At 38.0% G+C, this 141,952-nt stretch overlaps 12 protein-coding genes and 1 long non-coding RNA gene across 20 annotated transcripts; 8 read left to right on the plus strand and 5 right to left on the minus strand.

The window, feature by feature from the left end:
• Positions 1-18,672: 18,672 nt before the first annotated feature.
• Positions 18,673-19,773, plus strand: LOC121794187 (ethylene-responsive transcription factor ERF039-like). Its single transcript, XM_042192248.1, has one exon. It carries the CDS (start codon positions 18,852-18,854, stop codon positions 19,587-19,589), a length of 738 nt encoding a protein of 245 aa, XP_042048182.1. The 5' UTR covers positions 18,673-18,851; the 3' UTR covers positions 19,590-19,773.
• A 4,289-nt stretch (positions 19,774-24,062) lies between these two features.
• On the minus strand, positions 24,063-25,455 carry LOC121809041. Its single transcript, XR_006052238.1, has 2 exons — positions 25,310-25,455; positions 24,063-25,239 (listed from the first exon to the last, which is right to left on the minus strand). It is a non-coding gene; the product is annotated as an uncharacterized LOC121809041 (long non-coding RNA).
• Positions 25,456-26,721: 1,266 nt separating this feature from the next.
• On the minus strand, positions 26,722-38,660 carry LOC121809030 (E3 ubiquitin-protein ligase BRE1-like 1). Of its 2 annotated transcripts, none has more exons than XM_042209587.1 (19): positions 38,114-38,660; positions 36,561-36,722; positions 35,829-35,916; positions 34,419-34,652; positions 34,092-34,253; positions 33,252-33,445; positions 33,079-33,162; positions 32,851-32,970; positions 32,552-32,738; positions 32,324-32,484; positions 32,152-32,223; positions 31,568-31,644; positions 31,068-31,262; positions 30,103-30,175; positions 29,858-29,944; positions 28,224-28,361; positions 27,953-28,155; positions 27,707-27,872; positions 26,722-27,403 (listed from the first exon to the last, which is right to left on the minus strand). In XM_042209587.1, exons 1-19 carry the CDS (start codon positions 38,222-38,224, stop codon positions 27,272-27,274), a joined length of 2,646 nt encoding a protein of 881 aa, XP_042065521.1. In that variant the 5' UTR covers positions 38,225-38,660; the 3' UTR covers positions 26,722-27,271. The 2 variants fall into 2 exon arrangements, with proteins under 2 accessions (XP_042065521.1, XP_042065516.1); XM_042209582.1 differs by having other exon boundaries at positions 30,103-30,178.
• A 995-nt stretch (positions 38,661-39,655) lies between these two features.
• On the plus strand, positions 39,656-49,460 carry LOC121809056 (pentatricopeptide repeat-containing protein At2g20710, mitochondrial-like). 4 transcript variants are annotated; one of them, XM_042209608.1, is made up of 4 exons: positions 39,701-39,792; positions 39,964-40,007; positions 47,767-47,911; positions 48,034-49,460. In XM_042209608.1, exons 1-4 carry the CDS (start codon positions 39,781-39,783, stop codon positions 49,258-49,260), a joined length of 1,428 nt encoding a protein of 475 aa, XP_042065542.1. In that variant the 5' UTR covers positions 39,701-39,780; the 3' UTR covers positions 49,261-49,460. The 4 variants fall into 4 exon arrangements, with proteins under 4 accessions (XP_042065545.1, XP_042065542.1, XP_042065551.1 ...); XM_042209611.1 differs by lacking the exon at positions 39,964-40,007 and having other exon boundaries at positions 39,656-39,792; XM_042209617.1 differs by lacking the exon at positions 39,964-40,007 and having other exon boundaries at positions 47,808-47,911.
• On the minus strand, positions 49,451-53,005 carry LOC121809043. Of its 2 annotated transcripts, none has more exons than XM_042209595.1 (8): positions 52,854-53,005; positions 52,589-52,723; positions 51,672-51,924; positions 51,326-51,454; positions 51,203-51,252; positions 50,830-50,927; positions 50,467-50,754; positions 49,451-50,128 (listed from the first exon to the last, which is right to left on the minus strand). In XM_042209595.1, the coding sequence occupies exons 1-8, from the start codon at positions 52,876-52,878 to the stop codon at positions 49,652-49,654; spliced, it is 1,455 nt and encodes a 484-aa protein (XP_042065529.1). In that variant the 5' UTR covers positions 52,879-53,005; the 3' UTR covers positions 49,451-49,651. The 2 variants fall into 2 exon arrangements, with proteins under 2 accessions (XP_042065529.1, XP_042065533.1); XM_042209599.1 differs by having other exon boundaries at positions 52,835-52,995.
• Positions 53,006-55,221: 2,216 nt separating this feature from the next.
• LOC121809075 (type III polyketide synthase A-like) lies at positions 55,222-59,396 on the minus strand. The gene is made up of 4 exons (XM_042209629.1): positions 59,296-59,396; positions 57,581-57,669; positions 56,495-56,837; positions 55,222-56,296 (listed from the first exon to the last, which is right to left on the minus strand). The coding sequence occupies exons 3-4, from the start codon at positions 56,676-56,678 to the stop codon at positions 55,317-55,319; spliced, it is 1,164 nt and encodes a 387-aa protein (XP_042065563.1). The 5' UTR covers positions 56,679-56,837; positions 57,581-57,669; positions 59,296-59,396; the 3' UTR covers positions 55,222-55,316.
• On the plus strand, positions 58,172-59,569 carry LOC121809083 (deoxypodophyllotoxin synthase-like). Its single transcript, XM_042209634.1, has 3 exons — positions 58,172-58,621; positions 58,749-59,079; positions 59,184-59,569. The coding sequence occupies exons 1-3, from the start codon at positions 58,182-58,184 to the stop codon at positions 59,430-59,432; spliced, it is 1,020 nt and encodes a 339-aa protein (XP_042065568.1). The 5' UTR covers positions 58,172-58,181; the 3' UTR covers positions 59,433-59,569.
• A 33,410-nt stretch (positions 59,570-92,979) lies between these two features.
• LOC121757732 (carotenoid cleavage dioxygenase 7, chloroplastic-like) lies at positions 92,980-98,126 on the plus strand. The gene is made up of 8 exons (XM_042153234.1): positions 92,980-93,730; positions 93,854-93,982; positions 94,967-95,098; positions 95,527-95,793; positions 95,887-95,972; positions 96,056-96,376; positions 96,456-96,595; positions 97,790-98,126. The coding sequence occupies exons 1-8, from the start codon at positions 92,980-92,982 to the stop codon at positions 98,124-98,126; spliced, it is 2,163 nt and encodes a 720-aa protein (XP_042009168.1).
• Positions 98,127-98,353: 227 nt separating this feature from the next.
• Positions 98,354-103,300, plus strand: LOC121809090 (nuclear pore complex protein NUP62-like). Its single transcript, XM_042209638.1, has 9 exons — positions 98,354-100,042; positions 100,713-100,806; positions 101,117-101,195; positions 101,302-101,424; positions 101,927-102,004; positions 102,379-102,482; positions 102,691-102,778; positions 102,847-102,945; positions 103,038-103,300. The coding sequence occupies exons 1-9, from the start codon at positions 98,455-98,457 to the stop codon at positions 103,128-103,130; spliced, it is 2,346 nt and encodes a 781-aa protein (XP_042065572.1). The 5' UTR covers positions 98,354-98,454; the 3' UTR covers positions 103,131-103,300.
• A 611-nt stretch (positions 103,301-103,911) lies between these two features.
• LOC121794404 (cell number regulator 6-like) lies at positions 103,912-105,998 on the plus strand. 2 transcript variants are annotated; one of them, XM_042192563.1, is made up of 5 exons: positions 103,912-104,091; positions 104,179-104,301; positions 104,830-104,944; positions 105,283-105,548; positions 105,614-105,998. In XM_042192563.1, the coding sequence occupies exons 2-5, from the start codon at positions 104,206-104,208 to the stop codon at positions 105,839-105,841; spliced, it is 705 nt and encodes a 234-aa protein (XP_042048497.1). In that variant the 5' UTR covers positions 103,912-104,091; positions 104,179-104,205; the 3' UTR covers positions 105,842-105,998. The 2 variants fall into 2 exon arrangements, with proteins under 2 accessions (XP_042048497.1, XP_042048489.1); XM_042192555.1 differs by having other exon boundaries at positions 103,912-104,301.
• A 4,366-nt stretch (positions 105,999-110,364) lies between these two features.
• Positions 110,365-116,372, plus strand: LOC121809096 (elongation factor G-2, mitochondrial-like). The gene is made up of 20 exons (XM_042209646.1): positions 110,365-110,805; positions 110,922-111,143; positions 111,314-111,435; positions 111,514-111,664; positions 111,873-111,944; positions 112,749-112,844; positions 112,931-113,019; positions 113,124-113,190; positions 113,338-113,376; positions 113,755-113,815; positions 113,978-114,087; positions 114,193-114,267; positions 114,381-114,449; positions 114,521-114,642; positions 114,830-114,955; positions 115,235-115,355; positions 115,513-115,613; positions 115,704-115,764; positions 115,909-115,962; positions 116,046-116,372. Exons 1-20 carry the CDS (start codon positions 110,398-110,400, stop codon positions 116,148-116,150), a joined length of 2,271 nt encoding a protein of 756 aa, XP_042065580.1. The 5' UTR covers positions 110,365-110,397; the 3' UTR covers positions 116,151-116,372.
• LOC121809104 (3-hydroxyisobutyryl-CoA hydrolase-like protein 1, mitochondrial) lies at positions 116,302-121,727 on the minus strand. 2 transcript variants are annotated; one of them, XM_042209656.1, is made up of 14 exons: positions 121,569-121,727; positions 121,328-121,408; positions 120,879-120,947; positions 120,656-120,719; positions 119,559-119,638; positions 119,088-119,171; positions 118,519-118,603; positions 117,837-117,922; positions 117,603-117,724; positions 117,331-117,391; positions 116,969-117,067; positions 116,777-116,878; positions 116,656-116,697; positions 116,302-116,562 (listed from the first exon to the last, which is right to left on the minus strand). In XM_042209656.1, the coding sequence occupies exons 2-14, from the start codon at positions 121,334-121,336 to the stop codon at positions 116,416-116,418; spliced, it is 1,050 nt and encodes a 349-aa protein (XP_042065590.1). In that variant the 5' UTR covers positions 121,337-121,408; positions 121,569-121,727; the 3' UTR covers positions 116,302-116,415. The 2 variants fall into 2 exon arrangements, with proteins under 2 accessions (XP_042065590.1, XP_042065585.1); XM_042209651.1 differs by having other exon boundaries at positions 121,492-121,720.
• Positions 121,728-123,754: 2,027 nt separating this feature from the next.
• On the plus strand, positions 123,755-127,335 carry LOC121809118. The gene is made up of 6 exons (XM_042209664.1): positions 123,755-123,875; positions 124,245-124,360; positions 124,441-124,699; positions 125,426-125,570; positions 125,658-125,720; positions 126,718-127,335. Exons 2-5 carry the CDS (start codon positions 124,283-124,285, stop codon positions 125,674-125,676), a joined length of 501 nt encoding a protein of 166 aa, XP_042065598.1. The 5' UTR covers positions 123,755-123,875; positions 124,245-124,282; the 3' UTR covers positions 125,677-125,720; positions 126,718-127,335.
• Positions 127,336-141,952: the final 14,617 nt, after the last annotated feature.

Below are 141,952 nucleotides of genomic sequence, written 5' to 3' on the forward strand. Positions count from 1 at the left end.
CTTTACTCTCTCTTTATCTGTCATACTGTATTATTTTCTCCTTCTTTCAACACAATTTCTTAATTTTTGTGCCCAAAAATTTTGACTCAACTTAGTTGGGTCGGATGGAGTATAAGTTATTGAAATTTCCTAAAAAAATTCAAAATTGCTAGGGAGTAGTGGGCTCGTGGATCCTGGGTCAGCAAGACTCCGTCATATTAATTTGCTGATACAGGCCATTAATCTTTTTGTCTTTTCATTAAATTAAATCCTAGTTGCTCCGAACCACCTTCAACCGATTTCTCACCTTTCATTTTGGTCTTATATTCACTATTTTTTCTTCCTTATATGTCTTTTTGTGTATTCTTTACTCATGCACATGAATATAGTAGTATTAAAAAAAATTTCTTGGTAGAGATTCAACTATACCTCTCGGTGAGACTTTGAACCTCATATGGAAAGTCGCGGCGAATATAAAAATATTAGGTGTATATATTAATTTCATTGTCCAATATCAATATTCAAAATTTCATGTGAAATTCAAATTATGATATTATAAGAATCGAATACACATGAATTATTGGCAAACAAAACATTGTTTATGCAAATTTTAAAAAATTAAATAAAAAATCTTTTACTGTGTATTTTTTTATCAAAATAACAACATCAGTTAAACATCAATACTTATTTAAAAATAACATATATATAATTATTAAAATTTATATTTTTATCATAGTAAGGGACAAATTTTCAAATTACCAAATATAGGTGATTGGAGAGAAATATAATTTAAATAAAGTTAATGTATAAGTTATTGAAATTTCCTTAAACATTTCAAAATTGCTATGGAGTAGTGGGCCTGTGGATTCTGGGCCAGCACGACTTTGTCATATTAATCTATTGATCCGGACCATTACTCTTTTTATCTTTTCATTAAATTGAATCCTAGCTGCACCGAACCACCTTCAACCAATTTTTCACCTTTCATTTTGGTCTTATATTCACTACTTTTTCTTCCTTCTATGTCTTTTTGCGTATTTCGTACTCATGCGTATGAATATAGTAGGATTTTTTTTTCTTGGTAGAGATTCGACTATACCTCTTGCCTCTTGGTGACGACTTGGATCCTGACATCGAAAGTTGCGTTCAATATAAAAATATTAGGTGTATAAAATTACATTCAATAATTTATATTGCATATTATTTGTTGTTTTGTGCAAATAGAAGAATCTAACTATTATTATTGCTTTGCCCATGTATATAAATTATAGTAGCATCTTTTTAATTGAGATTTCATTGGGCTGAAATTGAATTGCTTTTCACAAAGGCAAAAGAATTCTAAATTTAAAAGACTTGTTTCATTTAAACAAGTACTGCTACAAATTCCATTCAAGGAGATAATTTTTTTTTACTTATATATAAAAAGTTATTGAACTTTCCTTAAAAATTCAAAAATGTTAAAAAGCAGCGGGCCTATGGATAGCAAGACTCTGTCATATTAATCTGCTGATCCAGACTCATTAAATTTAATCTTAGCTGCACGAACCACCTTTAATTGATTTTCTCATCTTTCGTTTTGGCCTTATATTCACTACTTTTTCTCAATTCTCTATCTTTTTGTGTATTTAATATTCATACATACACATGTATTTTTCTCTTGGTAGAGATTCGATTATATCTCTGACTTTGACCCCATATTAAAAGTTGTGTTGAATATAAAAATATTATGTGTATAAAATGACATTCATTAATTTATATTGCATATTATTTGATGTTTTTGGCAAATAATCTAACTAATGGCATTGCTTGGTCCATGTACATAAAAATTATAGTAGCATCTTTTAGATTGAGATTTTAGAAGGTTGAATTGAATTGCTTTTCCTTTTCACCTCTGCAAAAAGGTTCTAATCTTAGAATTGTTCTCATTTAAACAAGTACTTACTACGTGCTAAAAATTTCATTGAAGAAGATAATACTAACAAACATCCAAAAATCACCCCATTAATTTTAGAAATAATTAAAATTAGTCATTTTGAATAAATCAGATTTTTTCGCATTTAATAGTGCGCAAATATATACGTATTTAATTTGCTAGTATATATTTTTCTAATTCAATTAATGTAAAATCGTGTATGGTCATCGTGTAGTTTAAAAATTCAAATTCAATGTAATACTATGATATTGATAATATAATGGTAAATAATTAAGTATATATTCGAAAAATTAAATGTAGTAACATATTACTGTATTAATGAATATACAGTAAATTCATGGTTTATGTCAGAGCAATCAAACATTGTGCTTGGTAATATTATTTTTTTCTAAATGACCAAGGTATGAATCCCAATTAATCCTTCATTTTTTAATTAAGAAAATTTATTATAATGGCTTAATTTACTTTATCATTTGTGCAATACAAATTTATAATGGACGAGCGCTTATCTGTTCACTTAAGTCGTACACCTCTTCCTTATCTGTAAAGTTTTAAAATTTAGTTTGTTGGGTTCTTTCATTTAAGTCTTATGTATTAGTAGCACTTATGAAGGTATATTAATCATATATTTGTGTTGCATAATGAGGTTTCGTTAACTTTCGTCTACGCATACTCATTAATTAAAAATCTAATATTACATTCGTTCATAATTTATAGTTCTATTTTGATTCAATACATGTTTGAAGAAATATAAAGCAAAAAAAGATTAACAGAATATTAATTTTTATATTTATGTATCATATTCGTTTTATAATGAAAATGTGAAAGTATGTGATTTAGTAATTTGTGAAATATATATATGAGAAGGCAAGATGAAATATTTTATCGCGATTGAAGGGAGTATATAAAAATGACAGCCACATATCACTAACTATTTCAAAAAATATTTTATTTACATTAATGAAATTCAAGTTGAAAAAATACTTTATGAATTATTCTTAAATAATAGTCCCAAATTTCACTTTATGGTGAATTTCTAATCTACGTATAAATATTAGAAATATGATATACACTTATTTATATTTTCATTATTTTTCAGCATTAAATAACAATATTATTATTAGTCGGCATATAATTGAATTTGCATTATGTTTCTCAAAGACACGTCAGTTTAACTTACCCCAAAAATTTCACTTGTTTCAATAGCATTTAACAAATTCTAGATTGTATAACGGTATATCATTGAATTCGATCCTTGTCTCTCGAAGATATGTTAGTTTAAGTTAATTTCACCGGTTTTTCAGTTGCATTTAACAATATATTTTAGATTATTTGTCGGCATATCGTTGAATATGATCCACGTTTCTGAAAGACACGTCACTTTAAGTTGCCCTAAAATTCACTAGTTTTTCAATGACATTTATCAAAAACATTTCAGATTATTTGTCGGCATATCATTAACTTTAACCTATATATGTTTCTCGAAGTTACATCAGTTTAAGCTATCCGAACACTTCACTATAGTTTTTTATTGGCACTCAACAACAATATTTCAGATTATTTGTCGGCATATCATCGGATATTATCCATGTTTCTCGAAGACACGTCACTTTAAGTTTCCCAAAAATTCACTAGTTTTTCAATGGCATTTATCAAAACATTTCAGATCATTTATCGACATATCATTGGATTTGATCTATATATGTTTCTCGAAGAAACATCAGTTCAAGTTGCCCAAAAATTCACTAGTTTTTCAACTATGTTTGTCAAAAACATTTCAAATTATTCATCGGCATATCATTGAATACAATCCAAAGCTTCTTGAAGAGTGAAGACATGTCACTTTAGATTGCCCTAAAATTTCACGAGTTTTTTCCACATTTATAAAAGCATCGTCGGTTATTTGAAAGCATAAAATTTTATTTAATGTTTGTTCCTCACAGTCACATCAGTTTAACTTTGAAAGTTAACAAATCATACTACTAGTACATTTGTAATGGTAGTAATTTTTTATATCAAGCTATAGATTCACATTAGGTCCAAGTTTTAGATGAATCTTATCAACATCTCTCATTTCTTTTTTTTCTTTTTTTTTTAAAAAAAAACTTAGCAAGACAATGGTGTTAATTTTCGGATCCATTCATATAAACAAGAAATTCAATTGAAAAGCTCAATAAAAATACTTCATTGAATCTTCAATTCCAAAGCAACCAAAACAGCACACATCTAATTTTATTTTTCAAAGCAAATGCATAACTAAGATTTCTTAATAGAGAAGCTCAAATACAAAGTACTACTTTCATATACGCCAATTAGGATGTCGTTGGCAGCGGGGAATATATTTCTTCAACCAAAAACTCTTACTATTCACCATCGCTTTCACACAACCTCGATTTCCCATTACCATTTTTGGTAGTACTTCACTTGTGAATATTATTTTTCCAAACCTTTGAAAGTGCTTTGTATGAATATGATACGCGTTGATGTACACATATTGTACACATTGCCCGTACAAACTGTCACAAATCCAAATAACAAATAAATTATTAGATACATACACAAAAATCATAAAAAAAAATATTTAATTTAAATCTACCTTGTGAAAAAGTTGCCTATTTCTTCGTTGGTGACAAGTGGGCCACTAGAGAAAGTCATAAACAAAGATCTATTATCAGTTCTTAGATGACATGGCAGAAATGGTCTGGCGTTGGGGTTGAGATCTTTCATGGCTTGTTTTGGTGAATGGTAGAAGAGTGAGAGAAATTTTCTAATTTTGTTGACAAAGTAAGTATGGAAGGAATGGGGGGCTAATTTATAGATGGTTGGAACCTTTTTTTGTGAATTAAATATTGTTGGGGTAATTATGATAGGGAGATTTTGTATTAAATTCGATGGTTCCTATGTTTGAAATTTTTGCATTTTTGGTGTTTGATTAAACAAAATATATGAAATGTTGCTTTGTTGGATTTATTGAATCGTATTCTTAATTGCTCCTATTTTTCTAATTTTACATTTCAAATCGTTGTTGGCTGCAAGTATAGTGAGTGGTGAAAGGGTTTTTTCTTTAACTACAAATAAAAAGAAGACAGAAATATAGTAAAAATTGTAACGTTGAGATTATAGTTTTTTATTTTATTTATTTTTGAGGGAACGTTCGTGTAATGTGAATGCATTTTTATGCAGTTATAACTGAAGATTACATAATTAAAATTCATGGAGCAAAAAATGGAGTCAGGAAAATTTTTTATATAATGAATACACTTTATTTATTAAGATGATATTTTCTCGATCTTAAATATGATCACATGAGATTGTGCTATCTTCTGGAGTTGACTGCCCAGTTTTCATTGGTTTTGTGTGTGTTTTTCCCTCTTGTTGTGGATTATTGCTTATGCTTGGGTTTTGTTAGTGGTGTCAATGCCGCAGTTGTCCAGGTAACTTTGTTTTATTATTGTTTGTGGCTTCGTTGGGGTTGTGTTGTACTGTTGTTGTCGAGTTTGGTTTTCAATGATTTCATCGTGACATCTTAGGTTATATAGTCTCGCGACATGAAAAATGTTATTTTGTTGGAGGTGTTGATGCGGCTGTTGTCCTGATAGCTTTGTTTTATTGTCATTTATGACTTTGTTGCGATTGTTTTGTACTGTTGTTTTCGAGTTTGGTTTGTAATGCTTTCACTGTGACATCTAAAGTTATATAGTGTCGCGGCATGAAAAATGTTATTTTGTTGGTAATGTTGATGCGGTGGTTGTCCTGGTGGCTTTGTTTTATTGTCGTTTATGGCTTCGTTGGGGTTGTGTTGTACTGTTGTTGTTGAGTTCGGTTTTTAATGCTTTCATTGTGACATCTTAGTTTATATAGTCTCGATACATGAATAATGTTATTTTGTTGGTGGTGTTCATGCGGCGGTTGTTCTGGTAGTGGTAGGTTTGTTTTATTTTCGTTTATGACTTCGTTGGATTGTGTTGTGTTGTGTTGTTGTTGGTTTTCGCTTTTAATGCTTTCATCGTGACATCTTAGGTTATATAGTCTCGCGACATGAAAAATATTGTTTTGTTGGTGGTGTTGATGCGGCGGTTGTCCTCATAACTTTGTTTTATTGTGGTTTATGGCTTTATTGGGATGGTGTTGCGATGTTGTTGTCAACTTTGGTATTTAATATTTTTATTGTTACATCTTAGGTTATATTGTCTCGTGACATGAAAAATTTTAAGTGTCACATAAAAATCTAACCGTGGAAATGTTTAAAAGGTCAATTTATTTTACACACGAAAATGTTAGCTTGAGCTTAGAGTGAAAATAGTGTTTCGTTAGGGTTTTGTTGTACTACTGCTGTCGGCTTCGGTCTTTAATGTTTTCATTGTTACATCTTAGGTTAAAGAGTCGAGCGACATAATAAACTTACGTGGCACATCAGAATTAATTGAGAAAATGTTTAAAAGGTCAAAATTTATTTTGCATAGGGAAATGTTAGCTCGAGCTCAAGTTGTGTTTCGTTGGAATTGTGTTGTGTTGTTGTTGTCGGCTTTCGTCTTTAATGTTTTCAGCTATACATCTTAGGTTATTTTGTCACACGACATAAAAAAAATCTTACGTGGCACACCAAATCTAATTGTGAAAATCTTTAAAAGGTCAAAATTTATTTTGCACACGGAAATGTTAGCTTGAGCTTAAGAGTGAAAATTGTGTTTCATGTTGTCAGCTTTGGTCTTTAATGTCCTAGTTAGTACTCCCTCCGTTCGTGAATAGGAGTCTCATTTTTCCATTTTGGTATGTCCACGAATAGGAATCCCGGTTCATTAGTACTTAAATGGTAAAGAAGCCTCACATTCCGCCAACTCATTCCACTCGCATACTATCATTTAAAACTAATACTCCATATACAAGTCAGACTTACATTCCACTAACTTTTTCCATCAATTTTTTTAAATATTTCTTAAAACTCGTACTTAAAAGAAATGAGACTCGGAAGTATATCTTAGATTATATAGTCGTGCTACATAAAAAATCTTATGTGGCACATTTAAATTTAATTGTAAAAATGTTTAAAATGTCAAAATTTATTTTGCACGGGAAAATATTACGCTTGACCTCAAGCTTCGCTTAAAGTGAAAATTGTGTTTCGAAATATAATTAATTATATTCATTATTATGTCAAAATTCATTTTTAAAAGTGAAAAAATATCAAAACTTTCGGAAGAACTTAAATATAGTTTAATACAAAAGCCCAATGTGTATGCTTGGACTATAAGCCCATTGAGCTTTAAGAAAATCTAAAGTAGCTCCACTCATGGACTTTGAAATGAGCATTTTACATTAGTACTTAAAGATAAATAATAAAAAAATTATTAATTTATATCCCATAACCCTCAACTTAGGAATTTTTCATAGCTAAATTAATTTCTAAACTTTACATAGCCCCCCAACCATGCAACTTGACGAAATAATTATTTGAAGAAAAGAAATGTCTGTTTTAGTAATGGGCTTTATGTGCATCTGAGCAGTTTACCATTTTGAATCAGTAAATGGAGAATTATCAATATTAAAGTAATAAATATTTATATATTAAAATAAACATTACTAGAGATGAGAAGATGATGCTCTTGGAGCGTGTTGTTTATTAGTCAGCACTAATAATTTCTTTTTGCCATAGTCACCAGTAATTAATGCTATTATATTGTCTTAGTTCAGTTGATAGAAAATTAGTATCAAACACTCTTTTCCATATTGATATATGGAGTAATAGATTTAAATTATTCAGATTCTTATGGAGAGTGCATGGTCGTCCGATTTCATCAACGGTCCATTAGAAAACTTTATTACTCCCTCCATTCCCAATAATTGTCCATTTTGGTTTTGGCACAGGTTTTAAGAAATATACTGTAATGGATAATAGGTTGAAAAAGTTAGTAGAATATGAGTCACACTTTTATATATTATAGTTTTATAATAAAATATGAGTAGAATGAGTTAGTAGGATGTGAGACCTATTACTATTTATGGTAAAAAAAATGAAATTGGACAATTAATGAGGGACGGACAAAAATGACAAAAGTATACAATTAATGGGGACGGAGGGAGTAGATTCTATCTTTGAAAAACCAGTTCTACTGTGCTACAGTTATGAGTCTATTTTTCGAATGAATCACTGAATATGTCATCATGTATTTGTATGAATGTACTAGTTTCTAAGGCAAAATTCACTGAATTTACTGCTCATGTCTTCTTGATGCCGTTTATAACCTTCTTTATAGGGATGTCAATCGGGCCAGCCCACCGGGTTTCGGGCCAACCCTATTCGGGTTGCGGGTCAATCGGGTGCGGGCTAATCGGGTTGTTATTTTTTCGGGTTATAAAAGTTCAGCCCTAACCCTAAAAGCTCGGGTTTCGGGCTAGCCCATCGGGTTAATCGGGTTGCTACCGATAAAATTAACATGCGATCAATCCAATAAATAATGGTGAAAATTAGTTATATTTATAAAATGTAAAATATTTAATTATGATAAATTTGAGATATATGCGTAAACTCAAATATTAACATGATCAAATACTAATATTTGAGATTTATGCAACATAAAACATAAACATCAAGAAATTTTAAAGCATGTTTAGAAATTTAAATATATTTTTTTAGTGAATTTGAAGTTTCTAATTCATTTATCTATTATTATATTAATAAAAACTTAATATATAATTTATATATTTAATATATAAAATGGAAAGTTATTTTTTCAGTAATCTGTATTATAAAATAATCAATGAAGTGTCGAATTAGAGTCAAACAAATAGAACAATATAAATTTTATCGGGTTTCCGGGCCAGCCCATCGGGTTTTCGGCTCTGGCCCTAACGGGTTGCGGGTTAATCGGGTGCGGGCTAATCGGGCTGTAATTTTATCGGGCTGGAAATTTTCAGCCCTAACCCTATAAATTTGGCGGGCTATTCGGGTCAGCCCACAGGTTGCGGGCTAAATTGACATCCCTACTTCTTTATTACTCCCTCCGTTCCATAGTAGTGGAGTCATTTTACCATTTTGGTACGTTCTATAGTAATGGAGTCATTTTCCTTTTCAGTAAAAGTCAACATATTTCTCCTCACTTACTTTATTCTCTCTTTATCTCTCTACCCTTTTCATTTCCTATTTTATTATTTCTTAATCTTCGGGTTGAAAAGAAATACTAGCTTTATTGTTATGAAATAGAGGGAGTATATCTGACCTCACCAATTCATTTCTTAATGAACCATTGAATATGTCAGTGAATATGTCATCATATTTTTATGAATGCAATCTCAAGACAAAATTCACCAAATTTGTCAACTCTTGGTATTATAGCGAATTAACGTTTTCAGTATAAAAAATAAAGAATAAATAAATAAATAAATACCACCATGAAATTTCCGTTATGTAACGTATGATGTTTTATCATGTTATGGTTGAAATTATTTTATGAGATAAGTTTTCACATGCCACCCACTAAGAGTAGTCAACTCAGTGTATTTATGGAATATTTGTTGTGAATTTGGTTATAAAAAATTAATACTCCCTTCCTCCACATAAAATAGATAAGTTTTAACATTTTGGACCGTCCATTAAAATTAAAATAATTTAAAAAATGAAAATTTTTAAATCAATAATATGTATCCACAATCCACTAACACTACTTTCATCACATTTTCTCTCTCTTAATTTATCAATTATGCTTCAAAATCTGTACAATTAATAACTTTGTCTTTTATTTTTAGCAGGAATATATTCATATAAATGGAAAGATAAGTGCAAAAGCTTTTGTTTGCCAATATGCAATTCTAGATGTTATAAAAATAGCAATTGAGCTGCTTTTGTTTGGGCCCATGGTATATAATGGTAACAAATTTAATGTTTTTTTCCCTAAGTCGGCATTTTAATCATGAGATGACAGAAAAAGGCCCAATTCTTGGCTTTTTATAGAAGCATAACTTTGTACAATTTTAATAATGAGATTAAATCTATGAGATACAAATTCGTAAATAGTGGTATCATTATTATCGAACACAAGAATGGTTATAGTTAAAATCAATAAACGAAAATAAACAGTATTGTCAGGCCAACAACTAAAATCCATTAATTTCTTTTTCTTTAGTTTTAATTTGTGTTTTTTTAAGGTTGCTTGGAGTAATATTATTTCTGATCGACCATGTTCAGTCCTCAACTCCTTCATGTTTATTAAAAAGTAATATTCTAATGAAATTCCTCAAAAAAAGAACAAAACCTTACAAACCAACATGTTTTTTCACTCCAATTAAAGTTAGATATTTATATATATCAAATGAAAATAATATAACGAAAGAATGGTTATGATATAATAAAAAAAATCGGTCATTTCAGCAACAGTTTTAGCCATTTTTGTCATTTTATAAATGGGACAAAATTAAAATATATATACTATATTTTACTTGCATTAGGTACATATAAAGTCCCAAGTGAAGATGGCAATTTCAGTCAACCAATTTGATAATTTGGACAAAATTCACAACATAATCGATAAAATATATTTAAAAAACTATGTTCTTTTTAAAAACATAAAATTGATCCAACACACACTCTCCTCTAAGCCGGATGTGATTCGAAACTCAATCTATATATTAATTGAACGAGAAGCCTTCTATATCCTTAACTTTAAGGGACCATTTTAAAATAATTACTGGATCTCTTTCAAGCCTGTCATAATTTGACCATTAAAAATGAGACACATCATCTGCGACTAGATCAGCGCACGATGTGCCACGTGTGCCACTTAGTTTTAAGAAAACATCTCAATAACTCTTGTATTAAAAATCTCAACCTCCCTCCAAAAAATGGTGTTGGTTGCATTCAATACCTATATACTTCAATCACATCATTTTCTTCATTTGTATGCTCGACTAGTTCATGTCAATTCTCTGATCAATATATACACCTACGCATATATCAATATCGTTTTTCATGTTTCTCTAGAAAAACGTAAGTGCATTTTTCATGTCACATTCTTAAAATTTGCTCAAATCAACCTAGTTCATTAAATCCTAAATCATTATTAGTCTATATACTTATTTTGCAATTCCATTTCTTGCAACTTGCAATACATGGTAGGCGCCGAGTTTTAGTTCTACCACATTTCATGCAATTTCATTTCATGTCCTTTTTTGCAAGAAAAAAGGTAATATCCATAATCAAGTGAAATATTTCATTTCATCATTTTTAAGTTAAGAGAAAATGCACCGATCATTTCATCTACAAAAGTAATGAAATTCATTGAACAATTTTGAGTTAGGACTTAGGAGATACAAGAAGAAGAGATTCCTTCAATGGATGAAAATTGTGCGACGTTATCGTAACAATTAGCAATGGTTCTTATTAATCTGAACTATTTTTAGTAGATAACGAGTACATGATTAAACTTTATTTTTCAAAATTAAATCGCAATCGTTTCAAACGGGCGCCTCGCATAATTGTATCATTTTTAATTTTGAAAAGAATAATTGAAAAATCATGCATATTTGATAAGCAAACAATGATTCTTATCCTAACATATTATAAATTTATGAGAGAGCCATTCGTCATTACATTCTCAACAATATTATAGAAGAAGTTTAATTGTTTAATTATATTGAAGAATGTTCGGTTATGTGGCTCTAATTGTTCACCTACTTAAATTAGTTCAACAACTCCACTTTATACTAAATGCATACTTTTTTCTTATATATAAGTATCTGGTTAATCACTTCGTTTAATACATCCAAATTAATGATTCCATCCTGACCTAAATTAATTTGATGATGCTAAAGAAAGAAGGGACATTGTATTAATAGAACAACTTATAAATGTTCATACACATCTTTGACCAAATTACTTGAATGTCCTTTGGTTTAATCATAAATCATCTTCTTATTTATATCCTAGGCTAGCAATATTGTAGCCGATTTATGTTGATAGATACTTAATTAGAATTTAAAATTTAAAATTTATAAATGCAAATGAAATTTAATCAACTCCTTATCAGAATTCAGAAGAAGAAAAAATTCATAGTCGTCACCAATTAAAACTTGTTAACTTTCCAACTAAATATGAAAACTATTTTACTTACAGTTTAATTATAAAGAGGAAATGAAAACTAAATTAATTAAATAGTTTACTTAAAGTTTAACAAAAAGTTAGATAAAATGTTTAAAGGGATATTTTATGCAAATAAACTTCAGAATAAAAAAATCGTTTTATAGTTCCGTTTGAGATTATGTTCAACGCATGCATTTTTTAAAAAAAATATACATATTTTTATTATAAATATATATGTAGATAAATATTGCGGTACTATTGGATTTAAGTTAATTGCATATAATATGTATTTATAATACGCAAATACACAAATTTAAAATGAATTTTTTAAATGCAATTATAAAATGAAAATAACATGTGAATAATATAACTAATGTTTTATTTTCAATCACAGAACTTTGAAGACCATAAATAATAATGTAACTAATGTTTAAGAAGCGTTGATGCATTTAGTGGATCTTTTTTCCTGTATATCGATCCCACTAAGAAAATAAATATCTTCTTGCATAACACAACACTTCCCATACTTAATAATAAAAATAATAATATAAATTCGACACCACATATTTTCAAATATTATCTGGCATGTTATAATCAAACTAATTATGAATGTTGGAGAATCGTAAGCATTTGATGTGTGGTTCATAATTTTTGCCTCGTTATTTGAGTTATACTCATATATATGTCGACAAACATTAATTTCCAAAACTTTCACAATCGATAAATTAGCTACGCGTATTAAATCAGTTGTAATACATAAATTGGTGATGTCTATTCTCCAACAAACTCTATCTTCTAATGATTTACTGTATTATTTATATTTTTAAGTGGGATGCGTTAGGGTGACACCAGTCTTAAAGTATTTATAGTATTATTTATATTTTTAAGTGGGGAGGTGGGGCTGCGTTAGAGTGACATCAGTCTTAAAGTGACAACTTAACAAAAACGCAGCATGCAATTTGCGATACATATATATGCAAACAACTCGGCATATGATTCCTAGCAATCTACTATACGAAATTAGTGCACTATGGTGACACCATAATTAAAATGACAATTTAGGCAAGCAATATGTGATACATAGACAAACAACTCGGCATATGGTTCCACGCAATCTGTGATACGAAATTAGAGATAATCAAACAATATGCGATACATAAGCAAGTAAGCCTGCCACGTGATAGACTAATATTGAATCTGCTCATAAATCTAAGGGTCCTCATTGGTGGTATCTAGTCATATTTTATTGTCATTTTAATACAATCCGAGAGGTGGGTTTAGAATTAAACTTAATTAGTCACTCGCGTGTATAAAAACGAGAAACACCAAATCGTGTTTGGTTTCCAATTGAAAAAAGGGTGCGGTGCTGCAATGTGGCTACTATTAATAAATGTGTATACATATGGTAAATTTTTTTCCTTTTTTTACTGATAATAAAATGCAGCCCAGTTGTAAACATTTCTCCTTCAACTAGTAACACGAAAATTCGAGTTACCATTAGACAGGATGATACGAACCATGTTAACAAAAGTTATATTATACCTTACGTTTTTATAGTAAAATACTCTTTTTTTTAAGGTTTATCAATTTGAGACGAAGGGAGGGTGGACAGAACTGCATGCAAAGGGCTTACTAAAGCCTTAATTATCATTTAAAAATATATATATTTAACTAAAAAATGTAAAGCCAATGTTTCTTTGCCACATTGATAAAAATTATTTAGTTGAGTACTTGTATATTTATGGATTTAATTCTAAAACCAATTGGTGATGAAAGGAGTGACTCATCACACTTATATAGTAGTTTCAATTTTTCTATTTAATTATACCGATGAAGAATATTGTTTTTAGTTATTTTTTGTTTTTACTTGCCAACATCCTCCTTCAAACCCATCAAGAAAACCCATCAAGATGAACTTTGGAGGGGTTGAACTTTTTTCTGTTTTGTTAGACCATTGTCCCAAATTTTTTGCTAATTAGTTGGACCATTGGCCCATATTTAAAGCCAAGATATACTCATAGGCAGTCATTATTTTTGTTACTGTCCAGATATACCGCTGGGTCAATTAATTTTGGTCTACTGTTGGTGACCCGCTCTGATATCATAACGAAAGTATTAATGGCATTCGATGTGTTTCTGTTTCTTGATAGATCGAATTTCCTCCTAATATAGGAATCATTATAAATTAGGTGTATAATTTCCCTATCAATTACATATCATTTTTTCCGATAGCTTCTCCTTATTTGGTATGTCTTGTGTATGGTATGTTTGACAGTAAATATTGCATTGTACTATTATATACTCCGAAAATGCACAACCACAATAATCAAATGGTTTATAGGTGAATGAAAAATACTCCATCCGTCTCATAATAGGAGTCACTCTTATTGTGAGTGTGACTCTTATTGTGGGACGGACCAAAATGATAAACTGTGACTCTTATTGTGGGACGGAGGGGATCAACTCCATAATTCCAGCAGTTAGGTCCCATACCAATTAATAGTATTAATACATGTTGTCTTTACTTCTTTTAGATAATGCATACCGATTAATAGTATTAATACATATATAGATGGTCTTTGTCTTTCCTTCTTTTAGATAATGCATGTACTATATTATGATCAATACTTTTCATATATCCATCAGATTTAAGTTCCCTATGTAATGTCATTACATTACATGAGCTTTAGCAAAATAATCTCCAAAACATTAATAAGCTGCAAAAATAGACTACAAAGAGTTTCTCAGCCCCATTTTACCTTCTTAATGATCTTAATAAGTAACAATTCATTGACTAAACTAAATGGTTTGCTATTTTACGCTTCTACTTTCATAGTAGTATTTTCTTAATTCTCTCTTCTAACTTATGATTTTCTCTCTAACGTATTACCTCAATTTATCCCAACTTATGATTTTCTCTCTTCAAAGATTATGTTTTTTTTGTAAGGCATAACTTTCAAATAATTAAATGTATTGCACATCCATTCGGTTCAGATCACTATTTCTAATTAGGATTGCCAGTCATAATTAAAAATTAATTAGGGCCCACGTGAAGTGAGCCTCTTTTTCTAGTTTTCTTATACTAGCATCTTTTGGGATATGATAAGATGGAATGGGGTTTTAGGAAGATTGTTAGGCAAGTAGGCAAGAGATGACAAATTTACAAACTCATGAAATAGTGCATGATCAAGGATATGCATGTTCATTCCACTTTAATATTGCCTCAATTAGGACTATATACATAATATATCTATATGTGTGTGTGTCCAGAGTCAAATAATAAATAATTTATTATGTAACTAAATTGATGTCTTTTCAAAACTGTCCGGCCAAATTAGAAGTCCAATTGGACTCTTAATACATAATAAAATCGTCATATCATATAGTAAGAGTACATTTTAATAAAAATTGGTGACTGATAAACTGACTAATGACAACAACCAAGACCACAAAAGACGCAAATTAAGAACAAAAACAAGCAAGGGAGGTAAATGATAATCACAAATACCAAAAAAAACATAAGCTCATGAAAGAAAACAACATCTAAATTAAATCCTTCAAACATAAGTTTTAGAGAATTTAAATGTTTTCTACGTTACACAGTCGGCAAATATTAAGAAATTTAGAGAATTTAAATGTTTTCTACGTTACACAGTCGGCAAATATTAAGAAATTTAAAGACATGGATGATTCAACTGCATACTAAAGTGGAGGAATGATATATTCTACCCTATATGAGCAACATCCGTGAGCACCATACACGTTTAAGGAACGTTTAACATCTTTTATTTTGTTTTATGCGTTTGGTTTAATTTTAAAACATTAAAAATTATTATTGGCAGTTTTAATTTTACAATTTTCATAAAAATCAAAACTTGATTTGTCATTTTATTTGTTTATTTGAAAATATAGAGAAAACGAACAAATTCAACTTTGATTTTTATGAAAACTGTAAAATTAAAAGTATCAATAATAATTTTTATTGTATTAGAATCAAACTAGATGTGCCTTAAACAAGCGTGATGCTCACATAAGGTATGTAATATATCATTCCTCTACTAAATTGATGTCTAAGATTGAAGTATCATACTAGTAAATTGTGGACTTGGACACAGCAGGGGATGCTGTGTAGATCAAAGCCACTCATTTATAAATAAAAGAAAATAATCTAACTTAATAAAAATCAATGGAGGGATATGATTTGCATAGCATCCCCTGCTGTGTATTTTGCCACATCAGGGGATCCAAGCTCGTAAATTATACTTCATCCGTCTCAACTAAGTTGAGTCATATTACTTTTTGGGATGTCCCAACTAAGTTGAGTCATTTCCTTTTTTGACAAAAAACAAAGCATCTAATCGCTTTTACTTTTATTCCATCACCTACTTTATTCTCTCTTTATCTTTCAATCACCTACTTTACTCTCTCTCTTTATCTTTCCATCATCTACCTTAGAGTGTCCAAAATAGGTGGCACAGCCACGCCACAACCACAAAAAAACTTGTCCGCCTAGTCATCCAGTCATGACTCGGCCACAAAAACTTGTCCAGCCACGCCTCACATTTTTTTAATTGTTGGTATATTTTAATTGGACTAGATCAAAATTAATTGGACAAAATAAATAGAATGGAATGGAATGAAAAAAATTAATTGGGAATAGATATTTTATAGATAAAAATTTGAAAAAACAAAAAAAAAATCAAAAGTACCGACCGAGGTACTTGCACGGCTCGCAGTAGACCGCCGCGGCACCGCCGCCCGCCTCCGTCGATACCCGGTTGTTCCCCCTCTGCCGCGGCTCCCCTCCGGCTTACAATAGGCCACCGCGGCAGCTGTATTGTGGATACTCTTAGTCACTCTTTATCATTCCATCATCTACTTTACTCTTTATCATTCATACTTTATTTTTCGCTTCTACTTTTTAACACAATTTCTTAATTTCTGTGTCTGATAATTTTGACTCAACTTAGTTGGAATGGATGGAGTATATAGAGTCCAACCGTTAGAATAATAAAAAAACTTACTCCATTACACTTAGTTTTAATTGAACCCAACGAAAAAAACGAATTCACAGGACCCCTACTTAAAGGTTGTCCAGCCCAGTCATATATTGTCGACTAAATAATTAGTGACATCCACGTAATCTTAGTCGTATAACAAATTAGGGTACAAACTAAAAAGTGATAAAATATGTTTACAAAATGAAAATACACAATCGTAAAGCCTAATTTTCATCAAATGTTGAATGGGGCCTACTAATTAGTCCAGCATTGTGGACCCCCAAGCATGTGACCCATGTGTGACTCAGTGACATACTTAAATAATTAATTTTAAAATTTATGGAATCGATTTTTCCAGATCCATCTGTGCTTCATTAATTTGATAGAAAACATAACAATTCACAGAATAGCATGGTTGAGAAATTATTATCAAAATCTGAAGCCATATAAATTGTCACACTGTGAAATAAGTTTGGTCATGTGTCTTGATGTTAGCGGCACTGTCTTCATCACTAGCAACAAAATCCAGATGTATATTTGTAAGCAAACATTGGAAAATATATTGTCCCTCAATTATATGCTTACTACTTTGATTTTGATTTTGATTTTGATTTAATATCTATAAATAATACCAACTTATATCTTAATTTAGTCAAATTTGATTTCATGGCGCCGCTATTATATTCAACATAAAGATTCAGTGTATTCGGTGATATACTCCATACGTCCGCCAGTAGGAATCCAATTTTTTTGGGCACGGGTTTTAAGAAATACTAAGAAAAGTTGGTGGAAAAAAGTTATTGAAATTTAAGTCTCACTTGTATATATTATTTTTAAATAATTAAATGAGTCAGTGGAATGTGAGATCATATTACCATTTATAATAAATTTACTGCGTCTCTTATTCGCGGACGGACTAAAATAGAAAAACAGGACTCCTATTCATGAACGAGGGAGTATATGCTACACAAATAGAATAGAATAGGACAGATAGAGTCAATATATTGATTTTGGTTCAACTAGTGTGAGGCAGTTTCGGCTCTAAAATTGAAATTCTTAGCCCGATTCTGGTTCTATATGTCTCTCCAATTTAAAACAGAGTTGGAGATTGTAAGTATGCTTATTTTTATATTTTTGCAAATATATTATTGGTCAAACCTATCATCATAAAAGTTTAAATTAACCACTTGTTTCATGAGTTAATTTTGCATAAATTATAATGAATAGAAATTGTAAGTACTAGTATAAGATACTCCACTTTGAAGGGCATTAAAGTAAATTATCATAAGTATACTGTTTGCTTGATAAAATGTTACTACTACTACTACATAGTTTTATTATAGTATATGATTTCTTGATTACTGTAGCCGGCGTATTATTATTTAAATATTTGAATGAAATGACAGAAGAAGGACGTCACAATAAATGTTGAAGCCCAAGGGTAGCAAAATAGTCTTCCATCATTCAAGTTATAGATTTAAATGATTTCTACAAAATTAATGGAAATCCTTGTAAATGACCCTACCTGAAGGGACGGCCCCTACCCCCCAATTCCAAATTCATGGTTTATAAATATACACAAAATTTGCATGGTCCCCTTTCTTAATTAATTTCCAAAATTAATACCAACACCATATGTATCGACACATAGGGGCTCGGCACTATATTTCTAATCACATTATTAATTAGTCCAAATCCACATTATTAAAATATCGTGTGTAATATGGGTGGTATAGTGTGTGTATTGTGTCTCCTTTATAGGAGTATAAATTAATCGAATTTGTGATAGAATCTTATATTTTCCCAAAGTCTCCTACTTTATGTAGCAACATTACATATACTCTCACTTAGTCTTAGCCCACAAGGCATGGAACACAAAAATTTCTTTGAGAATATAGTTGAACACCAACTTTTCACCACCACCACCACCACCACCACCACCTCGGCCGCGTCCGCGTCCACGTCCTCGTCCTGCTCGAACGAGAGCCTTAGCGAGCGCGACAAGGGTAGTAGTAGCAACGAAACCACAAAGTCATCTCAAGGCGAAAAAAGCGGCAGCGAAGTCAGCAAGCGGCGGAGGGGCGGCGTCGCTGCCTCCGCCGCCGCCGGCGAGAAGCACCGGGCTTACCGGGGCGTGCGGAAGCGGAATTGGGGGAAATGGGTGTGCGAAATCCGGGAGCCGAGGAAGAAGTCGAGGATATGGCTGGGGACTTACCCGACGGCGGAGATGGCGGCGCGGGCCCACGACGTGGCGGCGCTGGCCATCAAGGGGCAGGCGGCGTATCTCAATTTCCCTCATCTAGCGCAGTTCCTTCCCCGGCCGGCCTCCACCGCGCCGAAGGACATCCAGGCGGCGGCGGCCAAGGCGGCGGCGGCTACATTCCCCGCCGAAGCCGAGCCGCGGCTCGTGAGCTCCTACTCTTCGACGGATTTGGCTGCGGAGAGCATGCAAGAGTCGGCTTCGACGGCTCATGACGACGACACGTTTTTCGACTTGCCGGATCTGTCGCTGAGCACCGCCTCGGGTCGCGGAGGCGGATATTGCTACTATGTTTCGTCGTGGCCGATGGCCGGAGAAGATCCGATCTTGTGGGAGTGCAGCTAGCTAAGCTCTACGAGTATTTGTATTTTTAATTTTTATATAGTTAATTTATTTTCTATCTACATTTTTTGAATTTTTTGGGATAGCTAACAGACATTTTGATCTTGTTCTTGAAAGTGAAATAAATGTGTATGATCTAGTTATGGTTTGGAGGAATCGAATAATAGTTTGAAGGGTTGTCAGCCAATTAATGTTGTGGAATTATTCTATATCACTATACACTGCATTTTGGTGAGTTGGTATAGTAATATACTAATATAGAATTTCAATTTTAAGTCATACATACCTAAATTTAAATATTTTGGTGTTAAAAAATTGACTACACTCCCTCTAGTACTGATTGAATAATTCACCATTTGCAACACCGAGTTTCATGGTTTTTACTGATTTATTTATACACCAAATGTACATCTTTATATATTGAAAGATGACATTCCATGCGTTGTGTTCATAGCTTCAAAGTGTTTATTTGAATAATGAATATGATTACGTATTGCATGTGCACTAGTATATCACATTGATTCTATAATTGGGTAAATTAATTTAAACTGCATGAACTTTGCTCCAATTAAGAGAGAATTATAAAATTTAATAATCATACAACCCAAAATATGATGCATATGTGTTATGAAAAAAAGGGAAGATGTGTAGAAACATGTAGCTAACTTAAGTCCAAAATTTACTATTTATGGATGTTCTTTCCATGCTTCTATTCGGTCTGTATCAAACTACCATTTTCTAATTTTGGGCAAATAATATTATTTTATGAAAAAAAAAGATGTAGAGGATTATTACTACGCGTAGTGTCATTATCACCATGATAAGTGGCTTTTAATCACGAGTTAAAATTATTTACTATGTGACCGTTTGAATTTTTTTTATTAACTTTGGTGGTTTATTATGATCTCCTTCCCAATCTGGCAAACGAAAAAACTACATATATATGTATGCAAATGTACTGATCTAAATCAACAAATTGCATAATGATTGTGCATAAACATATGGAGTATAATATTCTTGAATAATTTTATGTGCGTTAATTAATTAAGTACACTAATCATTTGTTTGTGACGTGTATATTTTATAATTATAAATTAACTTTTTACTTAAATACTTAGCAAACCGCTTTATTCCTCTGGAATAAAGTTATATTCATCTTTACCCATTTTTCAACTTTGTTAATGTGATTATGTGTATTACATATTTAAGCATTTATTCTAGAAATATTCTAATTAATGATATTTTGACATAAGTACTACTGCTGTTAATGATCCAGGGTTCTTGGCAATTTTTAAAAACCTAAGAACGTAGATAATTTGTTTGTAACTTAAAGTCATAAGTTCAGATTTTCACTTATTTCTTTCATTGAGTTTTCCCATAAAAAGTTACTACTTGATTCAAACAAACATAACACATGTAATTTCAATTAATTTAGTTTACTTTTCCGTATTCAAGAAAGTATGCTTCTAGGTCAAAAAACCATCATCGATCCTATTCCTATATATTAGTACTACTATATCATAATTCATAGTATGGGCTACAAGAAAATACACTTTTTGGCTCTCTTGTGATAAATCGATAAGATATTTTAGGCAATAGGTAGTAGGTATGTATTCACATTTAGTTTTATTGTTTTTTATTCACTATTTGGTCTAGTGGTAAGTGATCTCACCATCACTATCTCCCTCCTTCATTTCTATATTTATTATTTTCTAGTATGTACTCCAATCATTTAGCCTCCTTGATCTCTTTGGGGCCCACACATCTTGCATCCAAATTTTTTTATATATGTTATTACCATAATAGGGAGTATTATATAATTATAACCCATTGCAGTATAAATTTCTTATATAGGGGGGGGGGGGAGTCACTGTTCTTGGATTCGATGAGGTAATAATTACAATGATATAGATTACAAAGTGCAAACAATTTCATACAAAATCTTAACTTTTCAAATGATTTAGATTCCTTATGAAACTGCCCAAGAGAGTAATTCTCCATATTGAGGCTGATTTTGGTTTAAAGTATTTTAAACTCAAAAAAAAATTAATTTATCCATACAAATGGTTCACACTGTCTACAAAACAACACAAATATAATTATATTTATGCAGCACTAGCTAATTGCATGTGAATCTTCATGTTTTCAGCCTAATTTTTAGTTGAAAACCTACAATACTTTCTCTTAGGGTTCTTGGTAATTGTGCAGTAATTTTAATTTAAGAGAGTCATATGTTCAGGCAGAAGTTGACCAAAAATATAAATATTCCAAAGTAGGTAATTGTACAGGAGTATAACAGGAGGTTAATACCTAATTGTGCAACCTTCATACCAAGTTCCAAGTCTTTGATAGACTAAACAATAGATTAACTAAGCAACGACTTGATTAAGATAACAGATCAAAAAATTGTACATCCATTAAATTCAAAGAGGAATCTTCTTCAATTACGTACTTATCATAATGTAGAAACAAGTATTATCGCAATATTTTAAACACAAAAAATTTAGTTTTACCAATTAGAATCAATATGTTAATTCAATTCGCACGTGAATAGAAAACTACAAATACTCTAATTAATACTCCCTATAACAATTAAAATTAACAAATGGGAGACACAATCTACATGATTGGTCGGCGGCATCTACGACTAGCATCATGTGTGAGATTAGTGGCCATTAATTACGTTGCCAAACAGCATTCAAGATCTTAATTACTTAACGATGTATTTAATTAATAGAATATTCCATCACCTAGATATTTGTTCTTACTTGAAAATTTTTACGTACCGCTTAAGACTTGAGCTGATTAAAATCTAATATGAAAATATTCGGAAATGACTAATTCAACGAGAGCCAATAACAAATTATATACAGTAATTAACTGTATAGTAATAGTATTATATAAATTATTTTAAATTGACCCCATTGTCGAAGGTGATAGGTTGGTCACACTCTAGCTGTCCTTCAAATACCATGTGAATTTATATTTCTAAATTATGTTAATGTACTATATTTGTTGTTTCTCTCTTTGAAGCACGTTAATCTTCTAAATGAGTTTTTCAGTTTTTAATTTTTAATTAACCATGTTGATACATGATAGTACTACTTAATTAATTAAGTTGTTAACAATGTTGAAACTATTCATTTAGCTCGATAAATACAATGTTAAGTAAAAATTTATGCTTAAGTAAACACTGATCGTATATGAGCTCACTTACACGAGGTGCGATCAGACGATCACGATCGTCTTAGTACATTTTTTGTCTTAATAAGGTTTTGTTTTTATTCCAATATTAATTCATGATTATGAAAAAGTACACTTTACAGCAAGGATCGTTGGAGGTGGGTTTATTTTTTTCTCTCTAGAAAATAATGACAATTAATAAAAATACATTACATAGATCATCTTAATGACTAGTAAAATAATTGAAAGTAGATAAATATTAGATAAGGAGTATATTTTATCATTCATTTGTAGAAGTCTTTGTTATTTACAGTACTGTTTTATTAATTGTTGGGCAATTTTTGAAATATTCTATTAGAAATGGGTCACTCACCCCTTGAAAAGCCTTATAAGGGGGTGAGTTATCCATACTTATATAGAGGAGCCAGGATCGTCACCAAGTCGATGCGGGACAAGATTTTAAGAGTTTTAACATATTCTATAATTAAATAGTCATTAAAATAAAAAAATATGGAATAATATTTTCATTGCTTTATTTGAAGTTTAACCTATAAAATGTAACAACATATGTGACTATATATTGAGTAAGAAATAAAAACAATAAATTACATATGACGTATGTACAAATACTGTAACTCATCAAGTCCAAATCTAATAAAATCAGTTATGACATTCAAAATTAGTTAGAACTTTTCCTTTGGTAGAATATGAAAATTTCTTTACATTCATTTTTAAATCAACTCTAATTTGCATTTATTTCTAAGATCACTATTGTTATTATAGTTATATTTGTTGATCTATGTTGAATAACAAGCATTAAAAAGAGAAAATAAAAGATGGATAGAAAAAGAAAAGGAAATAAAAACTAGTACACCAACTCTTTTCTCATTAAAAGTGGTGTAGAATTCCCAATCAATTGCTTTCCCAGAAACACTGTTAGTAGCTTTATTCACACATTTTATAAAATTAAATATAAATAGTCACACTATTGGTCCATTAGTCTAATAAACTTTTTGTAGGACTGGCTTGAAAGAAAAAAGGCACTAAATTATATGTAAGTGGGCTATAATTGATAATCTTTTCTTATCTGGAATCTGTAAAGATGGTGATTGGAGAAGATAGGATTAAGGCATTGCCAAATGATTTCTTACACTTAGCTAAAGACAATAACAGTGAAGTATTCACAATTTTTAAAGCTACTTTTGTGATTTAACATCGAGTTTTCCGTACGAACCATTTGTATTTAGCTACTTTAAAGCAGATAGTATTTCTTTTCTTTGTACCATCATGATAGAAAGAAAATGAAATATTTTTGCTCCCTATAAAAAGTTGAAAATTCTTCAAATATCAGAGATATGAAAATTCTTCAAATGAGAATCGAACACAAATAGCTACAACCACAGTCGAGATCACTATATTCTCTGTGACTGACTTGATCGAAAAGACAACGTTGATGTTCGAACTCAATGGCCTGAAAATAAGAACTCATCCACCAAGGAGAGTAAAAGAGATTAGGCAAAATATGATAGATTGCCTAACCTACATGCTAATATTCCAGACAAAGACAACAAATGGTCCTAACAATTACTTAAATAGTTGGACGAAACCCACATGGGAAGATGTCTCAACATTCAAGAATCCTATGTTTTATATACTTCTTTATTTCAAGCTCTACTTTAAACATGATCCACAATTTCACAACCAAATCATCTCAATTATAGTACTATAAGTTTGCATAAGCAAAATTTAATTTCAGCTTCAAATATCTCGCAGCAACCGAGAGCAATGTTGGTATCAGTGAATTTCAATCAATCAATATCCATGTGGGCACACAACAACATGCTACTAGAAATTCATCAAATTACTTGTTAGTTTCATGTGTTCATAAAAAAATATCTCAAGTGATTCAGACAATTTTACTTGCATTAAGCTTATCCCTAACTCATAATTCCAACTACATACATGCATTTAATCGACTGTGATTCAAAACGAAGGTGTTGATCACCATAACTTTCAAGGAGGACGGGAAGGATATATGAGATGAGATTCTATCAATCGCCTAAATCAACAGTCAAGAATTCATCAGACCCCAACCAATCATGATCAGGAACATGAATCACAATGAAGACAATTTTGTCAGTTTGACTATATAAGCTCATGTTTTGGAGAGGAGGGCTCTCCTCTCTCAACACCCATTCACCATTTAGAGCCACCAAGAATAACATTAGCTTCTCCAAACTAAACCTAATAATAATATCTACTCATTTATTGAACGCGTACGGTCTGGGAAAGCAGCACACACATCAGAAATTCATGGTTGGACCCTTACCATATAGTCTTGGAATGAAAATGACATGATGTACCTCCAACTTATCATCTGGTCCCAAACTGTAAGAGCTCAATCTCACTCCAATAATATACACATTGGCCCAGAGGAGTTGGGAACGACGATAGCCACCAAGCTCATGTACTGTTAAAATACAAAAAGTTGTGAGTACGGTTGTTGCAGCAGAATATTCAAGCATGACAAGCCATCGCACATTTTGTAATTGGCATTTTATATTTTACAGTTCAAGAATGGCAAGCATGTTTGAAGCAACAGAAATTCAGAGATGGAAGAGTAAATCAAGTTGAAGTCAATGAATCAGTCTGCTTGGAGCATCACACATATGACAATATATTACTCACTGACTCACATTCACTTCAACAAGGCATGGCATGTCCTGATTTTTTAAACATTGTGCTTTCTGAGTGCCAATCATTGTGACCAATTACAGTTACCACAAAACTACAAAGAATGTACTGTTACAAGGACTAAAGACATGATAATCAATATTTAATAAGGGATAAGATCTGCCCTTATATTAATTGACGATGGTTATAAAGGGCCCCCCGTGCTATGTAAAAAATGTTCTCCACCTAAACTTCACTCCTTTAACACTCGCATTGGAATAAGGAAATAGAGCACAAGCATTAAGCAAGTGAATACTTGGCCTGCCTCCACTTACCTTCATGTCAAGCATACAAGCAAAGATTAAATCTTTATGGTAACTAATTACTGTAGTTTCAAATTAAACTAGAACAAAGACCTAGTGTCCGCCCAGTCCCCTTTAGGAAAAAAGAAAGAAAAATAACAAAAACTAATGTGCACTACGTTACAAGCCAACAACGGACTGAATTGATAGTTTAATAAACTTTCATCCCACATATAAGTACCTAACCAACAGTAAAGCTTAATCACACAAGTATTGATCAACTCCAACCAACCTAAACACTCGAAATGAATTATTATGCAGCTTGTCAAAAAACTATTGGGAACTAACAGAACAATTGATAGACTATTATTAGAGGAAATCATCTGTTTGAAAAAAATTATCATGCTAGAAGGTACATAGCATGCTTCCTATAGGAACACAAAGATTGTATCTGCACGATCATGCACTTTAATAAAAATATAATCCATTCAGCTATACATAAACATAATAATTTCTCCAAGATACAACTTTATTCTAAAATAACAAATTCATTAAGAAAAAGAAGATAAAAACCAGCACTAACATGACAACAATTATACTTCAACAGCATACCTTCTTCAGCTAAAGTCACTTCATGAGTTCAATCTAGAGCATTCCATGCCTTAATTTTATAACAGCGAGGGAACCCACTTTACCTAAACAAGTAGCCAAAGTAAATATTTGTCGTAGATGATTGCCATTGGCTGTAAATATATATATACATACATACTATATTCTACAAACCTTAGCTCAGGGGTGAAACTAACCATGATAATAAGGATATTGATGAAGAAGATGCATGTCTGTCTCCGTGTCGCACACAATCATTCGAGCACACAACACACACATGCAGATCTTTAAAACTGAATGCCCAAAACAAGCTTACTCAATAAGGAGTATGATTCAATCAGAACATTCAAATGGTATAGGCGTGCAAATTGACAATGAAAAATTACTGATTGAACATTGATATTTTGCTTGTTTCTCCTAAAACAACTCAAACTAGACACTAGCAACAAAATTGAGATACAAAATCTGTACACAGCGGCATAGAAGAACCTAAGAGTCTAAGACCAAAGTCATATGAAGCTCCATGCTAATCCATACACACTTGGAAACCATGGGGCTTTGCATCAATTGCTTTCTTTACTTGCAAAACCGTCATATGGAGAACTGGACTGAATTCAATCTGCAAGCAGCAAGTTAAAAAAGCACCCAGTTTCTTGGAGCAGTCAAATGAAGAGGGCAACTCATGAACACTATTTCAAAAAAATCAAAAAACACTTCCAGCATCTAAACCAGAAAGAGCAAACCTACGCTACAAGCAATTTCTAGAAAGGAACCTCTATCAGTTGCGACGTGGTCTTTTCTTGGATTCAGCAGAGCAAAAAGTATTATATAGTACATGTGAAACATCATCGTCAGAGTGAACTTCTAGGTGCACACGGACCCGGTACGCATACGCATTGATGCCAGGAACCATAATGATCAGATGTATACAGGTTTGACATCATTGACGCCAAAACTTGACGCACAAACTGGGCACTTACGACGGCGTGTTTCAATTATTCTCTGAAGGCAAGCATTGCAAAACAGATGATAACATTTTGTGATGACCACCTGGCAAAAGGTAATTGTAAGCTCCTAACTGAAATAAACCCACAGCACGAATGAATATAGTGCCCTCTAAACCTAATCATCCCATAAGTCGTCCAATCATATTATGTGCCTGGGGATCTGGTATTGTTAGGCAACATACACCTGAAGTGAAGAAAGCCATTCTTTTTTTCATCCAAATAAATCATGTAGTCTCGTATGTTTCAAAAATCTTGAAAAGGAAATAAAAACTTGTACAACACAGCAACCTCTTAATAGATAATGCTAGCTTATTCATTTTCTCATGCATCTCAAAATGGGAATTACCTCTTTCCTTCTGTCAAGGCAGACACTGCACTTCAGAATTTCCTTGTATTCCCTGAGTTCCTCTTTGAGCTTTTCAATTACAGAGGATCCCTCAACTTGGGATTTTAGTTGTTGACCCTTCTTCCTTAGATTATCTAGATCTTCCTCAACCCTTTTTCTCTCAAACCTAATTAAAAGAAAGAGCAGCAAGAAGTGAGAAAATAGTTTTTCATGTAGCTGAATAAGAATTATATTAACCCTGAACACCTTTCTTTCTCTAGTTCTATCTGCATCTCAGTAAGAGACACCCTACTCCTATCAACCTGCGCCTGTGCTTCTTCAACTGTTCCCATCAGTAGTTGAGAATTTTTCCTCACATCTAACAGTCTTCTTTGAGTGCCTTCCAAAGCAGCAGCATTGTGGGCTCTATCTTCTGCAAGTCTCTGTCTCTGATCTGAGTAGCCCTTCAACTGCAGCCAAAAAGATTATTAATACAATCAACTTCCACATATGACCCTATGTATGCCACTCATACTACCTGGTCTTCAATTCGGCTAGCCTTAAAGTTATAAAAATCTACAGTTTTCTTGGTCTGTTGTACAGATTTATCCAACATTCTCTTCTCCATAAGCAGAGCATCTCCCATCTGTCTTGAATGCACGCCTTCTAAAACAAGCTGAAACACAAACCAATATGGAAGTGATTCATCAACAAAGGCATCCACCAGATATATGCATCAGAGGTTGGAAACAGAGTTTCTTTTCCCAGAGTTTATAACCAATTTGAAAGAATATATATTGATTAGAGAAAACAAACCAAAGGGTTGACATAATTAATTATTACTATCATTTTTGGGAAAATAATAACAATAGTTTTTTTGAGGAGTGGTTTTCCCACTTTTTTCCTTGGAGCAACAAAAGACTTTTGGCACCACTACCTGTGTGTAATCACCCTGTTCCAATACTATAGAAAATTTTCAAGATAGTTGAAAAATGAGTTCTGAGTCTCAAGTTTTACAAGATTGTATCATTATTTTGGTATGCAATTAGTTACAAAAACATTATATGAAAATATTGTAGATTTTAGGATACTCTAGAAAAGAAGAAAGACCAAGTTTAGGCCCAAGGACGGTACTAATCTTTCCCTTGTGTTTCCAATTTCCAAACCAACATTAAAGTACAGATACACTTAAGAGATACTATAGTACAAGGAGGATACTAAAAAGAGCCAGGCTTAGTTAAACTCGAACAAGGACTACTCCACTCTCATATAAATGGTTCATGAGAAATGCTGCTGAACAGAGATTATTAAAGCCTAAACTTCATTCTGGACAATTATCTCAATGAGCGTAACTGAAAAGTGAAAAGCACAATGGTACAAAATAGAAACAACCTTTGCTAACCCTACAACAGTATCCACGTGACATGACAGAAGATCCTTAAAGACAAACCCTAGAGGTCAAGGAACATGAGAATAGACTTGCATGGCCTGGTGGGTGTGCAAAAGTTAGAATGCTCAGCCCCGGAAGAGGGACAAATTATTCCTCAGAGCTTGAACATTATAAAGCATAAAACTTAGTTAACCATGACAAAGCTCCACAAGGAAGCACGTGCAATCATGCAGTCGATATCATGTAATATATCAATTTTTTCTCCAATATATCATACGATTCTTAATATCCGGGCTATGTTCCAACAAAATGAAACAGGAGCATGAAAAACAAATGATACAAACGCAAGTAATTAATAGCAACTAGGGTTTAGGGAATAGCATTCACAATTTCACATTGAAAAATAAGAATAACAGCTATCCTGATAACAGCAGGCACAAACTCTAAAATGATGGATCAAGTATAATCTTTTGTTTTGCATCAGAATTTTTTAATAATATTCAGGGTGGTGGATATGCAGATAGTGTCCAATTGAAAAATGGATTTCTGTGAATTTACTATTTAGGTCCCCATAACCAAAGAGAGATTGAAGAAACTTAAATGTTGATAAGATACTTCCTCCTACACAGTGTATGTAGATGCATTCCTTTTTTAAGTCCAAAATAATACTCGTATGAATTTAAATGTCTCGCCATAATGATTTTGGTTCAATTGAAAGCAAACAATCAGAAAACTGATTCTTTAGAAATCCAGCTGAATTACGGAATCAATGGAGTTATAACCTTAACATTATAGTCATCTCTCTCGGTGATTTGCTGCAAAAGCTGCTGGTTCTGGCTCTGCATGTCATCATACGCCTGCCCAATAGTCTGTAGCAATAGAGGTAACTCTTAGTCTATTTTAGGATGTATGATAGAGACCTATCCAACTTTAGAAAATATGCCAGAACTCAGAATGTGTGTAGAAAATAAGGATCAATTTCATATTTAAGAGCTATGACTCATAGAAGTTAAGGTTGAATACAAACCTCTATCTCAACCAGGTAGGACTCGGTCTCTTCATGCTTGGATTTTAAGCCATCAGAAAGGCTTGATTTTTCCCTGCTATAGCAGTAGAAGAAACTATAAGAATGCACACAGATATAAAATCTAGGTCGCGGCCATTGACAAATTTCTGCAAGGGTTAAGCTAGCAGAAAGGCTTGATTTTTCCCTGCTATGGCAGTGGAAGAGACTATAAGAATACACACAGATATAGAATCTGAGCCGCGGCCATGGACTAATTTCTGAAAGGGTATATGGTTTCACTTGACCAATCCACAACCAACTCTAATTATCATCTACCTAGACACACAAATACACATGTCCCTACGGTTTCTGCACATTGTCATCACATCTCTAGTCTTCCCATTTGAAAATTTCAGCTTATAATTTAGGAGTTCCAGATAGCCTATTCACATGTATAATAAAAATGTAAGTAGATTCAAAATTATGTTTCCTCATCTTTAGTATTCACAGATGTACTGGCTTTCAATTATTTAAATCACTAGAAAAGTGGCCAGGTCATTGTTTCCTTGGCACTGTATCAGAAAATGACAATCAAAACCTTACAATGGTAAGAAGCAATTATCATCTAGCTACTATTACTATACATTTAAAAAAGAAATACAGCATAATTTAGATGAAATATAGGGAATCTATACTGATATACTGGTTTTCTAATAATTTTTTTACTAACTAGATAAGGTTCACCTTACAATGGTAAGAAGCAATTGTACAACATTTGTTTTTACTGTTTATAAGCTAATATCACATAAAATGTCACGAGCACAAAATTACACAAGTATAGTAGAACCATCCAAATAAGGAAGATGCAACATACTCGGGCATAACCAGATGAAGAATCATATTCAGCAAAAAGCCAATAGCACGCGTAATTTCTTAATGCAAAAAAAGATGATAGCAACATTTATAGGATTCGCAAAGAAATGGACCTCTTAGAAGACTCTAACTTCTGTCTCAGCTCAGCAATCTCAGCCTCCGAAGCAGCTAATTTCTGCTGGGCTTTTGCTTCTGCTTCAATTGCAACTTTAACTCGCAACTCCAGATTACGCTCGTCAAGGGAGGATTTAAGGCCTTGAACTTGAGCCCATGCCTTTATCTCGGCACTTCTAGCTGCACTAACATCCCTGCATATGACAGAGTATTTCAAAAACAAAAGGTATGAATACAGTGGTAGTTCATTCAGATGGACCCACAAAGATGACCTTAGATTTTAATGACGGACATGCTGCAAAATATATGCATCCAACCATTCGAGTGCTAATTTGTCCTTTTCATAATCTTTTTTGAGAACTTAATGAATTTGTAGGGTTTGTAGAGAAAGATTAACCAGCAATTACATACCAGAAAATCATTTGAAGCCGTACTCAACGTAGGTACTTACATTATTGGAAGTTTTATGAATATATTAAAAAAAATGAAGAATGCCAACCTTGAATCAACCGATTGGTGCCCATACATTTCTAGGAAGAGCTTCAAGTCTGTAACTGTCCCCTTTAAATCACTGATCTGTGCCCACAAACCAAATTTTAAAAATCTTATCAGATCCCTCTATTTCGAAATAGTTCTTGCAAATCTCACTAGTCATTTTTTTATTAAAGCCCAACTACAGTAGATAGGGATTTTCATTATGTCCTTATCTGAAGTCTGTTATGTTAAGAAATACTCCCTCCGTCCCATTTCTTGGCGACACGGGTTTTAAGAAGTGTTAAGAAAAGTGGGTGGAAAAAAGTTAATGGAATAGGGGTCCCACTTGTGTATATTAGTTTTAAATGAAATGTGAGTGGAATGAGTTAGTGGCAGGTGGGACCCTATTACCATTTATGGTAAAAGTTAACCAGGACTCCTATTCGAGGACGGACTAAAATGGAAAAACGGGACTCCTATTCGCGGACGGAGGGAGTAGGCTATAATATAATCTACTGTTACAAACAAAAACAAAAGACTGCATACAGAGTAAGCCTGAGTCAGTAAAGTTATGTGACCAAATGCATATAACATAAGAAAATTCCGTACCACTGCTTGTAGTCTCTGAATTTCAGCATTTTGCTGCGCTGATCTGGAAGTCAAAGTCTCCAACTCCTTAGCCTGTTTATGACACACAGATGCACATGTACATATGTGGAATTTTAGTAACTTTGAATACCGAGCTAAAACAAAATAGAATGGACAAGTTATCAAACCTCACCTTGCAGTTGAGAATATTAGTCAATGATTCAACATCAGCTCGCAAACTGTGAATGTCTGCAGCAGTCTCTTTGTGTTTAGCTAACAGATTTTGCATGCGACCCATTTTCTCAGGAAATGATGAAACCAAAACTTTAAACTCCGCAATAATCTCTTTCCTGCCTGTAATTAACAAATTAAACTAGCGACAACAAATCTACTGAATTACAATAAAATATACTATCCATACCAGGTTCTTTAGATGCTTCGTCCAGCTTGACCTTAATTAAATCCTTTTCTTTGTTGTATCTCTCTATCTCTGCTTCCAAGTCGCTTATTCTGGAGTTAGCAACAGCTGAAGATTGCTGAAGCACATCAACTAATTCATTTTTCATGAAACTTTCTTTTTCCCGCCAGTAAAGACTCTCTTTCTCAACCTGAATTTGAAAGGGTGAAAAATTGAATATGTTCCCTTTTTCTCTTCTTTTTTATTAAAAAAATTGGCTACAACAAGTGAACTGAAAATGTGAAAATAAAACAAAATGTAACCTGCAATTTCTCGTAAAGGGCTTGATATTCAACTACATCTGCTTTAGCCTTTGTCAATTGATCTTTCAGTAAAATATATGCTTGGGATGAACAAATGCAGTGAACATTCTTTAAGTTGCTCTGCCAATATAAGTTGCACAGGCTAGTAAGAAAATCAAGGGCCAATGTGCAATAACAAGAAGTGGGAAGAAATGAGAATACACATAAGATACGAGGAAACATATTAACCTGCAAATTTGATAAGTTTCTTAATGTGTTCAGCCTATCTTCATGAAAACGCTTGAGCTCTTCTAGTCGAGATGATGATTGCTCCTATGCAGAGACATACTTTCTATGAGCCATTTCTATATAGAGCAACTATATTCTCTACACTAGAGGAGTAATAAAAAAGCAGTTTATACCAATAGTTCCTTCAGGGTTGACTCCATATCTTCCAAGTCTCTTTCTTTGTCCCTTACTTTATCATTAGTTGCCTGTCTATTCCCTTGATTTAGAACAGGGAAAGATGCTCCCTTTGCCACATCTCTTTCTGCTTTTATAACCGCCAACTTATGGTTGCTTTCTTCCAGTTCACATATTGTAGTTTCTAGTTCTCCTTTAAATAGAAAAGCAAAAGAATGCAGTGACATGTCTGAACTTTGTTGAAAACCATGCATTTGGAAAACAATTAAAGAGACTCAATGCAGAACATGTGAATTATCAGATTAAACGCTGCAGCATTCAATAAACACACGTCCCCTATAACATAATAGACAGTTTCTGTTCCAGCATCCATATTACCAGTAACTCAACTAAAAGAGGCAAGCTGAGAAACTGAACAGAGGTAGTTATTCCTTTCTTATTTTTTCATTCGGGTCTGGAAATGAGCTAGATAACTTCTTTTGTACAGGTGGGTGTGGAATACCATACATAACCTGTCTATCAGGTGAGCCTTTTCAAATTCTATCAGGTGCATCTTGAGTTCAAATAAAACTAATGCATTTGAACAAGGCATGGAATTCTATAGCCAGTTTCTCAAAATAATAACAGTACCTGAGCACTCTACAATAATAAGACAGAAGCCTACAAATAATATTATGTTCTTCAGGATAGTTACAGATGGCATACACATTGACTCCAATATCAAGTGTAGGGGAAACTTACCACTTAAGGCAATTAAGCCAGACCAGAAAGGGAATACACTGAGAAGCGGCTATTTTGTGTGTGGACTATAGAGAAGAAATATAAAAAAAAACTAATACCTTTCAAACGCTTCAGATCAGCTTTATTCTTTGCGTCGGTGTCTCTATGTCTTTGCAGCTCACCAGCCAACGATTTATGCTTCAAGTGGAGCTTCAAGGTTGCCATCCTCATATTTCTAACCTCGGTTAGCAAATGAGAAAAAACCACCTTCTGGCTCTGTCCTACAGTGGAGTGCCAAAAAGTAAATAAGTGACTAAACACAGAGACAGATGCATAAGCATAGCAACACTGGGAAAGAAGGAAGCCATAAAAAAAAATTTGTAAAAGAACTTGACGAACTTCATTCACAAACTGAAGCATCATGCAAAATACCAATATGGTCTTACCATTAGAAGAGAGTATCTTCAGAGATGCCGCGTACAAAATACTCTTCAAATTGTTCAAATCATCAAAAGAAGCTATTATATTCTTGAGTATAATCTCTAATTTCTCTGTCATTTCACCATTTATTTTTCTCTCTTCTTCAGATGTATTCATTAATGTACTGGCTGAGCTATTTTCAGTTGCACCAGTTTCTAAGAGCCGGCTCAGTAAAGTATCCTCTGGTGGCGAATCACAATCTATTAAAGCAATTTGTATGACTTTGTTAGCAAAAGCTCCAAAAAAACACAGTATAGAGTGAACAGCATTTAGACTGCAAATTGTGTGACACAGCAAAATTCATCAGCAACTAGGAGCTAAACCGAGTAATTCATATACATACAGACAAAAGTATTACATTTAAATACTGTTTGTACTTTGTAGATATGGCAATGCAATTTTATGCAAAATAATACATCTAAAAGAAGATTTCCTAATTCCTATAGAATTGTGACAGTACAAAAATAAAAAACAACTCATCTTACATGCTTCCAAGACAGATAATCACTGTTCATAAATAGAAGAAATGTCTGGAAATGTTTCATGATAATATAATGGAGATCGACTAGGTGCCCACACAGGTGACTGTCCAGAAAAGAATTTAAAGCTACAAATCCTCTGTCCTTTTTTTCTGAGGTGAAGTTCTAGAAACCAACTCTTATTGATATAATATTAATAGGTGGTGTTCGTTTCCAAGATAAAATAATACCAAGATATAATCTAGGATTGAGTTGTGAGATTATTTTAGTCATAGGGGGTTAGCTATGACTAATTATCCCATGATTATCCATCTAGGATTGAGTTGTGGGGTTGAATCTCATAAACCAAACACACTACAAATTTAATCTCGGATACAATCTTGCAAACCGAACACCCCCATAGTGTACTAATATTGAACAAGATGTCCACCCAGTCACAGAAAAGAGAAGGCCTATTCTAGAATATCAGGCTTGAAGAGAGACAAGATCGCCACAAACTCTGAGACTCATCATAAAATTTGTTCTGTGAGAGCACACAGGCACATTAAAATAGGTGCTACACCCCTCCCCCCGGAATGATGGAGTGCCTGCCTGCATACAAGAATATGTTTGTGCATGTGTATAATTTTGACCAATCAAGCAAAAAAGGTATGCATCATCTAACAGCCAATCAGATAGGCATGCAATAATAGCCCTCTTTGAGTCACAAACTAACAACACAGAAAAAATATGCACATAAGCCGTTATTCATCGGCACATGCTCATAAAAATTGGAAGGTATCATCGTTAAAAATTAAAGCTATTACAACAAAACAATGTTTGAACATATAGTTTAATCTCCAAAAAATAGGAAAGAAATGCATTTACATAAACACATCTGCAACTAGCATCGCTTACCTTCTTTTGCTAGGTGGCGTCCAAAACCTCGAACATCTTTTGTATTTTCTAGTGTGCAGTTAGAATGTGACGCCAAGTGATCAACCAGCTGATGAAATATTGGAGCCACTTTAAAATGAGAAGGAAAATATTTTGTAAATGATAGATCTATGTACGCTTTATGGTTACAGCTATCAGCATCAATTTTCACTAGCTTAACGGGTGACCCAGATTATTATATATCCCTAGATATACAGCAAACTTATGGAGCTGGTTGACTACACTCAAGGAAAATGAAGGGTAAGGCCTTTCTTGCATAAATGTTCACCTCCTTACCACAATCAATCCTACAGCTCTTTTATAGTAGCATTTTTCAGCCAGTCACCAGTTAGAAATATATCTATTATGATTACGTAAATCCTTAGCCAGATATAGTTTCATTTCTCTGCGTTGTTCCATTAATGATTGTGAGTAGGCGTAGAGGTCAAAATATTTTGTGTTATGATTCTCCGAGGGGCCAATGTAGCTTGAAATGGAATAAAGAGTGAGCAAAACTGAAGATACCATTACGTAATCTCCATTACGATTTTATCAGGCTCTCCGATAATTTTCAAGTTGGTTAACCTGCTTGAATTGATGCTACAAACAAAAACTAAATCTAGACAAAACCTCAAAATATAATCAACATACATTTTTTTTATCATGAGTAGTAAGAAAAATAAGAAAACCCACTCATGCATCATAATCATATACCTCTTTCCATGAATTGTCGACCTCAGCTAAAGTTTTATGATATGAATGTTGTTTATCCCTCAACTGACACAATCTGTCCTCAAGGGCATTAATCTCAACCTTCTGAGTTTCCAACTTCTGTACGAGTTTTTGATTTTGAAATTGAAGCACTGCTGCGTCGAGCTACAGCAATTCAAAATTTTGACTATTAGTTGTCGCCACGTCAAAGACTATAAATCTCACAGGAAAGTGTGAAGTCACAATTTATCAGATATATAATCAATGATCCAATGGAAGGAACGCAATCAAGTTCAGTACCCCGTCTGATAAGTGTACACAGATAGCATATCTGCAGCTTGCAAACGTATGAAAATGAAGAAAAAAACTCCTTTTATCAAATAGAATTGGTTAGCACAGTATTTACTAAATACACTGCTGCTATCATTTAGTACTCCATCCGTCTCACTCAAGATGTCCACCTTTCCCTTTTAATTTATATCCCACTCAAGATGTCCATTTTCTATCATTGGAAATTAATTCTTCTCTCCTCTCCCCTCCTTCATATACTCCCTCCGTCCCAAGATAAGCGACTCACATTCCTTTTTGGGACGTCCCAAGATAAGTGAGTCATTTCCTTTTTTGGTATTCTCTCTCTTACTTTTTCTCTCTACTTTATTAACTCTCTTACTTTATTCACTTTCCACTTTACTAACAAAACCCCATTTCCTTAAATCCCGTGCCGAAAAGTTTGTGCTCACTTATCTTGGGACGGGGGGAGTATCAACTACCTTTTTCTCTCTACTTATTCCACCTAACAACTCCTCCTAAAATCCTGTGCCACTCAAGAATGTGGACATCCTGAGTGGGACGAAGGGAGTAATTGTTAATTTTTACAAGCAAGAACATGTTTTGTATGGAAAACACAAGAACAAATAAATAGCACATGACTTCTAGTTAACAATCATGGACATTAACAAGGCATCACAGATACCTTCACAAAAAAGTAATACCAAACATGGGTGAATGCAAAAGATTGGCACTTATAACCCAACTTTTCTACCATGTCGGAAGTAATTGATAACAGAATCAGCAGAGTATAAACATAACCAATTAATATGTGATGGTCTCTGAGGGATATTTAATGAAGAGAGCCCATCCAAACTAAGTCTACAAAAACATAAGACATGCTAAAGCATTCACAACAACCTAAAATCAGGACTCATTCACACAAAACAATGTATATGGACATTAGATAAAGAAACTCAAGGTCCCTGATAGACACATGGTTAACTAAAACTGCACCATGAATAACATACGGTTGGAAATTTACCATCAGATTAGCACAAATAAAGCACAGAACTTGTGAATTTACATGAACTTAGACACACCTTCATCCCAAGATCATTAGTGCATTTCGTGTGTCTCTCCAACCAATAATTATCACGTGGGAATCAAACACTATTCATGCATAAAATTGCTTGTAAACATGATTCTACTTCTTAGTAACAGAAAGTTCTTATTTAGAAATATTAAACAAAACAAAAAAAAGGAAAAAGAAAAAGTAGCAGCCTCACCTTTTTCTCCTCGGATAGCACCGCCAGATGACGCTTCTTGGCCATGGCGGCAGTGGGCGATAAGGAGCTAACATGACGCCGTTTCTTGTCAGCTTCGCCTGTACTACCCATTACAGACCCACCCCTCAAAACCCCAGAATCATCACTTTTCCCTTTAAACCCCACGGAATAAAACTTCCAATGACTATTTCACAAAACCCCCGGATAGTTCAACAAGGAAGCAAACATGCATGCATAAAAATGCAGTCTTGGCACAAATTGGAAATACCCAAATTCTAAAAACCACAGATACTTATCAAAATCAACCAAAAGTGTAGATTTGACTCCAATTTCCAGCCAAACCCTAGGTCAGAGAGAAACCCGCGATTGTTAAGCTTCAATTAGCAATTAACAGCGGTTTTCTGTTACCTTGTTATCCTTTATCCTGAATTCAATTTTTAGGCTCTTTCGATATGTGAATGAATTAACTGGGAGAAAGTGTGAAAATTTTACACACACACACAACCTCTGAACATCAACAATGTGGGGTGGGGGAAGAGAGAGAAAGTGAAACTGCTTTGCTTAATATGATTAGAAGGGGCGGAATGGGGCTTTTCAGAAATTTCCAGGGGTAGATACGTCATTTACACTGGGCTGCTAACACAAAATCGGGGCTTATTGTCTAAAATGACCAAAAGACCCCTGTAAGAGGAATAGGGCTGCGGGATTTGGGAGATCTGATTGGCTGTCGACATAAAACGGGTATGGGCCTCTCAAAAACTGCATGGGCCATCTCTATCTCAGCCTGCTATGTTGGAGGCCCAACATATATTTGAAAAATAATTTTAATTGTTAACAATTCAAATTTTAATGCAAAATTTAATAATTAAAAAAATTAAAGAAAAAATTATTAAAATATTATATATATAAGGATAGTTTTGGGAAAATATCGAAACTTCCATTTGTGATTTGACATTAACAATGGGAAATGTTAATTTATAGTAGTAGTATATATTTATTTATCGTTCCGGTTGTTAATGTGCACTAATTCATTATGTACATATTGTACAAAGGCTAATTGTGTGACTGAAAGAGAAATGAATTGTCTCGAGCAATTAAACTATGTGACGAAACCTATTAGACTAACGACGGAAAAGCTATACAAATAAGAAGGCTTCGGTTAGGTAGTGTGAACTGAAAAGTTTGGTAATTCATGACATACTACGTAAACTTTATAAAATAAAGTGAATAGTCCGAGAAAGCATGATGGTCCAAAAAAATAAGAATATGGAGAGTAATAGTATTAGGGTAAATGTGGTCAAAATCTTAAGCAAGAGACTTGGGCATCAACATATTTTTAAATTGAAATATTGTAATAATAAACATGTCTTATCCATGATGTTTGGATCGCTTAATACCTGTTTGAAATGTAATTTTAGAGAACTTATTTTCTAAATCAATTTTAGGTTTCACTTAGATCGGGTATACCCGTTAATCCCGAGATACCCGATTTTTAATATTAATATTAATTTTAATTTTAATTATGCAAACCAGAAAGTGACTTTTTAACTTCAGCCATTCGTCGTCTAAATTCTTGAAATCAATTTTTTTACTCTTATTCCATCTTCTCTTCTCCTACCACTCGCCACTGCCCGCGTCCGCGAGCACTAGCACGACTCCGGCCGCATATGCTAGTTCAGGTAAGCATGAGTTTTTTTTTGTTTTTGATTTTCCCAACAAGTTAGTTTATTACATTCAACAAGTTTTCTTCATCCCCAACGTTTTTTTTTAATTATTGACTTATATCCATTGTATTTCGAATAAAATGATTATGGCTTCTAACACTAGTTATTAAGACTACAAAATTTCAGGTCGGTCGGAGGGGTATCGGGATTGGTATTTCAGCCGAAATCGGGTGCGGTACCCTTTTGACAACCCTTAAATAAGTCACATAAGTAGTACTCCTATTTTTTTTCCTTTTAGAGCTTCTTCTTTCTTTGTTTATTTTTTAGACAGAGAATGCATAAACCGCAAAATGGTAGGATTCTGAAGTATTGAAATTGTAGGAAACTGATAGCGATCGTCCATGGCTGTAAAGTAAGGAGGGGTTAATTAAGAGGAATGGAATACTTCTTTTTGTTTCATTGAATAGCTTGTCTGCACAGTGTAATTTTGTCAAACAGGTTGTCTGCGTTTCATTAATCAGCCGCATTTCGCTGGTCATAATATATGGAGTGATTCACTTCGCCTTTCGGGGGTAGTGATGGGGTACGTACTAAACAAGCCCAATAGCAGTGACGGCCCATCAGCCCAAAGCCCAAGGAAGAGTATGAGTTCGGCATTACCAAAGAGTTCGGCCTCAGCCTACAGCTCGGTAAAAGCCGACCAATCAAGCTCTGCTCTCAGGTCGGCATCAAGCTCTACTCTCAGATCGGCAACCAAAGCAGTTCGGTCTCAGTATTCGACCGAACAAGGAGTTAGTGGACCCATACAGGATTTCCACAACTTCCAACACACCCACTACCACGTGGTGTCAACTCAGACCACGATCGTAGGCCATGACCTACGCTACATCCACGATCTTAGGCCATGACCTACACGACATCCACGACTTAGGGTGGTGATGCAAGCCACGATCTTAGTTCAATATATAAATAGAACTTAGATCTGATAGAAAAAGGTTAAGCTCTCTAGAGATAAAATATCATATAGCAAGTCTGTGTTGTAAGCTGTAATCCCAGATCAAGCAATACAATCTTGCCCTCCCTTCTTCCCGTGGACGTAGATTTACTTCAGTAAATCGAACCACGTAAATTCTCTGTGTCGTAGTCTTTATTCTCTACCAGCATTTACTAACATCAGAAATTCGCGGATCCATCACTGGCGCCGTCTGTGGGAAACAGAGAACAAAATTTGTGATAAAGCGAATTTTTGACCCTTTTTCCACCCCAAAAAAATGCATACCAGATCACATACTACCCGTAATACCGTTCGTGAAAAACATGAGGAAGCTAGTCCAGCCCGCAGGTCCGGAAAACAGCCTCGGGAGACATCTACTTCCAGTTTTCACGATGAAGGAACAAGCCGCTCAAAAGGTCCACACACCGAGTCTTCCCAGCAGCCTGATTTGAATGAGGCTGTCAAGCTGTTCTTGGCTGAGAAGCAGGATGAGTTCTTAGCCTTCCTGCAAAAAAGCCAAGAGCCAAAGACGAAAACGGTGGATTCTCCTTCCTCATCCAGACATGAAAGTCACTACCGCAGTAGTGCCGTGTCTTCCAGGAAGAAGAATCCTCAACCCCGACATGTTCCTGTTCCTCCTCGGTACCGGAATCACAGGAGATCTCCATCTCCTCCATACCGAAGAGATGTCGGGTTCGCCATGTACGGAGCATTGAAGACTCCGTTCTCGGACGATATCACCCGAACTCCCCTTCCACAGAACTACCGAACTCCGTCGATGACTTATGACGGGTTGGTGGATCCTCATGACTTCCTGGGACGCTATCAGTATAACATGGCGAACCAGGGTCTCAATGAGGTCCATATGTGCAAGCTGTTCCCCGAGCTGCTTATCGGGAACGCGAGAAGGTGGTTCGATAGCCTCCCCCAAGGCAGCATTAGATCTTACCGAGATCTAATGGATGCTTTCCACAGGAGGTTCTTTCAGAAAGCGGAAGCCCGGATCACTTCGGCTCAGCTGCTTTCTATACGTCAAGGTCGCGACGAAAAGATCAGCGACTTCATGACGAGATTCCGCAAGGAATGCCTACAAGTAGATGATCTCAACGATCTACTTGTCATTTCGGCATTCCGAAATGGAATCCTGCCCGGAGCTCTCTACAGAAAGCTCGTGGAATGCAGTCCGCAAACAGCTCAAGAGATGTGGGACATTGCGGACAAGTTTTCTCGTGCCGATGAGGCAGACCGTCGAAAACGGTCTTTAGACAGCTCATCTAGAGAAGACAAAAAGAAGCCCGATCATAGCGACCAGAGGCTTCCTCGCCGAACACCTTCCCCACCAAAGGAGGGATAGCGGTCATCCAAGGTGATCGAAAAAGAGCAAGTGTGTTCGCAGATTGCGCTTAAAAGTGCCGAGCAATCAGTTCGGCACCATCAAGCATAGCAATCACAGCAGCCGGATTCAGAGGCAGGCGAAATGACCGAAGTCACACCGGAGCTGAACTCGATGGTGTACGGCACTGAAGCCGTGATTCCGGATGAGATCGGCATACCCAGTCCCCGAACTCAATTTCTCAACAGAACTGAATGAGGACGGACTGAGAGCCGAACTAGATCTGGCCGAAGAAAGAAGAGAATTGGCCTGCATAAAAGCAGCCAAGTACAAGGAGCAAGTAGCCCGGTATTATAACCAAAGGGTGAAAAAGCTGCAATTTCAAGTGGGAGATCTCGTCTTGAGAAACAACGAAGTAAGCCGAGCAGAAAAGCTGGGCAAACTCGAACCCACATGGGAAGGTCCATATCGGGTGTCAGAAGTCCTCGGCAAAGGGTCTTACAAATTGACTCACATGTCAGGAGAACAAGCACCCCGAACATGGTACGTTTCAAACCTCAAAAAGTTCCATTTGTAAGAGACAGTCCGGTCAGTCTTGTGTCTAGTTCGGTCCTAGGGGTATGTGCTTTCTTTGTTTTTTACTTGCGTTTTGTCTGTCTACGTGCGTGTCGTCTCTTACAAATGTTACTGAGGTATCTTGTTCTTCGAAGGCTGATCCCCTTTTTAGAACATATATAAGCTAACGATTGTGAGTCCAAGCTTCTAAGGAGGATACAAGACCACAATTCAGCTTAACAAGCAGTCCGTCTGAAACGAACTGCAACAAGCCAACGACTGTGAGTCCAAGCTTCCAAGGAGGATACAAGACCACAATTCAGCTTAACAAGCAGTCCGTCTGAAACGAACTGCAACAAGCCAACGACTGTGAGTCCAAGCTTCCAAGGAGGATACAAGACCACAATTCAGCTTAACAAGCACTTCGTCTGAAACGAACTGCAATAAGCCAACGATTGTGAGTCCAAGCTTCTCAGGAAGATACAAGACCACAATTCGGCTTAAGAAATAAGCACTTCGTCTGAAACGAACTGCAATAAGGGAAAGTCCGATCCACGCGATAAACCTCGCCGAATTAGGACGACCAAGTTCGGTCAAAGAAGTTTACCTCATAAGACCGAGGACGACCATGTCTAGTCAAAGAGGTTTACTGCATAAGACCACTTCGGTTAACTGGGAAAGTCCGATCCACGCGATAAAACTCGCCGAATTAGGACAAGGGAAAGTTCGATCCCGGCAACAAAAATCGCCAAATTAGAACACAAACCAAAGACGAGTCTGGTCAAAGATGTTTATTTCATCAGACCAAAGACGAGTCCGGTCAAAGATGTTTATTTCATCAGACCAAAGACGAGTCCGGTCAAAGATGTTTATTTCATCAGACCAAAGACGAGTCCGGTCAAAGATGTTTATTTCATCAGACCAAAGACGAGTCCGGTCAAAGATGTTTATTTCATCAGACCAAAGACGAGTCCGGTCAAAGATGTTTATTTCATCAGACCAAAGACGAGTCCGGTCAAAGATGTTTATTTCATCAGACCAAAGACGAGTCCGGTCAAAGATGTTTATTTCATCAGACCAAAGACGAGTCCGGTCAAAGATGTTTATTTCATCAGACCAAAGACGAGTCCGGTCAAAGAAGTTTACTTCATAAGACCGAGGACAAGTACGATGAAATTTTTTCGCTAAGCTGTAAATACACAGTGTTAGAAGCGAAAACAAAATTTCATTTTTCAAATCTTGTTCGGCACACAACTCCGCTACCCTACGAGATGGCGTTACGCTATTACAAAGGACTATCCTACTGTCCAGGGTTGCTAAAGTTGAGCCATCTATTCGCAAAATCCTCGTGAAGCTGAGTTCGGGCGTTCCAGGCAGCTGCAGAATAAGCAGGTCGATGAGATGCTCTAATCGACCTGCCACCTCTTCTCTGAGCCCGGGAAGCCCTAGCACCTCGGCGGCGAAGAGTCTCTTCACGAAGCATTTGCCGATCTTGCTCACTCATAACCACAGCTCCTCTGCGAACTTCAGTCCGTCCTCGACTTGACGTATCTGGTTGTCCCTGAGTTCGTTGTTGACTTGGAGTAGGGTTTTGAGCAAGTGAATCAGAGGTTTGAGCTGGAGTACTAGCATCTGTTGGCGGGAAATGCCTGAGGAATCTCTCAATTGAGGGACGCCGGGAAAGAACTATGTCGTACCGAGAAGCCCAGCGCCGCAATGATTTCACGACTTGTTGGCAAGCCGAGTTCTCCAGCGCATTGTTCCTCCGGAGTACATGATATTCCTCCCACAGTTCGTCAACTCGTTCCTGAACTTCAGAGATGGTCATTCCCCCACGCCTGCAGATGAAATCCTCATACGCAGTCCTCTCAGCGACGGCAGTGTTCAGCTCGGCCTCCAGATCCTTCTTTTCGGACTCTAAGTCCTTATTATCGGCCTCCAGCTTCATTGAACGAGCCAAGAGTTCGTCATTCTTCATCTGGTCAGTTATAGCTCTTTTCTCAGCTTCGTCTAAAGCCGAAGAGTACAGCCGCTTCCAGTGAAGTACCTCCAGCTCCTTGAGAGTTAAGAATACAAAGCAGCTACGTCAGTTTGGCATTTCAGCTTACCGAGCAGGTAGTAAACCACAACAGGAGTAAGAGAGTACGAAAGGCTATACGAAGACACAAGAGCAGAAAGAAGAATTTTTTCATTCATAAGAAAAAAATTTTTCTACACAAGGGCTTCAAGGCCGTTTTACAAGAAGGAAGAAACTAAACTAAGAGAAGGAAGACGAAATCATACTCCGCTAGCTTCGTCTCCGCCTTCTCGGTGAGGTTCAGCTTCCTTCTCCTTGTCTGCTTCAGCTTCAGCCTCGGCCTCCCTGCTCTCCCCAGCCTGCTCGGCGCCACCGTAGCCGATCTGCTGCGCCTCCTGCTCGGCCTGCTCATCGCCGGTCTGCCGCTCATGCTGCTCGGTATCACCCTCTCCATGGAAAATTGGAGCGGGTGAAACTGACCCTATGGAGGCAAAGATAGCCTCCATGTTCTCATCGCGGTCAGCTCGGCAACTACGAACTTGGTCTGCAGAAAGCAGGACCGAGGACGAAGCAAGCTCCTCAAGCACCGGCAGACTCTGAAGCCGAGCTGCTATCTCTCGGCCGTACAGCGGCAGGATGACTTCAGGACCCTGCTCGGCTTTATCGGTCATCAGTTTCAGCAGATCACCGACAAAGGCTGAAAATTGGTTGCTCAGAAAGAGTTTCTCCGCGAAAGCACGGAGAACCTCCCCTTGGGCAACCACGGCGGCAGCATCCCTCCGTTTCGTCTGCTCTCGCTGGATGACGAGCTGGTTTTTGGCAAACTGAGCTTCATCTTGGGCCGAAATCCTAGCAGCTCTGGCTTTCTCAAAGTTGGCCTCAGCCTGTTCGGCCCGATGACAAGCAGCCGCCAACTTCCTCTGCATCTCAGCATAGTCATTGGACGCTTTGGAGAGTTCGACGGCGACGAGCTTGGAGAGCATATCGTTCCTCTGAAAATGGATAAAGAAAAAAGTCAACAAAGGGGCCACAAAAAATACAGGAAAAAAGCAAGGCCAGAAAATCAAGAAGAGAATTCACCTCGGCGAAGTCCGTGGGCCATAAAAACGGCTCACAGATATGTTCCGAAGGAGGCGCCAAGACCACGTCTTTCTCTGGCGCTCTCGGGGGCTTCTGGGTCTTCCCCTTCCCCTTTGCCGAAGTCGACTCCGGCTTCTTCGGATCCGAAGAGGTTTTTTGCCTCTTCGGATTCTTCTCGGCATCAGGCGCCGAGCTGGTAGCCTTCTCTTTCTCCGGCTCCTTAAGCTCGGAGGATTTGCGGCTCATCTTATTCAGCATGTACACTGCCAAAAAGCAAGAAAGCAAGGTTAGTTTTCGCCGCTAAAGCAGTAAAGCATAAAAAAGAAATCCTCACCCTCAGTTTCTTCGTCCGAAGACGAGATATTGAACACGAGGTCGCCCTTGACGAGCTCAGTTTCCGAGTACTGTTTCCTAATCATAGGAATCTTATTGAGCTCGCCCTCGAGCTCGGCCAACGGTTCTAACCGAGGATGAGGAATCACGGACTTCGACCCTCTCCAAGGAAAGCCCGGAGCCGAAGTCCTATTATAAAAAAAGAAACGGTTTTGCCATTTCGGCCACTTGGTTTTGCAGAAGGCCCTAAAAGGCTGTAAGGGGATCAAGTAAAACCAAGATCCCTTCCTTTTAAACTGGAAAAAATTAAGGATTGCCCGCAGAGACAGATCCTTATCTAGCCTACGGAGTTCGGCAGCAAAAGCCGACAAGTGCCTCCAAGAATTCGGAGTCACCTGACCTAAAGGGAGTTGAAAAAAATCAAGAAGCTCTACAAAAGGTGGGGGAAGAGGGAAACGAAGCCCGCATTCTAAGCAGGCTTCGTAAACGGTGGCATAACCCTCCGGCGGGTCGTTAGCCCTATGATCATCGTCGGGAACCACCGCCTTCCCCCCGGGAAGAAGATATTTTTCGTGTAGAGATATCACGGTGTCCTTACTCAAGACGCTGTGAAAGTATTCTACAGTCTTCTCCCCGGACTCTTTCCGGCTAGAAGACCCCTTGCCCCCTTTCCTACCGCTACCTAACTCAGAAGAAGAAGAAGAAGACATGGTTCTTACTCTTCGCAAAATCTGAAGAAATTCTGAAGAAATTCTTGAAAGCGGAAGGAAATTTTTACGCAAAGGAGATAGAGTGCAGAAGAAGCAGTCGCAAAAGTGCTTCAATGATGAAGAAAGGAGATATTTATCAGATTCGGCGAAGATTTCAAAATCGTCGCACCGTTTCGAATCCCACCTTTTCAGGATTCAACGGCCGGATTTTACTGTCGCATTTAATGCAGTCACGCGCAAGGCACGTCCCCAGACGTCAGCCTCCCCCGTACCTTTATCCAGAATGCCGAAGTGACTCGCTTCGCCGAAGTGATTCACTTCGCCTTTCGGGGGGTAGTGATGGGGTACGTACTAAACAAGCCCAATAGCAGTGACGGCCCATCAGCCCAAAGCCCAAGGAAGAGTATGAGTTCGGCATTACCAAAGAGTTCGGCCTCAGCCTACAGCTCGGTAAAAGCCGACCAATCAAGCTCTGCTCTCAGGTCGGCATCAAGCTCTACTCTCAGATCGGCAACCAAAGCAGTTCGGTCTCAGTATTCGACCGAACAAGGAGTTAGTGGACCCATACAGGATTTCCACAACTTCCAACACACCCACTACCACGTGGTGTCAACTCAGGCCACGATCGTAGGCCATGACCTACGCTACATCCACGATCTTAGGCCATGACCTACACGACATCCACGACTTAGGGTGGTGATGCAAGCCACGATCTTAGTTCAATATATAAATAGAACTTAGATCTGATAGAAAAAGGTTAAGCTCTCTAGAGATAAAATATCATATAGCAAGTCTGTGTTGTAAGCTGTAATCCCAGATCAAGCAATACAATCTTGCCCTCCCTTCTTCCCGTGGACGTAGATTTACTTCAGTAAATCGAACCACGTAAATTCTCTGTGTCGTAGTCTTTATTCTCTACCAGCATTTACTAACATCAGAAATTCGCGGATCCATCACTGTACGACAGACTTGTGAAATGTTACCGAGACAGGGTTTCTGTGATTCCAGTTCTGGACGAATGGGTCGCTCAAGTTGGAGATATACGCCAACAAACACTCCAACTATTCATCACAAACTTCACCAAACGCCGTCGTTTCACTCCCGCCCTTCATGTACGCTTCGTCTTATTTATTTATATGCAATTTTGTGTATAATGGAACTACGCATTTGTATTGTATTTGCTGATTTTGTGTTTTATTGTGCTAAATCGAATTTGCTTATGGTTTCATGACAGATAGTTGAATGGATGAGCCGTAGCAGGAACCAGTATGTAATTACCCCAAAACTCGCTGCGGTTCAGCTAGATCTATTGTTTAAGGTTTATGGCATAGATGAAGCAGAGAAATATTTTAACGAACTCAACCACATTTTACTCGATTATCCCGTTTATGTAGCTCTTTTGAACTGTTACGCCATGGTGAAATACGTGGAGAAAGCAGAGCAAGTCATGGAATGCATTCGGAAGTTCAACTCCCGCTGCAGTATGCCTTACAATGTAATGCTGAGTCTTTACTGTACGAACAGGGAGCACGTGAAGCTCGAGGCTTTGGCACGAGAGATGCAAGATGATGGCATTGTTTACAACAGGCTCACTTACGAAATATTGTTAAAAGGATACGCTCGTTTTGATCTAGAGCGGATGGAGAGGCTTTTGGTGAAGATGGAGTCGGTTGATTGGGACTATATCAATTTTCATACCTATGCTACAGCGGCTAAAGGGTATCTCAAAGCTGGTGATTCAGAGAAAGCTTATGCACTCTTGAGGAAGGCCGAGAGTCTGACTGGAGTTCATGGAGGAAGTAGCACGTATCTGAGTTTGATAACTTACTATGCAGCAATGCAGAGAACAGAAGATGTGTATCGTGTATGGAATCTGCTTCCGGACCTTGCTGAGTTATCTAATAAGTACTATATTACTATGATAAGTTCACTGGAGAAGTTGGAAGACCTTGATGGTGCCAGAAATATCTTGGAGGAATGGGAGGGAACAAACGCAGCCTTTGACATTGAGATTCCGAACCTTGTCATCCGTGCTTACTGCAAGAAAGGTGGTGTAGGAGATGCTGAGATAATTCTGAAGCGACTCATGGATGCAGGGAAGGAGCTTAATGCATTGACATTTAGTCATATGGCGCTCGGATACCTAAAAGATGGGCAGATGGAGAAGGCCGTGGAGTTTACAAAGAAGGCGTTTCTGGCCAGTTTGCCCAGCTGGAAACCTAACCTCATTGTAGTCTCAGCATGTTTAGAATATCTGCAAGAGAAAGGAGATGCAAATGGAATGCAAGAGATGTTGATGCTGCTGGAGAAGTATGACAGCTCCAAAGATGGCATCAAGGATATCATACAAAGATTCTCGAGCAACGAGAAGTCAAAGACTGAAAACCGGAACAAGACAGCAGCTACAGGAGATTTCTACATCCCTTTATTCTCCTCAATTTCTGGTGGGAAAACCAGCTGACCCCCCTCAAGATGAAGAAGCTATGCTCCCCGGGCCTTCTTCGTTGATGTTAGGCTGACAGCATCCATCCATATCCTACTGTGAATTTGTGATAGAGATGTGAATGCCTTCAACATGATGATTGTTGAAATGAATTTTGCAAGTAGCCATTTTGGCATTTGAGTTGGGAAGAATCAATCAATTGCTCAAGTTTTGGTGAAGTGCAAATCTATAAATTTTGTTAGTATATGTACTTTTACTAGATGTGAGCCATGCTTGAATTTATAATTAGTTGAACACAGCCAATTCAAAACGAGAAAAGAAACAAAGAATTAATCTGATTGTAATAGCCTAATAGGCAAAAGGAAGTAAAAATTAGTAAAAATTAAGCAACCAGAAGTCCAGAACCATCTCATTCTTGCTTCTTGGCAACTTCGTCTTTCTCTTTCTTCACATCCTCCACAAGCATGCGGAGAAGTGCTTCACACACTTGGTAAGCGTCTGCTTCTGATGGATCATCGTTCAGCGATGAGTAAACCATCCAGGCGTGGTCTAGCTTGCGCTCTGGCCTGACCACGATCGAGCCAGGAACCTCTGCATCACGGCAAGTGACGAAGCCATCACTCTTCTCCCCATACCTACTCTGAAGCAGCTGTGCACAGGCAGCCATTGCAGCACCCAGAGGTATGACCACAGGCAGTGTTGTAGGTTGCCCAGAGAACATTGGGAGCTCTGCATGAGCAACACGAGATAATGTGGCCAAAACTGCAGGGGAGATCCTCGCCTCGGTGTGGAAGGAAACGACAGGCAGCTCCCTTGGCAATTGATATTTCCTCAAGAACTCTTTCCTTTTCTCATAAGTTAAGTCTTCTAAAGCCTGCAAATCACCCTATATAACACATGCAACATTAGCAAACATTTACAATGAACCAATTACCTATCCGTCTACTCCCTCCGACCTTGAATAATTGTCAAAACATACATACCAAGGAACTGGCTAGTTTTACTCTTGTTACCCATAATTATTGCATGTAAAACTGAAAAAGTAAAGAATTTGTAATTCTTAGAAGGGGAAAATTGGAAATTCAGCATCACTTTACCACTGTATTATGAAATGGGGCACTTATTCAGGGACGGAGGGAGTATGAGCTATAATAAAATGCATTTCGAGTGAGCAGCATAACGTCAGCATAACGTTCAACCATACGAGCAGTATAATTTTCATACCTTGATGACTTTACATATAAGGATCTCCATCAGCTTACGCATGTTTACATAATCCCCAAGTTGACCTTCCCGGAGTATATCAGAAGCGATTGGACTACCACCATATGGACTCTGCGCTAACGCTAATCCAGCAACCTTGTCTTTCAGTTCATCCCAATACATGGACAAAGCGGCTGCAGCATCTATTCCGCCTTTACTATGACCGAGCAGCAACACACGTTTCTTGGAACCCCAATATATTTCTTCTATATAGTCCTTTATCTCTTTGGCATTCTTTTCCACTGAAGCCTAAAACTCTACTTCGTCAAGGAACAGAAGAACTAAGAAGCACACACAATGGACAACAAAATTAATCAGATGCACATCACTGTGAATTTTGGCTATATGACAAGTGAGCCCCATCTTCGAAAAACTTTTCTTTGTGCTCACAAAATAAAGAGGACCATGGTTGCTGAAGAGACCTAAGGAACAGCGCAAAACTACAGTCAATATCGAAGAATGTCTTCACAGAATTTATGATATAACAACAAGAGAGAAGCTATCTTTAGCCTTTTACACAGTATGAATGTTGCCAATGTCCTCACAGATTTCATTCTCGGCCAATTTTCCAACCATATAACAGTAACGGAAGATTCATTATTTTCTTTCATATATACTACGTAATATTGACACTGAACCGATCAATTGCATTGAAATCAAGAGAAAGTGAATACAATGAGCAGAGAAACATCAGTACCTGGGACTAACAAGTAAATCATTGTGTTTGGCAACCGGTGCACACCATGTCTGATTCACAAGGCCAACACACTGTTATAACGTTGGACTATGGGACTAACTTGTCAGATTTAAGACTAAGTACCGTATTTCATCAAGTATTTCTGTAAATCTTTCAGTTCCATCTTCAACCGGTGGCATGTCTGGATCTTTTGGTAGCCAGCCAATATCATCGGCAGCGCCCTGAACTGTCCTCCTAACCTTTTCAATAAGGCTAGTAGCAGAGGATAGTGAGAGAAATCAATTCCCCAAAGGAACAAGATAACATGGTAACAGAATATAAATGTAAAGCATCCAAGATAGCTATATTTAGAAACAATTTTACATGACAATTGCAGATATTGGTTTTTAGCATGTAATGCCAATATATCTACTCCTAAGTGTTGTGTCCATAAAAGATATATCCATGAGTGGGTTTAAACTATAAATACCCCTGAAAAATGGAATTGCCGTTTAGGTTGGTATTTGCTGGCACAATCGCATTAGAATTTTGAGAAGACGCTCGAGCTGAGCCCCTATTGATTGCACCATGGACTAAAGGAGCATCAAATTCGGAAGCAGATAAATCATGTCCACTTGAAGAAACATTTCTGTTAGTTATAAAAGATGTGGTCTCTGCTGAAGCATCTTCCGAAGCAAATTGAACCATTTCATTTCCATGAGGTTCTTCAGAAGCAGGGCTTACTGCAAAGAGTGTGGAAGTAAATGTGGCATCAGAGAGAGTAGTATTTTTTTTGTGTTTTTCTGTACAACAAGAAACATATAAAGATGGAGGAGCAGCCATCGAAGTTAAATCTTGCACGAAAAAATTACAAGAACTAATTGAGTTGAGCAAGATAAGGGATAGCAAAATCACAGCACATGGGAGTTTGTTACTACTATACAAAAGATTAGTTCCAATGATTATCAATCTTAAAAGCTTAAACAGACGACGCATTAGAATAAGCATCCTTCATCCCTCGACTCAAACTTGACACAAATCTCATCTTTTGTCTAGCTCATGCTGCTAGTACGATATCTTATTCGAATACCATGCCTCCTTAGCTAACATCAATTCTCAGTTAGGTTGCATCCTATCACAAACATACACTGAATCAACAAACAACATCCTAACACGAGAATCGCGGCTAGTGAACATCACAAAATCATGCAACAATGCTTCCCTGTCAATGAAACAATCAAACCCTAGTATTTAGCCGACATAACAACTAGTTTCAAGATATACCTCCTAATATAGCTTTGTATCAGCAACAAACAGAAGATGAGGTAACACCCAACAACAAGAAAACAAAATTGAATCACAACTTCATCAATCGAAATTCTAAGTCAATGACAATTAAGAAATTACTTGAAATATCAGGGAAACAGCGGGTGAAAATCCACGTGGTTCCGGCGAGATACGATGCCGCCTCATTCAGAGATGGCACTGAGCTAAATAATTTTGGAATCCCGGACGATCGTCTCCCGCCACCGCGGTGCTTCCCTTTTTCATTGCAATCCATAAACAATTAAAATTATAGCTTTTGAAAGTATATTAATAACGAATAAAATCAATCTTTTTTAAAAAAAAAAAACCACAAAAGGATATAACTACCGTAAGCCGGCGCCCTCACCGCTATCGGAACCTCTTGTTTCCATACCCAAAAGGGTTTATCCTAAAACTGAACAAGATTAGATTACGCAGCAAAGCCCCTCTTTTCCTAAAAGATGAAATGGCGTAAAAATCAAAGAAATTAATTATGGGACGGATAAAGAATGTCAGAAATCGTAACTGTCAAGCATTATTAACATTTAACGATGTTTAAGTTAAAAGATTTATAGAATGTAAGAATTTGAAAAATGTCTCCATGGAAAAAATTACGTATTTCTTATTTTTACATAATTTTTTTTAATTATAATCCATTTTTATTTACTACAATTTCTTAGTAATGTCAATTATTTATCCTTAATTTTGTACACAATTGTGCAATTTTTGTTTTTGGTTTGTTTGTCTATACTATTTTTTAGTTTGTTATTTTTTGTATTTTTATAATTTTTCAATACCTTTTTTTAAAACAAATAGTAATTATTACTTAAATAAAATATGAAAAGATAGTACTTCCTATAATTGTATGACTGGGTGGTCATTAAAAAATTACTAGAAATAAACATGGTTTGGTCGATCGGATGAATAATGTGAATGAAATAGAAACAAATTAAACATTGAAAAAATTAATGTTTGGATGAGTTGGATGGTTGCTAATAAACATAGTCTTAATGATATTATTCCGTTTTCTAGTTTTCTTTTAAAAATGAATACTACTACAAAATTACTCGTACTCCTATCTCATAAAAACAAGTTCAACGCTGATAAGCTCGAATAATATCATAAATTAATATAGATCAAAAAATAAAATAAAAAAACAACTGAGCTACTACACGTACAGCTAGCTCTCTTAAATTCATACTTTGGCAAATTTATTTATTAATTTTGCTCTATATGCATAATTTTACCATCCATGAAATCTGGAACGTAAGAAGTACTATATGACAAATTCAGAAGAACAAATTCTTGCGAGTTAAAAACTGAGAAAAAATGTTTGTGATTCTTATCAGAAGGTAGAGACGACGCAATGATCGTTGCTAGCAGTGGTTGCTTGAGAAAGAAGAAAAGTGAATCATAACCCCAAAATTTTGGAGCAGAGTTATCGAATCTTGGAATCGGCCACCTTCTAATTTCACCTGAATCTATCATTGCATGCAAGCTCTGTGAAAACACTCTAGATTTAGAGCATCCACATCCATGCTCTTCCCCGAGAGCATGGTTGTGGGCCAGATCCACATTTATTTATTTTTTACTCTATGCTCTTCCGCAAGAGCACAACACCCACATACATACTCTTCCGCAAGAGCATACTCAAGGGTCTCACCATTCTATTATTCAATTCAAATAAAAACATTTCCACAATATTAAAAGGGAGCCGGAGCGGGAGGCGGCACAAAGGGAGCGGGAGGTCGCGGTGCGGCTGGGGTCGCGGCGCGACGGCGGTTGGCCGTCCCCTGTTTCCTTCCTTGCGGTCGGCGTTGGGAACTGCTCGGGCCGGCGTCGGGGCTACCCAAGTGAGCTCCGGCAAGCTGGCTAGCCACCTCATCCTCGCCGGCCTCGGTAGCCACGCAGAATATGCGAACCTTGGGTTTGAGGAGGGGGCGAGAAATCCGTATCCGGATTAGGGAATGGCGATGAGCCGAACCATTCGTGGTTCCATCCGCGGGAGTTGGAGGGGTGATCGTAGGAGCCGGACATTTTTTGCGAGAGTGAGAGAGTGGGAATTTAGATGAGAATTGATGAGAAAATTTAGAGGGAATTTATTAGAGAGAATTGATGAGAGAAGTATTTTGTGTAGTGTAATGAAGAAAAAAAATTGTGTGGAAATGGTGGTATTTATAGATGAAAATGTGAATTTTGAGATAAAAATAATTAAAAAAAATTAAAAGTGGGGAAAAAATGGATATATTTTATTGGGAAGTGGGAAAATATTTTTTTATTTAAAATTGATTTTTAAAATATATTTTGAATTTTTTTTTAAAAAAAAATAGAAAATGCCAACGGCTCGTCAGCTAGCTCAGCGGCACGGCGGTGCTCGATGCATCGAGCAGGGCCGTGCCCCTGGCAAGAGCACAACAGCGAGCAGATGATTGCCGCTCGAGCGCCACCGCGACCCGCCATGTCATCGAGCACCGATGTGGTTGCTCTTATGTATCCCACTTTACTGGTTTCGTCTAGCTCACATCTAGTTACTTTTAGAAATAATTTCTCATTTACCTCAATCTAGTCATTTTCCAATTTAAATTTTACTAGTATATGGTTATGTTTACAATCATCAAGCAGAATTATTTTCTCCAAATCAAATCGGAACTCATAATTATTTGTAATATTTTAATTAATTATTAGTCTCAATTATTTCATAAGTAGAGCACTGATTAATAAATTGGGACCACCGATTCCATAATGATCATATGGATGAAATTAATAAGTAAGATTAATGAATACTATCATCCATTACAACTGAACTCTTCTTCTTCATCACTAGTTTTCCTTAAAAAAGCAGGCTTCGCAGAAGCATCCCTTCAAAGGTGATCCCCGGTCCAAACGCCAAAGCCAGCCCCCACTCCTCCCCTTTCTCTCCCTTCTTCCTCAACTCCTCTCTCATATACTCCATCACATAAAATATAGTATTACTACTCACATTCCCATAATCCATCAACGCCCTCCTGCTGCATTCCAGCTTCCCACTCTCCAAACCCAGTGTACTCTCCAGCCGGTTCAGTATCGCCGGTCCGCCCGGGTGAACCGCCCAGAACACCGAGTTGTAGTTGCTCAGCCCGGCCCCGGCCATCAGCTTCTTGCAGAACTCCTCGATGTTCTCCTCTATCTTCTGCGGCAGGTCCCGCCCTAGCTTGAAGTATATCCCTTCCTCCGACAGCCGCCCGTCGATCACGCTGCTCGTCCCCGGGATGAACTGCTGCACCGCCGTGTTCAGCTCCATGAAGGGCGTTTCCACGCCGGGGATCGGGTCGGCACCGACCACCACCGCCGCAGCGCCGTCGCCGAAGAGGGCCGCCCCGACGAGGTCGTAGGGGCGGGCCTTGTTCGGGGGCCGGAAGCCGAGGATGGTGGTCTCGGAGGTGGAGAGGAGGACGCGGCTGCCCGGGTTGTTCTCCGCGATGTCCTTGGCCACGCGCAGCCCCGTCGCCCCGCCGTAGCACCCGAGGAAGTAGAGCATCACGCGCCCCACGTCGTTGCGGAGGCCGAGCTCGGTGGCGAGGTAGAGGTCGCCGCCGGGGAGGCGGATCTCGCTCGAGGAGACGTACACGATGTGGGTGATGTCTTGCGCGGGGCGCTTCCACTCCTTCAGGCACGCCAGGCTCGCCTCCTTCGCCATCTCTAGGACGGCCGGGTGGGCGATCTTGAGGCGCTGCTTGATCGTCGGGGACCCTTCCGTCGCCAGCTCAGGGTACTCGTCAAGTATATCCTTCGACAGCACCGTGTATCGGGTTTTCACCGTGGTAGTTTTGCCTGTCAGTGAAAGCAGTTGTTATGAAAAGACTCTCAGTATATAATAAATAATACTCCCATAAAATTAATCCTCATATATATTTTTCAAATACTATTAAATGTATTTTCTTACTCCAGTGTAAAAATTAAAAATGAACTATTTTAATGGAACCAAGGGAGTAAATAAGATGAAAATACGTGGAGCCCGTTTGGACTTACAAAGGCGTTGGAGTTTCTCCTTGATGGCAAGGTCATCACAGTTGGTGTCGCGGATGTAGCCCTCAACTAGGAGATCTTGAAGCACGAGCTGGCGAGGGAAGGCCTTGCCGATGGCGAGGAGGGTGGCCTTGCCCGGGGTGGGGGTGTGGCGGTGGAGGTGGTTTTCTTCACCATTAAGGGACATGGTTGAAGGGTAGAGCTAAGGGGTGGAGAAGAAATTGGTGGGAGATAGCAGAAGTAGGGGGAATATAAATGGGAAGTTGAGCATGTTGTTGGAGAGTAGTTGGTGCCCAAGAACAGCAGCATGACAGATTAAACAATCTTTCAATGGGAATTAAGTGCACTGTTGAATGTGTGATTCCCTTAATAGATTGCAATAATCTCTCTTACCTAAAAAATCACATAACATCCGCTACAACTATTTGTGTGTGTGTTTTTATGTATAAACAATAATGCACACAATGTTGCTCGCTCTCATAAACTGTATTTCTTCCATGTAACTTGTAAGTAGATATGACAATAACATATGCAATGTATTGTGTACATAGTACATATAGTAAACCCAATATGCAGCTAACATAAGCGACTGATATTTCTATTTTGGACTTCCTAGTGACACGTTTTCTAAAATTGAAACATAAGCCTCTCTACTTTATTCTCTTCACTTAAATCTCAATACGAACAAGAAATACTCCACTTTAAGTGGAACAAAGATAGGAGTAACAAATATCATATCGTTGTTTCATGACAATCTCCAATTCGTGGACCACATACACAGACATCAACATATACATAAGTTACAAACCACATCAATCATATTTCATTGTGAACAATTAGAACTTGGTCAGCCAGGAGTGTGACATAAAAATATCACATTGTTGTTTAATGAATATAACCAATTCGTGGACCACATACACAGATACCAACATATACAAGAAGAACATTCTAGTCAGCCAGGATTGTGACAAAAAATAAAGTAGGAGCAAAAATCCACATAATTTTGTGGACCACAATTTGTTTGATCCTTTCAAGATTCAAATTTTAAACTCTTGATTGTACCTGGAATAAGATAAATCACAATTATACCTCCATAATTTCTCATATTAGGCAGGAATTTGTTAGTAAGTAACCATCAATCAATTCTTTTCACATCTTCCACCAAAATGGTAGCCACCCTGTAAAACAAACCGATGCTGTGACAAATCTTAGACTTGACATTTTAATTGAAGTAGTATTTCATATATACATCTTATTATGCCACATCATGCCAATTTTGCCAATCATTTATTTATTCTGAAGGACCATAATTAAGTGGAGCGTCCAATAAACAACAAGATCCATCACAAATTAATAGATTACGTGATGTCAGCCAACTACATGTACGACCATATCATAAAACAAATAGATACGATTGATAAAATCTTAGACTTAAACCTTTTAATTATTCGATACATAACATCCTAGTCTTCCATAACATGACAATTTGCCCCATTTAATTAGCATTTTTTAGCATTATCTACATTGTCCAATTATCAAGATGATTCATTAAACTAATAAGTAGATTATGGGTCAATCAAGATTGAGTTTAATATTCACGCCGATGTCATTGACACCCTAACTTCATTATCACACATTTTTATTACTAACTCTTGTATATTTCAGTAATATTCAAGTGCATTTTGTATAAATGCAAATCACTCCTACAAACCTTCCCACCAAAACATTATCTTCAAATCATTGTAAAACTTCCATGGCTACTACTCAAGAACTTCCCAAAATTCCAATCTTTGATCTCTCAACTAAAAACTTGAGTCCTAGTTCCTGCTCATGGCTTCCGACTTGCAAGAGCTTGCAAGAAGCTCTTGAAGAGTTCGGATTTTTCTTGGCAAAATACGAAAATGTTTCATCTCAACTAGACAAGCAAGTATTCCATGTGTTGGAACAAGTGTTTAATCTGCCATTTGAAACCAAATCTAGAAACACTTCTGACTTAGTTTTCTATGGTTATGTTGGAAAACTGCCCCATGCTCCCGTCCACGAAAGCATGGGAATTCCAGAAGCAACTACTCTAGATGCTGTTCAAAGCTTCACAAATCTAATGTGGCCATCAGGAAACAAAGAATTCTGGTATGTCACATATGCATATGAATATGTAACTTTAAACTAAACCCTACTTCACTTCTAGTCGTTCCTTGTATGTATACATATATATCCATGTCCTTGAGAATGTGTCTTTGTGTGTGCACCCTTGCAGTGAAAACATCCTATGCTATGCAAGGCTAGTTTCAGAGATGGAGCAACTAGTAGACAAAATGGTGTTTGAAAGTTATGGTGCAGAAAAACACCACGATTCCCATGTTGGATCGACAACTTATCTGCTAAGAACCATAAAATACTCGGTTCCAGAACTTGATGCAGACAACGGCAGTAACATGGGAACAAATATCCACACAGACAAGAGCTTCTTGTCGATACTTCACCAGAATCAGGTTAATGGACTGCAGATACAATTGAGGAACGGGGAATGGTTGGATATTGATGTCCCACCTGGATTATTTGTCGTAATGGCTGGCGACGCTTATGAAGTATTTTTCTAAATCTCAAGTACCTTAGAAGCACCACTATTTCTACTACATGGCATATTTAATTCTTGTTTTATTTTGTCAATTTGAAAAATATTGGAACATAGGTATGGAGCAACGGAAGGATATATGCAGCCAAGCATCAAGTCATAATGAAAGCTGACAAGCCTAGATACTGCCTGGCTATGTTTTCATTTAACCATGGGATAATTAACATACCTGAGGAGCTGGTGGATGACGAACACCCTTTGCAGTTTAAGCCTTTTGATCATTTTGAGTTGGCCCGCTTCTACCTCAGTGGTGCAACCTCGATGACAGAGAGCACTGCTAAGGCATACTGTGGTGTTATGGCATGAAAATTTGTCCGTCAAAAGAACAGTGTGTCGAGTGCGTGCCTGAGTGCTTATGTGTGTGTGTGTGTGTTGGAGTGCATACTTTGGAATATGTTTTATGGATATTATGTTATGAATAAGAGTTTTACAGGACAAGTTAATTTTTGTAGCATCCTAATCAATCAGAGTAAATTACAAAGCAGTGAAAGCATCAGCTCAAGTCTAATATTTGACAGGATGCTTCATTCAGCGCACTGATAATAATATGTGCACAAACAGATATTGCTTCAAATCGATGAGAGTCCGATTACCAAATGGGTTAAGAATATACCAGTATGATCATTAAATCCTGTAAATGAGAAACAAATTTATTTATCTGTCCATGCCAAATGCCAATATGTCTATTCAGTCTGATAATCTATCACTATTAAAAGGGTATATTCTTACAAATTTCGACACACCAAATTTATCTTTTCTTATTTTAATTCTGAATAATAGTTTATTAATTCATTTATATATATATATATATATATAGAATATATTTATTTTGAAAAACAACAAGGAACACCAGAACTGCATAAAGAGAAACTTACACATAAATATGTATGCCATACATTGCTGCAAACTTTTGTAGCTAGCGTTCACCAGTATCCCATTCTGAGCGATCTATACCAATACATGCTGATAATTAATTCAGTGTATGTGGCTTGAAGCTGCCAAGTTTCTCTGAAAGGAAAGAAGGAAGACTAATTAATACACATGTTTGTAGATATTGGCATACTGCAGATTAGATTAGAAGAATGAAACCAAAACACTGGAGCATCTATAACGATAAAGTTAACTTTAAAAAATCACTAGTCTTCATGAGCTTTTTAAAATGATTGCTTGACATGCTGGAAATCAATAGATACATGAGTACACAGTAGCACAGAATTACTCAGATGGCAAGCAACATTGCGATAAGCAAATATCAATTTTATACTACTTTTTAGACATTCATCCATATTTTTCTTTTATGCATTTCTTTTTGTTTTAGCTTCTGTGCATCTCTCCTGGTGAGCAAATTTAGGCATCTACCTGTCAAATTGATAATGTGAATATCTACATTCAGGAAGAAAATTGTATAGCTCATAAATGAAACTGCAGCACATCACTAACTTAACAAAAGTTAAGAATTTGTGAAAATCACTGCCCTGATACCTTTACTCATTCTCTAATCCAAGAAAAACAGGAACCAGTTCTTTTAATAATGAGAGACTTGGATCAGTACTCCAACACTCAAACATTAATTCAGTGGCCCCTTCTTTACTCATTCTCTAATCGAACAAAATCATTATTGTTTTGTCAACCTTTAATTAAAAATTATCCCGAGGAACTTCTCAAACTATGATTAAGCAGCTATACGTATTAAAATTAGGAAAATTACAGTATTCTGAAAAGTTATGGTATGAGGTGCCATACATATCCCCCCTAGTTTCATCTCCACAGCTTTTAAGTTGCCTTAGAAGATGTACATCCTTAGGGATCAATCTGCATAAGTCCAAACATGTTATGAAAAAGGAATACTCTATCATGTATTCTACTGCATATAGTTCATAAAATCTGAATAACTGAATCCAACATAAAATCATTATTTCCCCAATATATGGTATTCTGAAGAAGTATAAACTTTTTTTAGAAGGTAAAGTTTGAAATGTTATAAATTTACTTGTACACAACAGAATACTACTACAGAGTAAGAATTATAAACACACTTAGAAAACCAGCTTCGAATCATCATCTGTCATAACCGTCACAATGCACCCCCTCTTCCATCATAAAAACAAATCCGAATGTTGCAGACTCGACTAAGGAGTAAATTTCTAAACCCAAACAGATTGCATTAGAATTTTTTCAAGCAATGCTCGTTAAATTTCCTAATCACTCATGAGTCAGAAAACTCACAACTGTAATTCTAAGATAGGTCTTGAGCAGAAGAGAGTCAAAATTTCAGCAACTCCGAGCTCTGCCTGCATTTATCATTTCATAAAAAATGTCATATATTTCATTCAAGACAGAATTCAACAAGAACGAAACGCCGCGAATGTATTAGTAAGACATTGCGAAGAAGTCGAAGTAAACCTATCCGTAATTCCAATACAAAATAATTTTGATTTCTACAATGCGGAAAGGTAAATGCTAAATACTAATACCGCCAGTTTGAGTGCCGCCTGGATTCCATAATCCGAATAATCGAGATGCGCTTATCGGTGGCGCGTCGTAGACGCACTTCGCCGCTAAAACTAGCTTCCGTGGAAGGAGGTATGGCGGTGCACGGCGGTTTCAAATTTGGAATGGAAGTTACTATTATGCCACATGAATATCTAAGAGCATCTCCAGCGGGCGGACATCCCACTAGGACATCCACCAGGACATCCCAAAAACACCTCCTGCCACGTCACTAGCACTTCTCATCCCACTGCCACGTCACTAGGACATCCCCTCCTATGTCCGCCCTTCCCATCGCCCTTCCCACTAGGACATCCCGCAATAAAAAAAAATCTTACATTTACAAATAAAACAATTTACATTTACGGAAATAAAATTTGACGTCAACCCCTCCGAGTCCAAACCTCATACATTATTCGAAAAAATTACGGGAAAAATTAACAACTTCATCGGAAAAAACATACATGATTAAAAAAAAAATTGCATACTAATAAAGAAAAAACTTGTTAACACAAGTGGTGCGAATGAAATAAAATTCGACGAGTCGTATATATAGAGTTTAAAAAAATATTAAAAAACGGGACGTCCGACTGGACGCCACAATGGCGGACGTCCGCCCGCCCGTCGCGCCGACGTCCGAGGACACCCGACGTCCTCACGGGACGTCCGTATCCGACCCTAAACGCCACAATGGCGGACGTCCGGGTCACCCGTCGCGACGTCCGACCGGATGTCCGACCGGACGTCCGCCATTGGAGATGCTCTAATACAAACTAAAAACTTTAATCCTAGCCACTAATTAGTACATATCAATGCTCGTTATGTTTCCAGATTAAAATTTCAATAACATTTATGAATCTATCAATAGAGGGTATATTAGATACTTTCATAATACGGTGAATCATTTAATTATAGAATAATTGTGTAATCCCGATTTCACCTTTCTCTCTCCTTCCACTATTCAAGTTAATTAAACCGTTTCAATTACTCCACCTCATTTCAACTTTTCGCCTTTTCATCAAAAAAGTTGCTTGAATTTTGCGGTGAAATTGAGTTGATTCTTTGTTGATGTTGAATTTTGTGTTGAATCGTGTTGATTCTATCTTGATTCTAAAATCTGTGTTAATTTTATGAAGATTTTTTGTTGAATTTGTGTTGAATCGATCGTGTTGCTTTTTTGTTGAATTCTGAAATTTGTGTTGATTTTTTGCGCTGAAATTTCGTTTATTCTTTTGTTCTGCTATTGATGGTTTTTTGCGTTGATTCTTTTGTTCTGTCGATGTTTAATATTTTGTTGAAATCGTATCGAATCTAAAATATGTGTTGATTTTTTATAGATTTTTTGTTGAATTTGTATTGAATCGATCGTGTTGTTTTTTTTGTTGAATTCTGAAATATGAGTTGATTTTTTGCGCTGAAATTTCGTTGATTCTTTTGTCTGTTGTTGGTGATTTTTTCATTGAAATTGCGTTGATTCTTTTGTTCTGTTAATGTTGAATATTTTGTTGAAATCGTATTGATTCTATATTGATTCTAAAATCTGTGTTGATTTTTTGTTGAATTTGTGTCCATTGTGTTAATCGTGTTGAATCACTTCTGGAATGATTGAGACTGATACAGAAAGCGATCAAATGTCAACAGAGAATTCAAAAAATGAACTCGCACAGCAGCTATATATATCAATAAAAATGTCAACACAGGATCAGCCATGTGATTCGACATATCAACAAAAATTCCAATAATTTCAACACAGGTTCAACGGAAAGATAAACACAATCTAAATAACAAATTGTATTCGCAATCGACTCAACATACGGACATCTACATCCTAAGAAATTGAAAATCACATATCTGGAAATGAAAAATCTTTAAAAGATGGAAATCACGAATCACGGATGTGTCAATCTTCAACGTATGGGAATTATGAATCACGAATGTGTCAATCTTCGACATATGGAAAACACGAATCTAGAAATGAAAAATCAAAAATCTTTTGCGGCATTAAGATTAACCTATAATTCTCATTATCATGAAATTACCTTTATCAGCGTTAGAAGCCTCCATATAATAAAAAACCGTTGTGACACAGAATATGCCGGAATTGATTTTATGAAAAATGAGATTTAGTCGGATAATATTACGCCGGTGACGGTACAATCATAAAATAAATTCTTGAATAAACCGACAAAGAAATCAATTTAGTCTTCAGAATAAAGTTTTGACGTCAATTACAATGGTGTTAAGATCCTTTCGAAGATGTGAATATTTCCGGTTTTGGAAGGTGGGAGAGAAATTAGGAACGCAAGAACCGTTTAGAAACTTAACTTACAAAAATAGCTTCTGTTGACAAAATACATACTCTTGTTGAGATAGAAATTATACACAATATTAACAACAGATCTGTTACAATTAATGGCTAGGATTAAAGTTTTGAGCTTGTATTAGATATATAGTTTGCATTTGATCACATCTCTATGCCCTATAATCTATAATTTGTTGTTGCTACTTTTGTCGCATTTATCTAGGCTCCCTTCGTCTCATAATAATAAAACATTTTTTATTTAATATATTTTACTAACATGCATTTAGTAAAGAAATAAAAATGTTTAAAATGTTAGGCGATTAGACATAGTCGGTGGATTAGTATGATAGTTTGGAGTAGCACTTGGACACTGAGTCGTGCACAATTTTGTTACACAAAAAGCCAAAACCAAAGTTCCACTGGAGCGGATCCCTACTCTCCAACTCCTACTCTACCTACTCACAACAAATTAAAATAATATTATAATCATGAGCAATTTTAATAAGTGGTGGTGAATTATTTTATTTTGTCGTGAGTGTGGAGTAGGAGATCCGCTCCGAAGTTCCACCGAGAAAGTGGGTTAGTTGGTCCCTTCCAACATCATGTAGCTTGAAGCTTAATACTGATGGACAGTGAAAGGAAATATCTCAAGTGGTATCAGCCGGTGATGGTTTTAGAAATAATGTCGGGGTCTTGTTAAGGATACTCGAGGAGCTTAGGTCAAGGAACAATATTTGTGATTGAGTTATTGGTCATATATGATGGTCTGCGACTTGCTTAGGATAACGACATACGAAGTATTGAAGGTGTGACAACCAAGCTAGAGTCGTTATGATCAACTCAAATAGAGAAAATGGAAGTTGCTTAAGTCTCGTTCGGAATATATATGGCCCATATAATATGGGGTGTGTATGACAAAAATTGGTCATTTGTAGTTAAACATGTATAGTGTGAGGCTATTTCATTGCGGATTATTTGGCAAGCTGATCGTCGGGTTGAGATACAAGACTATATTTGCATGGGGGGCCAATAATTGGGGTACGAAATTTGTTATTGAGTTATCGTTTGGGAACTGGATATTTTCGAGTTGGATAGGCCATAATATTTTCTTTGGAGCTTAGCCATCTCTTGTAACCAATAAAAAAAAGTTTTTGGAATAGTGTAAGTGGGGAAGGAGTTGTACCTCATTAAAGATAAAAAAGAGAGTAAAAGTCAAAATTGGTCTTGAACATATGCTCATTTTATGATTTTAGTCATAGACTTTATATTTTGAATTTTTTGGTCATGTATATTTCAAATCAGATCACAATTAGTCCTCCGTTAACAATTCCGTTAATATTTAACAGTCAGTGATTTTAATCTCAATTTTGACCAACTTAAATAATTTTTAATGGAATTACAACTCCTAATCATAACCTTAATTATTTTAAGGATATATCATTTAAAATACCAAAATAAGAGTATTAAAAAAGAAAATAAAGAGTAAGAAATAAGTTTACAGAGAGAGAGCGATGACTAGCAACGATGACTAGTTGCAGAGAGAGAACGTTCGGAGAAGGAGGCAATTTTACCACAGTGATTTATGATTTTATTTAAAAAAATAATGTTGATTATTAAATAATTAAAAATTACTTAAGTTGGTCAAAATTGTGATTTAAATCGCTGACTGATAAATATTAACAGAATTGTTAACGGAGGACCAATTGTGATCCGATTTGAAATATACAGGACCAAAAAATTCAAAAGATAAGGTCTAGGACCAAAATCATAAAATGAGCATATGTTGAGGACCAATTTTGACAATTACTCAAAAAAAATTTATAAAATGTAAGTAGTCTATTTTTATGAGACATCCAGAAATGCCAAAAGTGATCTATTTATATGGGCAGAGAGGGTGTACTTTTAAAAAAAATGTGGACAACACAAGTTTTAATCTAAAATTGATAAAGTTAAGGTTTCGATTTTGGTTTCCATTGTAATCATTGTCATTAATCTAGATTAATTTATCATTAACTAATTAATTTAACTTAACTCATCATTAATTATGTATTTATGTAGATTAATTAATTCATATTATTTTGAGATAATTATATTTATACTTTTATAAAAGCTAGCATAAACATTATTTTACATCTTATTTGTAGAATCATAGCTGTCAAACACCTTACTTGTTTTGATTTCAATTTAACTTATCTACTAAATGGAGTAATGAATATAAAAACTAGTAATTTTAACATTAAAGGTATTTTAGGAATTTAACTCTTGTTAATTGAGTTTTAATAAAAAAAATTCTCTAATCAATCATTGCACACGCATGTGTTAGTAATGTAGTTTACTTAAAATTCTTATTTTTTGTAATAATTTTAAATAGTTGTGTAAAAATAGGAGCAATGAATTGCTTATCAGAAAATAAATTTTAGAGATTAATAGAAATTTTTAATTGAAATTCCGAACACATTAAAAATAGTAAAGCTTAAACTATATAAGTGATAATAAAGTGCAACTGAGTCGGTAAGATAGAAAATCTTCACCCACATGAGTAGATAGAAAACCTTCAACCATTATTAATTATTTTTAAAAATACTAACCAAAAATGCTTGAAATGTGTTGATTGAGACGCAATTTCCGGCTAGTAAAGTAGTAATACTCTATTAGTCGGTGGTTAATTACATAATTAATGACAGTAGTTTTAGGAAACGTGAATGTAAAAGAATAGTGCAATGTAAGTTTTTATTTATAAGCTGTATTATTTTTTAATGGAATGAATTTAGGGAATGTAAAATCATAAATCATAGTACTAGTATTTACTAAATGGAACAAAATAACACAATGAGTCATTTAATGTAAATAACTTTACGTAAGAGCATCTCCAGTGGCAGTGGACGTCAAATAGCCCTCACATAGCCTTCACACTGCCACATTATCAGCACTACAATTCTCCTGCCACATCAGCTTGCCACATCAACTGGACATCAAATAGCCCTCACATAGCCTTCACACTACCTATCCACATCACTAATAACAATTATATAATTTAATTTACAATCGTATCAACATACGGAATTTAATTTACGAGACAAATACGGGAAATTCGAATAATACTATTAAAATTTAAAAAGTACATTAATTAAAAAAAAAAGTACAATAATTTTAAAAAAAGTACAAAAATTAAAAAGTACAATTAAAAAAGTACAATATTTCTATATGGAAACATAAAACATTCAAGGATGTCTCTATAAAAGAGAGACAACCTAGAATGATTTTTGTCCCACATCGAATGTGAAACATAAAACATTCAAGGATGTCTCTATAAAAGAGAGACTATCTAGAGTGGTTTTTGTCCCACATCGAATGTGGAACATAAAACATTCAAGGATGTCTCTATAAAAGAGAGACAACCTAGAATGATTTTTGTCCCACATCGAATGTGAAACATAAAACATTTAAGGATGTCTCTATAAAAGAGAGACTACCTAGAGTGGTTTTTGTCCCACATCGAATGTGAAACATAAAACATTCAAGGATGTCTCTATAAAAGAGAGACTACCTAGAGTGGTTTTTGTCCAACATCGAATGTGGAACATAAAACATTCAAGGATGTCTCTATAAAAGAGAGACTACCTAGAGTGGTTTTTGTCCAACATCGAATGTGGAACATAAAACATTCAAGGATGTCTCTATAAAAGAGAGACTACCTAGAGTGGTTTTTGTCCCACATCGAATGTGGAACATAAAACATTCAAGGATGTCTCTATAAAAGAGAGACAACCTAGAATGGTTTTCATAAATTCGCAAGCCCATTAAATATATATGGGCTATTACGAATTTCTTGTATAAATTTATTTGTAAAAATTGTTTTTAAATATTAAAAACAATTTTCATAAATAAATAGTATTTTAAATTTTTTTTTTAAATTCGAATTTTTAAAATTCAAATTAAAAAAAAATAAAAATTTGACGCCGGTTTGACGCCGATCCGGGGCTTACAATGGCGCCGTGAGGATCGGCGTCAGAACCGGCGTCATCGCGCGAATCGGCATGGCCACGCCGATTTTGACGCCGATTTCGCCGACGCCGGTTCCAATGGTTCGGCGTCAGACCGGCGTCGGCGAAAAATCGGCGTCGCGATTTTGACGCCGGTTATTGGAGATGCTCTAAGTTTAGCTTATTCTCTCAACAACGGGCATGCTATACAATCGATGGCGGTCGGTGGTATATATAAATATTTTATAAGTTGATTTACTACAGTTTATAAAAAAAATTTATTTAAAGAAAATTTCTTAATTTTTTGACCCTATTAAATTTTACAATTAACAACCAAAAGATGATCTAATTTAAGTCTTCAATTACATAACTTGAATTTGCACTGTGCGTAAAAAGAATTATTCATGCAATATGCCAATAAAAAATTGATTCAAGGAATCTAATGACGGTGTGTATATGTGAATTAGATTTTAATTCCTGTTGTCAGGTTTGAATATTCAATATTCAATATTGAACAGACAGTGTGCGACCTCGAATGGATTAATATAATAGTTACCTATTATAAATATCTATATAGATAAAAAAAAAACTTGTGTTAAATGGGATGAATGGCCAAGTAAGTATGTACTATAATAATATCGCACGGGTTAATTGCGGTTAATTACATGGCAAATTTGCATTACATAAATATCATTTTACATTTTACGCACGAGTTTTAATTTCAGTTGAAATTAAGGTGGAGGTGGAGATTATTTGTAAATTTCTGGCTTGATTAACTAACATGGTAAATAACAAATGAACTGAAATGTGAAATTCAAGAAAGAAAATTTCAATCTGTCTTACGTAAAGAGAAATTGAATAGAAGAAGATTAATTTAAAATGACAAATTGATGTTTCATTTAATAAGAAACTATCCAACATTTTGTTATTAGGAATTCAGTAGTTCAGCACTTCCAGCCCATTTTTTATTTCACTGAAACTAGAACTCATGGGAAAATTTAAAAATAAAATAAAACAAGACTGAAAGTTCATATATTGTTATTCAAATTTCAAATTAATTTGCAATACAAAAAATGGGATCAAGATTTGTGTATTTAGCAACAAATAACCTTGTTATTATTATTTCACCAATCCAATTATACAATAAATTAAAGTGGCCAAGAAGAACCCAATTTTTATTGCTATTTCCATGTACCTATTTCAGACATGACTTGAGCAATGAAGAAAATACCAATCGCTTGGTTATTACATTTAAATCAAATATCGTGTAATTAATGTAAATAGAGTACTACTATTATATATCAAGTAGTGGAGTATTAAATTTCCTATTGAATTGCCCTGTCCTAATTCCCCTCTTGCGGAAAAAAACACTAAACGTGTCGATTAGTATACGATTAGATGCCGGATTAGAGTTTAAAGCATCTTTTGCAGCATTTCACAATAAATAAATAGTTTAGTTACGAATCACTAGAACACAATTAAATTTCAATTTAATTACAATTATTTATGACAATATTTAACAATGTGAGGGGTTCCAACACATGGGAACGTGCAAAACACAATTTATTACAAATTCCAAGTAGGAGTACAATTTATTTTTTCTTAAACACTTGAGGGTTCGAACACATGAAAATGTGTAAAACAATCGATCGAACCCTGAGCCACTTATACCCAACCTAAACCAAAACTCTAATACCACTATATATATATGAGGATCCAATGATGCTCAATTGATCAAACCTTGAGTCACACATGCCCGACCTAAACCAACTCTAATTTCACTACGAGGTTCCAGCGATGCTCACTGCTCACCCCAACACACTTTAATACTATGATATATTGTCCATTTTGAACCAAGTCTTTATAATTTTATTTTCGGTACACTTTTCAAAAGACATCATATTAATAGAGTTGGATTAGCACTTATTATACGACATGAGCTGCGGTCTGCGCCCCAGCAGTCAACAACAACACATCAAATTTTTGTTTGATAGGTTACAAAACATTCAAATTTCAAGCCAAATCGTTCCAATTCATAATATGTAATGCTGTCAGATACGCGACTCAATCTTGTTATCACAACGAGATCGATTCCGGAACGAGAAGAACGAATACTTGATATGAAAATGAATAAGCAAAAACAATTCTTGTGATTTATTTGTGTGGAAGATTACAAAACTCATGGATGAAAAATTCTTCTTCTTTTTCCACAGCTCGGCTCTATTTAACTAACACTTATCTAACAACTAGTTCAAACCTAACGGCTTTCATTTAAAGCTAACTAACTAGTCGCATCCGACGACGTGCATCAGTTAATAACAACTGTCAACTCCGAACTCGTTTAAGTTCGGCCAACACCGAACACGTTTAAGTTCGGCCAACACCGAACACCAACACCGAGCACTGAGCACCGAGCTCAACACCGAACATTGAGCTCGGTTAATCCCTGAGCACGACTACAAACTCGACCAATCACCGAGCATGATTGCAGTTCGTCAGATCACTGAACAGCATATCGGTCCCTAATCGCCGAACAGTATATTGGTAACCGAACTGAACTGATTGTGCAGTTTTGCCCCAATCCTCATAACAAATCTCCACCTTGGGACATAACTGGACAATCCATAGATTTCATCCATCTTCCACAATCACTCCAGCTGAATCAGATTCACCAAATCCATGCAATACTTCAACTTAAGTCCGGGCAACACCTTTGTTAGCATATCAGCTGCATTGTGCTCAGTAGCTACCTTTTCAATCTTCACTGAGCCCATTTCAACTTCATCCCTCACAAAATGAAGCTTAACATCCACATGCTTGCTCCTCTCATGGAATGTCTGATGTTTTGACAAACATATGGCACTATTTGAATCACATAATACAGTCACAGCTCCTTGATCAACTCCAAAATCCGAGCAGATTCCTTTCAGCCACATGCTCTCCTTTACGGCCTCAGCCATGGAAATATATTCTGCCTCAGTTGTTGAGAGTGCCACCACAGATTGCAAACTCGACTTCCAACTTACAGCAGCTCCATACATGCAGAAAACATAGCCGGATTGGGACTTCCTTGTGTCAATGTTAGTAGCAAAATCAGAATCACAATATCCCAATAGAGGCTGTGCATCAAAATTCTTACTTCCATCAAACAGTATGCCATAATCCTGAGTACCATTCAGATACCTTAGTATCCATTTTAAAGCATGCCAATGCTCCATACCTGGATCTGCCATGTATCTGCTCACAACACTTATGGCTTGGCTGATGTCTGGCCTTGTACACACCATGGTGTACATGATGCTTCCCACTATGTTTGCATATGGGATTTTATCCATCTCTCTTCTCTGACTATCATCTTTAGGGCACTGATTTACACTGAGCTTAAACTGCTGGCTCAGGGGCACACTCACTGGTTTGCTTTTATCCATCTGAAATTTCTTGATCACATTCCTGATGTAATCTTTCTGAGTTAGCCATATCCTTTTCTTGTCTCTATCCCTTATGATCTCCATTCCAAGGATCTTCTTTGCATCTCCAAGATCCTTCATATCAAATTCAGATTTCAGATCACCTTTCACTAACTCCACCTCTTCCTTATGCTCTGCAGAGATCAGCATATCATCTACATACAATAGTAGATATGCCACAGCAACTCCACCTCTTCTCTTGATGAAGACACAATGATCATACAAAGACTTCTCAAAACCGATCTTATGCATGAACTCATTGAACCTGAGATACCACTGTCTTGAACTTTGTTTTAGACCATACAAGCTTCTTTTCAGCAAACACACCTTTCCTTCATTTCCTGGTTGGACAAAACCAGGAGGCTGCTCCATGTAAATTTTCTCTTCGAGCTCTCCATGAAGAAAGGCTGTTTTGACATCGAGTTGCTGCAATTCCCAATTTCTCTGAGCAACAATGGCAAGTAGAATCCTGATGGAGCTATGCTTTACCACAGGGGAGAATATTTCATTATAATCTACTCCCTCCTTTTGTGTAAAGCCTTTGGCCACCAACCTGGCTTTAAATCTGATTTGATTGTTGTTGAAGGCCTCAATTTTCTTCTTAAAAATCCATTTACAACCAACTGTTTTCTGATCAGTTGGCCTCAACACCAAAATCCATGTGTGATTTTTGTACAAGCTATCAATCTCCTCCTGCATGGCTAATAGCCACTGATCCTTCTCCGGACTCCTTATTGCTTCCTTGTAATTTGAAGGCTCATGATAGTCCATCTCCTCAGCTATGGCCAGTGCATAGTGCATCATATCAAAATCCTGAAATCTGGAAGGGAGCTTGATCCTTCTTCTGGTTCTGTCTCTTGCAACCAGTCTCTGTGGAGTCTTGATGTTACTTTCATGTTCAGAGGATCCACCAACACTGGTTTCTTGTGAATTTCTCACAGTATCTGGTGGACTTCTTACAGCATCAGATGAGGATTCCCTCTGACCCTCCACCTCAAACTCAACAGTCTGAACTTGCTTCATGAAGAAAGGCATTTCAGATTCCCTGAAAATAACATCCCTACTGATGACAACCTTCTTATTCCCTTCCTCACAGCACCATAATCTGTAACCTTTAACTCCAACCTGATAGCCTATCATCACACATCTGAGAGCCCTTGGTTCCAGCTTTCCTTGTTTGATGTGAGCATATGCTCTACACCCAAATGGTCTTAATTTTGAATAGTCTCCATAAGATCCATACCATCTACTATCCGGAGTCTGATTTTCAATGGCAGCAGAGGGGCATTTGTTGATTAAAACAACAGCTGTGGAGGCTGCTTCTGCCCAAAATGGTTTTGACATTCCAGATGCTATCAACATGCATCTTACCCTTTCAAGAATGGTTCTATTTATTCTCTCGGCGACCCCATTTTGTTGTGGGTTGTGAGGCACCGTTCTATGCCTTTTAATTCCTTTTCTCTTGCAAAACTCATCAAACTCATGGGACAAAAATTCCAGCCCATTGTCAGTTCTTAGGCATCTCAAAGGCTTCCCCTTTTCTAGCTCAACTGCAGTACACCACTCCTGAAATTTCTTGAAGGTCTCTGACTTTTCTTTCATGATCATTATCCAAACCTTTCTTGAAAAATCATCAACAAATGATAAGAAATACCTGCCTCCTCCAATGCTATTTACTGGTGCAGGGCCCCATATGTCACTGTGAACATATTGGAGAGGTTGTGTTGAGTTATGTTTGCCCACTCCATATGGCAGCTTCTTGTTTTTGCCAAGAATACATTCTTCACACGATCCAATGGCTCTTTGTATCTCTGAATCAGCCATCTGAATAATGCCTTGCTTTACCAGCTGCATCAGCCCAGTGTCCCCCACATGGCCCAGCCTAGCATGCCAATTGATGGTCTTTTGTGTGTTGTTAGCTGTTCCAGCAACTGCCTCAGCTTTCAGATAATAGAGCACATTGTTTCTGACAGCCTTCATGATCATTTGGCCATCCTTTTTGACAAGCATCTCTCCACCAAAGAGAGTCAATTCGTAGCCATTCTTCTCAAGAAGACCCAAGGATATAAGATTCCTTTTAATGGATGGGATGTATCTCACATCAGTGAGAGTTCTGAAAATTCCATTGTCCATCCTCAAACATATGCTCCCAACACCCCTTACATCACACACATGGTCATCTCCCAGCAACACCGAGCCTTCAGATTCCTTTAAATCTTGGAACCAGTCGAGATTGGAGGACATATGGAAACTGCAGCCTGAGTCCATGATCCATAGCCTTGATAATGGGCTATCCTCCACCACATTGAGAGCTCTTGCCTCTTCAATTTCCTCAGTGATAGCTGCTGTACCATCTCCTTTGTGATTTTCAGATTGCTTTTTCTTCCAAGCAAAACAATTTTGCTTGATGTGTCCTGGTTTCTTACACCAGAAGCAGCTTCTAGATTCCTTTTGATCTCCTTCCTTAGATGATCTTGGCTTCCACTTGTCAGATGGGGGTTTCTTGAATTTGAATTGTTTCTTTGAAGTTGCCTTCACATTGAGGCTTTCAGCAGCTTGATCGATTGGCTTGCTGACACATTTCTGCATTGCCTTCAGCTTTAATGCAGAAAATACCTCCTCCAAAGTCACTTTCGAATCCCTTCCAAGAAGTATTGAGTCTTTGAATTGCTCAAAACTCTGAGGCAGAGCATTCAATAACATCAAAGCTTTATCCTCATCTTTCATGGGATCATCCACACCCTCAAGATCATCTATATACTTTCGAAAATCTTCCAGCTGATCCGCCAGATTCTTGGAGTCAGAAAATCTAAAGTTGAACAATCTTTGCTTGAGATGCAACCTATTGGAGATTGACTTCTCCATATATATTTTCTCCAATTTCTCCCACACTCCCGCGGCATCATCCTCTTTCTGAACCTCCCTCAAGACTCTATCGCTGAGGCACAAGACAATCGAGCTATACGCCTTGTATTCCAGTTCTTGACATTTCGCCGCATCCATCCCTTGAATCTCTTTCTTGTCCGTCTTGGATTTCACATAATCCCAGACGCCTTGCTGCATCAGAACAGCTCTCATCTTCAATCTCCACAGGCCGAAATCATTTTCGCCGGTGAATTTCTCAACGTCGAACTTTGCGGTAGACATTGTTGAATTCGTCGTCCTTCTTCGATTCCCACAGACGGCGCCAATTTGTAATGCTGTCAGATACGCGACTCAATCTTGTTATCACAACGAGATCGATTCCGGAACGAGAAGAACGAATACTTGATATGAAAATGAATAAGCAAAAACAATTCTTGTGATTTATTTGTGTGGAAGATTACAAAACTCATGGATGAAAAATTCTTCTTCTTTTTCCACAGCTCGGCTCTATTTAACTAACACTTATCTAACAACTAGTTCAAACCTAACGGCTTTCATTTAAAGCTAACTAACTAGTCGCATCCGACGACGTGCATCAGTTAATAACAACTGTCAACTCCGAACTCGTTTAAGTTCGGCCAACACCGAACACGTTTAAGTTCGGCCAACACCGAACACCAACACCTTAGCACTGAGCACCGAGCTCAACACCGAACATTGAGCTCGGTTAATCCCTGAGCACGACTACAAACTCGACCAATCACCGAGCATGATTGCAGTTCGTCAGATCACTGAACAGCATATCGGTCCCTAATCGCCGAACAGTATATTGGTAACCGAACTGAACTGATTGTGCAGTTTTGCCCCAATCCTCATAACATAATATACACAACAACAAAAGCAACAAATTTGTGTAGCATTAAAAACATATTGTCAACCCAAAAATATGAAAACATAAACAACGAGATATCAAGCACCTTAGCCTTAGCCACTAACCTCGAGATAAATAATCTCGTAACGACATCCAAACAAACAATCACAAAACCCCAATAATTAAAACATCTAATGCAAAATAGCTATATAGAGGCTTCATTGAAAATAACATAGCATTCATTTAATTCCTCGATATTACAAATCATAAATGTAAATATTAATATAAATTAAGATTTAAACGTTAAGTTATTTTCTCAATTAACTCTTTTTGGAAAATACCAATTAAAATTGAATCGCATGTACCTCTAATTGTCAACTAATTATACCATTACAAGAAGCAATTAATTGTCACTAGGTAATGTCCCCGTGATGGGGTTTAAACCCTAGTTCAATTGCACACACAACACACACTAAATTACACCCCACCAACAATGCCACTTTCAAAGATCCTCCCCCATTTAGGCCATTCGTTTGTAAGCTTTAGCCAAACGCCAAAATTGGAAATTCCTATAGTTTTATATATATATGTCCACTTTCAAATAGTAATATTTTGGCGACACATCATAGTTGAAGATGAAATAATCAGATTCCCTCATTAGATGGCAATTGATTAATTTTGTGACCCATTCATTCATTTGCATTGTCCCTTTGTGAGACAGAATCAACGCCATTTATGCTAATTAGGTATCGATATTCATCATTATTCCTTGCACTAGTTTGATTGTTAAACATATTTTATCTGTTGAATTACATCATCCCATTAACTTGCCATAAATGAATACATGTTTGAGGACTTTATATAAGATTAAAGGGTCTCTAATATCGTTACGACCGATTTATTTATTTTGCGGATACCAATAAGAATTTTCAAATTGGTAGAGGGATTGAATCGATCAAATCATTGTACGTAGAATTTAGAGTGAACTGCAAATTTAGCATCCGGTGAATGTAGGGTGTATAATTGCGATACTTCATAAAAATAAATTACGACATTAATGTTTTTGGACTAATGCTTTAATTTATTTAAGGTACAAAGTACTTTTTTTAATCTTTTGGAACTATTTGTTTTCTATTTTACCCTTTTAGTCGCAAGGGCAAATTTTATCAATCTCTATTTTTTCATCTCTTTTCTCTCAAAGAGGTTTATTATATTTTTTTTATTTTAAAACACATGTTAATTAAAGAGGAGAGAAATTATTAAAATAAATTTGGTCAAATCTATCCTGGAGTTTGGAAGGAATAAAATGGAAAAGAAAAGTATTAAAATTTGAAAAAGTATTTTAAATGAACGAAATAAAGTAGAAGAGATGACAAAATAGTGAAATCAATGTTTTTATTTATAGAATAAGTTATATTCTTTTAAATCAATGCAGGTGATCATTTAAAAAATTCGTAGTCAACTCATTTAAATTCGAGAAAATGTGAATTTTGTAATTTTCTTCAAAATAGTAAATTGAATTCTGATATAATTACATATTCATGATGAGGCATTCAAGTAGGTGATGATTGTAGTAGTATAAGGTCTAATTGATTTTGATGACCCACGTACTAAGCCTATTGTAATTCAAATCGATTGCCTAGTGCTTGCTCCGGTCAATCATGGAGTAATAAGGTTAACAAAAATATTTTTTAAAATATTTTGGTTATTATTATTTTCCATCATAATTATGACAAACCAAGAAAGTAATGTAAAGTGGGGGCATAAATACAGTTCGAGTATATTAAATGTGGGGATCTAGTTACCAACGAGTAATTTATAATTTTCAACTTGTCATGTATTGAATCCACGTCATCATAAACTTCTCTAATGCATACTCCTATTTTTTTTTCTTCTTCTTGGAAGCCAAATAAATTACAAAAACTTGCTCTTTAATACTCATGTCGAATATAGTATATGATATCCTATGTTGTTGGGTTGAACTTCAACAAGCAAATTTGTAATTTGTGGGTGAAATCAAGTCAAAATGAAGAAATTGGTTGGGGAAGAAAGAAGGACGAGAGTTTTTTACAAGCTATCGGGATAAAAGAAAAAGACTCTAATAATGGAAAAACAAAATAAAAATATAATAAATTCAATGACCATTAATTTACACGTGGATATCTTATTTATAGAAAACAAGTTGAGTTAATATGTACCAAGGTCTATGGGCACCATCCTAAAAATTTATAAGGTGAAAATCTAATGACAAGATATTTATATTAAAAAAAAGTGTGTAAAGATAATTGACTCAGTTGGTACGATGATGCTCGCCTTCAAGTATGAAAAGTTAGCTCGACTTTAGCATGTCTAGTATTTCAGCTTAGATATTTATTTATGTTTGAATACTACTACAAATTTAGACTTTAAATCCGTTTATGAGCTTTTACAAGCCCTTATTTCATTATTGCATGTAAAACCCAAAACAACTAAACTATTATTATACCCAAAACAACTAAATATCAAAACCCCAAAACTAATTTCCCTCATTATGCTTAATTGAAGAGGTGAAATTGCGAGCTCTGTCCTCCAACAAGGAAGAAAGTGCGAAGCATAATTGGCCCACCCATTTTTTCTATTTTATTAATGACAATAATAGTAATATCATAATTTGGTGACAGCGATACGCACAACTATAATACTTCAGCCATATAAACAAACGGTCTTATTTTTTCATTAATTTCACCCACTAAAATTAATCTCATTTTTATTTACAATTTTTTTAGCATTATTTTTTTTCTTTTTCTCTCATATTTTATTTCAATTTTATCAATTACACCTTAAATATGTGTGTCATCCACAAATATGACTATTTTTTTTAAATGAAAGGAGTATTGGAGTTGGGGAAAGAAGAATCTATCAGAGCACTAGCAATGGTGGCCTATCTTCGAAGCTCATCTCAGAGCCTATCTCTATTTTTTTCCTGCCACGTCAGCAGGACCATCTCAGAGTATATTTCCCTGCAATGAGAGTCCATCCCATAGCCTATCTCCGAGCCCATCTCATTTCGACATCATCACTATTTTATTTCACTTTTAATTATTGATGTAAATTAAAGACAACGAATATACGGCAAAAAACATATTTTATTTTAAAAACTAAATAAAGTGTAAATATCTAAATAATATGTAATAAAATTACATAATAAATTCATTATTCAATGTATTACAATATTGAAGTGAAATTAAAAGGCATTTCTAGTGAGAAACAAATATGAAGTAGAGAAGGATGTATGTGTGTGAAATGAAGGAGAGGAGATTGAAGTATTTATAATAGGAGAAGAAAATTTAAAAATAATTTTTTTTAAAAATGAAAAACGGCTCCACCATCAGCCCGAGCCTTCGCAATGGAGGCCCATATCAGGGCCGATGCGGAGCCTATATGCCATCGGCTGGGGCGATTGATCGGGCATAGGTCGGAGCCAAAAGGGATGAGAGATAGGCCCCCTCCCCACTATGGAGGCCTATGAGAGCCGAAGGAGAAGCCCGATCGCTCGGCCCTTGCGATCGGCCCCCATTGCTAGTGCTCTCACAAACAACGAATATTTGGAGACTAGCTAGACACAGGCCTTAGGCCATCCGCAACGCTGTCTCTTATCCGTCTCTTAACCGTCTCATCTCTTCACTATTCATGGGCCCACTGTACTTTTCATCCCATCTCTTAACTAAGAGACAGCACCTGCAACCCTCCATATATTAACCATCTCATCCCTTAACTATTCATTCAATTTCATTTTTTATTTTTATTTCCAACAAATTCAATTAATAAAAACACACTTCATTAAATAAAACAAAATTACAACTTAAAAATAAAAAAACACATAATTAAAATCCTAAAAAAATAAAAATTACATAATTTAAAATATAATTTTATAGAAATTGAGTAGAACTACTCCGCCGGAGAATCATCCCCGAAGGCGGTGGCGGTGCATTCAAGCTACCGGGAGGCGGAATACCAATTTGTCTTGCCATATACTCAATTCCGGCAAGATGGGCTTGATATTGTGGAGGCGTCATGCGGGAAGTGTCAGCCATCATGGCGGTCAAATACATGGACAATAGGGTGTTCGAGCCCGAGACCGAGCCCGTCTGGCTTGATTCGCCTCGGCCCCTCATCCCTCTAGCCGCCTTCGCCGCCTTGGTCCCTTGCGGCCGACGATGCCCACGAGAGGAGCCCCCCTGCATCGGTGGTCGTGCCCTCAACCTCTTGTGAGGCGTTGGCCACCCGCCGTGTGTTTCGTGCCTTTCGAGCTCGAGCCCGTGCTGGACTGGACATCGTCGGCCCACCTTTCAACGTCTTTGACCGCCTCTCAAACATCGACATGTTTAAATTATTTGCCGTTGTCGTCAAAAAATACTCGCATAGCCGCTCTCATAATGTCGGCTCCACTGGCTCCGCTTTGGTATTGAGCCGCTTCATTCTTGTAGATGCCGTAAAATTTTTTGACATCTCTGTCGACTCGGTCAAAATGACTGCGGAGCATCTCATGGTGCGGCGGCGGGACCGAGACGGCTTGTTCTCGTTGTAGGCATCGGTGACCTTTCCCAAAAATACTTGCGGGTTTGTTGATTCCCGACGATGGGATCGTACAAGATGCTGACCCAAGCGTTGAACAGAGTCATCGTGTCCTTGCGGCTGTATGGATGACGGCTTATATCCTCCTCCTCGGTCGCCTCCTCCTCTTCCTCCACGGCGTCGAATGCGCGACCCCTGGAGCTTCCACCGCCTCGTCCTCCTTCCGGATTGGGTTCATCCGGAAAATTCTCCCTAATTTGGAATAATCCCGACGATTGCCCATACCTCGGGGCGGAGGGACGAGAGTATGCATCCACATCAAAATAGGGTGGTTGGTACGCCGCCGGCGTCGACGAGCCTTGGGTGCCCGGCGTCGACGAACCGGAACCGGCAGCACCCAAGACATTGTACATGCCCTCTAGTCGCCAAACGTGTTCAAGTCATATCCGCCGGAGCCGCCCTCGTTTCCGTCACCGGACATTTTGAGATGAAAATTGGAGAGATGAGATGAAAATTGGAGAGGAAAGAGAGATGATTTGAGAAGAATAGATGTGTGTTTGTGTGTATAATGAGGATGAAAGAGGAGTATTTATAGAGTAAAAAAAGAAAAAATAATAAAAAATAAAAAAATACCGTTGAAAACGGTAAAAAAAACGGTAACATTACCGTTAAAATTTATTTATTTATTTATTTTAATTAAAATCATTTTTTTAAATAAATGAGTTATTGCGTCAGCGTGATGACGCCCACTTGCGGGCCGACGAGTGGGCGTCACGCCTAGCACCAGCGCGCGCCGGCCGTCCCTCTGGGATGAGACACCCGCCGAGACGAGACCGAGACGTATCCCTGCAATGCCGTCTCGCTGCCGTCTCGTATCTCCGAGACGAGATAGAGATAGCAACGAGAAGCGTTGCGGATGCTCTTAGTAGTGGGCCAAAATTAAATGTGTTTTGGTAACGAAAATCCTAATTAAAAAGTTGGTGAGATACAAGATAATTGGGCAAATCAAACGGCGTCGAATTGAAGGTCTGCGCCAATGGAGAGAGCCATGCATGAATGGAGAGGGCCTTTTTTGGAACTCGATTTTGTATCGTGCCACGGTTTTCAAGTAGATAAGATCATAAGACTAGAAACACGGGTATTTTCTGGGCTTTGGCTAGAAAAACAGCCTATTCCAAGATTAATTCAAATATTCAATCACCTCGAATTAATCATAATTAGAAATTAAATACATATAAATGACTTATAAATTTATCATTAATAAACGATTGATGGGTCCGCGAATTTTTGATGTTAGCAAATGCTGGTAGAGAATGAAAATACAGACACAAAGAATTTACGTGGTTCGATTTACTGAAGTAAATCTACGTCCACGGGAAAAAGGGAGGACAAGATTGTATTGCTTGATCTGTTTTCTACAGCTTACAAATACAAACTTGCTATTTTGCTATATGGTGTTTTATCTCTAGAGAGCTTAACCTCCTCATATCAGATCTAAGTTCCATTTATATCTTGGACTAAGATCGTGGCTTGCATCACCACCCTAAGTCGTGGATGTCGTGTAGGTCATGGCCTAAGATCGTGGATGTAGCGTAGGTCATGGCCTACGATCGTGGCCTGAGTTGACACCACGTGGTAGTGGGTGTGTTGGACATCCTGTATGGGTCCACTAACTCCTTGTTCGGTCGAATACTGAGACCGAACTGCTTTGGTTGCCGATCTGAGAGTAGAGCTTGATGCCGACCTGAGAGCAGAGCTTGATAGGTTGGCTTTTACCGAGCTGTAGGCTGAGGCCGAACTCTTTGGTAATGCCGAACTCATACTCTTCCTTGGGCTTTGGGCTGATGGGCCGTCATTGCTGTTGGGCTTGTTTAGTACGCACCCCATCACTACCCCCCCCGAAAAGCGAAGTGAATCACTTCGGCGAAGCGAGTCACTTCGGCATTCTGGAATACGGGGGGAGGCTGAAGTCGGGGGACGTGCCCTGCGCGTGACTGCATTAAATGCGGCATTAAATGCGACAGTAAAATCTGGCCGTCGAATCCTGAAAAGGTGGGATATGAAACGGTGCGATGATTTGAAATCTTTTCCAAATCTGATAAATACCGCCTTTCTTCATCATTTGAACACCTTTGCTATTGGCTTCTTCTGCACTCTCTATCTTTTGCGTGAAAAATTTCCTTCCGCTTTCAAAAATTTCTTCAGACTTTCAAAGAGTAAGAACCATGTCTGCTTCTTCTTCGTCTGAGTCTGGTAGCGGTAGAAAAGGGGGTAAGGGGTCTTCTAGCCGGAAAGAATCCGGGGAGAAGACCGTAGAGTATTTTCACAGTATCTTGAGTAAGGATACTGTGATATCCCTTTACGAAAAATACTCTTTTCCTGGGGGGAAGGCGGTGGTTCCCGACGATGATCATAGGGCTAACGATCCGCCGGAGGGTTATGCCACCGTTTACGAAGCCTGCTTAGAATGCGGGCTTCGTTTCCCTCTTCCCCCACCTTTTGTAGAGTTTCTTGATTTTTTTCAACTCCCTTTAGGTCAGGTGACTCCGAATTCTTGGAGGCACTTGTCGGCTTTTGCTGCCGAACTCCGTAGGTTAGATAAGGATCTGTCTCTGCGGGCAATCCTTAATTTTTTCCAATTTAAAAGGAAGGGATCTTGGTTTTACTTGATCCCCTTACAGCCTTTTAGGGCATTCTGCAAAACCAAGTGGCCGAAATGGCAAAACCGCTTCTTTTTTTATAATAGGACAGCGGCTCCGGGCTTCCCCTGGAGAGGGCCGAAGTCCGTGATTCCTCACCCTCGGTTAGAACCATTGGCCGAGCTCGATGACGAGCTCAACAAGATTCCCATAGTTAGGAAACAATACACGGAGTCTGAGCTCGTCAAGGGCGACGTCGTGTTCGACATCTCGTCTTCGGACGAAGAGGCCGAGGGTGAGGATTTCTCTTTACCTTTATGTTCTACTGCTTTAACGAAGAAAACTAACCTTGCTTTCTTGCTTTTTGGCAGTGTACATGCTGAACAAGGCTACCCGAAAATCTTCGGAGTCCAAGGAGCCGGAGAGGCCGAAAACCGCCAGCTCGGCGTCTGATGCCGAGAGGACTCCGAAAAGGCAAAAAACCTCTTCGGATCCGAAGAAGCCGGAGTCAACTTCGGCAAAGGGGAGGGGGAAGGCCCAGAAGCCCCCGAGAGCGCCAGAGAAAGACGTGGTCTTGGCGCCTCCTTCGGAACATATCTGTGAGCCGTTTTTATGGCCCACGGACTTTGCCGAGGTGAATTCTCTTCTTGATTTTCTGGCCTTGCTTTTTTTTTCTGTATTTTTTGTGGTCCCTTTGTTGACTTTTTTCTTTATTCATTTTCAGAGGAACGATATGCTCTCCAAGCTCGTCGCCGTCGAACTCTCCAAAGCGTCCAATGACTATGCCGAGATGCAGAGGAAGTTGGCAGCTGCTTGTCATCGGGCCGAACAGGCTGAGGCTAACTTTGAGAAGGCCAGAGCTGCTAGGATTTCGGCCCAGGATGAAGCTCAGTTTGCCAAAAACCAGCTCGTCATCCAGCGAGAGCAGGCGAAGCGGAGCGATGCTGCTGCCGTGGTTGCCCAAGGGGAGGCTCTCCGTGTTTACACGGAGAAACTCTTTTTGAGCAGCCAGTTCTCGGCCTTTGTCGGTAGCCTGGTAAGGCTAATTGCCGATAAGGGCGAGCAGGGGGCCGACGTCGTGCTGCCTCTGTACAGCCGAGAGATAGCAGCTCGGCTTCAGAATCTGCCGCTCCTTGAGGAGCTCGCTTCATCTTCGGTCCTGCTTTCTGCAGACCGAGTCCGGAGTTGTCGAGCTGATCGGGACGAGAACCTGGAGGCTATCTTTGCCTCCGTGGGACCCGTTTCACCCGCTTTGACTTACAACGGAGAGGGTGAGGCCGAGCCGCTGGAGCGGGAGGCCGAAGTCGATCAGGCCGGGCATCCGGAGAAGGAGGCCGATCAGGAGGCGGAGGCGAGGCCGGCAGGAGGCGAGGCCGAGGCTGAGGTAGCCCAGGAGAAGGAAGCTGTACCAGACCGAGGAGCCGGAGACGAAGCAGGCGGAGTATGATTTCGTCTCCCTTCTCTTAGTCTAGTTTCTTCCTTGTAAAATGGCCTTGAAGCCCTAGTGTAAAAAATTTTCCTTGTGAATGAAAAATTCTCTACATTTGTCTTCGTATAGCTTTTCGTACTCGCCTTTATTCCTGTTGTATTTTACTATCTGCTCGGTACAGCTGCCGAACTAATATAGCTGCTTTGTACCCAAGGAGATGGAGATACTTCACTGGAAACGGCTGTACTCTTCGGCTTTGGACGAAGCTGAGAGAAGAGCTATAGCCGATCAGACGAAGAATGACGAGCTTCTGGCTCGTTTAGTGAAGCTGGAGGCCGATATCAAGGACTTGGAGTCCGATAAGAAAGATCTGGAGGCCGAGCTGAATACGGCCATTGCTGAGAGGACTGCGTATGAGGATTACATCCGTGTGCGCGGGGGAATGACCATATCAGAAGTTCAGGAACGAGTTGACGAACTGTGGGAGGAGTATAATGTACTCCGGAGGAACAATGCGCTGGAGAGCTCGGCTTGCCAACAAGTCGTGAAATCATTGCGGCGCTGGGCTTCTCGGTACGACATTGTTCTTGCCCGGCGTCCCTCCATTGAGAGATTCCTCCGGCATATCGCGCCAACAGATGCTCGCACTCCAGATCAAACCTCTGGTTCCCTTGTTCAAAATCCTACTCCCAGCCAACAACGAACTCCGGAACAGCCGGAAACGTCAAGACGAGAACGGGCTCAGGAGCAACCGGAATCGTCAAGACGGGGACGGACTGAAATTCGCCGAGGAGTTGTGACTATGAGCGAGCAAGATCAGCAGATGCTTATTGCAGAGACTCTTCATCGCCGAGGTGTTAGGACTTCTCGGGCTCGGGGAAGAGGCGTTGGGTCGAGGATAGCATCTCGTCGACCTGCTTATTCTTCATCTGCTCGGAACAACCGAACTCGGCTTCCAGAGGATTTTGCAGATAGGTGGCTTAACTTCAGCAACCCTGGACAGTAGAATAGTCCTTTGTAATAGCGTAACGCCATTTTGTAGGGTAGCGGAGTTGTATGCTGAACAAGATTTGATAAATGAAATTTTGTTTTCGCTTCTAACACTGTATTTACAGCTTAGCGAAAAAATTTCATCGTACTTGTCCTCGGTCTTATGAAGTAAATTTCTTTGACCGGACTTGGTCCTTGGTCTGATGAAATAAACATCTTTGACCGGACTCGTCTTTGGTCTGATGAAATAAACATCTTCGACCGGACTCGTCTTTGGTCTGATGAAATAAACATCTTTGACCGGACTTGGTTTGTGTTCTAATTTGGCGATTTTTGTCGCCGGGATCGAACTTTCCCTTGTCCTAATTCGGCGAGTTTTATCGCGTGGATCGGACTTTCCCAGTTAACCGAAGTGGTCTTATGCAGTAAACCTCTTTGACTAGACATGGTCGTCCCCGGTCTTATGAGGTAAACTTCTTTGACCGAACTTGGTCGTCCTAATTCGGCGAGGTTTATCGCGTGGATCGGACTTTCCCTAATTGCAGTTCGTTTCAGACGAAGTGCTTATTAAGCTGAATTGCGGTCTTGTATCCTCCTTGGAAGCTTGGACTCACAATCGTTGGCTTATTGCAGTTCGTTTCAGACGGACTGCTTGTTAAGCTGAATTGTGGTCTTATATCCTCCTTAGAAGCTTGGACTCACAATAGTCTTTAATAATCGATCTAAAAAGGGGATCAGTCTTTAAAGAACGATATACCTTGGTACCATTTGTAAGAGACGACAAGCACATAGAGACAAAACACATAGGGAAAAAATGAAAAAGACGAAGGAAAAAAAAACTTTAAACCTTTTTTTTTTTAAAACGACAAGTAAAAGGTACAAGTAAAAAACAAACAAATAAAAACACATACCCCTATGACCGAACTAGACACGAGACGGACTGACCGGACTTTGTCTCTTACAAGTGGAACTTCTTGAGGTTGGAGACGTGCCATGTTCGGGGTACTTGTTCTCCTGACATGTGAGTCAATTTATAAGACCCTTTGCCGAGGACTTCGGACACCCGATATGGACCCTCCCATGTGGGTTCGAGTTTGCCCAGCTTTTCTGCTCGGCTTACTTCGTTGTTTCTCAAGACGAGATCTCCCACTTGAAATTGAAGCTTTTTCACCCTTTGGTTATAATACCGGGCTACTTGCTCCTTATACTTGGCTGCTTTTATGCACGCCAATTCTCTTCTTTCTTCGGCGAGATCTAGTTCTGCTCTCAGTCCGTCGTCATTCATTTCTGAGGAGAAATTTAGGGTTCGGGGACTGGGTACGCCGATCTCCACCGGAATTACGGCTTCAGTGCCGTACACCAGGCTATACGGAGTTTCACCGTTGGAGGTTTTGGGTGTAGTTCGGTAGGACCATAGGACTTGAGGGAGATTTTCTACCCATTGTCCTTTGGCTTGTTCTAACCGAGCTTTTAACCCTTTCACCAGAATCCGGTTCGTTACTTCCGTTTGTCCGTTTGCTTGGGGATGGGAGACCGAAGTGAACCGCTGTTGAATGTTCAGCTCTTGGCACCAATTCTTGAACGTCTTGTCGGTGAACTGAGTCCCATTATCCGAGATGAGGATGTGGGGTATGCCAAATCGGCACACTATGTTCTTCCAGACGAAGTCCAATGCCTTTGAGCTCGTTATCGTAGCTAATGGTTCAGCCTCCACCCACTTCGTGAAGTAGTCCACGGCAACGATAAGGAATTTCATTTGCCGAGGAGCTTGAGGAAGTGGTCCCACTATGTCTATGCCCCATTGCATGAAAGGCCAAGGGCTTTGCATAGTGTATAGATCGGTCTGCGGCATCCTTGGGACATTTGCGTGAATTTGGCACTTCGTACACTTCTTGACGAGCTGCACTGCCTCTTGTACCATGGTTGGCCAATAATATCCCCATCTCAGAACTTTTTTAGCTAAAGCTCTGGCTCCGATGTGGCTACCGCACGATCCTTCATGAACTTCTCTGAGGATGTAGTCCGTCTCTTCTGGTCCTACGCACCGCAATAACGGCTGGAGGTAAGACTTTCTAAAGAGGACTCCTTCATGAAGTTCGTACCGAAGAGCTCGGCACGTGATCTTCCGAGCTTCTCTCTTATCCTCGGGCAATTGTCCTTGATCCAGATACTGCAAGATCGGCTTCATCCAGTTCGGCGAGCTGGATACAGAATGTACCTCGGCTTCATCAATGCTTCGATGCATTAATTCTTCCGCCTTTGAGCTCGGATCTGAGGCCAACTTACTTAAGGTATCTGCTCGGCTATTTTCCGCTCTGGGAATGCGGATTATCCGAAAATAGGAGAAACTTCGGCTGATGCTTTGCGCTTTGTCCAAATACTTCTTCATTCTCTCGTCACGGGCTTCACTTGTACCCAACATGTGATTTACTATGACTTGTGAATCACAATGGACTTTGAGAGATTTGACGAGTAGACTTTGCGCTAACTGGAGTCCGGCCAGGAGGGCTTCGTACTCGGCTTCATTATTAGTAGTGGGGAATAGGAAACGAAGTGAGTAGGTTACCTCGTGTCCGTCGGGAGCGACAAGTAAAATACCAGCTCCACTTCCCATCTTGTTTGAAGCTCCATCTACGAATCCGCTCCAGCAGTCCGGCGGCTCTACTTCGGATTCCAAGGGCTGTGCTAGTTCGGCATTGGCAGAATTCTTCTGTTCGGCAATAATAGGAATTGCTTGATCGAACTTCGCTTCTGCAATAAAATCTGCCAAGGCTTGTCCCTTGATGGCTTTCCGAGGTAGATATTCAATTGTGTGCTCTCCCAACTCTATAGCCCACTTGGCGATTCTGCCCGATGCTTCTGGCTTGGTCAAAACTTGCCGAAGAGGTAGATCGGTTAAGACGCATACCTTGTGAGCATAGAAGTATGGCCGCAGTCTCCTTGCTGCATTTACTAACGCCAGAGCAATTTTTTCCAGAGGTTGATACCTTGTTTCTGGACCTCTTAATGCTCGGCTTGTAAAGTAGATGGGAAACTGCTTTAGGCCTTCTTCTCGTACAAGCACCGCGCTGATGGTTTGATCCGATGTCGCTAAGTATAAGAATAGTACTTCGGCTTCGGCTGGAGCAGAGAGAATAGGAAGCTCGGCTAGATAACTTTTGAGCTCGTCAAAGGCCTTTTTCTGCTCGGCTCCCCACTCGAACTTTGGTGCCTTTTTCAACACCTTGAAGAACGGCAGTTGCTTTTCGGCTGCTTGGGAAAGGAATCGACTCAGTGCGGCTAGACATCCGGTTAGCCTTTGCACGTCATGTATGGACTTCGGCATTGCCATGTTCTGAACGACTTGAACTTTTGAGGGGTTTGCCTTGAGTCCGTCTTTTGAAACCCAACAACCCAGAAACTTTCCCGAATCTACCAAAAAGGTACACTTTTGGGGATTAAGTTTGAGGTTGGCTTTCTTGAGCACGTTGAGAGTGGACTTGAGGTTGTGCTCGTACTCCGAGGTGCTTTTGCTCTTGACGACTATATCGTCAACATATACTTCGACTTCCTTTCCAATCAGGTGCCGAAAAAGCTTGTCTACCATCCTTTGATAAGTGGCTCCGGCATTCTTTAAACCGAATGGCATCTTTTTATAAGCGAAAATGCCGAAATCAGTAATGAAGGCCGTTTTTGAAGCGTCAATCTCATCCATTAAAACCTGATGGTATCCTTTGTATAGATCAAGAAAACAAAAAATTTCAAAGCCTATCAGAGCTTCTACTTTTTTATCTATGTTCGGAAGGGGATAGCAATCTTTGGGACAGTGCTTATTTAGATCGGTGAAATCTATGCACATCCGCCATCCTCCTTCCTTTTTCTTGATCATGACAGGATTGGCCACCCACGAAGGATACTTCACTTCGAATAACACATCCGCCTTCAATAATTGACGGACTTCGTCATGGATGACTTGACTTCGTTCTGCCGCAAAGAGTCTTTGCTTCTGTTTTATCGGCCGGACCGAAGGATCAATATTTAAACGATGAGTGATTACCTCGGGGGGCACTCCGGTCATGTCCAACGGAGACCATGCAAAGACTTCTTTGTACTCCTTGAGGAGCTGGATGGTTTTTTCCCGAAGTAGAGGCGTTCCCGCGAAGCCGATCTTAACCGTTCTGGATGGATCGTCTTCGTACAGCTGAACTGTCATCGAGTTCGGCTCCGGTATGACTTCGGTCATCGCCTCTGACTCCGGCTGCTGTGATTGCTATGCTTGGTGGTGCCGATCTGACTGCTCGGCACTTCTAAGCGCAATTTGCAGGCATTCCTTTGCTCTTTTTTGGTCACCTCGGATGACCGCTATCCCTCCTTTAGTAGGGATCTTGATGGTGAGGTGATAGGTGGAGCAAACGGCCCGAACTGTGTTGAGCCAGTCTCTTCCCAGGATGACGTTGTACGGGGACCGAGCTTTTACCACGAAAAACTCAATCATCGTACTGGAGCTAGTAGGCGCTTTCCCCACCGTGATCGGAAGGCTGATAATACCTTCAGGGCGGGTGTCCTCCTGGGCGAAGCTCTTCAGGGGAAGCGGAGCCGGGCTGAGCCGAGCTGGGTCCACTTCTAGTTTGTCGAAGCACTCTTTAAAAAGAATGCTGACTGACGCTCCTGTATCCACAAACACCCTGTGGATCAGTTTGTTTGCCACTCCGGCTTGGATGACAATGGCGTCTTGGTGAGGAGAGATGGCCGGGACGGGATCAGCATCCGAGAACGTAATCACTTCGTCCTGCTTCAGCCTTTTATGCGTTGGCTCCTCTCGATTGGAGCCCCTGCGCTCTGACTTCAGGGACGACTTGGTCTTCCCGGCAGGGAGAGCGTCAATAGTCAGGATTACTCCATCATATTGCGGCTCGTCATCGTCTTCGGGATCCGGCTGCCTTTTCGGATCCTGAGGAGCGCAGTTCGCACCTCTCTGCTTCTTATTCTTCTTTGACTGCTTGCTTTGGTATTTTTTCAATGTCCCTGCCCTCACAAGAACATCGATACCTGCAGCCAAGTTTCTGCACTCCTCGGTATCGTGACCGTGGTCTTGATGGTAGGAGCAGTAGTTATCCTGGGGTCGGCGCGCGGCAGATTTCGTCATCCGCTTTGGCTTTTCGAACAGGTCGGAGTGTAGTTCGAAAATTTCCGCTCTCGGCTTGTTCAGCGGTACGAACTGAGCGGGCGGCTTCTCGGGATTGAGACGGGGTCCCAATCTGTCTTGCACCGGAGTCCTTTGAATCCTTTCAAAAGGAGTTCGGCGAGGATGTCCCTGATCGCCAAAAGGAGTTCGGCGAGGATGTCCCTGATCGCTATGATCGGGCTTCCTCCTGTCTCCTCGGGACGATGAGCTGTCTAACGACCGTTTGCGACGGTCTGCCTCATCGGCCCGGGAGTACTGGTCCGCAATGTCCCACATTTCCTGAGCTGTCTGCGGACCGCACTCAACGAGCTTCCTGTAGAGAGCTCCGGGCAGGATTCCATTTTGGAATGCCGAGATGACAAGCAGATCGTTGAGATCGTCTACTTGCAGGCATTCCTTGTGGAATCTTGTCATAAAGTCGCTGATCTTTTCGTCGCGACCTTGACGAATGGAAAGCAGCTGAGCCGAAGTGATTCGGGCTTCCGCTTTCTGAAAGAACCTCCTGTGGAAGGCATCCATTAGATCTCGGTAAGATCTGATGCTGCCCTGGGGGAGGCTATCGAACCACCTTCTCGCGTTCCCGATGAGCAGCTCGGGAAACAGCTTGCACATGTGGACCTCGTTGAGACCCTGGTTCGCCATGTTATACTGATAGCGCCCCAAGAAATCGTGAGGGTCCACGAGCCCGTCGTAAGTCATCGACGGAGTTCGGTAGTTCTGTGGTAGGGGAGTTCGGGTGATGTCGTCCGAGAACGGAGTCTTCAGTGCTCCGTACACGGCGAATCCGATATTTCGTCGGTATGGAGGAGATTGAGTTCTCCTGTGATTCCGGTACCGAGGAAGAGCAGGAATATGTCGGGGTTGAGGATTCTTCTTCCTGGAAGACACGGCACTACTGCGGTAGTGACTTTCATGTCTGGATGAGGAAGGAGAATCCTCCGCTTTCGTCTTCGGCTCTTGGCTCTTTTGCAGGAAGGCTAAGAACTCATCCTGCTTCTCAGCCAAGAACAGCTTGACAGCCTCATTCAAATCAGGCTGCTGGGAAGACTCAGTGGGACGATTTTTGGAGCGGCCTGTTCCTTCGCCATGAGAACTGGTGGTGGATTTATCCCTAGGCTGTTTTCCAGACCTATGGGATGGATTGGCTTCCTCCTGGTTCTCACGGGCAGGAATACGGGTACTCTGCGATCTGGTATGCATTTTTTGGGTGGAAAAAAAATGGATCAAAAATTCGCTTTATCACAAATTTTGTTCTCTGTTTCCCACAGACGGCGCCAGTGATGGGTCCGCGAATTTTTGATGTTAGCAAATGCTGGTAGAGAATGAAAATACAGACACAAAGAATTTACGTGGTTCGATTTACTGAAGTAAATCTACGTCCACGGGAAAAAGGGAGGACAAGATTGTATTGCTTGATCTGTTTTCTACAGCTTACAAATACAAACTTGCTATTTTGCTATATGGTGTTTTATCTCTAGAGAGCTTAACCTCCTCATATCAGATCTAAGTTCCATTTATATCTTGGACTAAGATCGTGGCTTGCATCACCACCCTAAGTCGTGGATGTCGTGTAGGTCATGGCCTAAGATCGTGGATGTAGCGTAGGTCATGGCCTACGATCGTGGCCTGAGTTGACACCACGTGGTAGTGGGTGTGTTGGACATCCTGTATGGGTCCACTAACTCCTTGTTCGGTCGAATACTGAGACCGAACTGCTTTGGTTGCCGATCTGAGAGTAGAGCTTGATGCCGACCTGAGAGCAGAGCTTGATTGGTTGGCTTTTACCGAGCTGTAGGTTGAGGCCGAACTCTTTGGTAATGCCGAACTCATACTCCTGCTTTGGTTGCCGATCTGAGAGTAGAGCTTGATGCCGACCTGAGAGCAGAGCTTGATAGGTTGGCTTTTACCGAGCTGTAGGCTGAGGCCGAACTCTTTGGTAATGCCGAACTCATACTCTTCCTTGGGCTTTGGGCTGATGGGCCGTCATTGCTGTTGGGCTTGTTTAGTACGCACCCCATCAACGATATATATATATATGATGTCAGCTGGCTAATTGCTTTTTCACAAGTTATTGAATTTAATTATCGTATCACTGCTCTGAGGTAGTGAGCTTTTCACTCTATCAACTTACCATATAATACCTAATTACTTAAAACTTCGACATGTAAATTAATTAAATGGCAAGCATCCAAAATTGAAAGGGATATTGACACCTAATGTCATGAAATTTTTAAAAAGTTGGGTTTTTTTTCCACGAACTTTGAAATTGACAAATAATATCACGAATTTTACCCCGAGTTTGTTATTTCCCACCAATGAAAAATTCCAGCAAATAATATCATGATACGGATTTTTTTCGTAATTTCTCGACAACAACTTCGAGAGTTTCAAGATTTTCAATCTTTGAGAATAGTTTTTCTTAAAGCACACCCTCCGAATTTGTTCTTCAATATATTAATATAGCCGGAATTTTTTCACTAGTGGAAAATAATAAATCCATGGTAAAATTCGTGATATTATTTTCCAATTTCAAAGTTCGTGGAAAAAATTCAACTTTTTGAAAATTTTGTGATATTAGAGGCTAATATACCAAAATTAATATAGAATGAATTTCTTACACTGTTACACGTACACTACAGGTGCCTTCAACTAAGATGCTTTAAATATCTACCTAGCATACTATCGTTTTTTTTTTTGTTTTAACTTTATCTGGTATCAACATGACATGTAAGATCCCTCGCATCTATTTTATCTACAAATACCAAAAAAAATAATGATTTGACTTTTTTTTCCCGTAACATCACAAATACTACTCCCTCAATCCCCTATTAATTGTCCTATTTGATTTGAGTTGTAAAAAAAAAAAAATTGAATCGAATAAATTAGTCATATTTATATATTCTATACTAGTATTTAACTATTTTTTATCTCACTTTTAGTTTGTGTCTTCAAATTCAATTCAAATCATATTAAAATGAGTCTTTCGTTGGTGGATATTTGAAATCACACAGTACTTACTATATGATCGTAAAATTTGTATAAATAGCCACAGGTTCCTTTCCAAACTTCTTCACCCAAATCATAAGCCACTTCAATAAAATGAAAGCAATATCCTGCCACCTCCTTCCCATAAAACCCCCCACATCCACCCCCCTTCCGCGGCTGCTGCCACCGCCAACATACACCACCCCCCGCGCCATCTCCATCACCGCCCCATCCATCCCTGCCCCCGACACCAATGCCTCCGACGACGCCGTCTCCGCCTTCTGGGACTACCAGTTCCTCTTCGTGTCGCAGCGCGCCGAGACCGCGGAGCCCGTCCCCCTCCGCCTGGTCGACAGCGCGCTGCCGCTCGGCTTCCCCTCCGGCACCTACTACCTCACCGGCCCCGGCCTCTTCTCCGACGACCACGGCTCCACCGTCCACCCCCTCGACGGTCACGGCTACCTCCGCTCCTTCCGCATCGACGCCGCCGCCGGGACGATCGACTTCGCAGCCAGGTACGTCGAGACGGAGGCGCAGGCGGAGGAGCGGGACCGCCACACTGGAGAGTGGCGGTTCACGCACCGCGGCCCCTTCTCCGTCCTCAAGGGGGGTAACATGGTCGGAAATACCAAGGTCATGAAGAACGTCGCCAACACGAGCGTTTTGCGGTGGGGAGGCCGCCTCTTCTGCCTGTGGGAAGGCGGCGATCCCTACGAGATCGAGCCGCGGAGTTTGGAGACTGTCGGGAGGTTTGATCTTGCCGCCGGGAGGAGGATTGAGGCGGATGATGGCGGCGGCGACGATGGTACGGTCAGGGCGAAGTTGTTGGACGTTGCTGCTCGGGTTTTGAAGCCTTTACTATACGGTGAGAATCGGATTTTTTTTACTGTTTATAGCACTAATGGAACGCTTTTGTAGTGATTTTTTTTAATTTAATTTTGTTATGCATGTAATGTGAAAATTATGTGTGTGGGAATCAATGGTGCAGGGGTGTTCAAGATGCCTCCCAGGAGATTGTTGTCTCATTACAAAATTGATGACAAGAGAAATAGATTATTAATAATGTCATGCAATGCCGAAGATATGCTACTTCCACGTAGCAACTTCACTATTTTTGGTAAGTTTTTGTGATTTCTCCTTATAATGTTAACCGCGTAATGATGAGAAATACAAGAATTTTGCATTAAAATCATCAATAGATGGACCTTTATAATTTAGAGTTATTGGTTCTTAAAATCGTTAATTTTTTTTTTTACTAAATTTGATATTTTTAGCGAATTTTAAATTGGTCTAAAATATGTATATACTTTCTATACTATTTTGTTTGTTATTCCACACAACAAGTTAATAATCTGACTTACGCATGTTTGTCATTCTTGGCACAACACTAAATCTACTTGATCTTTTACATTGCTTTTAATCCTACTTGTCACAAATTTAAAAGGTGAACTAAAATAGAATTAATGTTGTTTACCCACGTATAATAAGTTTTTACCGAAAATATTTTATTTGGGTCGGTATGAAAAATGACAAAAAGAGTGTAAAGTTTTCGTGAGAAATATCAGAATTTAACATTTAAAAATGGTTTCTAATTATTTTTTAAAACTTTTCTTTTATTTAATCCCTATACATGTGTGTGTATAGTATATGTTGTTTCATCTGCAACTTTGTGAGTCACGTGTATTATGGATAGACTGCAAATTTTGAAATGAAATACTAGTAGATGTTTTTATTGTTACTTGACTACTACTTCGGTTACCTAATTGATACAAACGAGGACTACGCTGATTAGTGGTTAATTGTTGGTAATTTTCAAGAATGATAATATTGGTTGTTTTAATTGTTTGTAATTTTCAAGAATGGCAATATTGGGGTTTTGTCGGAGAAAACGAGATTCAACATGTTAGCTAGGTGATTTAGGAGAAAACAACAGATCCAATTAATTATGTGTTTAAGATGTATACATATTCCGAGATTATGCCATGTTGAAGTTTTATTATCCATTTTTGTTTTATATGCATTATAAATAGTCCAATCTAGTGTTCATTTTTAGAGGATAGGGAGTGATAATTAAATTTCATTTTGTGGTTTAATTTTCCAGAATATGACTCCAATTTTAAGCTGCTGCAAAGCCAAGAATTCAACATCCCTGATCACTTGATGATCCATGACTGGGCCTTTACAGATTCTCATTACATATTGTTTGGAAACAGGATCAAGTTAGATATTGCAGGTATGCCTTTATTCCTTTATTTATGCAAACAGTAGGTAAATTAACATATAGTACATACCCACAATTGGATTGTTAGTGAGAAATGATCAGTACCAAAAATTATACTAATAGATATTGAATTTCAGCATCGTTTAGAGGAATGTGAAGATTAAGTTAACATCTATAGAGGAATATTCAAACATGCCACGTCATATTATATGTCAAAAAATGTCGTAATCGTCCTAAATTGCACATAAAATGACAAATAGCAAACATTGTACTTACATGGAATCATACTAAAAGAATCATTCTATAAAGACAAATTAATTAATCATCATTAATCATTCTATAAGAGTACACTCCAAAGTCCAAACTAATATTCTATTGACATCAACTTGGCTTTTTAAATGATTATATGTTTATATGAGTAACAATTATTTTTAATGTAGGTTCAATGACAGCATTATGTGGATTTTCTCCAATGATATCGGCATTATCGGTAAATCCAAGCAAGACAACTTGTCCAATTTATTTACTTCCAAGATTTGAAGACACTAAATCAAGGGATTGGAGAGTCCCAATTGAAGCACCTTCACAAATGTGGGTGCTTCACACTGGAAATGCTTTTGAAGAGAAATATGAAAATGGAGATCTTCACATTCAGATCCAAGCTAGCACTTGTTCCTACCAATGGTTCAATTTCCAGAAAATGTTTGGTAATTTTCCTAATTTACAATTAATCAATAACACGTACCATATGTATATTTTTGGGTGCTGAAATTTTTGTTTTATTTACCAATGTGTCACAGGATATGATTGGCGGACTGGTAAATTGGACCCTTCAATGATGAACTTGAAACGAGGCCAAGAAACTTTGCTACCTCACTTAGTCAATGTATTTTTAACTTGACTCTTGAAATGGATTAAAATTGTAAAATGAAGAATGTGTAAATTCAAAAGCTATATTAATTGATGCAGGTTAGTATAAAATTGGACGTGGATGGGAATTGCCAAGGCTGCAGTGTAGATAACCTGGCTGAGTGGAGCAAACCGACGGATTTTCCGGTGATAAATCAGGAATTTTCCGGCGGGCGAAACACTTACGTGTACGCAGCTTCCTCCTCCGGTTCGCGGCAAGCCTTGCCACATTTCCCGTTCGACACGGTGGTGAAGATGAACACGGCCACCAAAGCCACCCACACTTGGTCTACCGGCCGCCGTAGATTCATCGGAGAGCCGGTCTTCATACCGAAAGCCAGCGGTGGTGGTGAAGACGACGGCTTTCTTCTCGTAGTTGAGGTGAGTTATTGATTTATTTATTTGTGTGAATTGAGTTTTTTTTTTATCAACTAAATTGCGTATGTTTCGTCGTATGCAGTATGCGGTATCTACACAAAGATGTTATCTTGTAATTTTGGACCCTAAACTGATTGGCAAAAGGAATGCTCTAGTGGCAAGGTTTGAAGTCCCAAGGCATTTGAATTTTCCTCTTGGATTTCACGGATTCTGGGCTCCGACGTCCTCATCGGAGCGCCACGTGTCATCCCCTACAAGGAATCTGGAATTTTCTCATGACCCATAGGTGTAATGACGTAGATGCAAAAGGAGTAAAATGGTCATATTTAGAACATTGTTTATGAACCTTGGTGGTAGTGAATGTTACGTTTTCTTTGTAGTTAATGTTATATATGAAATGTTTTCTTTAATTGTATACTCCCTCGATCCCACTAAAATATGTACATTTAAAATGAAATGGAAATTAATATACAATTGATAATATGTACATTTAAAATGAAATGGAAATTAATATACAATTAATAAAGTAAGAGAAAAAAGATAAAGATTATTAAATTATTGTCTGTGGATAGTGAAATTCACGTTATTTTTAGTGTTCAATGAATTGTAATGGTGGGTCATAGTTATATAAATTGTTAATAAATTGATGTGTGTAGGTAATGAGTTGTAAAATGCCCATATTTTTATAGGGCAGATGAAAATAGAAAAATTAAAAAAAGAATGTTATTATACAAGTAGTAATTAATGATTTTTTATCGGGATAATTTTGTCCGAATAACATTTTTTGAACACCAATACAAACTAAGGGTAGTGATAAAATGCAAACTCATTTATTATACAATCTCCAAACTTTTCAACACAACGTCAACATAATGTCAACACAGTGTAAAATATCAAGATTTTGATGTCAACACAATGTCAACACAATATCAACACAATGTCAACACGGTGTCAACAATTGACACTGTGTTGAGATTTTCTGTTACTGTTATTTTGTAATCGGTAGACATTTTTTAACGATCCAATCATAGTTTAAAGTTTTTACAATATTTATAGTTTGCATTTGATTACATCCCTACAAATTAATGTATCAAATAGTAGCAAAAGTTATTTGCATCCTTTTCTATGAAACACTCATCAATGTGTAATTGATTATCCAAGCAAAAGTTATTTGCATCCTTTTCTATGAAACACTCATCAATGTGTAATTGATTATCCAAAATTAAGTTATTTAACATGAACTTCATCTCACCAGACTGATCATAACCAGACTATCAAACATGGTCTTTTTACAAAATACTAATTTTTAACTCATCAATTGTTAAAGGGTCTCTTGTGTAATGAAGGAATACGTACATTGCTAATAACAATATGGCTTTATTGTTAACATTGGAGTTTGTTCTATTCTAACTGCAGAGATTTGATGCTTGTATCACAACCTACATTTGGTCATTCTCTAAGTATGCGTAAGTTGGAGGTGGAAAGTGATAATTTTGTTGGAGTGACCATGATCTTGGGACACTTTGAAACTTCAATCAATTGTCGCTCTATAGTGAAGAGGGTCCGTGGTTTACTCCTGGATTTCGATTTTGTGGCTCTGCAGCATGTGCATCGAGAAAGGAACTTTGCTGCTGATTTTTTGTCTCATTATGCTTATTCTTATCATAGAGGTGTTCATGAGCTCGGGGCCCCTTCGTCGAGGCTCCATAGCTGGATGCTGCATGACAGATTAGGTGTTGCTTATATTCATTGATTTTGACTTTGTATTAGGACTTTGCCCGCTTTTTATACCAAAAAAAAAATATTTTCTTAAATATGATCAAATTAATTCGGGTTAATTTGGTTGTTTACATTGGGCTTATTTAACAGTTTGTATCTTAAAATATAATAATTGGATCACAAGATGGGCCTGGTCTCATGGGCCTTTAGATATAAAACATCGACCAAAAAAAGGAAATTTTATTGAAGAAATCAAGTCTTCTTCCTAAAAAAACTTCAACTTCCCCAAATTTCAAAACCCTGATTTCCCCCTTTGCCAAAACCCCCTCCGCCATATCTGCGTAGGTTTCACGTCCACCGCAATGGCCGGCACAGGATTCTCATTCTCCTCCTCCTCCGCACCTGCCTTCGGAACCTCATCGCCTGCTTTTGGCACCGCCTCCGGAGCCTCATTTGGCTTTGGCACCGCAACGACCTCCTCCTCCTCCTCCACACCTTCTTTTGGCTTTGCCTCCAACCCTAGCTCCGCCTCCTACGCAAATTCTTTTGGTTTTGGATCGGGAGCAGCGTCGTCTGGCTCATCTCTGTTCGGCGGTTCCGCCGCGGCCACTGGCTCCAACATTTTTGGATCAGCTCCTACTGGAGCTCCGGCTTCTGGCGTTTTCGGATTATCGTCTGCAAGCACAGGCCAAACAGCTAATGCATTTGGTTCTTCGACTCCAACTCCCGCTCCATCAACCCCCACGCCTTCCACATCTCCGTTTGGCGCCCAATCTCCATTCGGATCCCCTGCCCCCGGATCCAACCTTTTCGGGTCGGGTGCTCCAACTCCCAGTCTATTTGGTAATACTTCTTCTTCCGCGAGCAATACCGGCTCTCTTTTTGGGTCAGGGGCTAGTGCAACACCTAATCCTTTTGGATCAACTACGGCCTCCAGTGCCCCGGCATTTGGGTCGGGCCTGGCACTGAACTCAGGGCTATTTGGCTCGTCGACATCGGCTCCATCCACTGCCACTACGGCCCCACAATTTGGGGTAAGTTCCGTGTCTACGGGCATATTTGGATCCTCAACCCCAGCTTCTACCGGTGGCAATCCTCCATCCTTGTTTGGGGCAAATTCTGGATCATCTCCAAGTCTTTTTGGATCATCTTCAGCTTCGGCTTCTCCATTGGGTGTGGCGCCGTCGACCACTTCTTCAAGTTCAGCTTCCCATGTTTCTGGATTTTCATTCCCCAGTTCGGTTGCTTCGACTTCAGCATTCTCCATTTCAAGTTCAGCTGCGTCAGCACCCGGGTTCTCATTCCCCAGTGCATCGGCTTCAGTCTCTGCCGCGCCTGGTCTTTCTATTCCCTCATCACCAGCCACGTCTGCTCCTGCATTTTCATTTAATACAGCTTCTAGCACCACTTCTTCTGGCTTTTCGTTTTTGAAGAGTACCACTAGCACTGCCTCCTCAGGTTCGGCCACAACGTCTGTATCTTCTTCACCTGGTTTTTCATTTGCTTCTGCACCATCTCTTTCGAGTTCTTCAGCCTCGACATCTCTCTTTTCAACTGTCACAACAACTACCGCAACCAGTGCATCAGCTCCAAGTGTGTCTTCTGCTAGTTCTGGTTTGACGTTTCCAGCATTGACAGTGCCTGCATCGGGGACGAGTGCATCTGCTCCAACTTCAGGGTTTACAGGTTTCGGCACAACTAGTACGCCTGCATCAGGGACCAGTGCATCTGCTCCAACTTCAGGATTTACTGGTTTCGGCACAACTAGTACGTCTGCATCAGGGACCAGTGCATCTGCTCCAACTTCCGGGTTTACTGGTTTCGGCACAACTAGTATGCCTGCATCATCCTCTGGAAGCGCAAGTTCTTTCTCACTATCTTTGAAAACACCAGCAACCACAGCCTCACTTGCATCACAAGCACAGTCAAGCGTTGCACTGCCTTCTTTTGGTGGGTTTTCTTTTCTATTACGACTTTCAGTTTTGCATACTTATTTGTCTACCTGAAGCTGTTTACTAATTTCGTGAAGTGGCATGTGAAATGACTATGTGGATATGAAACTGAACTTTATTTAATTTATCCACTATTTTCCTAACTGAAATCAAAGGCCATGACATGCGGGTGTTGTACTACTGTTTAAATTAAGTTGATATTCATTATGGTGATGTCTAATCATTCCGATAAGACCAAGTCCTGTGGAGTTCAGATCAGATGTGATGGAACAAGCTTGTTGATTGCAAAGGTGAATACGCAATAATCTCAAAGAGTATTTCAATCGAATGAAGCCATAACTGATTGGACATGGTACTCTTCAATGTGTTGATGGCCATGAATCAAATAGGATTCTGTCTGTTTGAATGACTGCACAGCTGCTAAATGCAAATGTTGGTCTGTCATACGGACACTGTACAGTTTTTTGCATAAAAATCTTTATATTCCAGTGTATTGGGTCCTAGAATTTCTATCTCCGTTGCTTGTCTCGCATGTTATAGTAGTAGACATTGGCCGATTTGCTAGATAGCTTATGCACCTTCAGTATAGCTTATGCACTTTTGGTGCATTTTACCAATAACTACATCATGAGGTTGGCGATGTTATGGAAATTTAAAATTGTATGTAGGTGTTACAGCTGCGAGCTCAACAACGACAGCGAGCTCAAGTACCAGTTCTGCTGCTCAAGCATCATCTGTTCTTGTTGCAGCTGCCAGTAGTGGGTCTGTACATCTCTCCCTCTTGTTCAAGTTCATTTTGGTTTTTCTTTCATCACAAAAAGATTAGCTCAAATTCCTGAGTTGGTGGGTTCTTTGGGGAAATGTTGTTAATTATGTCATTTCTTATCATCTTGAACGTATTTTGCTAGTTTTTCATAGTTCACTGTGTTGTATTTCAGTACTAGAGTGGAACAGGATGATACTAGCATTAAATGTGCTTTGCACTGGCATATTAAACCCATTTGAGCTCTGTGCATCATAAACATTTAAAGCTTGTCTTACTGATTGCTGAGTTCTAATGCTTGTTCTGTAGGGCTGCTCTAGCCACTAGTACAGCACCAGCATCTACGCCAAAGTTACCATCCGAAATTACTGGGAAAACAGTCGAGGAGGTAGTAATTTTTACCTCTGCTCTGTTTGACCTATCCTATACTGTTTCCACGTCCTTATGTTGCGATCCTAATCCTGTACTTCTTCTCTAATGCTGAGCTGTTGCAGATCATTAAAGAGTGGAATGGGGAACTGCAGGAGCGTACTGGGAAGTTTAGGAAACAAGCTAATGCTATAGCTGAGTGGGATCGCAGGATTCTACAGAATCGTGACATTCTTCTTGGGCTTGAGGTATTCTAGTACTTGCGATGGTAAAAGAAACGAGCTGACTTTATGTTGCTTTGGTAGATGCATATCTTGTGCGTGTTTTGACTTTTCCGGTTAATCATATTACTATAACTTACATTTTTTTGCAGTTTCTTCTCCTGGATGTTTTTTTTAGTTGGCTTCAATTTATGCACAGTGGTTCAGAAGACTTGTGTTTTTCGTGTTCTCATTTGTTTTTAAGACTCAAACCTTACTAATCTTTGGAGGTGTGTGATATAAACTGTGCATAAACATTTTAAGACCATGAATACTTTTATGTCTGCAATGGAAGTGTATAAAAGTTGACTGGGTACTCTTGAATGAATGTATTCCACTTTGAACACAATTTCCTTGTTTTTGATGCTTAAAATTCAAAACTTTATCCTATAGCTATTGCACTGCATTGCATTACATCGGTAATTACTTATCAGTGCTATATTTAGTTTGGTGGTTCTCTTGCTAACTATTGTTCTTAAAATTCACTCAGACTGAAGTTGCAAAGGTAGTTGAAACACAAGGTAGTCTGGAGCGGCAGCTGGAACTAATTGAAACTCACCAAGATGAGGTATCAAATCTTTGTTTGTAGTTCTGGAAACGTCATAGTCTGCTTCATGCTATATTCCATCATGATAAGTTTATAGGGTCAAATGGAAATTTATTGAAGGAAAGAATATGGTATTGCTTTCATTTGTACAAATAGGTCAAGCTTCTATCTGTAATTGGATCTTCATTGTAATGTCATTTTCTTATATTTTCAATAATACACTTAGAGCTGGAGATTTTAATTCATAAGAATGATCTGGAAAAGTGTATGTGCCTCAGAATGATTCATTGGGGGAGTTTCAGTTCTAATCAAGTCTAACATGCTGCACATAGCCTAAGGTTGATCTTCACCGAGCTTTATTGATAAAATTTTATTTTTCTCATGTGCTTTGTTAGGTTGACAAAGCCCTGCAAAGCATGGAGGAGGAAGCTGAGCGACTGTATAAAGAGGAGCGTGGAATGCTTCTTGATGATGATGCTGCATCTACACGAGATGCAATGTAAGCTCTGATTTTCATATGCTGACTCTGCTTTATAATCCCTTGTGGTGTTCCTATATCTGTTGAGGACATCCTATGGAAGGCTTGGTTTAGTTTGGTTGATCAGTGGTGGCAATTGGTCTGGTTTTATAGCTAGCAACTAGCATGGCTCTTTCGTCTTCTTTTTTGTTCCTGTTTTCAATCATATTCTCTCTATTTATGATGTCAGGTATGAGCAGGCTGAACTCATAGAGCGGGGATTGGAGCAGATGACAGAGCAGATCAAAACAGTTATAAACAGTCTTAATGCCAGTCAAGTAGGTGCCTTAATTAATTTTATTTACATTTATATCTTTTGAATAATTAAACAATGATTCTGCATTAGGGTGGAGAGCTTGAGGCAACAGACGGAATGAATCCCCTAGATGTTGTTGTCCGCATATTAAACAATCAACTGAGTTCATTGATGTGGATTGATGAGAAGGTCAGCCTCTTCTTCACTTCGCTTAGCATGTTTTAGGTTGTTTGTTTTATACTGTATTATTAGGCCGTACGTTAACTTGTATCTGTTACTAGGCCGAGGAGTTCTCTTCACGTATTCAGAAGCTTGCTAGCCATGGCTCTACTGCTGATCGTGAACTGACTGGCCCTAAGCTGTGGTTGAACTGAGTCGCTGAATGGTGTTGATTTTTTCAGAGGTTTTTTCAGTTACATGTGGAGATTCCTATAATCTTTTCTTGTAACAGATAGTTTCAGTTTTACCTGTCTGTGTATATTGCAATTTTTTTGAATTCGTGCTTATGACGTGCCTTTTTTTAAATAACTTTTTAATACTTTTATGCTGAATCTATAAGTTTGATGGATCACTAAAATACTATGGTATGAAATTGGAGCAGTGTAGCTTATAACAAATATTTCGCCAGATATTTGTTGATAACCCAATAATATTCCATCCTTTGTTTGGAATATAAGTAGTACTATATTTTAAAAAAGATTTCATTAATTATGGAGTAATTCATATTCGAGATAGATCGTCGAAGCCAATTTTAAGATGATAGCAATAATATTTGAAGTCAATGTATCGTAACTAGTAAAAAAGTGCTGGTTTTATAGGTCAATAGAATATCCCCACTTGATAATTAACTCGTCACATTAAAATGATTGGGATATAAAGCACACGGTGAATACATAAATATTCCTACTACTACTACTACAATTTATTTATGTTTTCTTTGCTTTGATATGATTGTTATAAATTTGTGTTTGTTAATCTAATATTTGACAATAATAATTTGATAGTAAATCTAATCAAATATTTGAAAGTAAATATAATAAAATAAATATAATGCAATCTCATATTTGGTTAATGCGATCTCATATTTGAAAGTAAATATAATCAAATACTAAGAATTTGACAATATAATGCAATCTCATAATATTTGAAGTAAATAATCAAATATATATAGAGAGAGAGAGAGTTGATTCAACGGCGAAGACGCACGACGTGGTTTAATGCGACATCGGCGTGTAAAGGATTGGCATCAATTCGCATTTTCAACGAAGCAGCAAACAATAAAATAAAGGGGAAACTCACCAATTTCGCATTCAAACGGCGCGATTCTGTGTCTATGTATCAACGCACGCCTGAATCATGATCTGCATTTTGGTAACCTTTTTCAACATAATGAGATACGTTATTTAACGTGAATATTTGAAGGTACATGTGAGTGTTGATCGGTTGGAAATGGCGGAGGGGACATACGTGAAGCTGACCAAAGACCAGGTATCTTTGCAAGAGATCACCCCAGGCGAACTCAATCAGCCCATTGATATTGCAGCGGTACCTCATTTTCCTTTTTTCTTCCTAATTTTCACAATTTTTATTGGGGGATCGGTGTTATTCGGCTCATTTGTGAATTTATTTGTCGTGGTTATGGAATTTCCTAACCGGCTGCATCTGTAATCTAATTGTGATCAGTTAATTTTCCTGGATTGTCGATCAGTGAGCATAATGTGTGAAAATTTTACTAATCACCGATGGTAGATGATGTACCGTATACTGAATAAACTTAAAACAAATTAGCCACCTGCAAATCATAGCAGCTTTGAATTAATGGAAATGCATTCGGTTCTGCAAAATTGATCTGGAACGTGTTAGGGATTCATTTTGTATGCTTAGTGATCTGCTGCTTGGTTAAACATAGAGTATGAATTTGATTTATGTAGAATCTTCCTAGTCCCGTTCTGATGTTCAAAATCATGATAAGATTTTTGATCTTCTTGTGAAAGTTTATTACTCCATATCCAATCTCAAATTATCAAAGTTTATATATTCTGGTTATTTTGTTTCCAACTCTTCTACTATCAGATAAATGCTCCTACATGTGAACAATGTGGACAAACTCTACCACCGAGCTACTCTCCCCCAGCTGATGAAGATTGGGTATCTGGGATTTTTGGTTGCACTGAGGATCGTGACAGTTGTAAGTATTCGTGAAATTTAACTTTGTTAAGATCCATGGATTATCAATCTATGTACAGTATTATCTTAGAAACTACAGGGCAAGGCGTGACTCTGAAAGATCTGATTTCGTGTTAGTAATCTTTCTTGTGTGTAGTTTATATGAGGCTGATCTTGTTTGACATGTTGCTTGTTTTCTTCATTCTGTATGATCTGATTCCATGCTTAAACTGGCAAATCAAGTAGTCATTTTGATAACAATGTGATTTTAGTAACCGAATCTGGTTTTGTATCCCACTCAACTTAATTTTGTTCGAGGAAAATGGTTTCAAGACAATATCATATTTTCTCCAAGTACAGGCCTAACAGGAATGTTTTGCCCCTGTGTACTGTTCGGGCGCAATGTTGCAACCTTGAACGACGACATCCCTGAGCGAAGTGCGTGCATCAGTCACGTTGTATGCATTGAAGGTGGCATTGCTCTTGCTATCGCCACAGCAGCCTGCAACGGCATAGATCCAGACACGGCCTGCCTCCTAACCGAAGGCTTGCTATTCGCATGGTGGGTCTGTGGCATCTACACCGGCATGGGCCGACAACTGTTGCAGAGAAAATATCACCTAAAGGTAGGCAGTAAGCAGAAGTACATACCTAGTACTCATCAAGAACTAACACACACTAAAATCTGCAGGATTCACCTTGTGATCCTTGTATGGTACACTGCTGCCTCCACTGGTGTGCGATATGCCAGGAGCACAGAGAGATGAAGAATCATTTGGCGGAGGGCACTGCATCCGAGGCGACGGTGGTAAACCCGCCGCCGCGGCAGGAGATGAACGCTGCTGAGAAACATGAGGATCAAAGCTCAACTTCACACCAGAGTGGGGAACAGAATAATCTGCAGTTACAACCTCTGTGAAATTCCTTGACAAAAACTATGCTAAAAGTTTTCATTTTTTGAGGGGAAAAAAGTATAGTTTCTTTGGTCAAAATAAAACGAGACACAAAGCATACTGGTCTTACGATATTTTTCAAAAAAATGTGTTATGCAAATTTTAGTTGTATAAATCCATAAATTTATTAGTCCAACCATCGCAAATAGTATCATACTCATACACGATACTTCCAACAATTGGTATGTTTAGTGTCCCCAAAATTATACTACTAGTATTCCTACAATTAATAACAAAATCCGTGTTAATAATATATTTTTATTCGTTTTAATTTAGTTAATAATCCAAAAAAATTATTGTTGTCTTAGAGCATCTCCAATGGCGGCGAGCGGACAGGTTAGCCGATTCCCAGCGCTGGCCGGTCTGCTCGCCGAACCATTGGAACCGGCGAGCGCCATATCGGCGAAAAAATCGGCGACCCGACGCCGATTTTCAGGCTCTGACCGATCCGCTCGCCGGTCGGCTGGCCGCCATTGCAGGCTCCCGATCGGCCAGCTCAATTTTTATTTTTTTTTAATTTTTCGAAACACTATATATACGCGATTTACACGTCATTTTCATTCGCACCACTTGTTTTAACGAGTTTTCTCTCCATCTTAATTTCTGTACAAGAGCAACAACGTGAAATGAGTAACGCGGGTGGTAGTAGTGGTGGGGATGCTGAGGAGTACGAACGGCAAATGAACGAAGAGTTGGAGGCCTATACGTCCCGCGAGATAAACCAGTTGATACAAATGGCCTTGCAGCCGGCGGTACCTCGACCTCCACCCGTTGTCCACCGACGAGCAGTGATTGATCGGGATCACGTAGCTGCACATCAGCGGCTATATGAAGACTACTTTGCGGAGGAGCCGCGGTTTGGGGCGTCTCTTTTCAGGCGGCGTTTTAGGATGCGTAGGGCAGTGTTTATGCGTATCGTTGATGCTTTGAAGCGTCAATATTTGTGTTTCCGGTTCAGGTACGATGCGACTGGCAGACCCGACCACACACCTATACAAAAGTGCACTGCGGCAATCAGGCAGTTGGCCTACGGAGGCGCGGCAGACATGTGGGACGAGTACCTCCACATCGGTGAGACGACTGTCCTGGATTGTCTGAAGTATTTCTGTCAGGGCGTCATTGAAATATTCCGTGATCAGTATCTTCGAAGCCCTACCCCTGAAGAGTGCCAGGATCTGATGCATATGCACGAGGAGAAGCATGGGTTCCCCGGGATGTTGGGAAGCATAGATTGTATGCATTGGGAGTGGAAGAACTGCCCCGCTGCCTGGAAAGGGTTCTACACGACCGACTACAAGGGAAAGAATCCCACGATGGCCCTCGAGGCCGTAACTGATTACCGGCTGTGGATTTGGCATGCATATTTTGGGGTAGCCGGGTCGAACAACGACCTCAACGTCCTCAACTCGTCGCCCCTTTTCAACGAGCAGTGCCAGGGCGTCGGTCCGGCCATCAGTTTTATCGCCAACGGGAACCAGCATGATATGAGCTACTACTTGGATGATGGGATATACCCTAGGTGGCTCGTCTTTGTGAAGACGATCAGATGCGCATCAGATGAGAGGAAGACCTACTTTGCGGAACGACAGTAGTCAGCGCGCAAGGACGTGGAGCGCGCATTTGGTGTGCTCCAGTCTCGATGGGCGGAAATTAGGGGTCCAATGCGTTTGTGGCATGTCGACTGCATTACTGATATAATGTACGCTTGTATTATCCTGCACAACATGATTGTCAAAGATGAAAGTGTACAACTGACTAGTTGGGCCAATGACGATGCTAATGAAGCCGGCCCAAGCCACGGCGTGGCCGCCCCCAACGTATGAAGGGGGGTACCTCACGATGAAGTCGGCCGCCTCAAGGCACATGCCGACATGCGCCAAGTGGATGCTCATATTCGACTCCAAAAGGATTTAATCGAAGAGTTGTGGGCACGGAGGACTGCACGTCGTTAGATTTTTTTAAATTAATGTAATTTTTTTAATTAATATATATTTTTTTAATTTAAATATTATCATTGAATTTTCCCGTATTTGTGTCGTAAATTTAATTCCATATTTTGTGTGATTGTTAATTATTTATTTTTTTATATTTTTGTTTATTGTGGCTAGCCTATTGCTTGTCAAGTTGCTTATCCTGATGATGTGACAGATGGAGTTTTAGTCCTGATGATGTGGCATGAGGAGTTTGTGGCTAGTCTATTACTATTGTGGATGCTCTTATATGCTGGACATATATTAATATAGTTCACTCGTTAAGAGCATCCACAACCGTGCTCTTGCCAACGAGCACGGTTGTGGGTCCGACCCCACTTTTTTTGCCTGCTCTTAGGCAAGAGCACAACACTCACATTCGTGCTCTTCCGTAAGGACGAGCACAAGGGTCCTACCATTCCATTATTCAATTTAAATAAAAACATTTCCACAAAATTAAAATACATTAAACATACCCGGAATAATATTATAAAATACATTAAAAATTAAAAATTACATAATTAAAATCTTAAAAATAAAAATTACATAATTAAAATCTTAAAAACTAAAAATTACATAATTAAACTCCTAAAAATTAAAAATTACATAATTAAATTCATAAAATTAAAAAACCCACTACTCGTGGCCGAATTTCGCCCACATGTGTTTGATTAGGTCTTCTTGTAGCTCAACGTGGGTCGGGTATCGCGCATTGTGTGCCTTGTTTCGATCCTCTCACCCACCGTCGTATGCACACCTCGGCGTGGGGGAGACCTCGCGCTTGAGCTTCCGGCTTCATCCTCGTCGTAAAAGCTAGCCGCCCTCGGTCCTTCGTCGGCTATAATCATGTTGTGTAAATACACGTGTACATGATGTCGGCGATATTTTTCACGTACCACAGCCGAGACGGGGCCTTCACAATGTTGAATCTGGCTTGAAGGACCCCGAAGGCTCTTTCGACGTCTTTCAGCGCGGACTCTTGACGTTGCGCAAAAAGAACCCATCTCGGGTCTTGCGGGTTGCTGAGCGTCTTCACGAAAGTCGACCACCTTGGGTAGATACCATCGGCGAGATAGTAACCTATGTTGTATACATTTCCGTTGACGGTGAAGTCGATCGTCGGTGCTACACCATTCAACACATCATTGAAGAGGGGTGAAGAATAGAGCACGTTCAAGTCGTTGTTGGATCCGGCAACACCGAAATATGCATGCCAAATCCATAGGCGGTAGTCGGCGACCGCTTCAAGGATAAGTGTTGGGCCGCCGCCTTTGTGGCCGCTTAAGTGTTGCCCCCTCCAAGCAGTCGGGTAATTCTTCCACCTCCAATACATGCAGTCAACGCTGGCAAGCATACATGGAAAGCCATGGACTGATTCGTGAAGACGAAGCAACCGTTGGCAATCATCGGTGGTGGGTGCCCGAAGGAATTCATCACCGAAAGTTGTACGAACGCACTCACAAAAAAATTTAAGACAAAGGATTCCAGTGGACTCACCGACATGCAAATACTCGTTGAAGAGGTCGGCCGTTTGCCCAGTAGCGAGTTGTCGTATGGCACACGTACACTTCTGCAACGCCGAGAGACTTTGCCGACCGGCTGCATCTGGACCTGTTTGGAAGAATTCAACACGGGCGGACAATGTGTTGGCAATACGCATAAACAAACGCTTTGACATGCGAAAACGGCGCCTAAAGTAATCTTCCGGAAACCGCGGCGAGTCGGCAACGAGCCTTTCGTGGGCTCCCTCGCGGTCACGTTGGATGTAGCGGCGAGTTGATCTAGTTGGTTGAGGAGGAGGGCGGGGGTATTCGCTGCGACATATGCTTCATAAGCGGCACGATATTGTTCGTAGTATTCTTGTTACTCGCGCTCCGCTTCCGCAATGAGATGAGTGAAATTCATTTGAGGTTTTGAGTGAGAGATGAAGGTGTAGATAAGTTGTATGAAAAATATGAATGAGAAATGATTTGATGTGAAAAATGGATGATGAATGTGTGTATTTATAGATGATTTTGAGGAAAAAAAAAACAAAAAATACAAAAAATGGGCAAAAAAGGCCATTTTTTTGGGATTGAAATTTTTTTTTGGGTATTATTTTCGATTTTTTAAAAAAAATAAAAAATGATTTTCCAACGAATATGTCGTTGGTCAATCACACGCTGCCACGTACGCTGTTCGCTAGCACGGACGTGCTCGATGCATCGAGCAGCGCCGTGCCAACGGCAAGAGCGCAACGACGAACAGCGGTGCCGCGCTGCTGGCACGGACGAACGGACGGACGAGCGCATGGTCTGCTTTGTGGATGCTCTAACTTCTCAGAAGTTACTTATGTGATATTGAATAATTCAATATGAGATTATATTAGCCGGAGTATGATTTATCTGAGACAAAATATACTCCATAATTGGATCAGGGAGTAGGGACTTATTATTATGGATACAAATACGAAAAATATTACACTTTGAAATGACGAAAAGGTCCCTGACAAAGATTAACTACTCATCGTCGTGAGAGTGCGCAGGGTTTTTCCCCTAAACCCTCAAACGAAAATGGCAGCTCTGTCGGCCCGATCCTATACGACGCGCCTACTATACTCCCTCTACCCGCCTTCCGTTGGCGCGTCGCCGCATACCTCCAGAGCCGCCTTGGCTGGGAATTTCCATTTGCGCTATTTCTCCGCCGGCAGCGCCGCCGCCGCACGCTTGAGGGAGGAGAAGGAAGTATGGTGGAAAGAGTCTCTGCAGAAGCTCCGCAACATCGGTATTTCTGCTCACATCGATTCAGGTAAAACGACGCTGACCGAGCGAGTGCTGTATTATACGGGTCGGATCCACGAGATTCACGAGGTGCGGGGGAAGGATGGAGTTGGGGCGAAAATGGATTCGATGGATTTGGAGAGAGAGAAAGGGATTACTATTCAATCCGCTGCTACCTATTGTACCTGGAAGGATTATCAGGTCTCTTCTGATTCAAATTAAGTTCACTTGTTGGTGTAAAATGATTTCAATGTGGATTATATTCCCTTATGAAGGGATCTCGAGAAATTTTGATGACCAATTTGTTTGCTTTTCAGGTTAACATAATTGACACACCAGGTCACGTTGATTTCACTATTGAAGTTGAGAGAGCTTTACGTGTACTCGATGGCGCTGTTCTCGTCTTGTGTAGCGTTGGTGGTGTTCAGAGTCAGTCGATTACAGTTGATAGGCAAATGAGAAGATATGAGGTTCCTAGAGTTGCTTTTATCAACAAGCTTGACCGTATGGGGGCTGATCCATGGAAAGTGCTCAATCAGGTTTGGAAATTTCTAAATCTCATATCTGGGAATTCAAGACCACCTTAAACTTCGGTTGATTAGCTTTGCTTATTGAGTAGCACCAAGTAAATAACCTGAAGAGAATTTTATTGTAGAAAACATTATGTCAGCCATGAGCTGATTCGTTCGTTCGTTCTTTCTATATACAGGCACGGGCCAAACTTCGACACCACAGCGCTGCTGTGCAGATGCCAATTGGTCTGGAGGATGACTTCAAGGGTCTAATTGACTTGGTCAATATGAAAGCTAACTACTTTCATGGTTCCAGTGGGTATGTTTGCTAGCTTGTGGTTGATGCATATAGTGTGCTTCCGTCGACATTATTGAATATTTTTTTATTCTTTTGTAGTGAGAAAATTGTGACTGAAGATATTCCTGCTAATCTCAATGAGCTTGCTCTAGAAAAACGACATGAATTGGTTGAATTAGTCTCAGAGGTTGATGACCAGCTTGCTGAGGCATTTCTTAGTGATGAACCTATATCGGCTGCTGAACTCGAGGTTTATTTTTTCAGAATTTGTAACAGATCTTAATTTTACTTCCTTTTTCAGTTCTGGGAGCATTTCTGATCTCTAAAGCCATTTTCTGGTGTTAGAGTTATTTTTGTGCTTCTGTATTCAAAATTTTCTGTATTAAAACTTGAGCAAGCTGGAGACAAAGATCGAGACAAAGTGTTACTATGTTTTAACAAATGTTTTTATTACATAGGGAGCAATCCGAAGAGCTACCATAGCACGAAAATTTGTGCCAGTGTTCATGGGTAGTGCTTTCAAGAACAAGGTGAGTCCATTAATCTTAAGCATTATTGAATTACAAGTGTCAGTGTCTTTGCTGTCAAGCTTTTCTTCTGTTACTCTAGGGGATGAGTAGTGTTTTCCGTTGATGTGTTGCGTGTGCATATTCCCTCTGTACAAGATTGTCATTACGAGTAGAAGATTAGCTTTAACCTCTTCACCTGTGCTCTGAAAATGCTACGATGATCCTCTTGGCCCGTGAGGTGGATTCAAGTAGAAATAATGTGGACTATATCTATATAATTATCCTAATTTGGTGCAAAAAATATGAGTATATATAAATTGGAGTTACTGCCATATTCGTCCAATGCATCAATTATTTGACTAATATGTACTGTTAGGTCTAACAATGGTTATTGACAAGTGTTAAGTTAAGACGTAGGTCACGTATGCTTATTGCCTAAAAGCTATCAAAAGGTAAGTGCTTCCATCATTCAACCTGAAAGTGGAAAATTCTAATCAGGCAGGAAAATTTGTGAAGTGAAGCTTACTCTTATAAATAGAAGTATAGTTTGTGTACTCAACCCCATTAGAGCTAGTTTAAGGATCGGGCCTAGGCAAAAAAGAGTTGCTCTAGTATAACATACTACTATATAACTTTTTTTGTACTTGGCCTGATTTGAAACTATTCACAGCCTTAATTTATCTTGTATGCAATACCCTCCTTTCACATGACTGAGAAAGGCTATTCCTTGACGGAAAATTTGTTAACTCTCTATGCAGACCTTTATTTACCCGTCGTTTTTCTTAATATGTAATTCCATTATTCTTTGGTAACATCACGTTTCAGGGTGTTCAACCACTTCTTGATGGTGTACTTAGCTATTTGCCTTGTCCGATTGAAGTTACTAACCAGGCTCTCGATCAATCTAAGAATGAAGAAAAGGTGCTTCTTTTTTTTTGTTCAATCTTTATATTGTAAACTACAGGCTATGAATTCAACAACTGAGCCTACACTTTCCATTGTTGTAGGTTACCTTGACAGGAAGCCCTGCTGGTCCTCTTGTTGCCTTAGCTTTCAAGCTGGAAGAAGGGCGATTTGGCCAGTTGACATATTTAAGGTATTACTTTCCAAGTCCATATGTTTTTGGGTTCTTCATTTTAGAGGAACATTCCTCTGTCAACCCAATTACTATTATGCCTCCGGACTTTTTTCTTGATGCAGAATCTATGAAGGTGTCATAAAGAAGGGTGATTTTATAGTTAATGTAAACACAGGGAAGAAAATCAAGGTAGGCTAATTTAAAATGGTATGCGGTATGTTTTGTGAAATTCCCCCCACCCCCTCAACTTAACCATCAACCTGTATCTCTATGATTATGAAGTAAATATTTATTTTTGGATGCTATAATCTGATCCTGCATTGGACATTGCAATAGGTTCCTCGCTTGGTGCGGATGCATTCAAATGAAATGGAGGTTAGTTAGTGATTCTATGGTGCAGCTTGGGTGTTTCATTGTGGTGAATGAGATTTCTGCATTTCTTGGAACAATGAACGGGTCTCTCATCTACAAAATAAGAGTGCAGTTGATTGATAGTCATTGCATTTCAGATTTTGTTAGATACTGGAATTGTATCTTTGGATTAGGAGAATTTTTTTTAAAATGTTAGGGATGGTGGATCCTATGTATTCTTTGTTTTAAAAATGCACTTAATAATCATTTCATAATTTTATTCCTATGTGATGGCATATTGCTACTGCTTACATGTCGTACTTTCAAAAGATATTCATGATATTGATTTCTCCTCTTGAAATCTTTTCTAATTCTTTTATTCATTACCCTTTCATTTTACAGGATATTCAACAAGCGCATGCAGGACAAATTGTTGCTGTATTTGGTGTAGATTGTGCTTCAGGTACTAATACTTGATTACTTATCCATAGAGACCCTTTTCCTCTTTGCTTTTAGTTTAAATGGTCCCGTAAATAATTCGTATACTTTACCACTTTACCCTAAATCTTATTAACTCTATTGCACAATCTATTGCTAATTAACTTCGATAATGTGCTCTTGCTAGGGGATACATTTACTGATGGTTCAGTCAGATATACCATGACCTCTATGAGTGTGCCTGAGCCAGTTATGTCTTTAGCAATATCAGCAGTTTCTAAAGATTCGGGAGGGAATGTGAGTTAATACACAGATTTTATCTTGTTTTCAGCTTTATTTAGATGATTGTGTGCCTAGATGTTTTCACTTCTCATTGTTGACTAAAGCATCTTTGATGTGCAGTTTTCAAAAGCTTTGAATCGCTTCCAGAGAGAGGATCCAACTTTCCGTGTTGGTTTAGATGCTGAGAGTGGTCAGGTACAACTTTCTTTCATTAGCCGACCCTATTTTTCCCCCTTCGTATCATTGATGTTTTATTGTATACGAAAGAAATAGATTCTGTGTTTTGATTACTATGGTTTTCTGAGCAGACAATTATCTCTGGAATGGGTGAACTTCATTTGGACATCTATGTTGAGCGCATGCGGAGGGAGTATAAGGTATTGTTTTTTTGGTTGGTTGTGTAAAGTTTAGCACATAACCAAATGTATCTGACCCTGGCAATGTTAAGGTTGAAGCGACTGTCGGGAAGCCTCGTGTCAATTTCAGAGAGACAATTACTCAGCGTGCTGAGTTTGATTATTTGCATAAGAAGCAGAGTGGAGGACAAGGTCAATATGGAAGAGTTATTGGGTAAGTCTCAACCTGGCCCTCTGTTGCTGAGATTTATTTATTTCCTCTGCACTGTATTTTGCAGTATTACAAGGTCCCAGTCCCCACCAGTTACAATTTTTTTTACAAAGTTGTATGGACTAGGAACTGCTGTTACCTTGTTTTCTTTCTTATTCTCCACCTCACATCTTTTTCTTTTTATTGACAGTTATATGGAACCACTACCACCAGGCTCGGGAACTAAGTTTGAGTTTGAGAACAGTCTTGTTGGACAAGCAATACCTCCAAATTTTGTCCCAGCAATAGAAAAAGGTTTCAAGGAAGCTGTGAACTCGTATGTATCGAATTTCCTTCTCTATATTACTCAATTTCCCAAAGTTGTGAGTAGCCATCATTATTCTGTATGGAGATAGCAGCAGGGCACAATAGGCTAGCTAGCAAATGATCATATGTCAGAAGTAGAAGACTGTTAAATAAACATTGGTCTGCTAGCTTTGCTGATTAGTTGTTTTGGATTGACTGTTAACACCACCTAGACTATAGTCTATCCATGAACATAAACCCTTATCTTATTCTCTGAATCCGTAATATCTGATTATGCTTGCATGTGCAGGGGTTCCCTTATCGGCCATCCTGTTGAAAATATTCGCATAGTTTTGACCGATGGGGCTGCCCATACCGTGGATTCAAGTGAACTTGCATTTAAGATGGCATCGATATACGCCTTCAGACAGGTTTATCTCTATGAAGCTGAAGCAACAATTTATTTGTTTCTTCTCATGTTTATTCGTCGCCAAAGCCTCTTTCATCAGGGTCCCAGGCCTTTCCTGTTTCGGATGATTCTCGTGTTCAATTGATGATCTCTGTTTTCTTTTTTATTTTATGATATAGTGCTATACAACTGCAAAACCTGTTATAATGGAGCCTGTGATGTTGGTAGAATTAAAATTCCCTTCAGAGTTCCAGGGCACTGTCACCGGTGATATCAACAAGTTAGTGTTCCTTACTGATTTTGATTTAGTTGAAAGGCTATATACTAGGAAAGCAAACTCCAGCTTACAAAAACTATTTATGATACACAGGAGAAAAGGCTTGATTGTAGGGAATGACCAGGAAGGAGATGATTGTGTACTAACTGCACATGTATGTACCACATGTTATTTGCTGTTCGTTTCGTCTACTCATCCGTCTGAACATATATTCCTCCTGTTAAACGGGATATCCAAGCTACACACTTATGCATTGTTTGAGAATTTGTTTTATAATTGCGTATTATCTCAATGTCAGGTACCTCTCAACAATATGTTTGGTTATTCGACATCCCTTCGTTCAATGACTCAGGTAATGCAGTTGATCGTTTGCTCTAAGAATTTAAACTAGTGGTTTAATTTTGTTATGACACAATTAATTTTGTTATCTTGCAGGGAAAAGGTGAATTCACCATGGAATACTTGGAACATTCACAAGTCTCACAGGATGTTCAAGCGCAACTGGTTAATACTCACAAGGCCACAAAATCCGGTGAATAGGCCTCAAAGCATTCGACAGTTATCCGAGGACATGATGCAAGTCATTTGTGCCATTTTTCGTGTAGTTAGGATGATATTAAACCTTTACTGAGGACAAAATTAGTCTTCGTTCATTTATTCAGAAATTTTGAGTGTGATATAGAAATGTTTGCACACAAATAATGACATTCTGATGTATTATAAGCCTCAAAACAATAATGCAATCAGTATATTTAAATGCCACTATTATCCGTGTCATTATTTTTCTGATGATATATGGACTATTTTATGGTGTACAAGGATTGCCGGTAGCAGAAACAATTCCTTCACGCTGCATTATGGGAAGGTCCAGTTCAGGCTCAAATGCAGAGAGAGGAGTGAAGTATTGATCAACCATGTCTTGAGATACATGTTCCAAGGTTGGAGGATCCCACTGCATTTATTTACATTGCAAATATTAACGATTAAAAGAATGCAGACGAAGGGGGAAATCGGACGTGGGATTTATCTGTAAAATTCAGTTTACCTTGGGGCTGAAATCTTTTTCAACCACCTTTGCCCGAACACCCTAAAAGGAAAAGCAATGGCGATCTCAATATCTCATGATGAAACAAGTAGATCGGGTCGCTGGAAAGTGTCATGCATACCTCACGAAAATAACCACTTATCTGACCAGAGATTCCTTGTAAAGACATTCTGTACTCACGAGCAAGGCACTGATCGAAAGTCTGAAATCTACCTTCTAGTATCTGGAACAGGAATCAAGGCAAATTAGCAGGGAAGTGTAAATATATCTCTGAAACAACCTGTTTCGAGTTGTAGATCATAAATGGGCTTACTGATTTTAATGAAACCTTCAAGCTCAATGGCGCAGCTTCTTTCAGCTTCTTCAAAGTTGAGACACACCATGTGTCATTTGTCTTAGCAGCTTCCATTTCCTAGGAAACTTCATAGCTCAGACTATCATACAGTGCATTCTTGCATGATCAAACTGGAAAAGACCTTTCAAATGCTTCTAAAGATTTGCTCTTTTCCCATAAGATATTGTATCATGGAGAAAATGAAGCTTTGGTATTATTGACTTCATTGATCCCATGAGAGACGACATCGCTAAAATCTTTTGTTATACAGTATAGTTTTGTTATCATATATGGTCTCTCCGGGGTTCATAGAAATGCATAGTGATTACTACAAATCTTACCAAACTTTCAATAATTTCCTCAACTGTGTCGTGGCTGAAACATTTGTCTAGTACATCAATCCTGACCAACCGGATAATATTATCAGACAAAATAATCAGCATTCATTACCACCGGTGAGAAATTAAAAATTGAAGGATTCTAAATTGGAGGAGAATTGTACCAATCACTGTCTACGAGTGTAACATTCGCATACAGCAGCAAGGACATTCAAAGATTTTGAAACTTATTCTGCAATAGTTTATAAAATTTATCGACGAGACAGGAGAGTTACCTGTGTACTACACTATTCTGATTTGGATGGACTGTAACTCCGTGTTTTGCTAAAGAAATTTCAATGACAGAGGGATCATCAGTGACCAACTTTCCTAGATAGTTTTCGACCAAAGGAAGCTTCTGCAGGGATTGTGGATGAGAAATTATACGATAAAATTGCAAAATGAAGCAGTGCATCAGGTCAGAAAACCAAACATGTATCCTAAGTAATTTAATTGTTAGTAGGAAGGACCTCAATTGGTGAAAAGTGAGTAGCAAGCCCGCATGACAGCATTTCTGCTCCATTCAGCTTCTCCCCTGTCAATGCAAGGTACTCACCTGGAACAAATAACAGGCATTGAGGCTTAATTAGCTGCTACACCAGTTATAGAGGGTGAAAGCTAATGGCTCCAGGGACAAGCATAACAATTTCCATGATTAAGTTTGTATCTAGACAAAATTGCATTACAAGAAGAACAGATGAAGTCAAAGGATCAAAGTATGCCGATATCTCAGAACAAATAATAAAGGATGGGTTACACAAATGACAATTCTTGATGAATAAAGGATAGGATAAAGAAAATAAAAAACAATGAACTGTGAAAAATTAACTTGAGAAGAAAAGTGAACCTATATTTAAATGATATCTCATTATGTATTGCAGCAGAAACAAGTCTATTGCAAGTACATATACAGTGCTTCAACCGTAAAAGTCAAAAAAATGTTGTGATTTGGTTGTATGCATGTGCTGTAGATAAAAAGTTCATTAGAAGCATACAGTTATTAAAGAGCCATACAACAAATACGTTAGATTTGACTGGTAATAGTGCAAGTATGGGTTATAATCGAGCTAACTTTATATAAGAATCTATACAGGATCAAAGGTTAAACCATCTATATGAAGTGGGATATGTGAATAATCAAAACATAATTACCCATGTAGCCAGGAAGATGAGAGAGGTAAAAGGAAGCCCCTGCATCTGGGTGGAAACCAATTAATGTCTCCGGTGTGGCAAATATCTGGAGGATTCCGAAATAAGTCTAGCTCAAGTTTCAGGTTAACAAAAAGATAAAGAAAAGTTACTAGCATTAATAATCAGAAATTTTAGCATCCTAAAAAAATCTAAGTAGAAAACGCATTTCCCCAGTACAACATGGACATAATAAAGACATTTGTGCAAGCAGTAACTAAAATGCTACCATTTCTCACTTGTCTTCTTCAAAATCATGCTTTACATGTTTATTTCATTTTATTTATTTCGAGAAGGTGCTTTACATGTTGATTTTACAGCATATCTTGTCTTCTTAAAAAAACATTAGTAGGACACCAAATATGCAATTACATGACACTGGACGATCATATATAGCAATATATTTCAACTTCATAACTGAATAAACACAATAAAATGAGTGGACCTATAACAGATCTGCAAAATTTATTGAAAGAGTGATAATAATAAATTAAAGACACAATTCAATATGCATATCTATATCTATATCATACAGTTTTATCAGCTGCAAGCCGAAATGTGCCAGGGATGGAAACTCCGGCGCCTCCACCCATTGTGATCCCATTCAATAGAGCCACCTGAAAGAAGTACAAAGTCTTTCAAGTTATTTGAAGAAATTTATATTAAGTCATAATAATTGCATCATCTGAGAAGCTATTGTCCAGTCTAAAATATGTAACCAATCCAAAAGAAGAAAGAAGAAGGACACCAAACCATGCTACAAATTATTTCAAAAGGTACCTAAAGGAAGGAAGTACAGGAAATCTAAGAGCATGCTGCATCAAGGGATAGAGTCTTATATACTACTACAAGATAAGAAATCAAATCCATTTGACAGCAAGTGCATAACTCAAAACAAACTAAATGGCCATCTCTAATAAAAGGATCCAGAATGATTTGGCAGTAACTATGTTGAATAAAATGACCGGTTAAAAAGAAATAGAAGCTTGTCGCTCGAGACTCACATGTGGCTTCATATAAGTACCAAGAAAGTATATAAACCTATATATAGACCAAAAGAATTGTTTGCATTCTTCTAAGTTTCCTGCACGAATAAAAACAAAACATATAATTATTTTCACAAAAGAGAAAGGATTAAGAAAAAACAATATGGCAGTGAAGATATGCAGCGTTTCTAGTCTTTTAGGTAGAAGTAATTGATTAAGGTCATGCTACTGTGAAATACTAGTAATTTTAAAAAAAAAGGTATGGCATCAGCCAAAAGTTAATCATGGACAACATGAAGATATTTAGGTGTGTATGTTCTGCAACGCAAAGCATATACATACAATTGAAACTTATCAGAAAAAGAAAATCATGTACTCCCTGGACGCATGCATAAGGAACATATACTAGCAACACCTTGTGCGTAGTTAGTTACTCATTGTTCATTATAGCTTCGAGTGAGAAACGAACGACATGAATGGTGCAATCCTTGTATCAACAAAAAATTTGACATGACAGCTAGTATGATTGTTGCTTATTTTATTATTGATCATAGTCACATAAGATATAGATCAAATGAGTATACATAGAGTAAGAACAATGTTTTATGAGTAAATGGCATACATAGTATACTTCTGCATGTTATCACTGGATGATAAGTCAACTTAGCTCATGAGCATTTTAAATTGAATATTTTCAATCTTATGAATCGGCTACTATATTAAAATAAATCATTCAATTCAAATAAAAGTTGTGGAACTCTTCAAGATTTTACTAATACGTAATACTCCATAAGAGACTACTCTATTTACATAAGAGATATATACTGAATACCATGTCATAATGCTGCTAGTTAATTTCAACAGTAAAGGCACAACGTTCTCCAGATTATATAATTCCGGTCCCTTAAATTTTTCTCTCTGTCTGCAGAACAATATAAGTTCCTACATTAACACAACTATATGCTTTGATATACTAATCCTACAAAGGCCTATAATAGTATTTATGCATGCATATCACGTGGAAGTCTTTTTTGGCTGGTGGGTTGTCTATAGAAAAATCATTACATAGAGATGGAGAGGAGGGAATGAAGGCAAAAGAAATATAAAGACAGTACCTTTTTGTAAAAGATTATAAAGAGCAACAATATCTCCACCAGCAGAAAAAGCCCTCCCTCCACCCTTTAAAATTCAAACCATATATGAGCTCTTGTATGGAAAGAAACATAAAACTACAACTATTGTATTTGTAGAAATATATGACTGGGGCAACAGATACATTTTGGTTCCTATTGTTTTTCTATTTCTCAAGTATTTCTTTTGAGCAGGGGCGAAGAATACCTTTACAGCAACAAAACACACCGCGGGGTCTTCTTCCCAATTTTTATACAACTCCTGAAGCCTGCCAACCTGCATTGTATAACTATAATATATCAAAGCTACATACTTTTGGGGCTAGAACTAACACAAAAATAATAAATCAGAAAACTAAGTTTACTTGATCCTACTGGAGATGGAAGCATTCCAAGTACTACTACTATATCTAAATAATCATTTCAGGTGAGCTATTTCTCGATAGAATAAAGCAATATCTAATCAAGCATCAACTATCTCCAATTTCAGGAGGAGATTCGTGTTGAGTTATAGCACTAGTATATACTATGAAAATGAATTTAGACAGCCAGAATTTGGTGATTTACAAATATACTAGTGGAGTAGTCTACTAAATAAACGATAAGATTAAATTAATCGAAAACACAGCAGAAAAGTAAGAGTGAAATCAGACTTACTATAGACATGTTAAGAGCATTGAGAGCTGCGGGTCTGTTGAGAATTGCTGTTCTAGAACTCGCTTTGCCCTCAACAAGTACCTGACCATCAATCCATCAATCAAACCGGTTCGTTTTCACAAAACACACATGGCCAGAGAGTGAGAGAGAGAGAGAGAACTGACTAAATTATCAGAATCATGAATGAGAGGATTGGTGGAGAGAGAAGTAAAGCGTCTGGAGCCATAACTGAGCTTCTCACCTGGCAACATCCACCGGCGAATCAATGCATATTTACACAATCGCATGATTTCCAGTCGAATTTCACAGCCTTCGATTTCGAGTTTCCTTCCAATTTCAATTTCACTCTTCTTCGCATTTCCTACTTATTCATAATGCCACCCTTTTTTATAGTAATGGCCTAAATCCTAACTAAGCTGATCCAAGCTGCTAAGTAAGTACTACTCCCGAATAGGAATATGAGTCTCATTTTTTAATTTTAGCCCGTTCGCAAATAGGAGTTCCGTCTTCTACTAACTCTTTCCACTCTCATTTCATTTAAAACTAATACTCACTCTGTCCCATTAGAAATAAAACGTTTTCCTTTTTAGTTTGTAAACGTTCCTAAAATAGAAACATCTCTATCTCTACTTTTTCATTTCTCTTACTTTACTATCTCTTCATTAACTCACAAAACACTACATAAAAACCTGTGCCGATTCTCAAATGTTGCATATTTAATGGGACGAAGGGAGTATATACAAGTGGATCTCTATTCCACTAACTTTTTTTCACCCACTTTTTCTTAAAACCAATGCAGCCCATAAATTGATAAATGAGACTTGTAATAGCAGACGGAGGGGGTAGTAATTAAATTTTACGTACTTTTTTCACTAAGTAATTAAATTTTACTTTATTCTGTAATTTTAGAAAAATAATACTCCTATTTAATTTGTCACGCGTGAAATTAATTATATTATAACAAACAATGCTGATCTATTTATAAAATCATTATTTTTTCTAAATAAATTTTAAAATTGTGAGATAAATCAAAATTTATAATTTTTCGGCTATGGTATTACTCCTTTAAATGCATTTACAAAAAACTATACTCACTTTATTAATAGAATTAAACTAGTTACACCAAAAACGTTCCTAATATTTTATAGGCCTGACTCTATAAACATTAGAAGTAGATGACATTACTTGATCAAATATTTGTACTAAAATGCATTTAAAAAATTATATTGCCTGTAGTATTAATTTTTTTAATAGAATTAAACTAATTACACCAAAAACGTTCCTAATATTTTATAGGCCTGAATCTATAAATATTAGAAGTAGATGACATGACTTGTTCAAGCATTAATTATAATGTACAAAATTGTAAAATATTACTAGTATTCATGAATACCATCAAATACTTCCTCCAATTTTTTAAATACTCTAAATAAAACAAACGTGTTGGGTAGCTATTCTCTGCATTTTGAATAAGTATTTTCAACAGTCAAATTAGGTGTATTAAGAGAATAGATGATTTATGATTGTAAATTTGTAATTTTTTATTACTGTATCATATAAAATCAGTACATTAAATTACAAAAGGCGGTAAATATAGATAAGATGCTAAACATGTTATAGTCTCAATTTTGAAATGGAACCTATATTAAGAAACAAGAAAATAAATAAACACCGCTTGCAAATTATGACAATAATTAATGTTTGCTCTACGGAATAAAAAATGGACGAGGGCTATTTTCTAGCTTTAAAACTTAATTAAAATCTTTTAATTAATTTTGGATCTATTTTTTCTAGCAATAACTTAACATATATCGGTTTAATTAAATTTGGATCTATTTTTTGTTTGCAACTAGTGCGGCGCTATAAATATAATTACAGCTTGATTATGGCATAATTCGATTGCATCTAAAAAATTAAAATGAAGAACTAAATAAATGGATAGTGTCGATGACAAAGAAAGATGATTTCTTCGACAACTTGGCTAAATGGATAAACACCATCATTCAATATCTTATGTTGAACTTGAATAATTTTTCTACTTAATTTTCTAAAATCTTCAATCCGAAATCAAATTTTATAACACATCATCAATTGAATACTTATATAATTTGAATTACCCCTAATTTACATTGACCAAATTAAAATAAAAACATTGTTTCACATTTTATGACCATAATAAAAAAAAAGTGATTATAATTTATAAATTACAACGTAAAATGATTTTAATCGATTACACGTTAATATACTTGATTTCATTTAGAACCAATCCTTTTTGTACATTTTCTTTAAATAAAAGTACAAATAATTAAATCGAAGAAATCGTTTTTAATTCTTGCTTTATTTTCCATATGTGGGTTCGGCCCAAGACAAAATACGTGGGCCTATAAGCCGAAATCATATCAAGAATCGTAAAGCCCACTTATTTTCTAGGTAGAAATTGTAAGTAACCACTTACCTCTAGAGAAGTCACCGCCGCCGATAACAACCCTCAGGCGGCTCGTCTTCCGCCGCATAAAAAGGCCAAAGCAGCCGTTCAAATCAATTACAGGTGCGGTTTATATATATCCAGAAATGAACAATTTCAGTTTGATAACTGCCTGTTCAACAAATTTCGTTGAGAAAAATTTCAATTTGAATTCACTTAATTATTCATCAATTTATTGTTTAGATCGTATAGTTACCTGAAGAGGCTAGATTGTTAACTTTTGGATTTCGTTGATGCCTTTGTAATCGGAAAACAGTTTACATCACTTAAGTTTGCTTGTTGGGCATGGAAATACAGAGCGCGGTTTGGATAAAAAATTAAACTGCTTTTGTTTTTCATATTCGAAAATGAACCTTCAAGGATTGACCACTTGGCCTGGCCCGATCAGGATCTTATGTTTTTGATTAACCTTTTCAAATTCATCATGTCTAGGATATTACCCCTCAAGCAATTACTTGAATTGGGGCATAATGGACGAAAATAAATTCCTGGATCAATTCATTGAGGTTGAGATTGAAGCTGAAAAACTCTTATTGGGACGCCATGAGGTAAATTGAATTGATGCTGTTGTGCAATCTGAAATCATGATTTTCAGATTTGACGTACTAGTTAGTGTTTGTGATTGCAGTTGGTCGATATTGATAGAATGAGGAATGGGAACAGGGAGGCTTTAACAGCACTAAGGAAGAGAGCTAAAACTACAAAAACCAGTGTTCCTTCACCTTTCGAATCTCTAATGAAGGATATTGATCCAAGGCCATTGGTGAATGAGGTTTGTGCAACATGTGGTCATCATAATGCGAGGGAGAGCACATTGCTTATGTTCCCTGGAACTGACACCTTTGCAACTATACCGTTTCATGCTGCTCATACCATTTTGGAAGAAGGTAGCTGTTTCTTTGTTTGGAAAGAATAAAAAGTTATCTGCATTACTTATCCATCAAATTACTGGTTGGAGGATTCTACAAGAATACCTGCCCTGGAAATTCAAGTTTTCTTTTTTGTTGATGGGTGATTTAAGTTAGGTAATATATCTATGTTAGTTCGCAATATAGGAATGATGGTTTATTGCAACTGTTTCATATTGGTATTTAAGTTGTAATATGGTTTAATGGTGTCATTACTACAGGCATGTATCATTTCATATAGCAGAGGGTAAGTAATCAATAGGAATCATTAATCTCTTCTGTATGAGATTACTGGATGAATATGGTTGTGGATATTATAAAATCCCCTAATGTCAACAAGGCCAGAAGGTAATGGGATGTGATATTCTATTCTGAATATCAATAGAGGTACAGTTATAAATTACTGGACACAGATTAACCTTTCATCATTGTCATGTAAGTGTTATTAGACGCCTCTGCAGCATTTCTCTTTCACTCTGGAGCTACATAACTGTATACCAAGGTCTAACATACTGTTATTAGCATGCTACCTTGAGCGTTTATGTATCTTGGAACGTTGCTATCTTGAAACATGCTATGCTTGACAATTTATTACTCTGACCTAATTTGATGGGGTTGGATGCACTTTAAAGCTTCTTCTCCTCTCTTGTCAAATAATACTGCAGTCTCTTTTTACTGTGGGGTTCTTATATATGCTTATTGTAGATCAAGCACGCCTTGATTTTGATTCCAAAAAGCTCCAGAGCTACGTGAAAGAGCAATCTCTAATTCTTTCAGAAAAAGGTGCCCTTTCTGACAGGATAGGTCCTGGAGTGCTAAAATCTCTGGTGGCCTTAACTGACAAACCAAAGTAATAGTTAACTTCTTGAAGAATCTAAATATCTCAGGTCTCCCTTTTATGTCAAAGAAATTACATTCATATATTACTTCAATTCAGGATTGAGGAGGATGATTGACAACCTGATGCAGTTGTGATGGATGGGGAGTTATTTTTCATAGGGTATGTTAACACAATAATAATCTATGTGTTTTCTTTCATTTCTGCTTTTTACCACTAAGGCCACCTTGGAAAATGGGAGATGCTAAAAGCAGTCCACTTTTGTGATTTAGCTAAGCTAATAAAAAAATGTCAGTCATAGTGCACATATTGATTTTTGTAAACTTTTCTGTAAATAAATTCCATGTCCCCTTGTTTAGAATTAGTTTAATATTGAAATTTTAATTTTCCATGGGCACTCTGTGATTGTATGAGAATGTTTACTTGGTCATTGTTGGTACTCCACTCTTTCACTTTGTTTTTCTGCTGGTAAAGTCTTAAACCACTCCTCATCTCGTTCTTTTTTATATATCAGCATATAAATAAAAAGAACAAAATATGCACTCTAGTCTGTTTCATGTTATTCTAACCAGGCGAGACCAGTAAGTTCATTGTTGTAGTCATCTTCTACATTGTGCTATTGGGAATCCTGTGTCAGTGATTAGGATGGAATGAATTTTATGTGTTCATACCTTTCTTGTCCTTGCACTTATGTCCCTATACCAATCAAATGAGAAGGGAATTGATAAATACTTCCATCTTATCAATTGAAAGATACATTTGCGGTCCATTTCCAATCTTGCCTATTACAATAAGCTTCCCTAGAGCTCAATAATATCTTCTCTTATATTCTCCATTATTGACTGTCGCAACGCAGGAGAAATTTCTACAGTACAATGGATGTTGGCTTTATGGAAACGTAGCTTAATGTTCCATCAAATTATGAAACATTCACTGATTTTTGTTTCTGTCAGTGTCACTAATTATTTTCTTTGAAGCTTTTCACTACTTTTTGTGACGGTCTGTGGTCTCCTTAGCATTTTAACCACTCTCCCAGCAATCTTTACTTTAGAAACCAATACCTCCTTTTATCTCTGCTATAGTAATTGCTTTTCTGCATGCGTGATGAAGCCTTTGATTTGGAAAATAAACGCTACTGAATTGTTTCTTTCAATTACAGGTGTAAAATTCTGCACGAAGATGGCCAAAAACATGCTAGAGCGCGAAAGACAGTGACTAGAGAAGCTTCCCGTTGAGTATGAGAGGCAACTAACAACTAACAAGTCACTTTTCTTGAATCAAGCCCAAAATTGTCGCTTAAAGGAGAGGTGCTAGTGTCATATACCTTACTGCTGCTGGAGCCGTTACACCGACGCACCTCTTTGAATTGACATGTTACGATAAAGGTTTCATAGGGAAAAAGTATGCACATGATTTCAAGGAAATGGAGGAGCAGGCATGCTTCTGGGACCCAAGAAAGTTTGGTTTGTGCAGTTACATTTGTATTATGTTTTTGAAACATAAACATCGCATGGTGCTGATAACAACGTTAAGGAATTTCGTCGTCAAGCCACTCCTTGGCTCTATATTGTCCATTCAATGATGCGAACCGGTTTTGAGTGGAAGTCTTAAATTTTGTCTAGGGAAAAAAATTAATTTTTTTTTTTTTAATTTTTGGTTGTTTTGATTTTATTATCAAAAATCAGTGTATTGTTTCCATGTATTATCGCTGTCATTACTTCGATGATTAGAGTTGAGAGATGTTGACAGGGCAGAGATAAAAATTAGTTGTTGCTAACCACGAGTCTACATTAATACTACTAGTACTATGATTTATTGGGTAGCAAGTAATCTAAATGTCATTTTATCTGGCAGGAGTTGAATATTTATTGATTTTGTTTATGCGGGTTTTGGAAGGTTTGAGTATTTATTGACTGTAGCAAGCTTAAAAATTGATTTTATAATACTACAATAAATTAAGAAATTATGAAATATCTTATGTATATAAAATTTATACACATAATAAACCTATAATTTAGCCAAGTCAATTATAGAGTTGTGAAAATAAAATAAAATAGTGCATCCTGAGATTCTCACATTTTAGACATCCTGAGAGAACTGTTATTTAAAATAATAATGAAAAGTCGGAAAATAAGAAAAGAATGAATATATAGTAGATGCTATAGATGATCAATCTTATTTTATAAAACATCTAAGATGGAAATATGAACATAAATACTTTTGTTGCTTTTCCTAGTTAGCTATCCTCTAAATTCAAAAATGGACAATCTTGAATTTCATCAACAAAGTGTTTAAATAGGTCATTTTCAATCAAGTTCTTGAATAGTGGAATGAATGTTCTTGGTTAGACTCAATTTAAATTCAAAACACAATATATATTTTTTTACAACATTGCCCTACATGATCTTCGGCAGTAAATTTTGTCACCGAAAAGCTCAACTTTTTATTGCACATTTTATGTGCTATGATTCAATTGCAATAACTCAAGCCAGAATTAGGACAACGACTTCAATCTAACAAAATAAATCAAAGGGAGTGTATGATAATAATTTTTGATGGAGCAATATAACTTTTTTTGTTGGGTATTAATACTTTTTTCCCAGAAAATGAAAATTTGGCAGTGAATTGAAATTGACTTTTCATAGGAATTGCATGTGAGCATAGTTTAATCGTAATAAATATTTTGATGTTGTGTGAAGAGAAGAAAAAATAGGGTAATTATTGGGGAAGCCCCCCTCAACATGATTGTGCCAAAAACTAATAAGTAGGACTATCAACATGTGCAACATGTTGCTTTCAACTGACAAATTCATCACAACTCTTATGGTTTGTTGTATCTTTTGTTTTCACCTGTGAATGTTCATTTTCAACAAATAGTAATGCCTGCACCCATCTTACCTTTTGCTATTTCTTAGTGCTTTAATATTAGATCACCTCTTTTACCTTTCACCTTCACAGCATCTTATTTAATAAGAGAGTATTTCTTTAACATTATAAATATATTTTCTTAAAAAAGTACTCCTTCCATTTCAACTAAATTCAGTCAAAACTTTTGGGACGGAGATTAAGAAATTTTGTTGAAAAGTATGAAGGTAAAAAAAAGTAGGAAAGATAAAAAGAGAGTGAAGTAGGTAATGAAATAAAGTAATAGTAATTGGATGTTTTGTTTTTAATAAAAAAAATGACTCAATTTAGTTGAGACATTACAAAAAGGAAAACGACTCTAACTTAGTTAGACGAAAAATATAATAATATAAAATGTTTGAATAGATAAATATTGAATGCTACACCATTAAGGCTCTACTAGCTCTTATTATTAGTTAGATAGTCCAGTAATTTATTAAGTTAAATTAGTATTGTATGTACTAGACTATTTACGAAAGATTCATGAACTTATCTAAATACATAATCTTTATTACAAAGCAATAATATCGAAAATTTTTCCACGATAGGATTGCTCATCGAAGTCAAAATTTTATGTTACTAGTAAGTGAAATTTAAAATAAAATGAAATTCATCTATTCTTTTCCTAAAAATAGAATAAAGTGAAAACCAAAATTTAAATATAGTTAACATATTCAAAGACCATTAATCCAATTTAAAAATGTGGCATCCGTGTGGGAAAGCTTTTTTTGATAAATTAAAGTGGTAGCGGACTATACATCTGCCCTTTTTCCATTTTTTTTCTGTCACATCAGTATTTTATTCATCGTTCGGGCGCCCTCAATAGTAGACGATAGCTCGGACGACCGAACGGCCGACCTTCGGGAGTGACCTTGGTGGAGGCGGGTGTCTAGGGCGAGGAGCTGTAATAGTGGACGATAGCCTGGACCATGCAGTGGTCCGGCCTATCATCCAATATTGTGAATGGCCTCAGATCAAAGAATAGTGATCAAGAGTCCGACAACACTATAACAACAGGAACACAACTTAGTGAAGTACAAAGAAAAGAGGAATGGAAAGGTACATAATGTTTTAAAATATTCTAGAAATTCTTGTGTTTTTTTTTTATATAATGTAGTACCATTATGGAGGTTGTTATCTAAATCGTCATTAGTAGTATCATTTTATTATTCTTCTGAAATATAAATTGATGAAAAAATAAATTATAAAAATAAATAACAAATTAAAAATTGCCAACCTTATTGATCGCACATTTCGTAAGACAGGCTGGGACAGCCTCATTAATAAGAATGAGTGGGATGAACGTAGCATAAATTGATATGTTGTGTGATTTGGTGGTTGTTGGTATTTTTGTTAGAGAATAAAAAAGTAATGTGTCAAATTATCAATAATATGATTTGTAGTGTAAGGTTTTAGGTATCTATTTTAATCTAAAAAAATGGAATGATAGAATCGATCAAATATGCATTATATCATATGTTAAATGAGTTAGTTAATCTAATACAATTAAATAACTTCCTAATTATAAAATCCATTAAAAACAAAATTAACTAAATCTAATGAAATTCATTTAATATAGAGTCTCTCTTCAAACAATGTTAATTTAATCCAATCCATTCCCTTCCGTTTCTTCATCGTGTCCCCACTTTAAATTATTTTTTCATAAAATTCAAAGGTAATTTTACAAAATTCTAATGAAATCATAAAACACATAAATTGCGATTTAATCACGAACTATAACTGAACTTTTTTAGAATGCCGAAAATACCCATGTCTGAAACAAATTAGTTGAATTATTTGCCACGAGGCTTAATTTTATTTGAAATCCTATAATTCATATTCTGTGTTAGTACGGTTATATGATTTGGTTCATAATTAAATACAACTATAATTATATTATTCGTTCCAAATATTCCACATAAATCTTGAATCTTGTGGCTCACAAAATCTGTTGGATTTAGTACATGCAAATTAATGTAGTGGGGTCCATTTCTCTATGATTATTTAAATGTCATTTAGAAATACTAACGATATCAATAGTGTTTGGGAAAAATTGATTGTCTATGTGGTTGTGGGGGTCAATTTTTTCTGTTTCTGACAATACAAAATGATAGATAAATAAATAAATAAATAAATAACAAATCAAATCATATGTATGTCTCTTCTTGTCCCATTTAACAGCTTACCAACAGGCAGCCCTTTCATGGCCCGCTTCTTATTTATGGCCCGGCCCTTTTCATTTATTCTTCAAGTTTCACAAAATATAAGTAATATACTATTCACTTTGATCCAACACTCAAATTAACAGAAAACTTCTTTGCTCAATTAAATAAATAATTAGGAACCAACTAGTAGTACAAACATTATAAACAATTAATTTACTATAGTGGTATATAAAACCTTTGTATGAATATGCGGTTATAACAAAAAAACTTTATTACAAATATAAAAAGCATAATCAAATTATTTATCACTGAAAAGACATTTGTTGGATGAAATGTTTAATCATAATTAAATAAATACATTGTTAAAAGTTTGAAAGGTTAGATATAAATATGATAATTTGTGCCTCTAACATTGTGTTAAGGACCTAATTCCTTAACGTCGATTTCCACGCAAAATCAAGAAACGAGGTGTCGTCGTTTGTCGAGCGCCCAACGTTGGGTCGTTACTTGAACGGTAAAAAATTGCAGCTGAGCGCGAGAAGTTCTCGTCGGCAGCGATAGAGAAATAGAATTTTGTGATTCAAGCCAAGTTGAGCGAAATACTGATTTCATTAATTGGTTGAATGAATAAAATGATAACAATCTATCCTATTTATAATACTAGAATACTAGCGTAGGGAACAAGAAATAAATATAAGAAAAGATATGCAAATCCTTAATATATCTAAACTAATTAATACTAATTGAAATACTCGTATCAACTCCCCCACGGTTAAAATCCACCTTGTCCTCAAGGTGGGAACCACGAACCAAGGACGAGAGTTGAAAGCAAAAGCTTTAGCTAGACTTCTCCTCCTGGATCAAACATATATCGAACAGCTGAATGTCTCCCTTTATCACCTCCAAGAATGCTCAAATATGGCGTGTCATTGCACGGAGGGATGAATCGTGTATCGACGTCGAGTGATGTCGAACGATGAACAATACTTGGGACATTGCCATCAAAGAAATCCACGTAGAAATAGGCAGTTATCCTTACACCAGTGCAAACACTTCCTCTCTTAAACCAACAATTCGTAACCTCCGTCGACGACATTTGAGCAATATTGAACGATGCGATTATCTTCTCCACTTCACCAATAGAACCATCCTCCTCTTTATCTTCTAGCAATGTCTCCTCCTTTTCACCAATCTTCTCATCATATACCCCAACGAGCACTTGCGGTGACTCATTGTCGTTCTTGACAATCCCTTTGTTCTTGATGAACTCTCTAGGGGACTCGTTGTTTGGAACATCAAGAGGAGCGTCATCATTGTGAACATCGGTAATGTCATTGGGAACATCATCACCGAATCCTATCGTGGGAGTATTATCAGTTTTCTCTTCGGCTAAATTCTCATCTTGAATGTTCTCCTCAAACTCCTCCCCATCATCCGCATAATAGAGAATGCGTTGTTTACACATATGTCCCATCACCCATTTCTCGGGACAGTGCCAACAGAGACCCAACCTAGACCGTTCTGACTTCTCCGCCTGGGAGACCCGTATTAGCGGCAGGCGTGGCTGCTCCGGAGTTTGACTGGTCACACGTGCGGGCTGACTGTACAGGTCCCGCGTTGGCTTTTCGGTGGAGTAGCGGGGCTGGTGGGAGGCGGGCGGGACTCGCGCTCTCACCTCCTCCCGAGGGCGAGGTCGGTCCCAGCACATCTCCGAGCGTCGGGGCCAGTCAACGGTCGGGTAGCCGCGGACCTGCTGTTGCGCCGGTGGGTCCCAGCACGTTGAGCGATGCCGCTGCGTTGAGGTTGTCGGGTAGCGATCAAACCCTAATTGGGTCTGATGCTCTCCGCGATCAGATAGGTGGCCACCCCTCTCGACGTAGCCGTCGCGGTGTCGGGGTCAAGCGTCTTGCGCATGATCGCGGTACCCGATGGGCTGGTATCTCGGCCGTGGGCGACGATCAGGTGGATCCAAGTGGTGTGAGACGTAGGGTGATTCTGGATCAGGCCACGACGGTGGGCGGAGTACTTCCACCCTGATGCTCGGAGGGTCCCAACTGGTTACACGGCGAGGTAGGGCCGGATGGTAGAGACGGAATGGCTGTGTGGCCTGAGGGAAATCGTATTGACGACGGCGATAGCCGGCGTAGTCGTATGACATGTTGACGGACTGAGGCGTGGCTGTGGTGGATGATGATCGTCTGACTTCGACGCGACCCGCGGGAATCCTTTCCGTCGGCGTTGCAGAAGTAGTGTTGTCATGTGGCTAGAGCTCGGCGGACAGGCGGGACTCGACAACCAAAGCAGGTGCTGTGTTCGGAATGTTTTCCATCGGGCAGCAGTGGAGCTTTGATTCGAGATGGTAGGAGAGTCAGCTCTCAATGCAAGCACCAGTTGTTAAGGGCTTTGTCCCTCAACGGTTGTCGACGAAATTGTTCGACGCGATAGAGCTTCTCCGACGCCCAATCCTTGGGTCGGAGGCTTTCAGATTCTGCTGTGCCCGGGACTCTTCCTGTCGGGCAGCTCGAAATATAGGGTTTGGTAGAGTCAATCAACGATGTGTTGGGCAAATAATATCTTTATTCATTGATTAAAATGATAACATCCTCTCCTATTTATAATACTAAAATACTAGCTTAGAGAACAAGAAACAAATATAAGAAAAGATATGCAAATCCCTAATATATCTAAACTAATTAATACTAATTGAAATACTCGTATCACACTGTTAATAAAGATGCTCTCCAATATTTTTCTCTCATATTTTTTTTTACTGATTTTGGAGATATAATATATATGCCCTCACAAAAAGTTGAGTACATTCTTTCTAAGTTAATCAAATCATTTTAGTTTTGCAACATATATAGGAGTAAGTATTAAGAGATGTAATAAAAAATAATTTTATTATGCACAACTACCTTTGTAATTTATACGAACGTTATCAAAATAATTTTTACGAAACTAGACAATAGTTTTTTTCATGTTGTAGAGCTTTCATCTATGTATTTTTGTTGTCTTTGTCTCAATCAACAAGAAACAAGAAGTAAAACAAGATAGAGACGCAAAAGTTTACGTGGTTCGGCTTAGAGCCTACATCCACGGGGAGCAAGATATTCACACACCAAAGCACAAGATGAAGAACAACTTTACAATGGGAACAAGAACGGATAATGGTAATGAACACTCTTAATCTAATCTCAAGACTAAGTCACAAGTGTTTCACATTCTTCCTAACCCTCTTCTCTTTCTCCCTCTCTGTATCGGTTTTCGTCAACAGAAGAAGCTCACTCCACTCACACGTATGGAGCTCGATGCGCACCCAAGGCCCGAGCCATGTCTCATGCCAAAGTCCGAGCCTAGCTTCATGACCACAAACCTAACATTTTTAATTTTGAGGGAACATCTTTTTAAGTTTACGAACTTTGGCAAAGTATCATTTTAGGTCCGTGAACTTTAAAAATATCATTTGAGGTCCATCAACTACAAGTTAATATCATTTGAGGTATTTTTAACTTTTTACGGACGGAAATGCCCTTAAGGCCTTCAAAGGGCAATTTGGACAATTCTTTCGCCACTCATCTTGCGTCAAAGACCTAGAGTCCAACAATTTTTTTACTACTATATAATTCAATTACCATACAAATTGAATTTAAATATAATTAAAATTTGCCGTACAAAATATGTGTTAATTATTATTAGATGACCAATTATTTAGGGATAGTGAATTGAGACTTGATACTTTATTTTATTTTTTCAATCTAAACTGCATTTTAAGAACTTACTATAGGTGATATGTGAATTATATTTAGTTTATTTGATTTGAAATTAGACAACTATTAATTTGGATTGTCATTCGGAGTATTATTTATATGAATTTCAGAATGGAGATCAATTAACATCCAAATTGAATTTAAATATAAAAATTTGCCGTTAAAAATTTTTGGGCTCTAGGTCTCTGATGCAAGATGAGTGGCGAAAGAATTGTCCAAATTGATCTTTGAAGGTCTTAAGGGTATTTTCGTTCGGAAAAAGTTCAAAATACCTCAAATGATTTTAACTTGTAGTTGACGGACCTAAAATGATATTTTCAAAGTTCACAAACATAAAATGATACTTTGGCAAAGTTCGTGGACCTAAAAATATATTCCTCTTTAGTTTTTTAATGTAATTAAATAATAACATGATGTTGTTAGAATTGTTACTAGTTTTAATCAAGATAAAAATATGCATTAATGTGCTTAGAGAAGGAAAACAATCTACTAGGAGCAATGTTTTAAAATCCGGATCGGACCGGCCGGTTCGATCGGTCGGACCGCGAACCGGTAGGTAGTCCGGTCCGGTTCACCCCTTTAAACCACCACTGCATTGAACCGTCGTGAACCGGTGGAACCGGCCGGTCGGACCGGTTTTCTATTATTATTTTTTTCAAATTTTTTTAAAAATTTGTTGTTGGTAGAAGTTGAACTCATGACCTCTCTTCTAATTAAGAAGACCTCTACCACTCCACCACATGGGCTCATTGAACAATTTGAACATTAAATATTTTTATACATTAACCACTAATTTTATCTACAAAAACTAATAATTCATTTTAATTTTATTATTCTTTAATATATTTGTTCATTATAATATATATAATTATCATGCTTTATATTTTAATGATGCTCTCTACTTACCACCTATATTATTATTAGTACCATATAAGATTCATTATTTACTATAAATAAATTTTTTATATTACATACTTAATTTATATACCCTAGCTATTGACATTAATGAATAATCTTATCTAAACTAATTAATAAGTACTTAATTCATATTTAATTATATATTATTTTACGAAATAAATTTTCTTAAATTAATATAAACATTATCAATTTTAATACATGAAATATTAAATTTTTTATCTAGACTAACTAATATTAAATATATATATCTGAATATATTTACTAAATTTTAATATTATTTATATTTATACATCACTAATTATATATAAGGTTTAATGTTTTGTGATATATTATTAATTGTAAATCATTTACTAAATTTAATATATTTTTATATATATTTGCAACAGTAAAACGGTTAGACCGGTGGTTGGACCGGTTGAATCGTGAACCAGTAACGTCGCCGGTTCACTTACCGGTCCGGTTTTTAAAACATTGACTAGGAGTATATCCTTTATTTACACCATTCTTAAATGATTAGGTTATATAATCACCAAAAGATAAAAGAGAGATATTGGAAGATACATTATTATGCTTTAATTTCACCAAATAATTGGAATCTTGTCCTATCGCATTCTCCTAAATATAGGCGCCACTTAGTTTTTACGCGCAAAAAAAATGATAATACTACTATATTTACATGGAACTATTCTTTTTTGATTAGCAATATGAGTTTAACGAGATAAAGCGACTGAATTTTGAATAATGTGAATAATGATACCTAGTTCAATAACTGAAGTTATCCTTAAGTTTAGACACATAATTTTCCTAAATAGACATGTGATTGTGATGAATGCAGGAAAATACAGATCACGACACAGAAATTTACGTGGTTCGATTTACTGAGGTAAATCTACGTCCACGGGAAGAAAAGAGGGCAGAGTTGTATTGCTTGATCTGTTTTCTACAGCTTACAATACAGACTTGCTATTTGATCTTTTATCTCTAGAGAGCTTAACAGAGCTTAACCTTATCTATCTGATCTAGGTTCTATTTATACATTGAACCAAGATCGTGGCATGCAGCACCATTTACTAGGTAGTGGATGTCGTGGAGATCGTGGCGATTTTGCATGGGTCCACTATCCTGCATGAGTTAATGACTGCTTGACACCACTAAATAGATCGTGGGTGTAGTGGAGGTGGAAATCCTGTATGAGTCCACTATCTCCTAGTTCGGTCGAATACTGAGACCGAACTGCTGAATTATTGCCGAGCAGCTTTTGCCGATCTGAGAGTAGAGCTTGATGCCGACCTGAGAGCAGAGTTTGATTGGTTGGCTTTTACCGAGCTGTAGGCTGGGGCCGAACTCTTTGGTTGTGCCGAACTGAATTCTTTAGTCATGCCGGACTGATACTCTTTAGTCATGCCGAACTGATACTCTTTCTTGGGCTTTAGGCTGATGGGCTTGTTTAGTACGTACTCCATCACTACCCCCCCCGAAAAGCGAAGTGAATCACTTCGGCATTCTGGATAAAGGTACGGGGTAAGTTGATGTTTGTCCTCGGTCTTATGAAGTGAACTCTTCTTTGACCGGACTTGGTTTGTGTCCTAATTTGGCGAGTTTTATCGCTCGGATCGGACTTTCCGTTGTCCTAATTTGGGGATCGGACTTTCCCTTGTCCTAATTCGGCGAGTTTTATCGCGTGGATCGGACTTTCCCTTCTCCTAATTCAGGCAAGTTTTATCGCGTGAATCGGACTTTTGTTGCAGTTCGTTTCAGACGAAGTGCTTGATTCTTAAGCTGAATTGTGGTCTTGTATCCTCTTTAGAAGCTTGGACTTCACAATCGTTGGCTTATTGCAGTTCGTTTCAGACGAAGTGCTTGATTCTTAAGCTGAATTGTGGTCTTGTATCCTCTTTAGAAGCTTGGACTTCACAATCGTTGGCTTATTGCAGTTCGTTTCAGACGAACTGCTTGTTTAAGCTGAATTGTGGTCTTGTATCCTCTTTAGAAGCTTTGACTCACAATCGTTGGCTTGTATATGTTCTAAGAAGGGGATCAGCCTTCGAAGAACAAGATACCTCAGTAACATTTGTAAGAGACGACACGCACAGAGACAGACAAAACACACAGACAAAACGCACAGAGACAAACAAAGACCAAGCAAACCAAAGAAAGCACATTGACCGAACAGGACTCAAGACTGACTGACCGGACTGTCTCTTACAAATGGAACTTCTTGAGGTTGGAAATGTGCCATGTTCGGGGTACCTGTTCTCCTGACATGTGAGCCAATTTGTAAGACCCTTTGCCGAGGACTTCTGACACCCGATACGGACCTTCCCATGTGGGTTCGAGCTTGCCCAGCTTTTCTGCTCGGCTTACTTCGTTGTTTCTCAAGACGAGATCTCCCACTTGAAATTGCAGCTTCTTCACCCTTTGGTTATAATACCGGGCTACTTGCTCCTTGTACTTGGCTGCTTTTATGCATGCCAATTCTCTTCTTTCTTCGGCAAGATCTAGCTCGGCTCTCAGTCCGTCGTCATTCATTTCTGCTGAGAAATTTAGAGTTCGGGGACTGGGTATGTCGATCTCCACCGGAATCACGGCTTCAGTGCCGTACACAAGACTGTACGAAGTTTCACCGTTGGAGGTTGTGGGTGTAGTTCGGTAGGACCATAGGACTTGAGGGAGATTTTCTACCCATTGTCCTTTGGCTTGTTCTAACCGAGCTTTTAACCCTTTCACCAGGATACGATTTGTTACCTCCGTTTGTCCGTTTGCTTGTGGATGAGAGACCGAAGTGAACCGCTGTTGAATATTCAGCTCTTGGCACCAATTCTTGAACGTCTTGTCGGTGAACTGAGTCCCGTTATCCGAGATGAGGATGTGGGGTATGCCAAATCGGCACACTATGTTCTTCCAGACGAAATCCAATGCCTTCGAGCTCGTTATCGTAGCTAATGGTTCAGCTTCCACCCACTTCGTAAAGTAGTCCACGGCAACGATTAGGAATTTTATTTGCCGAGGAGCTTGTGGTAGTGGTCCTACTATGTCTATACCCCATTGCATAAAAGGCCAAGGGCTTTGCATAGTGGATAGATCGGTCTGCGGCATCCTTGGGATATTTGCATGGATTTGGCACTTCGGGCATGTCTTGACGAGCTGCACTGCTTCTTGTACCAAGGTTGGCCAATAATATCCCCATCTTAGAACTTTTTTAGCTAAAGCTCTAGCTCCGATGTGGCTGCCGCACGATCCTTCATGAATTTCTCTGAGGATGTAGTCCGTCTCTTCTGGCCCTATACATCGTAATAACGGCTGAAGGTAGGACTTTCTGTATAAGACTCCTCCATGAAGTTCGTACCGAAGTGCTCGGCATGTGATTTTCCGAGCTTCTCTCTTATCCTCGGGCAGTTGTCCTTGATCTAGATACTGTAAGATCGGCGTCATCCAGTTCGGCGAGCTGGTTACTGAATGTACCTCAGCTTCATCAATGCTTCGATGCATCAATTCCTCCACCTTTGAGCTTGGACATGCTGCTAACTTACTTAAAGTATCTGCTCGGCTGTTTTCTGCTCTGGGAATGCGGATTATCCGAAAATAAGAGAAACTTCGGCTAATGCTTCGCGCTTTGTCTAAATATTTCCTCATCCTCTCATCACGGGCTTCACTTGTACCCAACATGTGATTCACTATGACTTGTGAATCACAATGGATTTTGAGAGACTTGATACATAGACTTTGTGCTAGCTGGAGTCCGGCAAGGAGGGCTTCGTATTCGGCTTCGTTATTAGTGGTTGGGAATGAGAACCGAAGTGAATAGGTTACCTCGTGTCCATCGGGAGCGATAAGCAGAATACCAGCTCCACTTCCCGTTTTATTCGAAGCTCCATCTACGAATCCGCTCCAGCAGTCCGGCGGCTCTTCTTCGGATTCCAAGGGCTGTGCTAGTTCGGCATTGGCAGAATTTTTCTGTTCGGCAATGACAGGGATTGCTTGATCGAACTTGGCCTCTGCAAGAAAATCTGCCAAGGCTTGTCCCTTGATGGCTTTCCGAGGTAGGTACTCGATTGAGTGTTCTCCCAGCTCTATGGCCCATTTGGCGATTCTGCCTGATGCTTCTGGCTTGGTCAAAACTTGCCGAAGAGGCAGATCGGTTAAGACGCATACCTTGTGAGCATAGAAGTATGGCCGCAGTCTCCTTGCTGCATTTACTAACGCCAGAGCAATTTTTTCCAGAGGTTGATACCTTGTTTCTGGACCTCTTAATGCTCGGCTTGTAAAGTAGATGGGAAACTGCTTTAGGCCTTCTTCTCGTACAAGCACCGCGCTAATGGTTTGATCGGATGCCGCTAAGTATAAGAAAATCACTTCGGCATCTGTTGGAGCAGAGAGAATTGGAAGCTCGGCTAAATAGCTTTTGAGCTCGTCAAAAGCCTTTTTCTGCTCGGCTCCCCACTCAAACTTTGGTGCCTTTTTTAACACTTTGAAGAACGGCAGTTGCTTTTCGGCTGCTTGGGAAAGGAATCTATTCAATGCGGCTAGACATCCAGTTAGTCTTTGCACATCGTGTATGGACTTCGGCATCGCCATGTTCTGAATAACTTGAACTTTTGAGGGATTTGCCTTGAGTCCGTCCTTTGAAATCCAACAACCCAGAAATTTTCCCGAATCTACCAAAAAGGTACATTTTTGGGGGTTGAGTTTGAGGTTGGCTTTTCGGAGCACGTCGAGAGTGGATTTGAGGTTGTCTTCGTACTTCGAAGTGCTTTTGCTTTTGACAACTATGTCGTCGACATACACTTCAACCTGTTTTCCGATTAGGTGCCGAAAAAGCTTGTCTACCATCCTTTGATAAGTGGCTCCGGCATTCTTTAAACCGAATGGCATCTTTTTATAAGCGAAAATGCCGAAATCGGTAATGAAAGCTGTTTTCGGAGCGTCACTCTCATCCATCAACACTTGGTGATATCCTTTGTATAAATCAAGAAAACAGAAAATTTCGAAGCCGATCAAAGCTTCTACTTTTTTATCTATATTCGGAAGGGGATAGCAATCTTTAGGACAGTGCTTGTTTAGATCGGTAAAATCTATGCACATCCGCCATCCTCCTTCTTTTTTCTTGATCATCACAGGATTGGCCACCCAAGAAGGATATTTCACCTCGAATAGTACATCCGCTTTTAGTAATTGGCGGACTTCGTCATGGATGACTTGGCTTCTTTCTGCCGCAAAGAGTCTTTGCTTCTGTTTTACTGGCCGGATTGAAGGATCAATATTTAACCGATGAGTGATTACCTCGGGGGGCACTCCGGTCATGTCCAACGGAGACCATGCAAAGACATCTTTGTACTCCTTGAGGAGCTGAATGGTCTTTTCCCGGAGTAGAGGCGTTCCTGCGAAGCCGATCTTGACCGTTCTGGATGGATCATCTTCGTATAACTGAACGGTCATTGAGTTCGGCTCTGAAGTGACTTCGGTCATCTCGCTTGCCTCTGACTCCGGTTGCTGTGATTGCTATGCTTGATGGTGCCGAACTGATTGCTCGGCACTTTTAAGCGCAATCTGCAGACATTCTTTTGCTCTCTTTTGATCACCTCGGATGACCGCTATCCCACCTTTAGTGGGGATCTTGATGGTGAGGTGATAAGTAGAGCAAACGGCCCGAACTGTGTTGAGCCAGTCTCTCCCCAGGATGATGTTGTACGGGGACCGAGCTTTCACCACAAAGAACTCGATCATCGTATTGGAGCTTGTAGGCGCTTTTCCCACCGTGATCGGAAGGCTGATAATACCTTCAGGGCGGGTGTCCTCCTGGGCGAAACTTTTCAGAGGAAGTGGAGCCGGACTAAGCCGAGCTGGATCCACTTCCATTTTATCGAAACATTCTTTAAAAAGAATGCTGACTGACGCTCCTGTATCCACAAATACTCTGTGGATCAGTTTGTTTGCCACTCCGGCTTGAATGACAATAGCGTCTTGGTGAGGAGAGATGGCTGGGACGGGATCGGCATCTGAAAATGTAATCACTTCGTCTTTCTTCAGCCTTTTATGTGTTGGCTTCTCTTGATTGGAACCTCTGCGTTCTGCTTTTAGGGACGACTTAGTCTTCCCGGCAGGGAGAGCATCAATAGTCTGGATTACTCCATCATATTGCGGCTCGTCGTCGTCTTCGGGATCCTCATGCCTTTTCGGATCCTGAGGATTGCAGTTCGCACCTCTCTGCCTTTTGTTCTTTTTCGGCTGCTTGCTTTGGTATTTTTTTAACGTTCCTGTTTTCACAAGAACATCAATACCTGCAGCCAAATTTCGGCACTCCTCGGTATCGTGACCGTGGGCTTGATGGAAGGAGCAATATTGATCCTGAGGTCGCCGCGCGGCTGATTTCGTCATCCGCTTTGGTTTTTCGAACATATCGGAATGTAGTTCGAAAATTTCCGCTCTTGACTTGTTTAATGGTACGAACTGAGCGGGCGGCTTCTCAGGATTGAGACGTGGCCCCAATCTGCCTTGTACCGGTGCCCTTTGAATTCTTTCAAAAGGAGTTCGGCGAGGAAGCACCTGGCCGCTTTGATCGGGCTTCTTTTTCTCTTCTCGGGATGAGCTGTCTAAAGACCGTTTTCGACGGTCTGCCTCATCCGCACGGGAAAACTGGTCC

The sequence above is a fragment of the Salvia splendens genome, chromosome 1, assembly GCF_004379255.2.
Source record: "Salvia splendens isolate huo1 chromosome 1, SspV2, whole genome shotgun sequence".
Classification (NCBI taxonomy): domain Eukaryota; kingdom Viridiplantae; phylum Streptophyta; class Magnoliopsida; order Lamiales; family Lamiaceae; genus Salvia; species Salvia splendens.

Excerpts from the sequence above, each read along its gene's own strand:
- LOC121794187 (XM_042192248.1), top strand. The coding sequence starts at position 18,852 with ATGGAACACAAAAATTTCTTTGAGAATATAGTTGAACACCAACTTTTC.
- LOC121809030 (XM_042209582.1), bottom strand. The coding sequence starts at position 38,224 with ATGGGTAGTACAGGCGAAGCTGACAAGAAACGGCGTCATGTTAGCTCC. Across the intron at positions 32,971-33,078 it reads GAAACTTATCAAATTTGCAG|AGCAACTTAAAGAATGTTCA; the intron begins GTTAATATGTTT and ends TTATATTGGCAG. Across the intron at positions 30,179-31,067 it reads AAGTTAGAGTCTTCTAAGAG|CAGGGAAAAATCAAGCCTTT; the intron begins GTCCATTTCTTT and ends CTACTGCTATAG.
- LOC121809056 (XM_042209608.1), top strand. Across the intron at positions 40,008-47,766 it reads GGTATTTCAGCCGAAATCGG|ACTTGTGAAATGTTACCGAG; the intron begins GTGCGGTACCCT and ends ACTGTACGACAG. Across the intron at positions 47,912-48,033 it reads GTTTCACTCCCGCCCTTCAT|ATAGTTGAATGGATGAGCCG; the intron begins GTACGCTTCGTC and ends GTTTCATGACAG.
- LOC121809043 (XM_042209595.1), bottom strand. The coding sequence starts at position 52,878 with ATGGAAACAAGAGGTTCCGATAGCG. Across the intron at positions 51,253-51,325 it reads GAAATACTTGATGAAATACG|ACATGGTGTGCACCGGTTGC; the intron begins GTACTTAGTCTT and ends CTTGTGAATCAG. Across the intron at positions 50,928-51,202 it reads GATTTACTTGTTAGTCCCAG|GTCTCTTCAGCAACCATGGT; the intron begins GTACTGATGTTT and ends GCTGTTCCTTAG.
- LOC121809075 (XM_042209629.1), bottom strand. The coding sequence starts at position 56,678 with ATGTCCCTTAATGGTGAAGAAAACCACCTCCACCGCCACACCCCCACC. Across the intron at positions 56,297-56,494 it reads GGAGAAACTCCAACGCCTTT|GCAAAACTACCACGGTGAAA; the intron begins GTAAGTCCAAAC and ends TTTCACTGACAG.
- LOC121809083 (XM_042209634.1), top strand. The coding sequence starts at position 58,182 with ATGCAAATCACTCCTACAAACCTTCCCACCAAAACATTATCTTCAAAT. Across the intron at positions 58,622-58,748 it reads TCAGGAAACAAAGAATTCTG|TGAAAACATCCTATGCTATG; the intron begins GTATGTCACATA and ends GCACCCTTGCAG. Across the intron at positions 59,080-59,183 it reads TGGCTGGCGACGCTTATGAA|GTATGGAGCAACGGAAGGAT; the intron begins GTATTTTTCTAA and ends ATTGGAACATAG.
- LOC121757732 (XM_042153234.1), top strand. The coding sequence starts at position 92,980 with ATGAAAGCAATATCCTGCCACCTCCTTCCCATAAAACCCCCCACATCC. Across the intron at positions 93,731-93,853 it reads TTTGAAGCCTTTACTATACG|GGGTGTTCAAGATGCCTCCC; the intron begins GTGAGAATCGGA and ends TCAATGGTGCAG. Across the intron at positions 96,377-96,455 it reads GCTTTCTTCTCGTAGTTGAG|TATGCGGTATCTACACAAAG; the intron begins GTGAGTTATTGA and ends CGTCGTATGCAG.
- LOC121809090 (XM_042209638.1), top strand. The coding sequence starts at position 98,455 with ATGGCCGGCACAGGATTCTCATTCTCCTCCTCCTCCGCACCTGCCTTC. Across the intron at positions 100,807-101,116 it reads GTTGCAGCTGCCAGTAGTGG|GGCTGCTCTAGCCACTAGTA; the intron begins GTCTGTACATCT and ends CTTGTTCTGTAG. Across the intron at positions 102,779-102,846 it reads ACAGTCTTAATGCCAGTCAA|GGTGGAGAGCTTGAGGCAAC; the intron begins GTAGGTGCCTTA and ends ATTCTGCATTAG.
- LOC121794404 (XM_042192555.1), top strand. The coding sequence starts at position 104,206 with ATGGCGGAGGGGACATACGTGAAGCTGACCAAAGACCAGGTATCTTTG. Across the intron at positions 104,302-104,829 it reads AGCCCATTGATATTGCAGCG|ATAAATGCTCCTACATGTGA; the intron begins GTACCTCATTTT and ends TTCTACTATCAG. Across the intron at positions 104,945-105,282 it reads CACTGAGGATCGTGACAGTT|GCCTAACAGGAATGTTTTGC; the intron begins GTAAGTATTCGT and ends CTCCAAGTACAG.
- LOC121809096 (XM_042209646.1), top strand. The coding sequence starts at position 110,398 with ATGGCAGCTCTGTCGGCCCGATCCTATACGACGCGCCTACTATACTCC. Across the intron at positions 113,191-113,337 it reads ACACAGGGAAGAAAATCAAG|GTTCCTCGCTTGGTGCGGAT; the intron begins GTAGGCTAATTT and ends ACATTGCAATAG. Across the intron at positions 113,816-113,977 it reads TGGTGTAGATTGTGCTTCAG|GGGATACATTTACTGATGGT; the intron begins GTACTAATACTT and ends TGCTCTTGCTAG.
- LOC121809104 (XM_042209651.1), bottom strand. The coding sequence starts at position 121,614 with ATGCGATTGTGTAAATATGCATTGATTCGCCGGTGGATGTTGCCAGGT. Across the intron at positions 121,409-121,491 it reads TTCATGATTCTGATAATTTA|GTACTTGTTGAGGGCAAAGC; the intron begins GTCAGTTCTCTC and ends ATTGATGGTCAG. Across the intron at positions 117,068-117,330 it reads AGGAAATTATTGAAAGTTTG|GAAATGGAAGCTGCTAAGAC; the intron begins GTAAGATTTGTA and ends GAAGTTTCCTAG.
- LOC121809118 (XM_042209664.1), top strand. The coding sequence starts at position 124,283 with ATGGACGAAAATAAATTCCTGGATCAATTCATTGAGGTTGAGATTGAA. Across the intron at positions 124,361-124,440 it reads TCTTATTGGGACGCCATGAG|TTGGTCGATATTGATAGAAT; the intron begins GTAAATTGAATT and ends TTGTGATTGCAG. Across the intron at positions 124,700-125,425 it reads TCATACCATTTTGGAAGAAG|ATCAAGCACGCCTTGATTTT; the intron begins GTAGCTGTTTCT and ends TGCTTATTGTAG.